Source organism: Rhinoraja longicauda, chromosome 5 (assembly GCF_053455715.1).
Source record: "Rhinoraja longicauda isolate Sanriku21f chromosome 5, sRhiLon1.1, whole genome shotgun sequence".
NCBI classification, from domain to species: domain Eukaryota; kingdom Metazoa; phylum Chordata; class Chondrichthyes; order Rajiformes; family Arhynchobatidae; genus Rhinoraja; species Rhinoraja longicauda.
Genome location: NC_135957.1, coordinates 65,750,726 through 65,894,904, shown reverse-complemented (window position 1 = coordinate 65,894,904; position 144,179 = coordinate 65,750,726). Strand labels below are relative to the sequence as shown.

General features: G+C 41.1%; 1 protein-coding gene across 2 annotated transcripts; it reads left to right on the top strand.

Annotated features, from left to right (window-relative positions):
• The first annotated feature begins 30,164 nt into the window (after positions 1-30,164).
• fbxl4 (F-box and leucine-rich repeat protein 4) lies at positions 30,165-119,497 on the top strand. Of its 2 annotated transcripts, none has more exons than XM_078399692.1 (8): positions 30,165-30,200; positions 42,852-43,443; positions 53,286-53,613; positions 84,487-84,731; positions 91,209-91,422; positions 101,923-101,994; positions 105,862-106,174; positions 116,103-119,497. In XM_078399692.1, the coding sequence occupies exons 1-8, from the start codon at positions 30,167-30,169 to the stop codon at positions 116,264-116,266; spliced, it is 1,962 nt and encodes a 653-aa protein (XP_078255818.1). In that variant the 5' UTR covers positions 30,165-30,166; the 3' UTR covers positions 116,267-119,497. The 2 variants fall into 2 exon arrangements, with proteins under 2 accessions (XP_078255818.1, XP_078255820.1); XM_078399694.1 differs by lacking the exon at positions 30,165-30,200 and adding an exon at positions 30,219-30,298.
• The last annotated feature ends 24,682 nt before the right edge of the window (positions 119,498-144,179 follow it).

Sequence of the window (144,179 nt, the reverse complement as noted above, 5' to 3'; positions counted from 1 at the left end):
AGACCATGTATGTGCTCAGTGTTCCAGTCAATACCGTCTTTTAAACTGACATGGCCAAACATGACATTAGCTGCAGGAGGGTCATCGACACTAATGCTATGTAAAGGAATCAACTACTTACAGACTAGTTCTTGGGAATTTTACTGGTAGCTGCTATAATTGTAGATTATGCAAGTTCTTTAAAGCTGTTAATGATTAAAGAATGTGCTGTGGCAAATGTTTAAGGTTATTGAACTAACTTTAAACTGACCTCAAAGCTTTCTCACAAACCATTTACTCCCAAGTGTTGGCAGAGTAAAGGGCAAGCATAGCATTGTAATCTGCTGGAGGGGGGAGAAGGGATATCAGGGCCAAATTTGGTAAAAAGCTCAGAGGTAGGTAATGTATCAGGGCAAGAGACAAATATCTATCGGAAACTGTGGCAGCTGCGTTGCATGTCTTCAGTGGTCTGGAAATAATCCATAGTTAGGTAAGGATTTGTTCATGGGGACATGTTGAAGAGGGGTGGAGACATAGGGTGCAATTTGATGGTGGGATGGGTCGGTCAGTAGGTTGAGGATGGGGAGGATAATGGGGGAAAAGCTTCAAAGTTTGGGCCAAGAATGGAGGTATTTGTTCCTGGTGGGGGTAGGGTGGGGAGGGGTGTTGTGTGGGCCAGAAGCACATTACTCTAAGGGAACTTAAATGAAGTAGGGCTCCATTGCTTGGCTTGCACATGTTCGTGCAGGTTCCCTTTAAATCACTCACAAGCACTGTGAAGATCTGCAGGAACAATGAACTGCAGGTGCTGGTTTACAAAAGAAGTCATAAAACTGCTGGAGTAATAGACAATAGACAATAGACAATAGGCCATTCGGCCCTTCGAGCCAGCACCACCATTCAATGTGATCATGGCTGATCATTCTCAATCAGTACCCTGTTCCTGCTTTCTCCCCATACCCCCTGATAACTCAGAGAGTCAGGCAGCATCTCAGGTACTATCGCAACATTTAAGAAACATTTAGACAGATACATGGATAGGGTAAGTTTAGAGGGATATGGCCCAAATGCAGGCAGGTGGGTCTAGTGTAGATGGTGCATGCTAGTTGGTGTGGGCAAATTGGGCCGAAGGGCCTGTTTCCACACTGTGTGACTCTAAGATTCTATGACAAGAAAGAAGTCTGAAGAGTGGTCCCGATACGAAACATCAACTATCGTTGTTCTCCAAAGATGCCGCCTGATCCGTTGAGTTGCTCTAGGACTTTGTGTCTTCCATTGTGAGGATCTGTTATGTGAGTGGTCTGAAGAAGGTGTGGGCCAAGCAAGCATGAATGAAAATTATGGAAATGTGTTCCAGGAATGCATTGTACACCACTAGTTGCCACAGTGTGTCCAGGCACCTCAATGCCTATCCTGTCGATAACAGGGAGGGACTGGAAATAAAATCACAGACACCACATAACGTAGTAAGTCCCCAGTTTTGATTTGTTTTAAGTTTCACTGAAATTAATTTATACAACCCACATACAATGGCACCACACAGTTCAATTTCAATGCCACACTGGCTTAGTTTAGTTTAGAGATACAGAGCAGAAACAGGCACTTTGGCCCACCGAGTCCGCACCAACCAACGATCACCGCACACTAACATTATCCTACACACTAGGGACAATTTACATTTATACCAAGCCAATTAACCTACAAACCTGTATGTCTCATAGAAAACCCACACAGGTCATGGGGAGAACATACAAACTCTGTACAAACTCCGTACTGCAATCACTCGTAGTCAGGGTCAAGTCAAGTCAAGTCAAGTCAATTTATTTGTATAGCACATTTAAAAACAACCCACGTTGACCAAAGTGCTGCACATCTGACTAGGAAAAAAAAGAAACATACAGTGGCAGGCAGCCAAACACAACGGCGCGGCCATCTTGAACAAAATGTTAATTCAATCACCCACAGTCCAACAATAAAAGCACTAAACAGGCACCCAAATTACCCAACCCCAAAAACCCCCCAAAACACAGTCCAACAATAAAAGCATTAAATAGGCATTCAAATCACACACCCCAAAACCCCCAAAAACACAGTCCAACAATAAAAGCATTAAATAGGCACTCAAACCACCCAACCCCAAAAACACACAAAAAAGAAACATCCATCAAAGAAACATCCATCACAGTGAGTCTCCTCCAGTCCTCTCTCTCCTCACTGTGATGGAAGGCCACAATGTCTTTCCCTTCTCCCGCTGTCCTCGCCCGCAGTCAGGTTGTTGTGGTTGCAGGCCGCACCGGACGGTCCACATCGGGCCAAGCCCAAGGCACGTCGCGTCGCAGCCGCTCCCGCAGCCTCCGAAGACGGCCGGCTCCGCCGATGATAAGTCCGATCCGGGGCGGGCGAACACGCTGCTGCCGCTGTTGCTGCACGTCGGGGCGGTCGTGGCTCCCGACATTGAAGCCCCCGCCCAGCAGAGAAATATCCCGCGGCATATCTTAGGCCGCGCCGGACGGTGAAATGTCCGCGCCCCAAGCCCCGCGATCCGGGGCGGGCGACCACGCTGCCGCTGCTGGAGCTCCCGATGTCGGCATCCACGCGGCCCGAGCCTAAGGCGAGTCGCAGTCGCAGTCGCAGCCGCTCCCGCAGCCTCCGAAGACGGCCGGCTCCGGTGGTGGTAAGTCCGATCCGCGGGCTCCGCGAACCAGAGCCCCGGAGGCCGACAGCTCCAGGAGTTGGGCCGATGGTAGGCCGCAGCAGGAACGGAGATACGGCCCAGAAAACAAAGGTCGGGTCTCCGTTCTGAAGGGACATCTATTTACAGTGTTAGTTTCCCCCTCCCCCCCACATACACACATAGTACACAAACACAAAAACACCACATCACAACTACAATTAAGACCCAAAAAAACCAACAAAAACACAAAGACAAATGGACCGCAGGTGAGCGGCAGCTGCTAGGGCAGTGCCGCCATTTTGTCTGGGTCGATCCCAGTTCGCTGGGCCACCGTGTCGCCACCGTTTACTCGTACTTAATAAAATTCCCTCTACTTTTAGTAAGGCAATGTTTCCACTTCATCTGAATTTTGGAAGCAAAATTCTCATTAAACAAGTAATTTCCTAATGTGAATTAATTTTTAGGCATATCCATTAATTCTGACCAAATTCTTGAAGACAGACTATCAGATTGCTGCCGATATTTGTCTTCAGATAGCTGATTCCTGTCCCGTTACAATCTGGACCCATCATTAAGATCAGCTCGACTCAATCAAGGTCTGAATAAGATAACTGGCTGCAAAGCAAGGTCGGCAACATCATTGGTGATCATGCGACCCTACCCAATGAACTGAATGCTTTCTGTCTTCGAGCAGAAGGCCAACAGGGCGGTGACACCTGGCCCTTGAGACTCCAGTGGGCTTCTCCAGGGTTAGATCGGCCTTTCTGTGGGTAAACACGAAAGGCAACTGGCCCATATGGAGTTCCTGGACGTGTCCTTAGTAGCTGCATGGACCAGCTAGCGGGAGTATTCGCAGACATCTTTAATCTCTCCCTACTGCGTTCTGAAGTACCCCACCTGCTTCACGAAGACCACCATCATTCCAGTGCCGAAGAAAAGCAAGACATCATGCCTAAACGACTGTAATCCAGTGGCCTTTACAACCACCATCATGAAATATTCTGAGAGGCTAGTCATGGAATGCATTAAATCCAGTCTACCCTGCGGCCTTGACCCACTGCAGTTTGCCTACCACCACAATAGGTCCATGGACGATGCCATTACCCTAGTCCTACACACATCCTAGAACACCTGGAGAAGAGAGACTCCGACGTCAGACTCCTATTCAGTCTGAAGAAGGGTCTCGACCCGAAACGTCACCCATTCCTTCTCTCCCGAGATGCTGCCTGACCTGCTGAGTTACTCCAGCATTTTGTGAAATAATCCTATTCATAGACGACAGCTCTGCCTTTAATACCATTATCCCATCCAAGCTTATCACCAAACTTGCGGGACTTGGGATGTGCACTCATCTCTGCAACTGGATCCTCGACTTCCTGACCAACAGACCCCAATCAGTGGGGATTGGGGACAAATCATCCTCTATGTTAATCCTCAACACGTGGGCTCCGCAAGGATGCATTCTCTGCCCCCTTCTTTTCTCCTTGTACACCCACCACTGCGCAGCCATGTACAAATCTAATTCAATTTTCAAATTTGCAGACAAAATTTTGCTAATTGCTGCAGAGGCCAGAATTAATTGGTCATTGCTTTGGAGTAAGTGGGGAATGACCACAATCTTTCTAGTATTTATTTCACAAAATGCTGGAGTAACTCAGCAGGTCAGGCAGCATCTCAGGAGAGAAGGAATGGGTGACATTTCGGGTCGAGACCCTTCTTCAGACGTTTCGGGTCTTGACCCGAAACGTCACCCATTCCTTCTCTCCTGAGATGCTGCCTGACCTGCTGAGTTACTCCAGTATTTTGTGAAATAAATACCTTCGATTTGTACCAGCATCTGCAGTTATTTTCTTACACTTCTTATACAATCTTTCTGGTAGTCGTACTTCCATAGTGCTATTGGTCAGGAAGGTCCATGATTTAAACCTGTCAATGATAAAGGACTGAGGATGAGTTTCCAAGTCAGGATAGAGTGTGATGACTGTTTGTAGTGTTTGCCCTTTCTGCCCTTTCTGCCCTTGTCCGCTTGGTGGCAGAGGACACCAAGTTGGGAGGTTCTGCTGGAGTAAGGTGGTAAATAACCACAGTGTATTCTTCAATAGACCTCTGCTGCTAAACTTGCCATCACCTGGCCACCCCTTAAATCTGTCTGATCTCCTGGTGGGAAGCAGAATGAGTTGTTAACATGCCTGTGCCATTTGTACTTCCAGGACGATCATGGTTCTGCCCTCTCTGGGTTTCAAATATATTATCATGGAGTCATATAGTCAGAGAGACATGGAGTGATACAGCATGGAAACAGTCATAAATCATAGACATAAAGCTGTACAGCATGAAACAGACCTTCCGGCTCAACTCATCCACGCCAACAAGGTTTAGTTTAGTTTAGTTTAGTGTCACACATACCAAGATGCAGTGAAATGCTTTTTGTTCTGTGTTGCCCAGTCAGCGGAAAGACTATACATAATTACCATCGAGCTGTTCACGGTGTACAGATTCAGGATAAAGGGAATAATGTGTAGTGCTGGATAAAGTTCAGTAAAGTCCAATTAAAGATAATCCAAGGGTCTCCAATAGTTAGATAGTAGCTCAGGACCGTATCCAAGCATCTTTTAATGCTAGCCCATGCTCTCTATAAATATTAGGAAAATGTGGGAGTTACTTAATAATTTAGAAGATAAGTCACCAACTTTTATTACTTTAGTATAGAAAGAAAGAATGTGAAGGATGGCACATTATCATCTTAACTATCTAATGTATTTTAATTTCCTATAACATACTTAGTTTTAAAAACAGCCTTAAAAATGGTTAATTCTAAGTGCTTTCTAGGGCAATTTGTCACAAAGGCCAAAAATATGATACCATCCTTAGTTTGGGCAAACAATTCATTTCCAATTGAAATGAGATGGCACTTTATTAACAAAGTAATAAATATACGTATCGTTCTTTGTATCTGTGATTGTTATAACTGAGCTTCTCAGAAACAAATGAAATGTTCCTACAGAACCCTACCGGTTATTACATTTACAAAATAATTTTGTCAAAATGTTTATGAATTAAGTGTTTGCTTTAAATGTATACATTGGATGTGCATTGCAATTACTGCCTCTATTATTTAATGCCAAAGTGTGCTGAAAATTTCTTGTTGCTAATTATGAATTGTAATTTTCAGTTTTGCAATGAAGAAACACTACAAAATATTTAGGCAGAAGCAGTACTTGCAATTCCAATGCTTTCTTTAATTACACGGTTCTATTTCCAAAAGAGACTAATGTTTGTCAATCAAATTTGTTTCAAGTATCTGACTATGTGACCTTCAGTCTTTCATAACATATTCCCTAGTGGCACACCTTCTCCTGTGCTCAGAATGCTAGCAAGGGGCACAAATCATATTTGCCAACATGAAAATGACTGCCAGTCGTGACTCTTGCCTGCCGTAATGAGGACAGCAAGAAATGAATTTGACCATTCTCAACATATTTGCATAGACAAATTATTTGTCCAGCCATTTTTGTTTCTCTCTAGTGAGTTGGGCCTTTTAGTCAAAACAAAGGGAATTTAGTCTCTCTGGAATCCGCAGCAGACAAGAGCTCGTTAAAAAGCATCCTTTGCCAGGAATTATTTAGATTATTACTCTTGAATTACTAAATTGCCATAGAAAACATTTTATTTGATACAACACACCAGGATTCTGAATCGCTGATGTTCAAAAGTAAGAAAACATTATTGTTAGGAAACAATTGTTGTACTGTAACAGGGTTGGCATTGTATTTCATGAACTGTCTTTGAGCATAGAGAGTTTTTGGTCAGCCATTATCTGCAGCCATGACAAGTTTAAAAGTCAATTTGCTGCTGGGCCTGGCCTGGTTGGTCATTCGTGGGTCATGACAGTGGGCAGTCGAGGGCTCTACCTAGGGAGACTGCATGCACCTCTTTCAGGTTTACGCCGTACCCGAGTATCTCTGGAGAGGAGGTTATGGTGTCCACGAGCAACATGGCTGCTTTCTGGGAGTCCTGGGCAAAACAGGGGGCTTCCGTGTTTCTTAGATTAGAGTAACAACATTTTGGTTTGTATATTCATTCATTTAGATTGACGTCCTCTTTGAATAGTGTTTTAGATGTCATTTTTTAAACCTGCAAATTAACTTATTTTTGTAAAAAAAAACAATGTTAGGAGCATCTTAAGAAATTGAAAGCCAAACACCTTATGGGGCTGTGTTAAGGTGCGATTATTTTAACAATGTGTAATTTCAAATAAGTTAATGTTCTGTTCTTTTTTAATATTTGCTAAAAAATATATAGAGCACCCCATTGAGGAATGAACAGTTATATTTTGACCAATTTCCATTCATAGTTTTGTAGATTAGATCCTGGGGGGACAGGGGGGACAGGGCTTTCTCCATTGCTGCTCCCACCCTCTGGAACTCACTACCTCAAACCGTCAGAGACTCCTCCTCACTCACCACATTCAAAACATCACTGAAGTCTCACCTGTTCAACACTCCCTTCAACCACTGGCCGTCACCTCACCTTATTTTTTCTTTTCTGTTCGTTTACTCATTTTAAAAAAAAAATCTATGTTTTAGTAAACCATGTAAAGCGTCTTTGAGTTTTTAGAAAAGCGCTATACAAATGTAATGCATTATTATTATTATTATTAGATTTCCCCCCCAGCATCTTTAGTAATTATTTAGTTTGGTGCAATTTTGAAAATTCTGCAAATAGTGTAATACACTGTGCAAGTATTATTATTGTAGATTGGTCATTAAACTGAGTAAGTATAAACAGGTAACAGGTATGGGCCAAATGTAGGCAGGTGGGACTAGTGTGGATGGGACATTTTGGTCGGTATGGGCAAGTAGAGCTGAAGGGCATGTTTCCATGCTCTATGATTCTAACAGATGAACCCGCTCTCAGCTAAGCTACAAAAAAATGTTAGATCCCAAATGCTGGTGGGAAACCATGTGAAATCCAAAATTAATTTTTTGACATAATTTAAGAAATATATAGAAATTAGCTAATTCTGTGCTTAGTTCTGAATATTATGTCCATTAAAAGGAGATTTAAATCCACATACATAATCAAACAAATGGAATACCACATACATAAACAAATAGTGGTTTCTGCAATGATAATGAAATTGACACATTGGAAGAAATGAACTTGATCTCATCAAATTTATGAAGCTTTAAGACATACAATAAGTTGACCAAGAAATTTGATGAGGTGAATCATCCTTGAAATTAGTGCAGTTATTCATCTACTATGTCAGCAATTTCATCTTGCTTTGGCGGCACGGTGGTGCAGCGGTAGAGTTGCTGCCTTACAGCGCCAGAGACCTGGGTTCTTTCCTGACTACAGGTGCTGTCTGTACAGCGTTTATACGTTCTTCCGGTGACCACGTGGGCCTTCTCTGGGAGCTCCGGTTTCCCCCCACACTCCAAAGATGTACAGGTTTAAAGGTTAATTAGCTTGTCATAATTGTAAATTGTCCCTAATGTGTATAGGATAGTATAAGTGTGCAGGGATTGCTGATTGGGGCAGATTCGCTAGGCCGAAGGGCCTGTTTCCCTGCTGTATCTCTAAACGAAACTAAACTAGAATGTTTTGTGAATCTTATTCATACAATTGTATTATAAACTTAAGGAAAACTTGCTTAAATGACTACCGACAATTTTAATCTTGTGAGTGCGAAGTGAGTGACTTATAACGTGTAATCTGTGGAATTCTCTGTCTCAGAAGGCAGTGGAGGCCAATTCTCTGAATGCATTCAAGAGAGAGCTAGATAGAGCTCTTAAGGATAGCGGAGTCAGGGGATATGGGGAGAAGGCAGGAACGGGATACTGATTGAGAATGATCAGCCATGATCACATTGAATGGCGGTGCTGGCTCGAAGGGCCGAATGGCCTCCTCCTGCACCTATTGTCTATTGTCTATTGTCTATTTTACTGCCTTCAAAATGTCCAAACCATTTCATGACTAAATTATAATTTTAGAAGTGCATAATCCCCCTATGTCCTAGCATCGTTGCGAACAATGTTGCTCAATGGGTTGACTGGGCTTGTATTCGCTGGCATTTAGAAGGATAAGAGGGGATCTTATAGACAGTTCATGAAATACAATGCCAACCCTGTTACAGTACAACAATTGTTTCCTAACAATAATGTTTTCTTACTTTTGAACATCAGTGATTCGGCATCGTGGTGTGTTGTATTATCAAATAAAATGTTTTCTATGGCAATTTAGTAATTCAAGAGTAATAATCTGAATCATTCCTGGCAAAGAATGCTTTTAGAAACATAAAATTCTTAGATTGGACAGGGTAGAAGCAGAAAAAATGTTCCCGATGTTGGGATCATCCAGAACCAGGGGTTTCAGTTTAAGAATAAGGGGTAGGCCATTTCGGACTGAAATGAGGAAAAGCTTTTTCACTCAGAATTTGTGAATCTGTGGAATTCTATGCCACAGAAGGCAGTGGAGGCCAATTTACTGGATGTTTTCAAGACAGAGTTAGATGTAGCTCTTAGCACTGAGGGAATCAAGGGATATGGGGAAAAAGTCGGAACAGGAGTATTGATTTTGGATGATCAGCCACGATCATATTGAATGGCTATGCTGGGTCAAAGGGCCGAATGGTTTACTCCTGCACCTATTTTCTATGTTTCTATGTTTCTATGTTAATATTCAAACTGGAAACCCTTGACTGAGGTTTAATTATATTCAATGACAAGTGTGCAACCATCCAAAAAAAGCTCACACTTAGAAATTCAGATTACATGATTTGGTTATGATTTTAAAAAGCCAGGGCTGTAATCACAACAATTATGTTGGCTGACAGGATTAAAACTAATGATAAGATTGGTACCTTTTCTGACACTCAAACCTCATTGGAATACAATCACTCCACTACTGAAAAGCAATCGAACATTAAAAACATTCATTATTATTTTATCATTGAGCACAGAAGTGGAACAAATAGGAAGAAATATCTGGAAATTTTGAAATGTTAACATTTCTCTTTAAAAAAACTGTATGTTTTTTTTCAGTTTCAAAAACATATTCAAAACTTAGTTGCTTTAGGATAAGGTGATTTAAACCTAGATTTCGAAGTGGCTTTTAAGTTTATAAACATTCTAAGGTAAAGTTTAAAATTTCATTACATAGAAGTAAGTCAAATGCCGTAATATTTAACAAAAAAGTTCCATATATTCATCACTGTTCAGTGACTCAATAGTGAAAATAAAATAAAAACACGAGGATAACTGGAGCAACTAGGCTTGTATACACTGGAATTTAGAAGGATGAGAGGAGATCTTATCGAAACGTATAAGATTATTAAGGGGTTGGACATGTTAGAGGCAGGAAACATGTTCCCAATGTTGGGGGAGTCCAGAACAAGGGGCCACAGTTTAAGAATAAGGGGTAGGCCATTTAGAACTGAGATGAGGAAAAACTTTTTCAGTCAGAGAGTTGTGAATCTGTGGAATTCTCTGCCTCAGAAGGCATTGGAGGACAATTCTCTGAATGCATTCAAGAGAGAGCTAGATAGAGCTCTTAAGGATAGCGGAGTCAGGGGGTATGGGGAGAAGGCAGGAACGGGGTACTGATTGAGAATGATCAGCCATGATCACATTGAATGGCGGTGCTGGCTCAAAGGGCCGAATGGCCTCCTCCTGCACCTATTGTCCATTGTATCACCTGTTCGGAGTAATCTAGCAGTATGAGTCCAGCATTGAATCATTAGGTGGGGTGAGACAATTCAAAGGTAAAAAAAAAAATTGATTTTCTCCTACATCCCAAAGACATGGGACACCTGGCCTGGCGATGATGTTGGTGTCCTCCACCGCTGCTCGCTAGACTGTGCAGTTAGTTGCAGGCTGCAACCGATCCGTGCCCTCTGACCTTTGTGGGGCCTCCAGCAGCACCTGATCCAAGTGATCCCCGGCTGCTTCAGGCTCTGCCTGAGGCCTTCCACAGACACATTGACCTGCGAACATACTGTCCCTCGCTTCACGCAGCCGCTGCTCAGCCTCCGTGTGCTGGGGCATCTCCTGCAACCGACCTCAGAACCCCCAGGGCACCTATTAGAGCGCAGGAGGTGAGCTCACACAGCCTGCTCACTGACACTGATCCCCTCCACCATCCACCACCGCCATTTTGAAGGGGAATTTGCTTGAAGGGGAACTCACAATTGACCAGTTAAAGTATGTGCTTGTTTTTGAATAAAATCACTATAGCTCTTAGAATCACTCAAGCAGGGTCTTGACCTGAAACGTCACCCATTCCTTCTCTCCAGAGATGCTGCCTGTCCCGCTGAGTTACTCCAGCATTTTGTGTCTATTTTTGGATTAACCCAGGATCTGCAGTTCCTTCCTGCACATTTGGATTTGATATTCTCCATGGAGCAAAAAAGGTTGAGATATACAATGATTGGTATTAATAAAATAAAATAGTGCAAAGCTTCTCCAATTGGTACATGGTTCAAGGATTAAGGGCACAAATTTAATCTTTTGAGCAAAATAGATAAGAGTTATGTCAAAGCATCAAAATCTATTGCTGAATAATCTGTTGACAGCTGCTAAGGATAAAGGCAATTAACTGTAATTTGAAGCAGTTAATCTGCTAGGTTTTAATTCTATAAATATGGGTACTTTTTAATATTTCCACTGTTCCCCAAACCTGGGGAGAAATCTCCTCGATACATCAATATTACTTTTCCTCCCTTAAAACGTTTCCATTTGACGTCTGCCTTCGTAATTATTTATGAGAATAACAACATTTCCAAGTGAACAGTTGAGAAGAGAATAAATCTTGGTGCCAAAATATGAGCAACAATTAAAGACGCAGCAAACCATCCAGAGCAAACATGCTGGGCTACACTGTATATTTTCTGCTTGTTGGTTTCATTTCCCAGGTGTCTCATCGTCATGATGCATGTTCAAGGCTATTTTTTACAAGCCTAAAGAAAGAAAACAAGAACTTACTTTCATATAATGTGAACTTCAGAAGCATCAATGCACACCACAACCAGTTATGTAATTTTGAAAACAGGCACAACAAGCTGGAGTAACTCAGCTGGTCAGGCAGCATCTCTGGAGGAAAGGAATAGGTGAGGCTTTGGGTTGAAACCCTTCTACTGAAGAAGGGTCTCGACCCAAAATGTCACCTATTCCTTTTCTCCAGATATGCTGCCTGGCCCGCTGAGTTATTCCAGTTTTTTGTGTCTATCTTCGGTTTAAGCCAGCATCTGCAGTTCCTTTCTACACCTGTAATTTTGAAAAGTCAAGCTGTATTTATAGAGCAGGGTTGGGCCCCATGAATAACATTGGGCATAGCTTTGAAATATCTTACTCATTTCAATTTGTGTCATAGGATATCTTATGTTCACTTGAGAAGGCGGATTAAAATCTCTGTTTGACGCCTCATCCCAAAGGTAACTTCCTCCTGTTGCCCAGTACCCACTTGGTACAAATAATCTGCTGCACCACATTGCAATTTCAGGAAAACCAGCAGGGTGCAGCATCAACCACTATACATGGCCACCTTGACCTTGCAAAACCCTTTGACGCTGTGAATCTTAAGAGACTGTGGAGAATTCTTCATAAATTTGGCTGCACTCAGTAATTAATCTATAGTTCTATGTTTGCTACACAATGGCATACATTAATGATTCTCATTGACAGGTTAATTACAAGCCAAATCCCATTCCGGACGGACTATGTCGTCACATAACCTAGTTTCTCCATCCTTTTTCACTGCAAATGGACCTCCAACAAGTTTCTTGACAGGCTCGATTTAAATCCTCAGAAAGAATGTGTATCTGATTAGTCTACATCATCTCCATTCCAGATCCACAGTCACTCCAACAAGAGTCGGCAAATTGGTGAACAATGTACAATATTTTCGTTTGCGCATATATGGGGGCTGATCTCAAGATATTGTCATGTATGAAAATATAAGTCAAACTAAACATACATAAAATAAAGACTCCCTACCAACTTATCCCTGCTGCACTACACTACGGTGAGAACGCAAAGTGCTGGAGTAACTTAGCCGGTCAGACAGCATCTCTAGAGAACATGGACACAAGCTGAAGTCTGCGTTTGGGCTAGGACTCTTCTTCAGGCTCCAGAAAAGCCTACTGAGTTACTCCGGTACCCCGGTACTCTGTGTTTCCAGAGATGCTACCTGACCCACTGAGTTATTCCAGCACTTTGTGTTCTATGCAAGATTCCGGCATCTGCAGTTCCTTGTGCCAACTATATGAGACCCTGGAAAACATGCGCCACCTTCCTGCCTTACATACCAAATCTTGGCAAACGCAGACTTCAACTTGGGCCATGACCGTTCAAAATGGAGAAGCAGGATCTGAGATGGCAGAGAGAAATGCGAGTCTCTTTGTTGGGAGCAGTGAAAAAAATAAAATAAAACAGGAGTGCACAATCTCTTAACCTACCCATCTGTCTAACTTATCTTTGTTGGCGACACAGTGGCACAGCTGATGGAGCTGCTGCCTCACATTGCCAGGTTGAATCCTGACCTCAGGTGCTGTCTGCGCGGAGTTTGCACGTTCCCCCTGAGAGTGCGTGAGTTTCCTCCTGGTGCTCCGGTTTCCTCCCACACTCCAAAGACGTACAGGTTTGTAGGTTAATTGGCTACTGTAAATTGTAAATTGTTCCTTGTGTGTAGGATAGTGCTAGCCTATGGGGTGATCACTGTTTGGCATGGACTTGGCGGGCTAAAGGGCCTGTTTCCGTGCTGTATCTCTAAAGTCTCTAAACTGAGTTGACTAAGAGATTTGCAGGAAGGAAATTGTGTATGTAATACAGGGGAGCTAAAATTAAGCAAGGATTAAATAGTATTATTATTGGCTTCAGTTTATTATTGTCATGTACTGAGATACAGTGAAAAGCTTTGTTCATGTGCTATCCAGTCAAATCATCCTATGTATCAAGCTATAAACAAATAAAACAGGTAGTGCAAAAAGAATAATACCAGAGTGCAGAATATAGTATTACAGCAGTATAACGTTACAGTTACAGTTAAACCGACCCACACCGATCTCATTGGCCTCCAGGTTGCCAGGACGCGAGGCTCTGAACTACAGGGAGAGGTTGAGTAGGCTGGGATTCTATTCTTTGGAGCGCAGGAGGATGAGGGGTGATCTTAAAGAGGTGTATAAAATCATGAGAGCAATAGATTAGGTAGATGCACAGAGTCTCTTGCCCAGAATAGGTGAATCAAGGACCAGAGCACTTAGGTTTAATGTGAAGGGGAAAAGATTTAATAGGAATCTGAGGGGTAACTGTTTCACACAAAGGATGGTGGGTGTATGGATCGAGCTGCCGGAGGAGGTAGTTGAGGCAGTGACTATTCCAACATTTAAGAAACAGTTAGACAGGTAAATGGATAGGACAGGTTTGGAGGGATATGGTCCAAATTCAGGTAGGTAGGACTAGTGTAGCTGGGACATATTGGCCGGTGTGGGCAAGTTGGGCCGAAGAGCCTGTTTCCACTCTGTATGACTCTATGTCATTCTTTTTGGTGAATACAGGTGTAAAGTACTTGTTTAGTACCTCACCTACATGTTCTGACTCCCAGCATTAATTAATGTAGACCTGAGAGAAGTTTATAAAATTATGAAAGGCATAAATCGGAGAGACAGTCAGAACCTTTTTTCCCAGGATGGAAAAATCAATTATTAGAGGGCATAGTTTTAAGGTGAGCGGAGCAAATTTTAAAGGAGATGTGCAGAGCAAGTCTTTATTTTACACAGAGGGCGGTGAGTGCCTGGAACTTGCTGCCAGGGATGGTGGTTGAGGCAGATATGATTAGTGCCACTTAAGAGAATTTTGGATAGGCATATGGATATTCAGGGAATGGAGGGATATGGATTATGTGCATGCACATGAGAGTCAGTCTTGGCATCATGTTCAGCACAGACATTAAAGGGCCGATGGGCCTGTCCTTAAACTGCACTGTTCTATAGTCTATGTTCTATAAAAAGCCTTGGGGTTTTCTTGAATCCAATTCGCCAATGCTTCTCCTGGACTGCAACCTTGACGTGGTGGAGAGGCTTGCGTACTCCAGTGATCCTGTGAGCTATGCCGGATGGGGTTTTATATCTCTGGCAGGTTCAACCAAACCGGACAGGTCATGGGTGAGGAGGCAGACGAAGCAGTCCCTGGTCCTCCAAGTTGGAGGGTTGGGCGTGGGGTTAACTACCCCACCCTGGTAAAAAGTGTGAGTTACGGAAACATTGACGAATGAAAACCAAATTACACACGGTTGAAGAAGGTGCCCCAGTGACGGGAAACATGATGCTTCCCAGCCAAACCCGCAAGGGAGCTGGGAAGCTGACACACCGTCTGACGCCAAAGAAATCCATCCTTGTGGGGACATGGAACATCCGAACCATGTTCCAGGCTGGCAAAGCTGCCACTGTTGCCAACGAAATGGTGCGCTACAATCTCTCAGTCCTGGGCTTGGCAGAAACAAGATGGACACAGTCAGGGGAGATCAAATTGGCCAGTGGGCAGTCCATTACAAATTCGAAAGAGAAAATGGAGTTGGATTGGACAAACCCTCAGAAAATCTGCCACAAACATCACCCGGCAAGCCCTGAAATGGAACCCCCAAGGAAAAAGGAAATTAGGTCGCCCCAGGAACAGCTGGAGAAGAGGTGTGGGGGGGGGGGGGGGGGGTTGGTGAGTGATTGGTGAGTGATTGGTGAGTGATTGGTGAGTGATTGGTGAGGTATCTGAAGGGCCAGATACTCTTTCTACCTAGCCTTTCACCTCTAGCACAGCCCCATTTATTTAGGATCAGCATTAAATGCAAGCCTTGCCAACAAAGCTGCATTCGTTTGTACGAGGCTGCCAGTTTAATGGAAACGGCCAGTAATGGTATCAAATGGTAGAATTAGATACAATCACAAGTTTAAGAGGCGTTTAGACAGTGCTTAATTAAGCAAGGCAAAAAAGAATATAGATCTAATGCAAGTAAATGAGTTTAATTCAGATGGGCAAAAAAGTTGACATGGATGTGGTGAGCCGAATGTCCTGTTTCTGCGTTGTATTAACTCTATGACTCTATGTGCGGCTTAAAATGTTTATTTTAATTGGTACTAACAATTTAAGTTATGGGAATTGATATTAATGATAACATTTTAGGTTAATTTATATCAGTTAAGTGTGTTAAAATATTATTATTTTAACCTTTATTTTTGTTAGTGGTTGTGGGTTGAAGGCAAAGGAAATCACAATCCAAACTATCTTCTCGACCATCTTTTACCTTGTAATTAAACTCCAAAGAAGGCGAACTGTGTCTTTCATCCCATGAACTTGAATATCAGTTGGCAATATCCATTGCTGGAGAATTCTTTGAAGCACTTCCCTCTGAAAGACGATTCCGGACTGTCAATGCAGCCACAGCCAGACATAAAAACAGGGTTTTTTTCCGCTAGTAGAGCTCTACTCAATGACCAAAGGTCTGTAGTCTCTTTTTGCTCTGGTTTATTTCACTCGTGTGTTTAAACCGTAATGATGTATTCTTAATGTTTTAATGTTTTAATGTTTTATGCTTATTCTTAATTGTTCGTGTTGTTCCTTGCGAGCGGAGCACCAAGGCACATTCCTTGTATGTGTACATACTTGGCCAATAAACTTATTCATTCACTGACTCTGAAGCCTCTCAAGCTTAGACTGCAGGGTCTAGCTAGGTGCTAGTTTAGATGCAAATTCAAACACATAACCAATGGGGATCTGTTTGGAGGGTGGTTGATTAAGAGACTCAGAGTTTGTTCTAAACTGCTTGGAGCCCTAGTGGATTTCATTACTGTGAAAACACAAAGTACTTGTGCTAAAACACCAGGCTAAATGCTCAACCAAGGAAACCAAACCCAATACCAAAGTATCTAAACTGCTATACACACATATGCTATGGGACAATAACTTAACTCCATATTCAGTAATAAGCTATCTACATGTTAACAAACACACAAGCTAAATGTTTAACCACAAAACCCAATCCCAGTGCTGCATGAGAATCTAAGATGCCTTTGCACAGTTGAACTATGGGACAACAGAAACATAAATTACTGGAGACTGGGTAAAATCTAGTGAACTGCTGGGTTTTGAGTTTAGTGTAGTTTGTTGTCATGTGTACAGAGGTACAATGAAAAGCTTTTTTGTTGCGTGCTAACCAGTCAGCAGAAAGACAGTACATGGTTAGACATGATTGCACACTAGCACACAAATAGTTGCCTGGGTTGGGCGTCACCTTAGATTGCACAGGATTTTGCAGTCTCTTCTGAGTAAACTTAAAGGGGTCTTTGGAAGTCCATCTCACAGAAGATTTAAGAATATTACAAAGGCTGGAAAATTTTAGCCTGAAGGAAAGATTTGCCGGTCTGGGTTTGCTGGCTTTGTAAGGAAGTAGAAATGTATTCACACTATATACAAAGTGGTGCGACCAATATGGTATGATAGGAAGGAGCAATTGAGTAGTGTGGTCAATATTAGAAATGCCAATTTGAAGTAACTGCAGAATTAAGGAAGTGTTTAGAAAAATAAGTCACCTAGTTTTTGTTGAAGATTTGAAACACTCTGCAACTGTGGTATAGGTCTGATCGCGCTTAGAAACCACCAGGCTGGACTTAGTAGCCTGGCACTATAGCACATTTAGTCATATCATATCATATCATATATATACATTATGTGTTATAATCTAAAAGGCTACAAATCAGGAACTGAGAATTGGGAGTAATATTACTAACGACTTTGGCGGCATGGGCCGGCCTTCCGCTGTGGATTTCCACAATACATTCATACATGTTTCTCTCCGTCTGCTACTTTAGCTACTTTTTCAAAGTAATCTCTGCAACTGAAAACTAAAGTAGCGGACAGAGAGAAACATGTATGAAACTATTGTGGCAATATTACTTAATATTGACGACACTACTCAATGAAGTGACTCCTTCCCATTCACACCTTACAAATCTCATCACTTTGTCACCTGCCTTCCTCCGACCCCAACCCCCACTCTTTGCCATGTGTTCACCATCCTCTCTGACCTCCCCCTTTTGGATATAATAATAATAATATATTTATTTTATATAGCGCCTTAACACATGCACAAAGCGCTTTACAAATACAATTAACATAGAAACAAACAGACAAACAGACAAACTATCCTGACGGAAAAGCGGCGAATAATCAACGCCAGCGTCCTCTCACGTCAGGGTCCGGCAGTAGACATTAAAGAACACAAGACACACAGATACAATTTTTTACACAAAACAGCCATCACAGTGATTGCTCTAGGCATACCCTCACTGTGATGGAAGGCAAAGTCTTATCTCCTCCTCGTTCTTCTCCCGTGGCGCCACGAGGCGATCGAGGCTCCCAACCCCTTGAAGCCCCCACCGGGCGATGGAAAGTCCCAGGGTCAAGCCGAGCAGGCCGATGAAAGTTCTGAGCCGGAACGGTCTGTCCTCAGCAGAGGCCTCACCTTTGTTCCCCTCCGCCCCCACCTCAACGAGTTCCGGGTGCGCCACGACGTAGAGCTCTTCTTCCGTCGCCTCCGCCTCCGTGCCTTTTTCCAATGGGAAGGAGTCCTCACCACCCAGCGATGACCTCTTCTCCCGTCTCCACTGGACCCCCTCCTCTTGGACTCCCCCGGATGGCCATCTACCTTCTTTAGACCTTTTTATTTCATTTGCCGGCGGGACACCATTCGCCTGAACATTTCCACGCCCATGACTTACTCTAACCTCTTCCCTCCTGAATGTGCAACCCTCCACACACTCTGCAGCAACCCCGACTTGATAATCAAACCCACTGACAAGGGAGGTGCCGTGGTAGTCTGGCGCGCTGACCTCTACTGGGCAATTATAGACCTGTTAGTTTGACGTCTGTGGTGGGAAAATTAATGGAAAAGATACTTAGGGACAATATATATAAACATATGGATAAACAAGGCCTGATTAGGAACAGTCAACATGGATTTGTGCCTGGAAGGTCATGTTTGACTAATCTTCTTGAATTTTTTGAAGAGGTTACCAGGGAAATTGATGAGGGGAAGGCTGTGGATGTTGTCTATATGGACTTCAGTAAGGCATTTGACAAAGTTCCACATGGAAGGTTGATTAAGAAGGTTAAATCATTGGGTATTAATAGTGAAGTTGCAAGATGGATTCAACAATGGCTGAATGGGAGATACCAGAGGGTAATGGTTGACAACTGTATGTCAGGTTGGAGGCCAGTGTCAAGTGGAGTACCCCAAGGATCTGTGTTGGGTCCGCTGTTGTTTGTCATTTACATCAATGATCTGGATGATGGTGTGGCAAATTGGATTAGTAAATATGCAGATGATACTAAGATAGGTAGTATAGTTAATAATGAAGTAGATTTTCAAGGTCTACAGAGAGATTTGGGCCTTTTGGAAGGGTGGGCTGAAAGATGGCAGATGGAGTTTAATGTTGATAAGTGTGAGGTGCTGCATTTTGGTAGGACAAATCAAAATAGGATGTACAGGGTAAATGGTAGGGAATTGAGGAATGCAGTGGAACAGAGGGATCTGGGAATAACTGTGCATTGTTCCCTGAAGGTGGAATCTCATGTGGATAGGGTGGTGAAGAAGGCGTTTGGTATGCTTGCCTTTATAAATCAGAGCATCGAATATAGAAGTTGGGACGTAATGTTAAAATTGTACAAGGCATTGGTGAGGCCGAATCTGGAATATGGTGTGCAGTTCTGGTCGCCAAATTATAGGAAGGATGTCAACAAAATAGAGAGAGTACAGAGGAGATTTACTAGAATGTTGCCTGGGTTTCAGCACTTAAGCTACAGAGAGAGATTGAACAGGTTGGGTCTTTATTCTTTGGAGCGCAGAAGGTTAAGGGGGGACTTGATAGAGGTTTTTAAAATTTTAAGAGGGACGGACAGAGTTGACGTGGGTAAGCTTTTCCCTTTGAGAGTGGGGAAGATTCAAACAAGGGGACATAACTTCAGAATTAAGGGACAAAAGTTTAGGGGTAACATGAGGGGTAACTTTTTTACTCAGAGGGTGGTGGCTGTATGGAATGAGCTTCCGGTGGAAGTGGTGGAGGCAGGCTCGATTTTATTATTTAAGAGTAAATTAAATAGGTATATGGATGGGAAGGGATTGGAGGGTTATGGTCTGAGAGCAGGTAGATGGGTCTAGGTCGGAGAAAGTGTTCGGCATAGACTAGAAGGGCCAAACTGGCCTGTTTCCGTGCTGTAATTGTTATATGGTTATATGGTTATATGGGCTGATGCCAGGCGACAACTCTCAGACACCTCCTCCTACTTATCCTTGGACCATGACCCCACAGACGAGCACCAGACCTTAATATCACGCACCATTTCTGATTTTATTACTTCCGGCTCTCTGCTCTCTAAAGCCTCCAACCTTATCGTTCCCCAGCCCCGCACGACCCGATTTTATCTTCTCCTCAAAATCCACAAACAGAATTGTCCTGGCAGACCCATTGTTTCTGCTTGTTCATGTCCCACCGAATTAATTTTCACATATCTCGACTCCATCCTATCCCCCCTGATCCAATCCCTATTCGACCTATGTCCAAGACACCTCACATGCTCTTTGTCTCTTCAACGACTTCTGTTTTCCAGGTCCCCACTCCCTAATCTTTACCATGGATGTCCAGTCACTCGACACCTCCATCCCCTACCAGGAAGGTCTTAAAGCCCTCCGTTTCTTTCTCGACCTCAGAACCAACTAATTTCCATCTACCAACACTCTCCTCTGCCCAGCACAGCTGTTCCAAACTTCTCCTTCTTCTCCTCCCACTTCCTCCAAATCCAAGGTGTAGCTATGTGCACTTGCATGGGCCCCAGCTGTGCCTGCCTCTTTGTAGGGTACGTCGAACTGTGGAAGAAATTAATTTAGAGGGAAATTAATAGAAAATGAAAAGTGGAGACTTTGTAGGTTTGCTTCAAGATTTTATTGCATGATATCATGGAGAGGTGGCGGCAGTAAACTGCCCACCAGTTCTCTGACTTCACAGCAGAATTAGCCGACAGTTGTACTGTGCAGTAACCAACGTTTTGTTTTTTGTTAGATACTACTCTACGAAAATATTCTATCAACTACAGGGGCAACAATTATTCCATTCGTCATAATATACTTTTTGCTTATGTTCATCTTATTCAACAACAAATGGTTAATACAAGTCAAACACAATACAAGGGCATCTTAACATTATTCTATCTCACCTTTTAGGCTGCCCGCGCCACCATCCATTTTCCGAGCCAATCATAAGCAGTAACATTTCTATGCCACTAGCGGTAGGGGGCGCGGGTGGTCTACTATGACTTCTCGGGCAAAGGGAAAACAAGCTTAGTTATCTCTTCCACTAATTCATGCTTACATTTACCATCTACCCTTCAACACATTCCCAGACAAGAGGTAATACGTCTAATCTTACTTTGCCGATTCCCACGAACCTCTTCTGCACCTGGTCAACGAGAGGTGCCAATTGTCACATCCAAGCACCCTTTCGTTACCTTCGAAGGTATTTATTCACAAAATGCTGGAGTAACTCAGCAGGTCAGGCAGCATCTCAGGAGAGAAGGAATGGGTGACCCTTCTTCAGACCCCCGAAACGTCACCCATTCCTTCTCTCCTGAGATGCTGCCTGACCCGGTGGCCGGACCCTTACCCCGGTGGACAGACCCTTACCCCGGTGGACAGACCCTTACCCCGGTCGTTGGACCCTTACCCCGGTCGCCAGACCCTTACCCCGGTCGCCTCCCTAGCTCCTGGATGGGGTCCAGACACATTACAGTCATGGGCGGGTGCCCAGATTGGGAACAAGTGCTCCGGGAGTACCTAGGTCATAAATGGCCCATGTGGGTCGAGTTTGCAGGAAAAATATTGGAGGGTCCGAGATCCGTAGGACAGTAGTATTGGGAAGAAGCCAGGAAAAGTCAAGCAAAACAAGCCTCAAAGCTTTGTAAGGCTACAGCAATAGCCAGTCGTGTGAGTGAGTTATGGGAGAAAGAAATTGAGAATTCAAAGCTGAAAAAGGAATTAGAAATTGTAAAGCGGGAATTGGAAGGAGCACAAAATAATCAGCTCCATTTAAAAGAGGAATTAGAAGCTGTAAAACAAGAAGTGAGTAAGTTACGTGAGAAGGTAGCAGAGCAGGAACAGAAGAATCAGCTGCATCTGATGCACCTGAATCAATTTCAATCACAGTTTGAACAGGCTTATCAGGGAAAAGAGAGCGCTGTAAGGATGTGCAAGACTGCTAAGCAGGAGACTGCAGCAGCAGCAGCAGCAGCAGACAAATGCACAAACCTACAGGCAGCAATAAAACACCTCCACCAGATTGGAAGGGAAGATATGTTTCAACCAGCTGATCATGTCAAGTGCCAATATGAAATTGACAAGTTAAAGTCACAGCTCTCAGTTCGAAGAGGTATGATGTGCACCTTCGGAACTTCTGATGTTGTTGAAGGGGAGAGTGAAGTAGAGTGGGGAGAATTGGATGAGATAGCCCGGAGATATGCAGAGAGAAATGGAGAATCGGAGTGAGATCCGCCCCCTTGGGATGGAACTCAGGGCGTCACCCCATCCGCACCCATCGAACCCGTCCCTATGAACCCATTTACCACACATCGAACAGGCAGGCCATGGGGAACTAACAATAGCACACCATTTACAGTAGCACAACTGTCTGAGATAGCAGAAAGCATCCCAGTCTTCGAACCTTCCGCTGACCCCCACGAGCTCTTTGAGCATGTCCGCCAGCAGAAAGATCTGCGTGGGCTAGATGATGATGAGGAGAAAAAACTTCTGCTTGCATGTCTCAACCCTACCATACATTCAGTGTTACCTGAGCCTCAGAAGACTGGGGGAGGTAGACTGCAGGCCATGAAAGAAGCCATACTGATGGTGGTGGGAAGTGATAGAAAAGACCCAGTGGAGGGTTTGAATAAATGTGGACAGAAAGGAGGGGAACACCCTATAGCTTATGCCAGCCGATTATGGGTACATTTTAATGGAGTATATAGAAACATAGAAAGGAGTAGGCCATTCGGCCCTTCGAGCCTGCACTGCCATTCAATATGATCATGGCTGATCATCCAACTCAGTATCCTGTACCTGCCTTCTCTTCATACCCCCTGATCCCTTTAGCCACAAGGGCCACATCTAACTCCCTCTTAAATATAGCCAATGAACTGGCCTCAACTACCTTCTGTGGCAGAGAATTCCACAGATTCACCACTCTCTGTGTGAAAAAAAACGTTCTCATCTCGGTCCTAAAAGACTTCCCCCTTATCCTTAAACTGTGACCCCCTTGTTCTGGACTTCCCCAACATCTGGAACAATCTTCCTGCATCTAGCCTGTCCAACCCCTTAAGAATTTTGTAAGTTTCTATAAGATCCCCCCTCAATCTTCTAAATTCCAGCGAGTACAAGCCGAGTCTATCCAGTCTTTCTTCATATGAAAGTCCTGCCATCCCAGGAATCAATCTGGTGAACCTTCTCTGTCCTCCCTCTATGGCAAGAATGTCTTTCCTCAGATTAGGAGACCAAAACTGTACGCAATACTCCAGGTGTGGTCTCACCAATGCCCTGTACAACTGCAGCAGAACCTCCCTGCTCCTATACTCAAATCTCCTCGCTATGAATGCCAACATACCATTCACTTTCTTCTCTGCCTGCTGCACCTGCATGCCTACTTTCAATGACTGGACCGGCGACACTTACAGACACCTAATGATAATAGATGGACCAGGACCCTAGTAGCACACTCCACAGATGATAGTAGACAAGCATGCAAAAGCTTTGAGCCAAGTGACCCAACTCACACAGAAGCATGGGTATTGAGACGTTTGGTACGGGCTTGGGAAAAGGAGGTTAGAGAAGCTGCAATGTTTAAAACAGACAAGAATGGAGGAATGAATCCTGTTAAAACCCAGGACAGAGGTCCATTGTGGGAAAATGAGGGAAGGGAGAGAGAAAGAGGTGACAGGGATTACTGGAGTTCACCATCTCCGTACAGATCCCTGGCAGGGAGGGAACGAAACCAAGACCAGAGAGCTGATTGGAATGAGGGTCCGAGATATCGGAGTCAGTGTTACAATTGTGGTCGAGAGGGATACTACGCTAGAGATTGTCGAGCACCTCACTCGAGTGAGGCGACAGCAGGGGCTAGGCACAGAACATCAAAACTTATCACTGGAAGGACCCAGATTGTTGGAGTTTTTTCTGATGTGGGGTTTTCGCTTTTAACATGTTGAATAATTACTTGATCAATAACCTCCAGCATTCCTCTGCTTTAAAGTGCTAAAGTCAAATGCTTCCATTAAAGTTTGTATGATTTTATTCTTGTCTCGTTAACTGTTTAATCCCTTAAGGAAAGTCATTAACTGGATTAAAGTATGAATTATTTGTGAGTTTTAAATTGTTGCAAGAGGTGTGGCAATTGAGGTAATTTTGATTTACATGAGAGGAAGAGGACACGTACGAAGTACACGTGCAAAGGCTGTTGTGTGTTTGTTAAATCTGTCTTGGGAGAATGTTGAATGAATCCTATGTTCTCGTCAAAACAGGATGTGACTGAAAGATTCTGCTTCTGGGTTTTAAGAGGTAATGTTGCTTTAAGAAGTTGTGTGAGTTGTGTGTAAGCCCCATCCATCTTTTCGTTTCCTTTATTCTTTGGATTATGTGTTGGAAGTTTTCACTGTGAAAATTAACTTTATTCTAAGTTTTCCAGTTATTTTGAAGATTCTAAAGAAAGAGAAGAGCAAACATTGAGTTTTGTTTTGTCCTATTTTTTTCCCCAATATATATATATATATAGTTTCTTTCCTTGGAAATTAATTAGAGAAAAACCAGGATTCCACACTGGCCATGTGGAATCCAGATTAAGGTGTTGGAATTGTGAGTGTCTCTAATGAGTGATATGAGATGCCCTCATTTCAGAAAGAAATTGGCATTTGGGGATATTGGTTATTAGTGTATATTTAAATTAGGGATTTGAAATCGGGATTTTGAGTAATTGAAACATTAGGATGCAATCTTAAAAGTTGTTTTACTGACAAGAATGTTTATTTTCCAGAAGCTTCAAAGATTTTGCGCAAGATTTTGACCTGCTGATATTGAGTTTTGGTGTTTCTTCCAAAAATTGTTTTGACATAATCATATTTTCTTTGCAGATGTTCTAAACGCTTTTCACTGTGCCTCAGTACACATGACAATAAACTCCTAAACTAATTACACTGGAGAACAGCAAATAGTGTCAAGTGTGGACAGCAAATGATCCCAAGGGACCATTTGTGCCAAGACAACATGGGGTGGGTGGGGGGGGGGGGGGGGGGGAGGCTGTAGGGCAAAGCATTACATGATACTGGGAATAGTGAGGACCACGGACGAACTGCTAATGAAAATGAAACCACAGATATTACTTTAAACATTTTTGTGATGGATTTTCTAGGATAGTCGATGGAATCAGGAAGACAAGATGTGGCATGACCAAGGCACACTGCTGGCAGAAATAGCTTTAAAACTACCAGCTAGAATGAGTGCTCAGAATGCTGAGCTAGCAGCAGTACCCTCTATGGTCAGCCCCCCTGACAAGTTTCTCCAACAGTCAACATATACTCAGACAGCATGTATGTATGTAACAGCCTAACTGATTTTTTTTGCCACTGTGGGAAGCGAGGGGTTTTGTGTCAGCGGACGGTAAATCTTTACCATCTGCCTCCCTTCTCAAATATATCATTCAGGAAGCCAAGGATGAGAATATGGTATAATTAAAGTAAAAGCACGCCATAAATGTTCCCCTGCAGGGAACGTACGAGCAGATGAATTGGCAAAGTTAGGTGCCCAAGAAGGAGAGGTATAGCAATCAACAATAGGTGAACCATGAGATGCAGTCACAATCAATCAAAATAAGATTGTAGATCTGATACAGGCTCAAATCACAGACAATGAACTAAAACAAATCCGAGACGGAATTTACCCAGTTTCATATGACAACTAAGATACAAGTGGAGGACAGACTTGTCCTTAAAAATGGACGGTATGTGGTACCCACCCAAGATCGTAATTAAATAATTATTTGATAATGCCATAATGTTCAGGGACACCAAGGAGTTGAAGCAAGCACTGGGTGAATTAAAATCTTGAGATGGTGGCCAAGTATGGATAATGACATAAAACATTATTTCGCCTGGGCAGCTTGCAGCCCAGCGGTATGAACATTGACTTCTCCAACTTTAGATAGTTCCTCTGTCCCTCTCTTCCACTCCCCTTCCCAGATCTCCCAGTCTTCCTGTCTCCACCTATATCCTTCCTTTGTCCCGCCCCCCTGACATCAGCCTGAAGAAGGGTCTCGACCCAAAACATCACCCATTCCTTCTCTCCTGAGATGCTGCCTGACCTGCTGAGTTACTCCAGCATTTTGTGAATAAATACCTTCGATTTGTACCAGCATCTGCAGTTATTTTCTTATAAAACATTATGGGGATAACTGTTTGGTGTGTGCCCAAAATAACCCAGATCACATCACTGTGCTAACGAATGCTAATTTACCAGACCTGTGATTGGTCCCTGGACAAACTTACAGGTAGATTACACTGGCCCTCTGCCACCATGCAAGATGGGATGTAAGTATATCTTGGTAATCATTGACACATTTACCAAATGTGCTTAAGTTTTTCCTATCAGGAATGACACAGCTAAGACCACGGGTGATATACTTGTTCGGCAGATATTTACCAAATGTAGACTTCCACGCAGCATTGAGTCAGACCAAGGCACCCATTTTACTGCCCAGGTCATGCAGAATGTAATGTCCTTATTGGGAATAAACCAGAAGCTCCACCTAGCATACCATCTGCAGCCAAGTGGTATAATTGAAGGAATGAATAGAATCCTGAAACCATGATTCAGAAAACTGACCAACAGAACGATTCCATGAGAAATGGATGGTATCATGTCAATCAATTAAAATCATTCAGTGAACAAAGTAACCACCAGTGCCACATCCTGGTGGATGCATGTGAGACATTGTCTCCGGCTCCCATCCATCGCAAGCAAAAAAATAAAGTCAGGACATATTAAAATACTGGCTTATTAACTTGTAGCAAGAACTGTAAATAAGAGCAGATATTATTTGTGTTTTGCAGATAATTGATGTTCTGCAAAGTGAAATAGTTGATTGCGGTGATAACAGAGGGGATACCGATCAGTGTTGGAACAGCTCAAGATGTTGGACTTATATATAACCTTACTGAGGCGTTGTGTCTCAGAAATTGGATCATGCGAGCATATTCTGGTAAAATACACGAGAACAAGTGGTCAAAGTTCTGGAAAGCCTTGTAAAAACAATGAATCAGATCATAAAGGAAAAGACCAAAGATAAGTCGAGCTCCCACAAAACAGGACCCTGTGTTGTATCTATGGGAATTAGATGTGAGAACAACTGATAGAAATCTTGAGTGGGCCAGCCAAGGAAGCTTTCCCTCTTGTATTAGTGATGAACAATTGAGGAATTTAACCAACAGAGAAATACATCCAAGGATTCCAGGGAGTCAATTCCACCGATTACGTAAAGTCTAGTTCAAGGAAGGTTGTGGGGGAGCTGTTCGTAAAGCTTTGGGAATGATACTGGGACTTCTAATAATCCCTCAGGATAAACGTGGGCTGGAAGTTTACCATGTAGAAAATATAGGCATTATTAGGGAAGGGATATGGCTAGGACATTAAGATGTTCTGCCTTATGTCATAGAAAAGACAGAAGGATTGGTAGCTACAGCCCTGACTAAATGCCAACATACTGACAGGATTGTTGTCTGTCCATGCCCTATATATGCCAATGAACAAGCTCTATGTGGATTTGAGGCGAAGGCAGGTTTAAATTGTGTAATGGAAGCTCGGGCATTGAGGGTCGACATCGCCAAGGTTGCATACAGAGGGAAAGGGAAATACTGTATAACCACTTCTTTAAAGGAATATCAGTATGGTGTTTAGACATGTCCTATTACCAATACGACCGTCTGTATTAACCCACAAATACCCACCAGAATTGGTAAAATTGAGTTGATTGATATACATAAACGTAATGAAATCACGATGGAAGTAATTGAGGGAATAAAAGAAGATTTCGGCAAACACTTCCAAAAATATATTACTGAAGTTAGGCTCCTGCCTGATAATTTACAACGGTTTAAGAAACAGCTAATTAATGCCCACAGTACATTCATTAAGTTCATCCAGCACACTGGAGATATTGAGATATTTAAAAAAAATTAAAGAAACCAGCTGGTGGGATGATATTTGTAACTGGGGCGCAAATGTACAAATTCACCCGTGGGTAAGGATTGCCTCCCACATTGCTATCATTGTGATGGTTTTAATATACCAAGTGTATGTATTGATGATGTTTAAACGTTGGAAAGTGGGAATAGAGAGAAAGCTAAACATGGAACGGTACCTGCGGAAACGTAATCAAAGATCAGAAAGGAAAGATGTTAGAGAACAAGTAAGAACTGACAAATTATCGAGGCAACAAGCAGGGTCAAACGTATAGATAAGATAAAGATGAGGGAAATAATGCTTTTAGAGAGAATCGTAATGATCTTAATTACTATTTGCACGGCTATGCTTTGTAGAAAATTGTAACGTGGCAAAGACTCGGATATTTACATTTATGAGATGAAATGGCCAAGGTTCAGTGTGATCCAATTCGCAAAGCGCTCAATGGATCAAAGGGGGGATATATAGCCTGGGACTGGATGTCAAGTATCCCGACAGGTTTTGGGAGGATGCTACCAGCTAGAAACAGACAGTGCGAAATGCTGGAGCCAGGAGAACAAAGAAGTGCAGTGTAAACGGTCACATCATTGACATCTGGTGGGAGCAGAGCTGAAGGTACCTTCACAGCTGGGCAGTTCGGCCTTGGGAAGATAAGGTGCCTGGAACGGACATATTGCAAAATAACTCTATAATGAGGAGGTATGAACAAGCAACATAAATAAGAACTCCCTAGCCTGATAAGGAATGAAGATGTGTTTTGTTTATTCAGCCCTTGGAGGAGTGACATCTTGAAATGATTGACTGTAAAGCCATGAGAGCCTTGGGTTAGAACAAAGGCTTCCTTTCGAAGAGGGAAGGAAAATTTGTATAAAAGGGCGGTCCGTGTCATCGGCAGCGACAACCCGGGAACAACCATCGCAAGAAGAAGGGACCTGAGTTCGAAGCTCAGAGAAGACTACCCCCTACCAACAGAGTGAATCTGGCCAATTCATTCATACGGGTAATATCTGACTCCAAGTCATGAGTTTTGTGATTTAGTTTAAGAAGTGATAAGTTGAAATAGTAAAGTAAATGAGAAGTTATTAGAAGTCAATTGTTTGAATGCATGTTTAAAGTTACTTGAGTGTTAGTAAAGATTAAGCTGTACTAAACTAGACTAAACCTTGGTTTAGAGTCTTTTGTTTGAGACGTCAGTTGATACCCTACAGAGGTAATAGGGTCAACACTTAGCACTTTAACACCCCATCCCATTCCCAATCTGACCTTTCTTTCTGTCTCCTCCATTGTTAGAGTGAGGCCCAGCACAAATTGTAGGGACAGCACCTGTTCGCTAGGGTAGCTTACACCCCAGTGGTATGAAGATTGACTTCTCTAACTTCAAATAGCTCTTGCTTTCCCTCTCTCTCCATCCCCTCACCCTTGCCATTCTCCCACCAGTCTTACTGTCTCCGACTACGTTCTATCTGTCTCTGTTCACTCCCCTGACATTAGTCTGAAGGGTCTCAAAACGTCACCCATTCCTTCTCTCCAGAGATGCTGCCTGTCCCGCTGAGTTACTCCAGCTTTTTGTGTCTACCAGCCCAACAAATCTTTCCTTCAGGCTAAAATACTCTAGCCTTGGTAACATTTTTTAATCATCTCTGTACAAATGCAGGCAGGTGGGATAGTAGTGTAGATGGGACACGTTGGCCGGTGTGGGCAAGTTGGGCCGAAGAACCACCTTTCCACGCTGTAAGACTCTACCATGCTATTCAATTTTCTTTGTAATGTGATATCAAGTATTATATGTTTGAAATAATATTGTTTTCACTTCCCCAGTTCAGACGAAGCATTAACTTTCATTTCAGACTTTCGGTGGACGTTGACCTGTTCGAGGTTTCGAGTGTGTATATTTTCATGCTAATCGTCTTCTTTTGTCGTTACATGTAGAACACAGGATTTGAATGATCTCTTTCAAAAAATAAGATTGTCCAAAAAAAAAAAAACTTTCTTACAATATGTATTTGAGGAACGATTGGGCTGCAGAGTAGCACAATATGTATTTGAGGAACGATTAGGCTGCAGAGTAGCACAATATGTATTTGAGGAACGAATAGGCTGCATAGTAACTTCCACTTTCAGACCTCTCTGTGCGGGCCAAGACTTCAACTCCCAGCATCCTTCGCCCATGTTTGCACCGAAGCCCCGGATGTCGGTGACATGTTTACATCAGGAAGGGAGCAGCGGAAAACGGGTAAGTGGTTGAACCAAACATGGAGATACAGTTTGCTCAGTACACATATCAGCCGCTTTGCGAGTAGGGGGCATAGAGTGTCTCTCACTGGCCGACAGGTACAAACATTTATTTGGAAAGAGAAGGTGGGAATGGTTGTTATTGGAAGATGCCTCAAGCATTCGGCTCACCCCCCCCTCACCTCTCCCCCTCTCTCCACTCACCTCTCCCCTCCCATCTCCTCTCTCCTCTCCCCCCTCACCTCCCCTCCCCCCTCACCTTCCCTCTCATCTCACCCCTCTCCTCTCCCCTCACCCCCCCTCCCCCCCTCACCTAACCTCCCCCTCACCTCCCTCCCTCCTCCTCCTCCCCTCACCTCCCCCTCTCCCCTCACCTCTTCCCCCCTCTCCCCTCCCCTCTTCCCCCCTCTCCCCTCCCCTCCCCTCCCTCCTCCCCTCACCTCCCCTCACCTCTCACTTCCCCTCCCCTCTCCCCTCTCCCCTTACCCCTCCCTCCCTCACCCCCGGGTGAACAGAGAGGTGGCCCATAGCATAGCCGGGTGCTGGCGGCAGGCAGAGTGGGAGAGTTTGGAACACCGCTTTCCATCATTTCTGGAACGCATTCAGTTGTCGCCGGGTTCCAATTCTGGACTGTGTTGCAACGCCTGGATTGTTCCACTTGTGCGGATTGTGCGAACGTTCCATTCTGGAGCGTTGCGAACAATCGCGACGACGTTCCAATTCTAGAACGGCGCCTGTCCAGAGGCAGGCAGGCCGGGGGTCTCAGCGCCCTTTGATCTCCCTCGCCTCCGCCTCCACCTTCAGAGACGTCAGGCCGTGCACCGGCCGTGCGTGGTCACGGCCGCGCAATATGCTGCATCGTCTGGACTAGAAGTCGATTAGGATGAAATCTCCCCATTCACTTTTGAAAAGACACATCAATTTCAAGGACCAATCCACCACTTACCCCCCTCTCTCTCTCTCTCTCTCTCTCTCTCTCTATATATATATATCACTCACTCTCACTCACTCTCACTCACTCACTCTCACTCACTCACTCTCACTCACTCACTCTCACTCACTCACTCTCACTCTCTCTCACTCTCACTCACTCTCACTCACTCTCACTCACTCTCACTCACTCTCACTCTCACTCACTCTCACTCACTCTCACTCACTCTCACTCACTCTCACTCTCACTCACTCTCACTCACTCTCACTCACTCTCACTCACTCTCACTCACTCTCACTCTCACTCACTCTCACTCTCACTCACTCACTCACTCTCACTCACTCACTCTCACTCTCACTCACTCACTCACTCACTCACTCACTCACTCACTCACTCACTCACTCACTCACTCACTCACTCACTCTCACTCACTCTCTCACACTCTCACACACTCACACTCTCTCACACTCTCTCACACTCTCTCAGCCTCAAAGTGAAAATCACGCGTGAATACAATTTATAAACATCTTCAAGGATGCAGTTGTACCTGTCACTTTAACGTGAGAAACAGTTTTGCTTCTCATTTGCACGCAATCGAGAGTCTGTCTCAGGACGTTCCTGATCCCTGGGTTTAATATGCTACTGGAGAATAACTTAATGCATAATTTCCACATAGCGATGACAAACGGTAGTAATTAAAAAAATTAGCCTTTATTGTTATTTTCCCCATTCCTTATTAACTTTTATTGCTTTAAACATTCTTGTAAATTGACATCAGTCTAAAGGCATTTGGTATTTTATTGCAATGTAAATTTGCAAAGTTACACCCCTCCCACGAGTTCAGAATTGATAGGGTTGCTGGCAGCTGCATGCTTCCAGCGTTAGAACACGTGTTCAGTGTTTCCTGGTTTCTATTAAGCCCATCGTTTTTTTGTTTTGTTTCATTTATAAAATTTAATGGTCCAAGATTTTTCCCATTGGAATATTGCTGCAGTAAATTAACGTTAACCTTTTCTTTGTGGACTTAATTAATTGTGGACAAATCTCCTGCTTTATCGGTGGTAGATATTACTTTGCTTTTGTGCATGGTGAAATGGAATCTATTAGTGGGATTTGAATGTTTTACAATTATGTTTCTGTCATCCATCTGTTTAACTTGTCCAAGTCCCCTTGAATACAATCTAATTTCAGATCATGATGGGCTTCAAACTGAATTAATTTGTCAAAATAGAAATGACACACTGAAACACGAGAAAGATTATGGAACGAATCTAGAAATTGCTAAATTACGATAAATAGTGCCAGAGAAGCCTAGAAAAGGATACAAGTAAAACTATTGGACTTACTACTAAAATGTTCTTCTAGTACGATATGTTTTTAAGTTCAGTGTGGGAAGAAGTAAGAATTCTCAATGGCAACTTTTTAGGGCCTTCGTTAGGTTGTATTTGGAATATTGTGTGCAGTTCTGGTTGCCCCATGAGAGGAAGGGTGCTTTCCCATGCTTTGGAAAGGGTGCATAGGAGGTTTACCAGTATGGTGACTGGATCAGTGGGTATTAGCTCCGGGGAGTGGTTGGACAGGATGTAGATTGTTTTCCCTGGAATGTTGGTTGTAGGGAGATCTGATAGAAGAATGTGAAATTATGAGAGGCATAAATAGAGTTGACAATTGGTATCTTTTTCCCATGATGGAAAGATCAAATACCAGCGGGCTTAGCTTTACGCTGATGGGGGCAGAGTTTAAACGAGATGTGCAAGGCAAGTTTTTTTAATCCCCAGTAATAAGCGAGTTTGGTATTTCGACTGAGCATGCGCAGGTCATAGATTGCAGGGGCATAACATTCTCGCCGGCTGATCTGCATGTAAACAAACCTTCGTTTCATCCATATTTTCCAGTTTTGCTTCATAGAACTTTTGAGGAAAATACTGCTTTCAAAACTGTTAATTAGGCGTATATATATATATGGTTAATTTGTACAAAACTATGATAATTTTGTAGGTTTTATTGTTTTATGCTTCAGTGAGTGAGCAAGATAGTGACTGAATAACAAGCATTTTTTTATTGTTCTTTGTTTTGGAGCGGGGGTGGAGAATGAAATGTATGAGTTCTATAACAATCAAGAAACTTCTGAATAAGTCACGGTTCTTCTCTGAGGCTAGAATATTTGTCGTGGTTAAAGTCTGATACAAGTTAAGGACAGCGTTTTCTATTTCAACCTGTTTCAGTGCTGCACCTAAAGGTGTTCTCTTACCCGATCGCAGATATGGTCGCTGCTTTTTGTCTGAAATATTGAAATGAACTAAAGTCAAACTACTTGTCAACCCCGAGAATCCGCAGCAAAGATGTAGTGAAGAGGAAAACCTACCGTGGGAACTGTGCATCGGGCCAACAGTTTGAGTTGTGAATGTGCAGATGTGACCATTGCGTCAGAGAGTGTGTTAAAAGGGCGGGCGGCTCAGACTGATGTTACTGAGGTTGTGGGTCCGGACACTTTGCCGCATTTCCTTGCCCCTCCGGCGAAAAATGAAAACATATCCACGTCACGGGATCACCCCTCTCCCCAACTTAATTCTGAAGTGCGAATTAACGGCATAATGTTCGTAGTTTTCAACTAGACAAAGTGGACCTGTTGGGCCCAAACCTCTCCAGCATTGGTGCAGCACCTTGTCCTCCCCCCCCTCTCCTCAACCCCCCACTCCACCCTCCCCCTCCCCTCCTTTTAAACTTTAAAATGTGAATAACTTTAAAAATATAACACCGCTTTCAATAAAACTACTTGCATTATCACTAAAGTGACAATGGTGAGTAAGGTGGGCCTAAAATTGTCGCGCTATCGTGTACCGTTTTGGCTGAAGTTCAGTCACAAACAAGATAACAAACGAGAGTTTTAGTATATAGATATTTCAGACAAACAGCAGCGAGCATATCTGCGATCGGGTAAGAGAACACCTTCGGTGCAGCACTGAAACGGGTTGAAATAGAAAACGCTGTCCTTAACTTGCATCAAACTTTAACCACGACAAATATTCTAGCCTCAGAGATGAACCGTCACTCATTCAGAAGTCTCTTGATAGTTATTGAAATCATACATTTCATTTCATTCTCCAACCCCCCCTCCAAAACAATAAAAAATGCTTGTTATTCAGTCACTATCTTGCTCACACTGAAGCGTAAAGCAATAAAACCAACAAAATCATTGTAGTTTTGTACAAATTAACCATATATACACTTAATTAACAGTGTTGAAAGCGGTAATTTCTTACCTCTACGAAGCAAAACTGGAAAATACGGTGGAAACGAAGGTTTGTTTACACGCAGCAGATCAGCCGGCAAGAATGTTATGCCCCTGCGACCTACGACCTGTGCATGCTCAGTCGAAATACCGAAGTCCAGCCAGCACTTGTAGTCAGGATTGAACCTGGGTCTCTGACGTTGTAAAGCAGCAACTTTCCCGCTGTGTCACTGTGCTGCCCCAACTCTGGTAGCAAAATAAGAAATTCTAAGATCTTTTCTATTCACCCTGCCTGGGCCTCATTATTTTAAACACTTGAATAAAATCTTGATCTCCTTCGTTGCAAAATAAACAACCCAAGTAAAAAGGGAGATTCCTGACAATGGACCTTTCATAGCCTTGGCAACATTCTGAAAGTCTCTGCATTTTCTCTGGTATTATGTCTTTCCTACAGAATGGTAACCAATTTTGTACATGGTGCATGTGCAGGAAGGAACTGCAGATGCTGGTTTAGACCGAAGATAGATACAAAATGCTGGAGTAACTCAGCAGGACAGGCAGCTTCTCTGGAGAGAAGGAATGGGTGACGTTTCGGGTCATATATGTAAATATCCCATATGCCAACCTATCTACCATTTCTACAGTCCTGTCTGAAGAAGGGTCCCGACCCGAAATGTCACCCATCCAGGTCCTCCAGAGATGCTGCTTGATCTGCTGAGTCACTCCAATGTTTAGTGTCCTTGTTTCTATGGTCCTGCTATCTTTTGGAATCTATGGAGTTGCAAATCATGAACCTTCTGCTTCTTAATATCTTGTTTAATGTTGGATTCTTCACCTTTTGCCCTCTGCAAATGCTTTACTTCACCTTACCACTGAACCGATTCTTTGATTATATTTGATAAGGGTCTCGACCCGAAACGTCACCCATTCCTTCTCTCCTGAGATGCTGCCTGACCTGCTGAGTTACTCCAGCATTTTGTGATACCTTTGATTATATTAGTGCAACTTTCTTTTTCGTCCTCTTGTATCCTCCGACACGCTGAAAATATAGTGAAAATTGATTCATTTATAAGTTAGACAGGGTAAAATTCAAGTTTAAAATTTCTTGATGCTGCTATGTGTCAAACTTCAATATTTAGAAACAAATCTAATTTTGTTGTCATTTCAGCATTTTTAATTTCAGAATATTTTTCACTTTTTTAACTATATAGCTCTACAACATTGAAACAGATCATTCCATTCAGCCGTGGTTTTGCTAAACATTATTCTTGCAGCACTGTTTATTAGTCCCATTTCTCCATTTGTTTTATATATCTACCTATTCTTTCACCTAAGGGTTTCACCTACAGGTTTCAAACCCTTCCTCTTGGTAAGCATGTTCTACTTCATCAAATTTGTTTATAGTTATATCTCTATCTCTCTCACTTTGCCATAATTTAAATGCTGAACGTTTCCTTTAAGTGACCAAGTCTTTCCACTCCCATCAAAACAAACTGTATTAAATTTTGTTCTAACCTTCAGTGCTCCAATATAAATAGCAGCTGTATCTCATGTGTCTCCTCATGACTGTCGTTTCCTATTCTTAACCAATGTTTAGTAGAAGTTTCATTACATTTTCACTCCTATATTCTACGACCAATTTATTAGACTCAAAATGCTCTTGGCATTTTTATGGCTTTCTTTATAGTCATCCAGACTTTTGGGCAATTATGTGTTTGAACTTAGATTTCTCTGTTCATTCAGTTACTGAAAAGATTAACAGTTTACGTCCACTCATAATTTAATATCTGGATTCAGATGGTTTATTTCAAACATAAGCTCTGCTCTTGTGACACCTTATTTCATCAGCTGCATATGACTAAAGTACAGCCTTGATTGGCTATAATTCTATGTGTGGTAGAAATTCTTATTGTGTTATTTCCACAAGAAACATACAGAGGTTCAGATTTGAAAGGAGATGATCATTAAAAAACAAAATACATGTAAATTTGAGAGCAATATTATCACGAGTCGCATAGGACTGGATTGTCCAAGCCAAGGTCTTGTCTACTATTTGTGGTTACAGTGTGTGCCTCTTAGTGACGAACAGCACAAGGAGGTGACGTGACTAACCATTGTTTATGCTGAACCCGTTGGACTAAATATCGAGTTACTCACTCTTTCTTCCTGTCTGTACACAACTGGCCATTTCTACCTATCTGTGTTTGTGCTCTGTTTTTCACTATTTGTATAGTCGGGCATGCTGGCCACAGCCCACAACTGTACTCTTACAACACATTACACAGATCAAGAACCATGATCTGATTTTAACTGCTTCATTTACTCCTTTGGACTTGCCCTGTTAGAAATATTCTATTTGTTCTATGTTATTCCATTTGTTTTATGTATCCCTCTCCCACCTTCTCTACTACTGGAAACTAGTGTGTTTTCTCTCTTGGTTTGGATGAAGGGTCCTGAACTCGAAATGTCAGCTATTTCTCTTTTCCTGCTAAATATTTTCAATATAGTTTGTGTTTATTTCAGATTTCAAGTGTCGTTAACTTTTTTGATTGATCAATATTAATAGAAGCCCATGTTTACACTTGAATGCCAAACCCCCATGAAATGTGGCATGATTGCTCTGAGAGAGGTGAGGTCCCAAAAAGTGCAGAAGATACCTCATAGAGACGGACACATCCCTGAGTATTGATTAAGGGGAAAATCGCATTAGCATGATCCTAGTTGAAAATCTCAGCCAAGATATATTGGATAGGTTGTTTAGAGTGGAGAATGATTTTGTGGGAAATATTACCTCAACCAAATTTTGCTGCTTAACATGGCTGATGTTCTGGCGACAATATGGTATTCTAGTTACTGACATATACCTGTTAGCTATTATTTCCTCCCCTTCCCCAACAATTCTTCAGAGTTGAACTGCACACAGGCTAACATCTTCAGTCTGAAGAAGGGTCTCGACTCGAAACGTCACCCATTCCTTCTCCAGAGATGCTGCCTGAACCGCTGAGTTACTCCAGTATTTTGTGTCTCCGATTTAAACCAGCATCTGCAGTTCCTTCCTACATAGGCCAACAAGACAGTTTGAGATACAAGCTTTACGTCAACAATTTTAAATATAGATAGATTGCAATCGCTGCATTTTCAGTGGAATTTTGATTTGATTAACTTTATCATCTACAAGATTCAATAACGCAGTTCAGAAATAAACACGTAAATGGAATTTCTCCTTGGAAAACATTGAACTGCCTTCTTTACTGTGCAGATTTTTATTACAAGTTTTGTATACGTTAAAAAAATAATAGGTGAGCTGATTAATGTTATCTCACACACAATGAAACATTAGCTCACCAGATATGATATTATAACATACTTTGCTATCCATTTGACTCCAACCCTTTTTCCTGGTTGTGAATAGAGACTTCCCAATACAAAGTAGGAGACAGTTTTCAAATGTTGAGGTAGGTTAATGGTTACTCAATTTTCATAATATTTAGAGAAAGAGCATTACTAACTTATCATGATGTGGAAGAAGGACCTTTGGTTTTTCATCCATATTAGTCTTTAGACTTTAGAGATAGAGAGCGAAAACAGGCCATTCAGCCCACGAAGTCCGCGCCGACCAGCGACCACCCATACTCTAGCACTATCCTACACACTAGGGCCAATTTACAATTTTACCAAAGCCAATTAATCTACAAAACTGTTGGTCTTTGGAGTGTGGGAGGAAACTGGAGCACCTGGAGAAATTCCACGCAGTCACAGGGAGAACACACTGTACAAACTCCGTATAGACAGCACGGTAGTCAGTATCGAACCCGGGTCTCTGACGTTGTTAGGCACTGCCACTGTGCCGCTCCCCTGTGGTCTATACTGGTTCCCAGCAGAATAATACCATCAGCCCCATTCCACATCCTGTTTCGTTCTCACATGTCCATGAGCTTCCTTTTGATTTATTGTTATTTATTTATCGCATTTGCAGTATAGGGGGCTGTTTTGGGCCTCATGCGAAGGACGCGATGGTGTTGGAGGAGGTTTACAGGAATGATTCCAGGAATGATTGGGTTAATATATGATGAGCTTTTGATGGCACTGGGCCTGTACTCGCTGGAGTTTAGAAAAATGAGGGGGGATCTCATTGAAACTCATTGAAACTTACCGAATAGTGAATGGCCTGGATAGAGTGGATGTGGAGAGGATGTTTCCACTAGTGGGCGAGTCTAAGACCAGAGGTCATAGCTTCAGAATAAAAGGATGTAGCTTTAAAAAGGAGATAAAGATGAATTTCTTTAGTCAGAAGATGGCAAATCTTGAAATTCATTGCCATAGGAATCTGTGGAGGCCAAGGCAATGGGTATCTTTAAAGTGGAGATTAACAGATTCTTGATTAGTACGGGTGTCGGGGGTTATGGGAGAAGGCAGGAAAATGGGGTTACAAGGGAAAGATAGAACAGCCATGATTGAATGGTGGAGTAGACTTGATGGACCGAATGGCCTAATTCTGCTCCAGTAACATGAACTGTTGAATCTAGGCACCAGGGTAATGTAGAGTACTAATTAACCCTGCAGCATTTGGGATTTGGGAGGAAACCAGAGCACCCAAAGCACCAACAGTATCTTGTCAACTGTCAAAACCCATTGAATACCTTTTTAAAGTTAAATTGGTTTCATTCTCTGCTTCCTTAAAAATACAGTGAATTTACTATTTTTCCTTATTGTCACATGTACTGACGTACAGTGAAAAGCTTTGTTTTACATGCTTTTCGTTTAGGTTGGATAATAATATACATCAATACAGCTGTCAAAATCGTACAATAGATGGAGCAAATGGGAAGTTACAGAGTGCAGAATGTAGTTCTCAGCATTGTGCATTATTCCACAGACAAAGTACAATGTCTGCAATGGGGGAGATCTGAATTGGACAGCACTCTAGCTGAGGACTGTTCAGAAGCCTAATAACAGAGAGGAAGAATATTGTTTTTAATGCATATTATTAGCGGGATTTGAACAATCAAAGAATTGCTTGCAAAATGCCTATTAAGTTCGTTTATAGAGTCATATAGTGTGGAAACAGGCACTTCGGCCTAACTTGCCCACACCGACCAACATGTTCCATCTACACAAGTCCCACCTGCCTGCATTTGGCCCATATCCCTCTAAACCTGTCCAATCCATGTACCTGTCTGAATGATTCTTAAATGCTGCGCTAGTACTTGCCTCAACTACCTCCCCTGGCAGCTCATCCCATACACCAACCATCCTCGGTTCCCTCAGGTTCCCATTAAATCTTTTCCCCCCTCACCTTATACCTATATCCTCTGGTTCTTGATTCCCTTACTCTGGGCAAGAGATTCTGTATGTCAACCCGATCTATTCCTCTCATGATTTTGTCCACCTCTACAAGACCACCCTTCATCTTCCTGCACTCCAAGGAATAGAATCCTAGCCTGTGTAACCTCCCCCTATAGCTCAGGTCCTCGAGTCCTGGCAACATCCTCATAAATCTTCTCTGCATCTTTTCCAACTTGACAACATCTTTCCTATAACATGATGGCCAGAACTGAACATAATACTCTAAATGCGGCCTCACCAACATCTTATATAACTGCAACATGACCTCCCAACTTCGATACTCAATAATCTGACTGATGAAGGCCAATGTGCCAAAAGCCTTTTTGACCACCCTATCTACCTGTGGTGCCACTTTCAATGAACTATGTACCTGCACTCTGAGATCTCTCTGCTCTACAACACTCCCCAGAGTCCTCCCATTCACTGTGTAGGTCCTGCCCATGTTGGTCTTCCCAAAATGCAACACCACATATTTCTCAGCAGTAAACTCCATCAACCATCCTCAGCCCATCTTCCGAACCAATCAAGATCCTGCTGCTATCTTTCACAACCGTTTTTTCAGTCTGAAGAAGGGTCGTGACCCGAACGTCACCCATTCCCTCTCTCCTAGATGCTGCCTGACCTGCTGAGTTACTCCAGCATTTTGTGATACATTTGACAACCGTTTGATTGGTTTCCATTTAAGTACAATCTATTTGCATTTTCTTAAAATATTTTGAAAAGATTAAATCAAAGGTTAAGCTTCATATTATTTTAATTTTAGAACATTAAATTATTAGGCCCCAAAATCCTTGAATCAGCTTTAACCGTTTTCAAATGACAAAATATTACATTGACAAGAACTAATTGTGGCTGTTAAATATTGAGTTCCACATAAAATGATTAAAAATGCTTTCAGGCATACACTTTCAGGCATATTTTACAAAGGATAATCCTTAAACTGTATTGGAAGACTGATTTTGTCTTTTTTTTAATGAAACAGTTATAATGTCAGTGAAACAAGAAGCAATATCTCCATAACCAAGAAGCTCTTATGTTCAGCTGTGTCCCCTGATAAAATATGATCCATGTTAAATGTGATCATATTGACCATTATGTTTTATATCTTATAATAAATTCTAGTTTACCAAACACTAATTATGTGTGTGTAGATTATTTGTAGCTACCTCATATTTTGTGTAGTTTGGTAAATAAAAATTAAAGTGTTAATTTAATATCCTGCATATTTATTTTTTCTCTTTGTCTTTTGACGATTTGAATTTTTATGATGTGAATGGAATAGAAAACAGGTTAAACGGTTGTCAAAGATAGCAGCAGGATCGATTGGTTACGCAGATGGGCTGAGGAATGGGCTGAGCATTGTTCCAGATTTGTTTTATTCTGTGTGCTCTTTGAAGCTTACATTATTCATAATTGTGTTATTAACATCTTCAACATTCATAATTGTGTTTTTAACATCTTCGTTATTTCGAAGAACAATTCTTAATTTAACCCTTGAAAACCTTTGAATTAGTGCAATCTTTGCATTTCACACAGTTCCTTGAAACCTGCAACGTATTTCAGTCTAGAAAAAAAACCTGCAGATGCTGGTTTAAATCGAAGGCAGACACAAAATGCTGGAGTAACTCAGCGGGTCAGGCAGCATCTCTGGAGAGAAGGTACTGAAGAAGGGTCTAGACCCGAAACATCACCCATTCCTTCTCTCCAGAGATGCCTGACCCGCTGAGTTACTCCAACATTTTGTGTCTACCAATGTATTTCTGTCTTCTGTGTACTCTAAATAAGACATGCTTATTTATGTACTGACATGTCTTGAGCTTTTAAATTGGGCATAGTTGCAGTTATTATTGATGGTAATCCATGTGACCTTTGTACAGCGTGACAAGGATTAAGTAATTACTAAAACAGATGTTCAGAATATTCTGGATTTGGGGAGAAGGAAAAGCAAACATTGCTTATGTACTATTTCCTTCTTGAACTTGTTTAGTTTATGATTATTAATGAAGAACTACTTGTGGAATTAACTCAACCTAAACTGACTTTGCACTACCAGTCTCAGTTCTACATAGACACCTATTCCAGATGAAAGTTCCCATGCAGAACAGAAAACTCTGGGCATATCTCTCACTTTTCCCATTCTGTTCATTGTTTACCTGAGATATCTCCTACTTTTATATCTTGTGGACCTAATTTAATTACTGCTTTTCACTCACTGTTATTGATCATTTGCTGACTTTTCGCACGATTGTCTTAAGTATGGATTAGAGTTAATATCAAATGATTTGCTTTGGATAGAGTGAACGTGGAGAGGATGTTTCCACTAGTGGGAGAATCTAGGACCAGATCTAGGATCTGTGGAATTCATTGCCACAGATGGCTGTGGAGGGCTATGGATATTTTAAAGGTGTAGATTGACAGATTTTTGATTAGTATGGGTTGCAGGGATTATGGGGAGAACACAGGAGAATTGGGTTGAGAGGGAATGATAGATCAGCCATGATTAATGGTGGAATAGACTTGATGGGTCGACTGGCCTAATTCTGCTCCTAGAACTTATGAACTTTTGTGTAGGAAGGAACTGCAAATGCTGGTTTAAACTAAAGACAGACACAAAAAGCTGGAGTAGCTCAGCGGGACAGGCAGCATCTCTGGAGAGAAGGAATGGGTGACGTTTTGGGTCGAGACCCTTCTTCTGACTATGAACTTTTGTGATAGACTCCCAGTTACATTGGTGAAACTGAACCAGATGATCATTCCTTAATACAATGCAGAATAACCCAAAAAAGGGAAACATTATCCAATTGGTTCATGCAATATTTTATGTGTTTTATTATATAAATGAGTGTGAGCAGCAACTGTTCCGATGATCTCACTTTAGAAAGCCAGGACAATTTGTTAATTGCAGACAGCGCTGAGCAGTTTGGAGAGCAGTGACAAGTCATACTTCTGAAGTATTTTTCAATTGTCCTATTTAGAAAAATTGCATGGGAATAAACTGGTTAGCGGCACAGTTGAAAATTCAGATATCTTGTAACATTCTGAGTGTTCTAGTTTAGTAATTCTATGTGTTTTGAAAATAAAGGACACATTTTAGTTTTGCCACGTATTGTAATAGCCATTTTTTGTGTGCTTAACTCATACAGGGGTATGCTGCATAAATCTGAATGAGGTAAGATACGTGTTGAGCATAAAGAAGACATCCACTGTGCTGGGGATACCCAAGTTAACCTCAATGTATCCCATGTTAACAGTTTTGAGCATGTTTTATTACATCTGCCTGCGGCGTAGAGCCCGATCTGGAACAAGAGGAGAAATAATGAATAGTCGGCGAGCTATCGAGTCAAGCAATCGCATCCTACCTCTCAGCGTTGAGCTGGTGCAGCATGTCAAAGAGGTGGTGGACTTTAGTTCTCAGTATGGGAATGAGAACAGCTTGTCCTACACAATGTGGAATTTGTCTGGACTGCCCAATGTCTACCCAAGTTCCGGGGATTTCACTCAGTCGGCTGTGTTTCGGACTTATGGAAGATGGTGGGAAAAGTGTCCGGGCTCCCCTCAGCCATTCAGGAGGATACCTCGTACTTTTCAGAGCCAAGACTATGTCGAGCTAATATTTGAAGAGGCTGTGTATCCAACAGCTATTGATGTGTTGGAGACGTATCATCCTGGAGCCATTGTCAGGATCCTGGCTTGCTCAGCAAAACCTTACTCGCAGACCCCTCCATCGGACGTTAGGTAAAGATAGCTTCAAGAATTTTGACAGCTGTTTAAACTTCTGTGTGCTTTAGTCATGTGTAACATTACTCCACGATACAATATTCACAGATTCAGTTTTGGAGAACCAGAAGTAGAATCCATCCATACGTTCCTTTTGAACATTCCTGCTGATGACTAGCACTCTTTGTTTCAAGAGACAAACTGAATGCTTGTTCACACCAAGAGTCGTAAATTATCATATTTTATAAGAAATTGGGCATTAGTTTTTAAATTGTAATCCTGCCTTTTCGTTCAAAATCCTCTCTTCCATTGATTCTATACGAACAGCTATTCTATACCCACTTATTTTAAATACCCATTTCTGTTTGTCCAACCCATTCATTTTCAGTGAATGTAATAGAACTAATTGTGCCCATGATCGGATTGTTTAATTAGATTGAATTAACTGAGATCATAATCATTGTGAAAATATATAAATTTACAATTATACAGTTGAGGGACGACAATTAGCTTTCCACTGAAGCTGCAGACTAACTATCAGAAGCAAAAAATGTTGAGTTTGTTTTGTTTGTTTGAGATATTAATATTGTAGATTTTTTATTATCAAATACAAGTTCTGATAACTTCTCATAAAGTTCTTGTTGCTGCCTATCTGACTATTGTACTGAATAGAATTCTTAAAATTAAGGTTCGCATGTTAAAGTAAGTAGAACTTGCACTTCATTTAACTTTATTGTGATGATAAGTAAATGTGTTTATTTTTGGAGATATGTTTCTACCTTGCCTTTCATTTTAGCATTATGCTGATGAAACACATTTTGTTTTCTGCAGCTTTGATTTTAAACATTCCTCCTGAGTGCAGATGAAGAGTAACTCTGAATATGATGCTTTGTAAACATAAAAACTATTAATTTTCCTGGCCTGGAACTTTTAGGAGCTTTTACTACGGGTTTTATCGTGCTCTGACCAAATCCAAAACAACTGTGGGGTTAATCTTGGGTGGCATTTGATGAGATTAGTAGCATATGATGTTGAATCAACAGTTCTGAATGCTGTTACAAAATTATACCAAAGATAGACACAAAATGCTGGAGTAACTCAGCGGGACAGGCAGCATCTTTGGAGAGAAGGAATGGGTGATGTTTCGGGTCAAGACCCTTCTTCAGACTACACTTCTCTCCAGTGATGCTGCCTGTCCTGCTGAGTTACTCCAGCATTTTGTGTCTATCTTCAGGTTAAACCAGCATCTGCTGTTCCTTCCCTATACAAAATTATACTGGTTCTCCATTATTGAATGTGGAACAGTGCAGACTAAGAACAGGCCCTTCAGCCCATCGGTGCTGAACATAAAGCCAAGACCATTACTTATTCACCTGCACACAGTCAGTAGTTTATTGTCGCATGTACCGAGGTGCAGTGAAAAGCTTTTGCTGTGTGCTAATCAATCAGTGGAAAGTCAATACATGATTACAATCGAGCCATCCACATGATAAAGGGAATATCGTGAATAACATTTAGTGCAAGATAAAGCCAGTAAAATCTGATCAAAGATAGTTTGAGAGTCTCCAATGAGGTGGATAGTAGTTCAGGGCTGCTCGCTAGTTGATATCCCTCCATTCACCAGATATCGCATACCTATCCAAAGTTTTTTAAATGCCATTAGTGTACCTGCTTTCACCATCACCCCCGGCAGCTCATTCCAGGCACGCACCACCCTCTGTGCAAAAAAAAACATTTCCTTGAAACTTTGTCCCTCTTATCTTAAAACTAATCCCTCTGCTATTTAATTTTTCCATCCTGGAAAAAAGATTTTGAGCCTCTACCCAATTTATACCTCTCATAATGTTATGTACTTTTATTGGGTTTGCTCGCAACATCCAGTTTTCCAGAGAAAAAAATCCAAGTCTGTCCAACCCCTCCCTGGAGCTAATCTTTTGGTAAAGATTGACACAAAATGCTGGAGTAACTCAGCGGGTCAGGCAGCATCTCTGAAGAAAAGGAATAGGTGAAGTTTTGGGTCAGAACCCTTCTTCAGACTGAAAGGTCATTGTTTGGTAAACCTCCTTGGCACCCTTTCCAAAGCCTCCACACCCTTCCTGCAATGGGGCGACCAAAACTGATCATCATATGTATCTAGACATCAGCATCTTTTCGATGGCAAACCTATCTCCCTGCTTTGTTTCCTGTGGTTCTGTATGTAATTATACTTTATTTTTTGTTTAAAAGAAAGGTAAGCTTTGCTTGCCACAGTACCAAAGAGATCATTGGAAGAACTGGTGACCATGTGACAACCAGATTCAAAAGCTGGACGATAAACGCAAAATGCTGGAGTAACTCAGCGGGACAGATGCTGCCTGCCCCGCTGAGTTACTCCATCATTTTGTGTCTTATCTCCGGTGTAAACCAGCATCTGCAGTTCCTTCCTTCAAAAGCTCATCAGGTTCGTAAAATCTTTTAGGGAAGGAAGACTTTCCATGCTCGAGCTGATGTTCGTGTGAGTCTACAACCATCGATGTTGTTGATTCTTAATTGTCCCTGAACTGAGGGGAAGGACAGTGAACATTGGTGATGCCAGCAGTCCAAATCCTGTCACTAAATAAAAGGAAACTGTTGGAGGCATTTTGCCAAATAATGCATGCATATGTAGATTTTGTTTATGAATATATATTTTTTAAATCTTTAAATTATCTTAGTTTTATACTGTCATCAGATATGTTATGTTCGAATATGATTTGATCATAACATGTAAAAAGATCAAAGAAATTACTGTATTGTTTGCAATGAAAATGCAAAACAAGCTAATTGCAAACCTTTAACTCATCTTCAACAAATGCTTATCACAGTTGAATGTACAGATAGGATTTTCCAGCTGCCAGCTGAATTAATGTTAGCCACCAGTGTTGAAGGGCAGGAGTGCAGTTATAATTCAATCTCTATTTTAGAATAACACATACTTGTAATATATCTCCTAGTTAAATGTTTGTCACGTTTATAAGGGAAGCTTCATTTGTAGCTTGTCACATCTTGCCCACCTGTGGCATGGTGAAGCAAATCATCCAAACAAGGTATGAAATTTGCTTCGAAGATAGACAGAAAATACTGGAGTAACTCAGCAGGACAGACAGCATCCCTGGAGAGAAGGACTGGGTGACGTTTCAGGTGGAGACCCTTCAGACTGATTTTTATGAAATTTGCTTCCTTTGGTCAGTGAAAGCAAACTCAAGAGCAAGCACTAAGCTTTCATATAATTCCTGATTTCCTGTTTGATAAGAGCTGGAAGGATTCAATCAGTCCTGTTACCTGTGGTTTTAAAGAGAAAAGATTAAACAAGGTTTTCTGTCCTGATTAATAACACCTAGTTATTTAGGAGGAGATTTCTCTCCCGATGGATAATAGATACTGGCATTGCCAATGGGCCTGACACTTGGGGGAAATTGTTAGAATGGGGCTTTTATTTTTACTCCTAGCCTTGTTAAGAACATCACTGTGGAACATCAAAGTGGTGCAGCTGGTAGAGCTGCTGCCATTGCAGTGCCAGAGACCCGGGTTCAATCCTGTGCTTGAGTGTGTGGAGTTTGCACATTCTCCTTGTGACTGCATGGGTTTCCTCTGGGTACTCCGGTTTCTTCTCACATCCCAAAGACATGTGGGTTTGTAGATTAATTGGCCTCTGTAAATTGCCCCCTGGTGTGTTGGGAGTGGATGAAAAAGTGGGACAACATAGAACTAATGTGAACGGGTGATGGATGGTCGGCATAGACTCAGTGGGGCAAAGACCCTATTTCCATGCTGAATCTCTCAACTCTAGCCACCTGGAATGAGTACCGTTTGACCATGGCAAGGAGTCAACATGTTCAAAAAATAAGCCGAGAAACTAGGAGGAAAAACTATACTCGAGATAATAGGATTTACTCGCATTTGAAACGGAATGTGCGAATTGGGGATTACCAGCACGGCTTTGTACGTGGCAGTTATGTCTTACGAACTTGATCGACTTTTTTGAGGCGGTGATGAAGAATAGTGCTGAAGATAAGATGGTGGATGTTGTATACATTCATTTTGGTACAGCTTTTGATAAGTTCCCTCATGGTAGGCAGATCCAGAAGATGTACAGGATTCATGGGGACTTGGCCAAATGGATTCAGACCTGGCTTATTCGTAGAAGAAGGTTGTGGTAGAAAGGTAAATATTCAGGCTGGATGTCAATGACCAGTGAAATTCTGCAGGGATCTGTGCTGTGATCTCTGCAGTTTGTGATATATTTTTCTCAGGGTGGAAATGTCCAACGCTAGATGCCTTAGCTAAGAGAGAAGGGGAAAGTTTAATGGAGATGTGTGGGGCAAGTTTTTTACAGAGTGGTGGGGGCCTGGAGCCCATTGCCAGGGGTGGTGGAGGAGGCAGATGCGATAGTGGCAAATGGGAGTGCAGGGAATAGAGGAATAAGTATGTACAAGCAGATGAGATCAAACAATAGACAATAGGTGCAGGAGGAGGCCATTCGGCCCTTCGAGCCAGCACCACCATTCAATGTGATCATGGCTGATCATTCTCAATCAGTACCCCGTTCCTGCCTTGTGGGCCAAAAGGCTCGTTCTGTGCTGTACTGTTCTCTTTGCTACGTACATGCAGTTAAATTAACGCGGGTGAAGATGAGATATTCTAGGATTACCTCAGTTGACTATCATCACCAATTCTAAGTACATCACTTTTTTGGAGGAATACAGGAAACTATTAATTGCTTTAAAATATTTTTAAAAGCTACAACAGATTATCTGTAATTATAATGCCCATTAGTGTCACGATTTAAAATTCATTATTTCTGTTAACTCTGCTGAAAACCTATCTGTCAGGGACCAAAAGGCTGCATGATGTAGAAAATGAGAAATCTTTTGCAGAGATTGCATAAATTAAGAACTAATTTTAGTAATTGGGGCTGACAAACAAGGAATCGGAGCTAATCACTGCAGATGCTGGGCATCCGAAACGAAAACAGACAACACTGGAAGCGCTCAGCAAGTCAGGCTGCATCCATGGGGATAGAAACTGATGAATGGTCCTTGATCTAGTGCATTGATTCTGCTTCTCTCTCCCCAAGCATGCTGCTTGACTTTTCTGTGCATGCATCTAACATCAAACATATACCGTTAATTGTCCACGTTGCATTTTAAAGTTGTACTGTTGCTCTTAGTAAAGGAGAACTCCAAGTGTAAGTGGTGCATTGTAAGCATCATTATTACTCTTTATTAATTGCACAGGTATAAGTGAGTAAGCATTCTGAATTCTACCATTCAAATTAGTCATCACTCTGACTTTTGGTCGTGCTGAAAACAACATGAATTTTGAATTATCATCTTTATGAGTAAATTCACGTGCTTTAAGTAGGACCATTTTGATTTGTTTACATTTTGTGGTTGTGAAATTTGTATCCTAAATATTAGAGCAAGGAAATACAAAGTCCCAAATTTGCCTTCATTTGCCCAAATAAGCGACGACTTTAAGGTGTGAAATTTGGGGGGGGAAAAGCATTTGATGTATCATATGATTTAACATAGGTAGAGTTCCGTGAAGTTTGGGTGGTCCATCTGAATACAGATACTGCACAAAGGAAGGTATTTTTCTATTATAATGGTTTCTACTTAGAGAATTACAGGGCCTCGGATTTGTCCTCCCTTGCTGGCACTGGCTTCTTGATTTGCCCATTTCCTTGCATTTGGCCTATTCAGATCCATTAGGTCAGATTTGCAGGTTGAGGGCATCTGAAACTTGATTGGGAGACCCTTTGAGGATCATGCACCATGTAGGAAGGAACTGCAGATGCTGGTTTAAAGCGAAGATAGACACAAAAAGCTGGAGTAACTCAGCGGGCCCAGTGGTATGAATATTGATTTCTCTAACTTCAGGTAGCCCCGGCATTCCCTCTCTCTCTATTCCTTCCCCACCCAAGTCGCACTAGCTTCTCATTTTCACCTAACAACAGCTAACAATGGTAACTTTTGTACACATCTTTCATTCATCGTTCTTTATCTCTCTACATCATCGCCTATATATCTCGTTTCCCTTAACCCCTAACCAGTCTGAAGAAGGGTCTCGACCCGAAACATCACCCATTCCTTCTCTCCAGAGATGCTGCCTGTCCCGCTGAGTTACTCCAGGTTTTTGTGTCTATCTTCTTTTAGGATCAAACACCTTGCTTGACATCATCTGATCACATGGTTGGAGCAGAAATTGGTGCTCCAATGAAATTGGTGAGGAAATGTTAGAAAGATGTCAAAGCCCCATTCCTTAATTTTGTCATCTGTTAAAGCTGCCAAAGTTCTTGAATAGTTCTGAATGTCACATTGAATCTCATTTTCTACATTATGGTGTGCAGATGTTGCTTGTAGGTTGTAATCTGCCGTGAATATTTCTTGTGTGTAAGGACTTCCGAAACTTGCTTGAAATTAAGGGGGTAAAATGATAAGGCTTCCTGTGATCCAATAAATATAGCTTCAGCCAAATACGAAATAGCTTTAAGTCAAGCAAAGAAGGAGCCTATTGATTCAGTCAGAAGAAGGGTCTCGACCCGAAAAGTAACCATTCCTTCTCTCCAGAGATGCTGCCTGTCTCGCTGAGTTACTCCAGCATTTTGAGCCTGTTGTTAATGCAGTGCAAAAATAAAATTAGGATGGCATAGCCATTTTAACTTTGAATGTTAATTCCTACTTTAAGCAAATGCATTTACAAAGGTAATTATCAAACATGTAATAATTGCAATTGTTTTCCGTTTTATGGAAGTCACCTGCCAATCACCTAACGTATATAGTAATATTTGCTAAGCAATTGTAAATTACCTATGTTGTACGATGATGGTGTGGGTAAGGCATTTCTCTTATTACCCATCTCTAGTCATCTTCATTCTAACTTACCAGGTTTTCAGATAATAAAAAATATAACTTTTGATAGATAAGAATGAATTACGATGAAACTTTATTCATCTATTCCTGTGCCCACAGATATTGCTTGACCACTGAGTATTTCCAGCATTTTGTTTTATGTTTGAGTTGATTGTTGAACTTATAGATTCTGCATTGACCATTGGTTTGAATAACTGAATAATTCAATTATTTTCAATTTGAGGCCTCCTGATTTTGCCTCTGAGAGGGGGAAATTTTAAAGAAGATTTGGAAGGCAAGTTTTTTGTACAGAGAATCACAGGTGCTTGGAACACACTGTTAGGGGAAGTGGTAGAAGCAGATATGACAGTAACAGTTAAAAAACATTTAGCAAGACACACGAAAAGGCAGTTAATAGCGGGATATGGACAATGTGCATGCAGGTCGGATTAGTTTAGTTGAACATAAGGTCAATTCAAATATCAATGGGTCAAATGCCCCATACCTGTACTGTATTATTCTGCAGCCAGTGTCTATTTCCCAAGGAAATAATGTCTAAACTGGAGAGCATAGTTTTAGGGTGAGAGGGTGGCATTTAAAGGGCATCTGAGGATACATTTTTCAGTAGTTGTGGAGACCAGGTGCACGACAACTATTTGAGAAATTAGAATATAAACACAATGTGTTCATCTAACACTCTAATGCATGCTATTTTAACAGAGAAGAAGAAATGGCTAGAATACACTAGAAAGTAATTAAGTTGCACAATCATAGATTGCTATATTCATAGTTGAAGGCAATGTAAGCTAGTTCTTCATCGGGTAACGTTTTTAGTCATCCGGGTAACATAATGGAGAATAACTATTTTGGAACAAAGATAGAAATGATCTGAAGATGTACTGTTGAATCCTGTTGGAAATGAGTTTAATTTTTTGTTCCATATAACATTTGTTTGTTTTTTATCAACTGAATAATAAGATGAGTTACTATTTGCATTAAGATAATTGAGTGAAGAGTTTTACACTTCCTTCCCTGTAATTACTTCCCCACGTATTTTTGGGGTTGAATGTGCACATAATGCGATGTAGCTAACTGCAGTTGTCCGGTAGAGATAGATTTATCCTCTGCAATCCTCTTGGTGCATATTGGTCTCTAGACGTTGCTGATTATTTTACCTATCTATGTTCAGCAAGAAAGCTCGGGAGAAAATGTCAGAATATAGCCTTTGAGTCGTGCAGACAGACATTTGTTTGGTTAACCTGGATACATTGCTATATTCAGGAATATTAATTTCAGCGGAACCACTTTTCACTGAGCCAACAACCACTTGTTTGAAGGTTTACAGGTCCCATAATTATTTCTAACCTTGATTGAGTATTGAATCACAAGAAAAACCTTGTAAACATCTTTATGATTCAACAACTCAGACTCTTGATATGATCCTTCAAGTCAGTGCATTTATTCTCTTCCTCCCCTTTGCAGCTGGTTGACACAGTCTCAACTCAAGCATAGAGGTACAGTTGCTACAGTTTTTCTACTTAAAGCCGTGTTTTTCTTTACAGAGTGAATTTGAGAATATAAATGTCTTATTTCCACCTCCCTCTTGGAATAAATATCACACAGGTCATAAAAAATAGAGGTGAAATATCACAAAATATAATGAGAACTTGAAAAGAGGATTGGTCTAAGACTAATTTTCCTTAGACCCCTTTGACACTTTATTAAGAAAGCATTATCCTGTATTTTGAACATGTTTATTTAATCTTTTAATCTACAAGTCATCGGAAAGAACAAAGTTAAATGTTTGGCTTTTGCTCTTAGTTTAGATTAGTGATACAGCGTGGAAACAGGCCCTTTAGCATACCGTGTCCACGCCAACCAATGATCATCCGTACACTAGTTCTCACCTACACACAACGGACAATTTTCAGAAGCCAATTAACCGTCAAACCTGCAAGTCTTTGGAATGTGGGAGGAAATCAGAGCACCCTGAGAAAATCCACACGGTCACAGGGAGAACAGACAAACTCTGTACAGACAGCACCAGTAGTCAAGATTGAACCTAGGTCTCTAGCGCTGAAAGGCAGCAACTACCGCTGTGCCTGTGGGAACCTAAATGATAAGGTTTTCTAATCACTGTTGATTAGAAGTTAGGGTCCCTTTAGATAGTCATTGAGAGGGCAAAACAGTACCATTGGGATGGGTAAGTAAAGCATTAAAGATTATAAGATTAAAACTGGAGGAAATTCAGTTCACTTTTTGGTGTAAAGTTTCCGTCTTGTACAAGTCATGGGACCATATGAGTAGGTAACTTTGTTTGTCAAATAATAGTAAAGGTGAAAAAAGGGCGGCACAGTGGCGCAGCAGTAGAGTTGACGCCTTACAGTGCCAGAGACCCTGTTTTGATCCTGACTACAGGTGCTGTCTGTACGGAGTTTTGTACGTTTTCCCCATGACCACGTGTCTCCGGGCGCTCTGATTTCCTCCCACACTCCAAAGACGTTCTGCTTTGTACGTTAATTGGTTACGGTAAAGATTGTAAATTGTCCCTAGTGTGTAGGATAGTGGTAGAGTACGAGGTGATAACTGGTCAGTGTGGACTCAGTAGGCCTAAGGGCCTGTTTCTGCACGATATCGCTAAAGTAAATTAAGTGCTTTTGGGAATAAATTTGACAAACATGTTCTTGGGAATATTAAAAAGAGAACTTTTAGGATCAGGTGCAGTGCTGACAAAACAAATGCACTTTTATTTGCATCAAATTGTTAAACCACAATCCTCCCATCCAGCGGTCCACAGCATAAACAACATTTATAGCAGGGATTGTGCTCTTTAGGAATTATTAATTAATTTGTTGTAGGGTGTTTGTGTGTTTCCGGTTATCATATATTTTGAGTTGGGAGTGTGAAAAGAATTTGAATATGTTGTATGAATAAACACTTTCACTATAAGACGGGCTGAGTTCTCCTTAATGTTTTGTGTACCAACAGATGGGAAACTCTATGGGCAGGGGACCCTGGGAAAGTGAATATCTTACAAGCTCGCCAATTTACGCCAAGCATTAAACAAATTAACTTCACCACAAACCTGATTCGCCTGGAATTGAACAGTTCTCTGCTAGAATACTATACTGAATTGGATGCTGTTCTGCTGCATGGTGTCAGGGATAGATTACTTTCCCTACGTAAACCATCCATGTTAGATCTGGAAGATGATGACAAGGAAGATCATAGCATAGAGTTCTTCAATGAACAGTTCAGTGGAAAAACCTTGACTGAATCTACCAAGAATGGTTATTTTGAAAAATTGCCTTATGAGGTAAGAATAATGATAATGGTTTGCTTACAGAATATTTTTGGATCGGGTTTAATTAATTATTGTGTTATTTTAGACTTGCTTCATAAGTAATCCACTTTATATTCATAATTTTGGAGAACTCTTGGTCTTGACTACATGAATTAGTAAGTGACTTGATTCCCAGGCCATTATCAATTCTTTTGTCTAACCCCATGAGATATGAGATTTTATTTTGGTATCGAAATGTTTTGACTTTTAATCGCAGCTTAGTGCATGATGCAGCACACACGCGTGAGATTTATACTTCAACACTGGAAATAGTTTTAGGTCACAGAATTGTCCTTCTAACCTAGGGTGTTAATTTTTTTTAAATTGTAGAGACACCATCTAAGTAATTATTTTGAACTACTGTAGCGAAGTGTTTAAAATTGGGTTATCAATTTAATAAAATCTAATTTATAATAATGGCACAGATTACTGTTTAGGTATAAAAATTGCATTGTTTGAATTACAAAGAGAGGTAACGTACTCATATTGTTAGCTAAATATCCCTGCATAAATTGGAAACTGCTGCAGAATGAAATGACTGCTTAAGATTTTTTTTGTTGTAATTAATCTACATTCCTTGGGGATTAAACATTGATATAATATTCAAACATTTTTAACCAAGAACTTTGGTTGTTTGGACCATGTTCTAATTTTGAAGCCCACCATGATCACAGATTCCACCAATAAAGAGTGACTTTTGTGATTTTCTCCTGATCTACAAATGGTTGGTACTCTTACTGAAGGGTGATAAACTGCATTCCCATTCATCTGCCATAATTTCATTAGGTGAGTTAAGGAAACTGATGTCAACTTCTATGCAACTTCACTCCCTGAATACCCAGAGTATTGATTTCCCCCATCTACCATCTGAAAAAAAAGGTTTCTTTTGGTGTCTTTCACAGCTGAACTCTCGTTCAAGTAAGAGTGGCTTTCTTCATTTTAAATCCATTGGCAAGTCATTGATACACTGCTGTGAAGGCAAGTGTATTGCTGTTTTTATTACGACCAAACAAATACAAATGAATTTAACTTTATATTCAGTGAGGAACCTGGATTTTGCTGCAACAAATTTATGTTTTGATCCTCCAAAGTACAATATATTCCTGCGAGTTCATTGTAGCGGAGATGATTGGTACTGAGTTCTGGTCAGTTTGTTCATTTTATGAATTCACTGCGTACTACAACAGAAACAAATCCTGAGCACGTATCTATGTGGCCAGCAATCAGTTTTATAATATAGCCTTGGCCGGGATAGATAGGTTGGGTCAAAGGGATGATTTCCATGCTGTTCAACTCTACGACTTTATGATTTTTATTTTACTTTCTTTTCAAAACAAATCCTAGTAGGTGAGCTCAATGCAATATGAAGCAATTCTGAATGGAATTCAATTGATAAAGCATACTCCAAATCATAATTAAAAAGTAAAGAAAGGAATTTGTATTGGTTTAACTATTATGATCCTGCGTGCTCTTCATATGTGAACAATAGACAATAGACACTAGGTGCAGGAGTAGGCCATTCAGCCCTTCGAGCCAGCACCGCCATTCAATGCGATCATGGCTGATCACTCTCAATCAGTACCCCGTTCCTGCCTTCTCCCCATACCCCCTCACTCCGCTATCCTTGAGCTCTATCCAGCTCTCTCTTGAAAGCATCCAACGAACTGGCCTCCACTGCCTTCTGAGGCAGAGAATTCCACACCTTCATCACTCTCTGACTGAAAACAGTACTGTCTAGATTGCTGTTCCTGAAATCATGTCCCTCTTTTATCTGGTTCCACATCGACGATGAGTCTCTGTTTCTACCTATCATCTACCAGACTACACTTCCAACCGCCCCACCCCTACCCGCACCCGATGATCTGCCCCCCTCACCCATCAACTGGTTTCACCTATCGCCTACCAGCCTCTATCTCAGCCCTTGAGGAAGGGCTGGTGCTGGAGAGGGTCCAGGGAAGGTTTACAAGAATGATCCCAGGAATGAGTGGGTTAACATATGATGAGCGTTTGTTGGCACTGGGCCTGAACTTGCTGGAGTTTAGAAGAATGAGGGGGGGACCTCATTGAAACATACAGAATAGTGAAGGGCTTGGATAGAGTGGATGTGGAGAGGATGTTTCCACGAGTGGGAGAGTCTAGGGCGAGAGGTCATAGCCTCAGAATTAAAGGATGTTATTTTCGGAAGGAGATGAGGAGAAATTTCTTTAGTCAGAGGGTGGTGAATCTGTGGAATTATTTGCCACAGAAGGCGGTGGAGGCCAAGTCAGTGGATATTTTTGAACTAGGTGTAGATGTAAATTGGTTGGTGAGTAAGTTTGCTGACAACACAAAAATTGGAGGAGTTGCAAACTGTGAAGAAGGTTGTCAAATGATTCAGTGGGACATTGATCAGCTGCAGGAATGGATAGATAAATCGCAGATAGAGTTTAACCTGAGAAAGTGCGAGGTGTTACACTTTGGTAGGTTGAATCTAAGGAGAGCAGATACACTTAATGGCAAGACACTTAACAGCATTGATGTGCAGAAGGATCTCAGAGTCCAAGTTCATAGCTCACTAAAGTGGGCTACACAAGTAGATAGGGTGGTAAAGAAGGCATATTGTATGTTTCCCTTCATTGCTAGGGGCATTGAATATAAGAGTCAGGCAGTCATGATGCAGCTCTATAGGACTTTGGTTAAGCTGCATTTGGAGTATTGAGTGCTGTTCTGGTCGCCCCATTACAGGAAGGATATGGAAACTTTGGAGAGGGTGCAGAGGAGGTTTACCAGATTTCTGCCTGCATTCGAGGGTTTTGGCTGCAGGGAGGGGTTGGACAAACTTGGATTGCTTTCTCTGGAAAGTCAGAGGTTGAGGGAAGACGATAGAAGTATATAAAATGATGAGAGGCATAGATAGTGTATACAGTCAGACATCTTTTTCCAAGGTGAAAATGTCCAACTCCAGCGAGATTAGCTTGAAGGTAAGAGGGGGAAAGTTTAATGGAGATGTGGCTGTGGAGGCCGTCAGCGGATATTTTTAAGGTAGAGAGACAGATTCTTGATTAGCATAGGTATCAGAAGTTATGGGGAGAAGGCAGGGGAATGGGGTTAGAAGGAAAGATAGATCAGCCATGATTGAATGGCCTCATTCTACTCCTATCATTATGATCTTATGTGGGGCAGGTTTGTTACACAGAGGGTGGCGGAAGCCTGGAACGCATTGCCAGGGTTGATGGCGGAGGCAGGTATGATAGCGGCTTTTAAGAGGCTTTTAAATAGGCACATGGAAGTGCAGGGAAGAGAGATATATGGATCATGTGCGGGCAGATCGGATCAGTTCAGCTAGGCACAGGTTGATGGAATTTAATACAGAGAAATGTGAGGCGTTGCATTTTGGAACATCTAGCAGGACCTACACAGTGAATGGTAGGCCTCTGGGGAGTGTTGTAGAGCAGAGGGATCTAGGAGTGCAGGTGCATGGTTCCTTGAAGGTTGAGTCGTAGGTAGATAAGGTGGTCAAAAAGGCTTTTGGCCCATTGGCCTTCATCAGTCAGAGTATTGAGTATAAAAATTGGGAGATCATATTGCAATTGTATAAGACATTGGTGACACTGCATTTTGAGTATTGTGTTCAGTTCTGGGCACAATGTTATAGGAAAGATTTGTCAAGCTTGAAATGGTTCAGAGAGGGTTCCTGTTGCCAGGACTAGAGGGTCTGAGCTATAGGGAGAGGTTATGTAGGCTAGGTCTCTATTCCTTGGAGCGCATGAGGATGAGAGGTGATCTTACAGAGACATATAAAATCATGAGAGGAATAAACGGGGTAGATGCACAGAATCTCTTGCCCAGAGTAGGGGAATCAAGGACCAGAGGACAGTGGTTCAAGATGAAGGGGAAAAGATTGAGTAGGAATCTGAGGGGTAACGTTTTCACACAAAGGGTGGTGGGTGTATGGAACAAGCTGCCAGAGGAGGTAGTTGAGGCTGGAATTACACCAACGTTTAAGAAATGTCTAAAACAATTTTTGTTTTGTTAAGTAACACAAAATGAGTGGTTTTATGTAGTCATGTGGATGGCCTTTTCCTGCTATTGATCTCATTTAATTATTCCAGTAAAATGACTACGATTTCTGTGAAGTGCATCATATTAATAAAAATAGTCTCCATCGTGCTTTGAGATGGTTACCATAGCTGCCAAAAAGTTCAATTTAAGAATAGCAATGAGAATTTAAAAGAAATGCATTATTGTATTTTGTAAATACAAAGAACAACGATTTCATTAAGTTGAAGATAATTGTGTGTTTGTAGGTTATTTTTATTGCAAGTCACCTTTAAACACAACATATTAAAATTCCAAGAGATCTATAGTGCAGACATATTTGCAACATCTCCAATATTTTACTTTTTTTTAAATTAGAGTCTGACAAGATTTTCTGTGTATCTACAACACTATATTCTGCATTGTGTTTCTTTTTCTCTCTTGCACAACCTTAAGGAACTTACCAGTATGATTTGCGTGGATAGCAAAGTTTTCACTGTATCTCTGTACACTTGAAAATAATAAACCACACCATTACGAGCTAGTTGGTAGTCAACTGGACAACAGATGTTGTCAAGCTGGAAAGGGTGCAGAGAAGATTTACCAACATGTTGCAGGACCTGACCAAGCTATAGGGAGAGGTTGAGCAGGCAAGGACTTTATTCCTTGGAGCGCAGGAGGATGAGAGGTGATCATACAGAGGTGCATAAAATCACAAGAGGAATAGATCAGGTAGACTCGGAGTCTGTTGCCTAGAGTAGGGGAATTGAGAGCCAGAGGACGTAGGTTTAAGGTTGGGGGGGGGGGGGAGGATTCAATAGGAATCTGAAGGGTAACTTTTTCACACAAAGGGTGGTGGGTGCTGGAGGAGGTAGTTGAAGTAGGAACAATCGCAACATTTAAGAAACATTTAGACAGGTTCATGGATAGGATAGGTTTAGAGGGATATGGGCCAAATGCAGGTAGGTAGGACTAGTGTAGATGGGCATGTTGATCGGCGTAGGGAAGTTGGGCTGAAGGGCCTGTTTCCATGTTGCATGACTCGATGACTCTAAATAGTTCTGTGCTGGCTTTGTGATTTTTGAAGTTTATTGTGCTTGCTTTGACTGCAGGTAAGGTGCCCTCTATAATGTTTGGGACAAAGACCCATCATTTATTTATTTGCCTCTGTACTCGACAATTTGAGATTTGTAATAGAAAAAATCACATGTGGGTGAAGTGCACATTGTCAGATTTTATTAATGCAGGTATAAGAGAGCTCTCAGCACCTCATCTTTCCTCCAGTCTTTCCATCACCTTTGGAAACTTTTATTGCTGTTGAGGACCAAAGGACCAACATGAGGACCAAAGTTGTGGCAATGAAAGTCAAAGAAGCATTATGAGACTGAGAAACAAGAATAAAACTGTTAGAGACACCAGCCAAACCTTAGGCTTACCAAAATCAATTGTTTGCAACATCATTAAGAAGAAAGAGAGCACTGGTGAGTGTTGGGAATGAGAACCTGATTTAACATGAAATTACTTTTAATATGAAATGACTTGCGCGATTGTACGCATGCGCAGAGGAGACTTAAGATGGTGCTAACATGAATACAGGCACGTTTGAATACATGTGTGTCCGAGATTTATCCATAGTCCAATTACAGCACAAATACACAACAATTTGGCGACGAGGATGGGATTCCTCTAACAGGGACAGATTGCGGTCATTGTGAAGTTTCCGCACGACCGAACATGAAGTAAATGATGCGGTATGTAATTGGAAAATATGGAACGCACGTTCGCGAGTGCAGGTCAGCCCATCGATGCAACCTACCGTACAAGCAGTGCTGTAGCCGTGCAGCGCAGTACATAGAGGCAGCAATAGCCAGCAGAACATCAATCGTGTTCGCTTGCCAGTAATAGCTAAGCCACCCTACGTAGGTGCCGTGCAGCCCAATGCCCAAGTTCAGCCGCCGCCATTTTGTCCCCAGCAACCGCCACCGATGGCGAGTATCCGAGTATCAGAGAGCACAGCAGCGACGGTGATAAATAGTGTTGTTGTGAACTGAGTATTAATAGTGTAACCATGGCTAATCGAATTGTTGGGAATGTGCCCCAGTTAGAATCTGGTTATACTTTTGAGGAATGGACTGAAGTCTTGGAGGCGTGGTTCACTTCAAACGATATCACGTCAGAAGAGAAGAAAAGCGCATTGTTCCTTACAGGTTTAGGAAGCAAGGGTTACCACACCCTATGAGCATTGCTGCAAGTAAAACGTGTCAGGAAAGTAAGGATAGTGTAAGAAAATAACTGCAGATGCTGGTACAAATCAAAGGTATTTATTCACAAAATGCTGGAGTAACTCAGCAGGTCAGGCAGCATCTCAGGAGAGAAGGAATGGGTGACGCTTCGGGTCGAGACCCTTCTTCAGACTGTTCTGGGGGGCGGGACAAAGGAAGGATATAGGTGGAGACAGGAAAACAGTGGGAGATCTGGGAAGGGGGAGGGAAAGAGAGGGACTGAGGAACTATCTAAAGTTAGGAAAGTAAGCATGCTTTAATTGCTCATTTCTCGCCAAAACCAACAGAAATTGTGCAAAGGTATCGATTCTATACCTGCACCCAACCAAATGAAACAATCCCTCAGTTCATAGCAAAGCTTTGACAGTTAAGTGAGGGGTGTAATTTCAAGGAACTGGAGAATATGTTGAGAGACAAATTGGTTGTAGGGTGTGCAGATGTGAACATCCAGAGGGAACTGTTGGGTATACAAAAATTAACCTTTGAGAACACAGTCAATATGGCGACAGCGATGATGGAGAGCAGATCCAGAAGGTGGGAAGGCCTCCAGAGAATACTACCTCAGTCAATCAGCTTCAAAGGAAAGCGTTTGAACTACAGAAGACGAGTCAACCAAGGACACCCAAAGATGAGGGTCACTACTCTAAGAAATGCTGGAGATGTGGTGGCAGCTACGAGCCAGCGTGGTGCAAATTTCGAGATGGCAGGTGCTTCAGGTGCTCTGGAATGGGCCACACTAAGAGTCAGTGTGAGGCTGTTAGAGCCTACCACCGGAGGCGAGGACAATCTCAGAAAAAAAGCAAACCACTTGGAGGAGGCAGCTTCAAATTCATCATCAGAGGAAACCATGCGCCACTTGGACGATCAATCAATCAACAAGTTGTCGAACTCTGAACCGTATAAAGCCACTTTGATAGTGAACGGCAGGGAGGTACAACTAGAAGTTGACACGGGAAGTCCATGGACTATCGTACCAGAAGAAGTCTTCAGCAAACTCGGTCAAGACCCTAGGCTAGATCCCAGTAACATCAAGCTGAAATCCTACACTGGAGAGAAGGTGGACATCTACGGACAAGCAGTGGTACAGGTACAGCTCAAACCTCACCGTTAGCCCGAAACACTGACCATAGTGGTAGTAAAGAAAGGGGCAAGCCTAATGGGAAGAGACTGGTTAAGGAAGTACCCTGGATTGTTGTCAAAGCTAGTCAGCCAGAACCCGCCAGATTCAAGATTAAGTCCACCGAGTAGTATGCGCAGTTTGCAAGATGCCATGGACACAGTACTTAACAGACACGCCAAACTGTTTGATAACAGCAGCCATGGAGTACTGAAGGGATACCAAGCCAAGGTATATCCACAAGACGAAAACAGAGGAGCAAAGTTTTACAAGGCAGCTCCTGTTTCATATGTTGCTAGAAAGCAGATTGATGCCACATTGGAGGACTTGCTGCAGGATGGCATTATCAAGCCTGTGAAGACAGCAGATTTCTCATGCCCGATCATAGCTGTTCCGAAACCAGATGGGAGAATGAGAGTCTGCAGCAACTACAAGCTCACAGCAAATAAGGTGCTGAAAGTCGAACAGTATCCCCTTCCAACTTTGGAGGATCTACTGCAGGAACTAGAAGGAGAAAAGTTCTCTAAACTAGACCTCTCCCATGCCTATCATCAGATAGTTAGACCCTGGAGCTCGAAAGTTCACCACGATTAACACACATAAACGTCTCTTCGAATATACCAGAGTGCCCTTTGGGATATCCAGCGCACCAGCCATGTTCCAGAGAACAATGGAAAGTCTGCTCGCCGATATTCCCATGTGCAAGCCATACCTTGACGATATCATCATCAGCGGAAACACTGACGAAGAGCACCTCAGGAACCTGGAAGCGGTCCTGTCAAGACTGGAGACCAATGGGTTACGTCTGAAGGAGAAGTGTGCATTGATGCAAGAGTCAGTCGACTATCTTGGACATCGACTGAACAAGAATGGTCTTTGTCCTCTTCAAGACAGAGTTAATGCGGGGCGGGAAGCAAAGCGGCCTGTGAACCAAAGCCAACTCCAGGCATACCTCGGCTTACTGGGGTATTACAGGAAGTTTACACCAAACCTGTCACAGGAGATTGCACCATTGATTCAGATGTTGAAGGCAGAGTACAGATCAGCAGATTCAAAGAGTGGGAGGAGAAGCAGCAAGCCTGATCCCAAGTTCAAATGGGGAAAGGAACAAGAGTAAGCATTCCAGAGATCCAAGCATCTTCTTCAGAGTGACAGTTTGCTGACGCATTACGATCGAGCCAAACCCATCCTGCTCCAAACGGATGCAAGCCCCTATGGCTTAGGTGCTGTGATAAGCCATGTTGAATCAGATGGACAAGAACGCCCGATAGCTTTCGCTTCACGCATTCTCAAGCCCAGCTAAATGAACTACGCACAATATGAAAAGGAGGGTTTATCGATAATCTTCGGACTGAAGAAGTTCCACAAGCAGTTACATGGAAGGTCTTTTACCATTGTGACTGATCACAAGCCTCTGATGGGAATGTTTGGAGACCACAATCCGGCCAGCCCGATGGCCTCTGCTCGCGTAGCAAGATGGCATATGATCCTGTCTGCCTACAGTTACCAGATAGTCCATCGAGAAGGCAAGAAACACCAGAATGAGGACTCTTCATGGAATCATCCGGAACTCGCCGAGCTTGATGAAGCATCAGAGACACACATCAACATGCTCACCGATCTGGACACACGTCCTGTTGATGCACAGGAAGTGAAGAGAGCCACCAAGAAGGACAGAGTTCTCTCCAAGGTAAAGAACCACATCATGGAAGGATGGCCAAGTGCAAGGAATCTTCCAGAAGAAGGAAAACCCTTTGCCAGCAAGAAAGAAGAGCTGTCAGTGGAGGATGATATAATCCTGTGGGGACAAGGACTAGAATCCTTGAAGAACTTCATAGCGCGCACCCTGGCATTGTGAAAATGAAGGCATTGGAAAGATCATACGTCTGGTGCCAAGGAATCAACAAAGAGTTGGAACAACAAGTGAGAAGTTGTCCAAGCTGCCAGCAGAGTCAGCATAGTCCTGTTGCAGCCCCAATCCATCCATGGGAGTTCCCTGAGAGACCGTGGAGTAGAATTCACAGAGACTATGCCAGCCTCGACAATGAGGAGGTGCTGATTGTGGTCGATGCTCACAGCAAATGGATTGAAGCCATGCGGGTGAAACACGCAACAGCAGCAGCAACAGTGATGGCCCTGAGGCGGTTGTTTGCAACTCATGGGTTACCAGAAACGGTGGTCACAGACAACGGTACGCAGTTTGTGTCTGAAGAATTTGCCAAGTTCCTCAGCAGCAACAACATCTGCCACATTCAAACATCACCCAAGCACCCGTCCAGCAACGGACTAGCAGAAAGAGGGGTAAAGACGGTGAAAGCTGGTGTGAACAAAGGAAAAGGAACAGACCTGGAACTAAAGATCCAGAAGTTATTGCTGACGTACCGAGTCACACCTCAAGGAACGACTGGAAAGTCACCCAGTGAACTGATGTTCAGAAGAAAGATCCGCACCAAACTTGACAGTCTGCGACCCGATCTCAGCAAAACTGTTCGAAGGAAGCAAACCTCAATGAAACAGGCAGCAGGCCGAGGAAGCAAGAAGTGAGTCTTTGATGTGAATGATCATGTCATGGTCAAGAACTTTACATCAGGTCCCACTTGGCTTTACGGAATGATAGCAGAAGCCATCAGTGAAGTCCTGTACAATGTAAAGTTGAGTGAGGGAAGAGTCGTTCGTCGTCATGTCGATCAAATGAGAGCGTACTTGCCAAAAGGTGACGAACACACCCACTTCCAACAAAGAGAAGTGGTTCAACCAAACTATCCACTGATCGTTAGGCCAACTCCGGAGGTGTAAATCTTGGAAGCACTTCAGAGAGGGACGAACATTTAATCCACAGTGATAACAAAACATCACAACCAGAGCCGGATATTGATGAACATTTAATCCACAGTGATAACACAACATCACAACCAGAGCCTGATATTGACGAACATTTAATCCACGGTGATAACACAACATCACAGCCAGAACCGGATATTTCGGAACAAAGCCTTCGACAAGGTCCCACATAGGAGATTAGTGGGCAAAATTAGGGCACATGGTATTGGGGGTAGGGTACTGACATGGATAGAAAATTGGTTGACAGACAGAAAGCAAAGAGTGGGGATAAATGGGTCCCTTTCGGAATGGCAGGCAGTGACCAGTGGGGTACCGCAAGGTTCGGTGCTGGGACCCCAGCTATTTACGATATACATTAATGACTTAGACGAAGGGATTAAAAGTACCATTAGCAAATTTGCAGATGATACTAAGTTGGGGGGTAGTGTGAATTGTGAGGAAGATGCAATAAGGCTGCAGGGTGACTTGGACAGGTTGTGTGAGTGGGCGGATACATGGCAGATGCAGTTTAATGTGGATAAGTGTGAGGTTATTCACTTTGGAAGTAAGAATAGAAAGGCAGATTATTATCTGAATGGTGTCAAGTTAGGAGGAAGGGGAGTTCAACGAGATCTGGGTGTCCTAGTGCATCAGTCAATGAAAGGAAGCATGCAGGTACAGCAGGCAGTGAAGAAAGCCAATGGAATGTTGGCCTTCGTAACAAGAGGAGTTGAGTATAGGAGCAAAGAGGTCCTTCTACAGTTGTACCGGGCCCTGGTGAGACCGCACCTGGAGTACTGTGTGCAGTTTTGGTCTCCAAATTTGAGGAAGGATATTCTTGCTATGGAGGGCGTGCAGCGTAGGTTCACTAAGTTAATTCCCGGAATGGCGGGACTGTCGTATGTTGAAAGGCTGGAGCGATTGGGCTTGTATACACTGGAATTTAGAAGGATGAGGGGGGATCTTATTGAAACATATAAGATAATTAGGGGATTGGACACATTAGAGGCAGATAACATGTTCCCAATGTTGGGGGAGTCCAGAACAAGGGGCCACAGTTTAAGAATAAGGGGTAGGCCATTTAGAACGGAGATGAGGAAGAACTTTTTCAGTCAGAGGGTGGTGAAGGTGAGGAATTCTCTGCCTCAGAAGGCAGTGGAGGCCAGTTCGTTGGATGCTTTCAAGAGAGAGCTGGATAGAGCTCTTAAGGATAGCGGAGTGAGGGGGTATGGGGAGAAGGCAGGAACGGGGTACTGATTGAGAGTGATCAGCCATGATCGCATTGAATGGCGGTGCTGGCTCGAAGGGCTGAATGGCCTACTCCTGCACCTATTGTCTATTGTCTATTGTCTATTGTCTAAATGACAATTCCAACACAGACAGGTAGACGCAGGTCTAATAGAATTACAAGAACACCTAAAAGATTTGAGGATTATGTTCTGTATAAGTGAACCTACGTATATACTAACAATGTATTGTGTATTTTGGTTGACACATGTTCATACGATATGCAGGTCTGTTGGTTGATATTATGTGATGTTAGAAATGAAATTGTGTTACCTACCTCCAGGTAAAAGGGGGAGGAATGTTAGGTATGGGAACCAGATTTAATATGAAATTACTTTTAATATGAAATGACTTGCGCGATTGTATGCATGCGCAGAGGAGACTTAAGATGGCACTAACATGAATACAGGCACATTTGAATACTTGTGTGTGTCCGAGATTTATTCATAGTCCAATTACAGCACAAATACACAGCAGTGAGCTTACAAATTGCAAAGGGACTGGCAGGCCAAGGAAGACCTCCACAGCTGATGACAGAAGAATTCTCTTTATAATAAAGAAATATCCCCAAACACCTGTCCGACAGATCAGAAACACTCTTCAGGAGTCAGGTGTGGATTTGACAATGACCACTGTCCGCAGAAGACTTCATGAACAGAAATACAGAAGCTACACTGCAAGATGCAAACCACTGGTTAGCCGCAAAAATAGGATAACCAGGTTACAGTTTGCCAAGTACTTAAAAGACCAACCACAGTTCTGGAAAAAGGTCTTATGGACAGATGAGATGAAGATTAACTTATATCAGAGTGATGGCAAGAGCAAAGTATGGAGGAGAGAAGGAACTGCCCAAGATCCAAAGCATACCACCTCATCTGTGAAACACGGTGGTGGGGGTGTTATGGTCTGGGCATGTATGGCTGCTGAAGGTACTGGCTCACTTATCTTCATTGATGATACAACTGCTGATGGTAGTAGCATAATGAATTATGGGGTGTATAGACACTTCCGATCTGCTCACGTTCAAACAAATGCCTCAAAACTCATTGGCTAGCGGTTCATTCTACAGCAAGACAATGATCCCAAACATACTGCTAAAGCAGCAAAGGAGTTTTTCTAAGCTAAAATATGGTCAATTCTTGAGTGGCCAAGTCAATCACCCGATCTGAACCCAATTGAGCATGGCTTTTATATGCTGAAGAGAAAACTGAAGGGGACCAGCCCCCAAAACAAGCATAAGCCAAAGATGGCTGTAATACAGGCCTGGCAGAGCATCACCAGAGAAGACCACCAGCAACTGGTGATGTCCATGAATCGCAGACTTCAAGCAGTCATTGCATACAAAGGATATGCAACAAAATACTAAACATGACTACTTTCATTTACATGACATGTGTCCCAAACATTATGGTGCCCTGAAATGGGAGGACTATGTATAAACACTGCTGTAATTTCTACATGGTGAAACCAAAATGTTTAAAAATGACCTTTATTAAAATCTGACAATGTGCACTTTAACCACATGTGATTTTTTTTCCTATTACAAATCACAAGTTGAAGTGTGCAGAGGCAAATAAATAAATGATGGGTCTTTGTCCCAAACATTATGGAGGGCACTGTACAGTGTCGACATTTGTCAGTCACATACTGCAGAGGGAGCAAAATACTGGGCTGTTGATACATTTTCTCAAGCATCGAGCTAGGATTACTTTGAGCGAAGTGGAATATTGTTTTATTGCAGCATAATTATAACTTGCAGTAGTCTCAGAGAAAGTTATATACTCACAATTGTGATAAATGAAGATCTAAGAAAAATTGATCCAGTGTGTTTCCAGTTTCTGAGCACTGTGTCTGTGATTAAGTATGTACAGTGGTATGCTGAATCTGAGTGTGTAAGAAGGAACTGCAGATGCTGGTTTACACTGAAGATAGATACAAAATGCTGCAGTAACTCAGCGGGACAGGCAGCATCTCTGGATAGAAGGAATGGGTGACGTTTCGGGTCGAGACCCTTCTTCGGACCCGAAACGTCACCCTTTCCTTCTCTCCAGAAATGCTGCCTGAGTTACTCTAGCATTTTGTGTCTATCTTCCTAGTGTGTGTCGGTATTCAAGGGAGAGTTAAATATAGCTCTTGGGGCTTACGGAATCAAGGGATATGGGGAGAAAGCAGGAACGGGTACTGATTTTGGATGATCAGCCATAATCATATTGAATGGCAGTGCTGGCTCGAAGGGCCAAATGACTTCTCCTGCACCAATTTTCTATATTTCTGTGTTTTCTGAATCTGATAGCATGTTCCCACCAGAGATGGGTGGTTCTGAAGCTGGCAATCAGAATGCCAGGGGCTCCTTCCAGATATTTATATTAATTGGGAGCACGATTCCAAATTTGAGAAAAAGGCATGGGAAAAATGCACTTCGTATTTTCTGCTTCACGTGAATTTCTTAAAACAAAAGCTGCCGGTGTTAAATTATCTTATGGATTAAAAACGAAAAAAGGCAGCCAATGCACAGGTTGGGCAGCATCAATGAGGAAAGAAACAGCGTTTCAAGTCTCTGACCCTGATCGGAATATAGATCTTGTACAATGTTGTTGTCCAGTCGATTACATTTTGTTGGATGTGGATGTTTCGTACCAATGTAAATGTTTTGATTTAGATTTAGATTTAGAGATACAGCACGGAAACAGGCCCTTCGGCCCACCGAGTCCGCGCCGCCCAGCGATCCCCGCACATTAACACTATCCTACACACACTAGGGACAATTTTTGCATTTACCCAGTCAATTAACCTACATACCTGTACGTCTTTGGAGGAAACCGAAGATCTCGGAGAAAACCCACGCAGGTCACGGGGAGAACGTACAAACTCCGTACAGTCAGGATCGAACCCGAGTCTCCGGTGCTGCATTCGCTGTAAGGCAGCAACTCTACCGCTTCGCCACCGTGCCGCCATGGTCTCGCCACCACACTCCGCAACCAGCCCTTGCTGTCCAACATACAGCAGCACTACAGATCGTTACGCCTAAAGTACTTTAGAAAGGAGAAGAGGAGGAATTTCTTTAGTCGGAGGGTAATGAATCTGTGGAATTCATTGCTACAGGTGGCTGTGGAGGCCAAGTCAGCGGATATTTTTAAGGTGGAGATTGACAGATTCTTGAACAGTATGGGTGTCAGGGGTTCAGGGAAGAAGGCAGGAGAATTAGATTAGCCATGATTGATTGACAGAGTAGACTCGATGGGCCGAATAGTCTAATTCTGCTCTGAAAACATGAAGTTTACATATGTGTTGTGTTGCTGCAGATAAGAATTTCATTGTTCTGTTTCAGAATATATGACAATAAAACACTCTTGACTCTTTCATTTGCTCAGATACATTCTCATCTCCCAAACACTGCAATGTTGTGAGCAGTACTGAAGGTATGCTTTGTAAAGAACTTAACTTTTCTACGGAACATGGAAACATGTGCAAAATGTTATTTTTTTTCCAGATTTTTCTCCCTTCCTTGAAACTTTATGATTATTATTTGAAAAAAAAAGTGCAACTGTTTGTCATCTTTTTGATTGAAAAAAATTATTGTTAAAAACAAAAATGCCCTATTTGTGTAGTAAGGTACAAATGACTATGAATGGTTAGTGTGAGGTGTTTGTTGCCGTGGCAGAAGAAGAGTTTTACCGTTCTCTCTACTGGCCACCTACATGTGTATTACTGGCCAACCCAGCAAGTGATTCGATTTAATCTACCTGGACGTCTCAGATGATCTTCTGAAATGTCGGGTGTATTTGGTGTGGCTCCCGAAGTTCTTAGTGGTTTGCTAAGCATTGATTTGGTGACTTCTGCCAGTTAAACAATCATCCGTCAGCGTAGGATGCAAAAGTTCTGCAACAAGTAGAGGTGACAAAACATTAAGAAAAGTTTGGTGGACAAAATATACATGAGCTTTGAGACTGGAGAGGACAAGAGCTGAATTTTGCATTGAATCGGGTACTTGTTTATGAAGAGGAAGTACTGTAGTCCGCTAATGAGGTGGGGAAGTATTTACCTCTCATTTTGACTCCCAAAAATTAAATTGATGGATTTATGTGGTTTTACAAGAGATAGTATTTCTCAAGCTGGAGGGAAAATGGTCAAAGAGCTCCCTTTGAAAATGTAAAGGTCACAGGGCTGTCTGGCTTTTGATGATGCAATGAGTGAAAGTTTTGAGCCTAAAAACTGCTTTCAGCATGTTTTAGAAAATGTTGCGTAGCAGATCAAAGGCAGAGGGCAGTGTGCTCCTTCTCAGATCCTGCTGATGAACCTGTAGAGTTTCACTGCTGCGGCACAGATAATTCCTCACTCCTGTCTTTGTGCACAAGAAATAAAACTGCCCCTTTATGATTAAAAGCCACTGTCAGAGCACACTCATCATATTTTGTCCTACTGAGCCAAGTCTAGGCAGAGAAGCAAATAAACCTAATGATAAAATCATCCTCACATAACTTGTAATTAAAATTATAAGAAAACCTCAATCCTTTATCTCCAAAATCTTGCTGATTTTTTTTCTCTCTCTCCTGGTTCAATAATGCGCCTGTAGAAATTTTGGGCAGGTGAGAGAAGTAGAGCTGGGAGTGATCCTGGACAAATGTCTACTTCTTGAATCAGAATTGTAATTATACAAGCTTTTTGAATGCATGCCAACTTTATGCCACTGGTCTCACTCACTCCCCTGCCCTTTCTCTGTGGCTCTGCAATTATTTTCTTCTAGTATTGATCCAATTCCCTTTTGAAAACTACAGTTGAATCTGCGTCCATTGCTTTGCAACTGTTTGGAAACTTCCTTTGTGTGTGAGCCAAGTAATGTAATTGAATTAACAAGATCTAGACAGCTTAAATATCCTTCTTGAGTGTGGTCAGGCAGTTGTTGTCTGCCATTCAATTTAGTCTTTTATCCCTCATTATTCACTGATTGCTTTCTTTATAAATGACTGGTGATAAATCACCAGTTTTAAAGGATATATAAATGGAGGGTGTTGGTATATTTCATTCCGTATTGCACACAGAGATTCACAATGTCTCAACAAATAACCCTGAAAAACAACATTCTGACTGATTCTAACATTGCTTGTGAAGTCCATCAACTGTCTAGATATTACTAGGTCCTTGCTGGGAAATGAAAATCTCGATAATATGGCGCAGCTTATCAGGAATCTGAATAATCATAATATTTACCATATTTTCATTTATTATGACTGGCTTTAAAAATCCTTGACAATTTGAGCCCATGAAAAACTTTGCATGGTCTGTCAAAACCATAAATGTTTTCGCTTTACAATAATTTAAATTGTACCCTTATTTCATGGTTGAAATAAAATAATCATTTAAAACAAAACAACAATTATGGGACAAATTATAAATGTTGTTTAGCTAGTATTGTACTTTATCATTTCATATCATTACATTCAATAATTGCTGAGTATTCTATGTGTTAACAATATTAAAATATCTTATTATGTGCAACTTGCCACACGAGGAGGAAGTTTGGAAATCAAATTAATCTGTCCTATTCAATTAAAAAAATTGTAGTTAATTTAATATAATCCACTACATAAATCACCAACCAGGTCATAAAATATGTGAAGCAAATGCATAACCAATGACCCAGGTGGAAACATCTTGAGCATACAGTATTGCATAAATATAAGTATATGTCATAGGCCAGCAGTGAAACCTGATAAATATCTTCACCAATGAAGTTGACCAGATAACTCATGAACGACAAAGTTGCAAGTGAGTTATGATCATTCTCCTGAGTGGAGTTATTTATCAGATTTCACTGCTAATTGCAACTGTATTCAGTCGATATAGAACGTCTTAAAATCTATTTTATGGCAAGTCTGGTGATGTGAAAAACGCTCCCATCTCTCTTTACATGTGTGGTGCAGATGCTTATACCACATTCTCATTTCTGCTTAAACTGTAGTGATTAATCAGGATGAATGCTAAAAGTCAAATGTCACTTACATTGTGAGTTGTGAATTGGTAAATGCGCTGGTGAAATTTTGGGCAAAGTGGATTTGTTTCCATGGTTAGATGGGGAGAGAGGGACAAATATGTGAAACTTGGATTAAAACAACTGCATATTGCGACGTTTCAATGATTAAAGATTTGTAACAAGAATAGAGTTTTTACAATCCGTCATACAGTTTTCTGTAGAGCATGGAGTAGTATTCCAGCTTGATCTCGCATGCATTTTCTCACTGTATATTCTTACTGCCGTGCCATGCATTTTCAGTCCCATCTTGCATCTGTTGCGGTTATCGATGACTTCTCCACATGCTGTGATCCTCTTTGGACTGGAACAAAACTGTCATTTAATTTGCTGTCTTTAAAAATTGTAATGAAAAGCAAGTTTAATGTAACGCAGATTTTTAAAAAAATTAATCACTGCATTGAGCATGTTGAACATGGCACTTCAGTCTCAATATCAGCACAGCATTTGCCTAGAATTGTGCATTTTGAGTATGGATTCCCACAAATAAAGGCTGAAGATAGACATAAAAAGCTGGAGTAACTCAGCAGTTCAGGCAGCATCTCTGGAGAAAAGGATAGGTAACATTTTGGGTCGAGACCCTTTTTCAGACTGGGACAGAATAAAGGCTGAATTCAAAATAAAGCTGAATTGTTTTCTTTTTGTTCAGTAATCGTACCAGAATCAAGGGATAGGGGGAAAAAGCAGGAAAGGGGTACTGATTTTAGATGATCAGCCATAATCATATTGATTGGCGGTGCTGGCTCAAAGGGTCGACAGGCCTACCCCTGCACCTGTTTTCTATGTTTCTATGTTTACCAGTTTTTAAATATTTCTTAATCAGTCAGTGTTCACTAGGATTTGAAAACCAGATTTTAAAGAGGTTATTCTAGTGTGTTTTCTGTGGGACTTCAGCATCCAAAGCAATATTTGTTTCCAGTGAGCTGAGAACAAGAGCTTGACAAGTCAAACTGTCAGGTTGTGTTATAGGCTTCTGCATATAGTTAGTGCCCTCTTGAGGTTTGCCCTTTGCCTGGGTCTAATACAAGCTGTTAGTGCTAACAGATCATCCCAGTGTGAAAAGGCTTAGCCTCTGGGAGCTCTGTTTGACACTTTGGTAACTTGCAGAACCGTCACTTCTTGGTCTCACTGATGTGTGAAACTGCAACGCTGTTAAAGTGATGAAAAGTAGCTAAATTCAGAATGCATTAGAGGAAAGGGAGTTACTGAAATGGAAAGAGAATCTGCCAGAGAGACCAGAGTAGGTTTATCTCCATGAAAGTGGACTTCATGCTCAAGTAATGGGTTTTGGTCCACTGCTTTAAATTAACAGGGTCACCATTTAGGGTGTCCTCGTATCATGACAACACAATGTAAGAACATAGAAATATCAGCAGGAGCTGGTCATTTGGGCCCCGCCAGCCTGCTAGGCCACTCAGCAAATCGTGGCCGAGCTTCAAACTCGGACACTGATTTCCTGCGCTATTCCCCTATCTCTTGATAGCTCTAAAATTCAGAAATCAGTGATGCAATCAATGACTCGGCCTCCTCAGCACTCCAGGGCATTCTCCCTTTATCCACCTTTATCCACCTTATTGAACTCTCCAAGAATTTTGTGCACTTCAGTTAAGTTACCTTTCATTGTTCTGAACTCTTGAAGGATGGGGGAGCAGTCTACTTAATCTCTCCTCATGTCACAATCTAATGAATCTATGCTGGATTCCCCTTATAGTAAGGAGGTTAAAATCTTTGTGAGGCTACACCATGATACTGCAAGTGTATTCTCTCTGAGGTCGGATAAAATTGCAATGAACCATCTTTTGTGCTCAAATGAACTTGTAATGAAGGCCAAAGTACCATGTCCTTTCTTAATTGGCTGCTGTACATGCATGTTATCTTAAAAAACATCAACTTTTCCTATTTCTGTTTTTATTTCCAGTGAAGAGGATAACCTTATATTATTCATATGGCACCCACCATATTCTTGCCTGCTCACACACCTTATCTATATCCACGTGAAGCCCCTTTATATCCTCATTGTGACCAACATTCCAACACGTTCATGTCATCCGTAAATGGAGAAATATTACAGCCATATCATTAAAACAGCCTTTGAATGATTGGAGCATGTACTAAATCCTGCATACCCCATTCATCATAACCTCTTTAATTTTTTTAGTTGCTCACCAATTCTCAGTCCATGCCAGTGTATTACCCCAAATCGACAAGGTTTAATTTTGTTCACCCACCTTCAGTGTGGGACTTTATCAAATACCTTTTGAAAATCCAAATCAATAGATTGGCCCATCTTTTGCCTCCCCCTCATATGCCCTACAGGACTCCACTAGAATCGCAAAAAAACTCCTGTAGATTAGCCATCCTTGATTTCCCCTTTTCGCAATCCATGCGGATTCTGCTCAATTACATGATTTTTTTCCGAGAGTATTGATGCCACTTCCTTTATTATGGCTTACAAGGTTATCCTTACCCTGGATGCTAGGTTTCCTGTTTTCTCTCTTCCCCTTTCCGCTACATTTTGCACAGCACATTTCCTAACCTCTAGGGTAGACACAAAGTGCTGGAGTAACTCAACGGGTCAGGCAGCATCTCGGGAGAGAAGGAGTGGGTGACGCTTTGGGTCGAGACCCTTCTTCAGACCTCTAGATTGCAAAAAAAACAATGGATTGTGTGACACAGATATTAAACCTGCATTCATATTTGTTATGAATTGAAACATTCAAGTCATTAGGATACTGTTGGGTGGGGAGCTAAACGTCCAAAAGAACAAATTGGCATACATGTTATGGTATATTATTTTTCCCTTCTGCCAATTACGGATGTGAATTGGTGAAACTATGGCACTCAGAAGTTCTGAGTCAGAACACATTGAGAGGAAGTTCAAATTTTAAGTAGATTTCAGGTGCTTTATTGCTCCCTGCCTTATCTGTGAAAATAAATGACTTGTAAACCACAGGCTTTTAAATTTCAACAGATGACTGACAGTGGATTAGAAGGCAAATATATAGATTATATGATTACCACACTTGTGAGTGGAAATGCACTAGTTTGTTGCTGCATATGTATTTAATTACATGCCTTTACTGAGCCTGGTTAAAGGGACAAATACGACCACGCAGGACACCAACAATATGAGAGGATGTATTGTTAAAGATTTAAGAGAATTTAGGAAGCAACGAAGGTTTGTTAATGAAAAGAGGTTAGAAAATCCACCTTTCTTGGATTCGAATAAGATGTACTATAATAACTCTTGGGACAGAAGAAGATCGTATCTTGCCTTTAAGCGATGGAGTGCTAATAGGCAACCTCAGTCTTTGGGTCTTTTATTCTCCTGACACTTTTTTTATCATACTACAAATTCTAATGCAACAAGGGCACACGCAGGAGTATGTTCTTAACACGTTTGATTTTCTAAAAGAAAAGCTCTGCAACCTGTCCCTAAGTGGGCAATCAGGCTTACAGATTGCATAAGTACCTTTTATGGCCTATGCATTACCTCTGCAGAGTTCTGGTTTATCGAGCGTCATTCACATGCAATAGATCTAGTCTTCAGAAAATCAAACTCTTGGACTGAGTGCAGAAAGGTCCGCCAGGGAATGTTGCCGACTGGCCCGCGCCAGACCGCAGGAGTACGTGCTGAGGGACGCATTGAAGCTTGAAGCAGCCAACGCTAAGGCTCTGTGGGGGAGGACCACAGTCTAGGGTCCTTCCGTTGCTGGACATTGGGAGGGTAGGGTGTGGTGGTGACACCCCTTAAATAGGGAAAGGGATATCACCCTAGGGAGCCACATGAGTGGCAAGGATGTGGGGTAAAGTTTATAAACACCACGTTACGACAAAATGAACATATAGCCTCTGAGATTGTCGGAAGAAAATTTACACAGTGCTTGTTTTGTATATATTTTTCACTCTGAATAAAGTATAGTTTGATTTTTAAAAAGGAGAGGTTTGGAAGTAACATCAGAGTAAAACCATGTGGCCTGGTTTTGCATTGAGATTTATAGAAAGGACCATCACTGCACTCATCTTCTAACCTTTTAAACATATTTTGGTTTCTTTAAAAACAAAATTGCCTCAAGGAATTATGTGATAAAATCGGAAATGTCAAATGGAGTTGCATGGAAGTATTATATTTCTGTTCACGAGTAAAATGAATTTTTAGCGTGGCTTTAATTATATTTGCAGTTGCATTGTTTGCACTATATTCCACACATTCTCTAACCAGAATTGCACTGTGCCTGTCAGTTTGTGCATCTGTTGTTAGTTATTTATTTTTGCTACTTAAACATTTACGTTTACATAGAATTGATCAAGGCTCATGGAATGTTGAATGATTTTTGGGTGTAGATTCGTTCCAACTCCTTGAAACATTTCTTCTAATGCCATCAGAATTCCCTGAAATTGGGTGATAATGTAGTTATTGTCAGGGACAAATATGTTGTAATCTATATTGTACATTATGTTGGATGAAACTTCTATTGATTTCATCATATTGTTCACTGTTTTGTCCAACTCCATTATTAATCCAGTGTGTTAAAAATCCAGTGTGTTCACATTTGTTTGGTTTAGTTTAGAGATCGCACGCTAATACTATCCTATACACCAATGATTCCCAAAGTTTTGATACCCATGTACCCCATTGTAAATTTTCGTAAGCATCTTGTACTCCTCATTAAAAACAACCGTATTTCATTGTAAAAGTCGATAAAAATTGCATACATTTTTATTTTGGATTAAGGTATGCACGTAAACAACAGTTTTCTATAATATAATGTATAGTTACTAGAATAAAATTAATAGAGTATCCATTAAATAGATTTTTAATTAAAATAATTTATCATCAATGTGAGGGATGAAATTGCTTATGTTGGGAAAATATTTCGGCAAAATTTAGCTCTGTAGTTGTTAATTTCAACCTCAGTTGCGGTTCGACATCTAATATGCATCTTAATGTCCACAAGGCTCTTCTTTGTCTTAATGTCCACAAGGGTCGAAAATCGAACTTCACACAGGTATGAGCTTGGAAATGGAAAAGTGAACTTTAGCGCTTTATCTGACAATTCTGGAAATTCATTTTGTGTTTGTAACCAAAATGAAGATAATGTGTTCTCTTTATATTTGTTTTTTAAGAATCCCTCAGAAGCTAGTTCCAAAAGTTGTTCTTCTTCTGTTTGTGACAAGCCCTTTTGGCACTGAATGATTGATGTTGAACGGGTATCTTATCCACTCAATATCTATGTCCAACTCAGGGAAATACTTTTCTGGATTCATCTGTAAACTCTGTAAATGCTGGATTATAATAGTCATCACACCGTCTTCAAATTGTTCGCTGGAAATTGTCTGTAATTCATGAAGAGATGGAAAAGAGTCCACTTCTCCGTTAACAATTGGCTTTTGCCACAACTTCAATTTAGCCACTGTGTCGCTAACCTTACCTTGAACGAGAAATATAGAAATTTCCTTGCCTTGTCAGGATAAATTAAGATTATTTAAAACAGAAAAACTATGTCTGCCAGATATGCTAATTGACAGCCATCTCCAGCCTTGTAAACATTCTTTCAAAGCTTTCATTAAGAAAAACCAGTAGTTCATTCCGGAGTTCAAATAAACAAGTCAACACTTTTCCACGAGAAAGCTAACGAGCCTCGGTATGGAAAAGAAGCTGGGTATGATCACTACCCATTTCTTCTCACAGTTGTGAGAAAAGTCGGGCATTTAACGGACATCCTTTAATATAATTTATGATTTTCACTGCTTCGTCTAGAACTTTTTTTCGGTCTGCAGACATCATATGTGTAGCCAAAGCCTCTATGTGTTTGCAACAATGTGTCGATTTTGCATCCAGTGCAATAGTTTTAATCCTTGAAACAAGCCTTGTCAACTTATTTACATCGGCGAAACCAAGCGCAGACTCGGCGATCGCTTCGCTGAACACCTGCGCTCGGTCCGCATTAACCAAACTGATCTCCCGGTGGCCAAGCACTTCAACTCCCCCTCCCATTCCCAGTCTGACCTTTCTGTCATGGGCCTCCTCCAGTGCCATAGTGAGGCCCACCGGAAATTGGAGGAGCAGCACCTCATATTTCGCCTGGGCAGTTTGCAGCCCAGTGGTATGAACATCGACTTCTCCAACTTTAGATAGTTCCTCTGTCCCTCCCTTCCCCTCCTCCTTCCCAAATCTCCCTCTATCTTCCTGTCTCCACCTATATCCTTCCTTTGTCCCGCCCCCCTGACATCAGTCTGAAGAAGGGTCTCGACCCGAAACGTCACCCATTCCTTCTCTCCTGAGATGCAGCCTGACCTGCTGAGTTACTCCAGCATTTTGTGAATAAAAAGCCTTTTTTTACATCCGACCTTGGCCTTTGCTCCGTCTGTGCTTATTTCAACACAATGCTTCCAATCAAGTTTGTTTTGTTGCATAAATTCATCCATAATGTTAAAGATTTCTTCTCCAGTTGTATGTTCTGGCAAAGGTTGGCAAAGTAAAAGGTCGTCATGAAGTTTTTGGTCTTTTTCATACCTAACGAACGCCAAAAGATTTGCAAAATTCGCAATATCAGTGGATTTATCCGCCTGTAATGCATAATAATGATTCTGACGGATGTCAGACAATAATATTTGTTTTATATTTTCAGTCATTTAGGTGATTCTTCGATGAACTATTATTTGAGAGACAAATGCGATCAAAAGTCCTTTTTGCGTCAGGATGTAGACACATTGACGATTTTATGATGATAATATTTTTCAAAGTCAGGAGTTGGAGGTGTCCATGAAAATTGTGGTGTGAAAAATCTGTATAGGTTGTAACTAATTTAAAATGAAGCCTGATTTCTAAGCAGAAAAAAAAATCCTTCCTGGAGTTCTAATATATCGATAGTATGATAAGATTTGGGTGTCAGTTATGAGGAGAAGGCAGGAGAATGTGATTAGGAGGGAGAGATAGATCAGAGATCGATTGAATGATGGAGTAGACTTGATGGACCAAATGGCCTAATTCTGCTTCTGGGATAATCTTATAGTTTTCAAATTCTTCTTTGGCAGCCCCTCAGAATCCTAGATGGTTACTTTTATTTTAGTACTTGGATGTTGAGCTGGTTCAGTTTAGAGGTATAAGGCTCTGACCAGCGATCCCCGTAAACTAACACCATCCTACACACATTAGGGACAATTTTACAATTTTACCAAGCCAATTAACCTACAAACCTGTACATCTTTGGAGTGTGAGATGAAAATGGAGCTCCCAGAGAAAACCTACACCGGTGGTCATGGGGAGAACATTGAAACTCTGTACAGACAGCACCTGTAGTCATGTAGTCTCTGTTGCTGTAAGGCAGCAACTCTACCGCTGCGCCCCAGTGAGCCAATGAGTCCAATGTGGGACCTCAACTGAACCACAGTAGGGGCGGAGGTGCTCAGCAGGATGTGGAAGGGTTATTGGGAGGAGCTGGTCTGTGTGCTCCTGGTAAATGATGTTGACATCCCCAGTGCCAACCTGAACTATCCTTCTAGGATTCCTAGTTCTGCATTGATGCCTGCAGACTGCTTGGTTTTACACACCTACCATTGGAGCTGTCGGGTAAAGAAACACTTTTCCAGTGTCTAGCAACTAAACATTCTAATGAACAAATATCGCTATTTTGTACATTTCCGTGAGAGGTTTCACTTCTATTAAAGTTTTGTTCTGCTGATGGTGGGGAACGTCACAGGTACAGACCAGACGCTGCTTAATTTACAGCACAATATTTGCACCGTGCTAATGAAGCTCCAAAACCAATTCAACCTTTGAGTCAATCTCACTTAAAATATTGGCCCAGATCTTATTGACCTGGTCTATCTGCCAGAAGTTGCCACCCGAGATCCCCCACAGCCATTCTCACCACATCCTGATGCAGAAGGGGACCTCTTTGGCCCAAGGCATAGGCCTGGATTCTTGTCATGCAAAGGACAAACAGCAAAATGCTTCTGAAACCCTTGAGAACTGCCCAAGTCCCAAGCCCAGGTTTCCTGGCTGTGGAAGCTGTATGTGATTTGTAACCGTTTTTAGACATTTCTGACATTCGGATTTTATATAGAAATGAATTAAATTGAAATATTGTAAAGTAATAAAGAAAAGGTTAACAAAGTTTGGGGAGGCACGGTGGCGCAGCGGTAGAGTTGCTGCCTTGCAGCGCCAGAGACCCGGGTTCGATCCTGACTGCGGTTGCTGTCTGTATGGAATTAGTACGTTCTCCCCTTGACCACATGGGTTTCCCCCCACATTCCAAAGACGTACAGGTTTGTTGGATGTGCAATAAGCGACTGCAGATGCTGATTTCAACCGAAGAAAGACACAAAAAGCTGGATTAACTCAGCGGGGCAGGCAGCATCTCTGGAGAGAAGGAATGGGTGATGTTTCGTCTGAAGAAGGGTCTCGACCCGAAACGTCACCCATTCCTTCTCTCCAGAGAATCTGCCTTTCCCGCTGAGTTACTCCAGCTTTTTGTGCCTATCTCAGGTTTGTAGGTTAATTGGCTTCGGTAAAAATTGTAACTTTTCCCTAGTGTGTTGGATAGTGTTAGTGTACGTTATTGTAAGCTGATATGTAAACCGATCGTTGGGTGGCGCAGACTCGGTAGGCCGAAGGGCCTGTTTACGTGCTCTATCTCTAAACTAAAACTACGAAAGACTTACAGAGTCCAATAAATAATCAGGAAATACTAAAGCATAACTTTCCTCAAATAAAAAACCTATCTCTCCATTTGCCTCTCAATCCCCAGCTCGACACTCCCTGTGGAAATCAGGCAAGAATTGGATTATGCACCGGATAATGCAACTTGTACTGGCCTCTTTTACACACACATTGCCGGAGAATCCCAGCTAGACTGACTTCTGTCACTAGATTCCATCTGGGATCCAAGATTGACAGCTCATTTACCGAAGTCCCAGACTTACTGCCATTTAAACAGCTAATCACTTGCAATTTTGTTTCATCTAGCCCATTATCTGCATACGTAGGATACAGGAGAGATTCACTAAAACAAAACCAGAGTCTCCGCTTCATGGTAATGAGGAGAGATTGAATTAGTAAATAACATATCAGCCTCGTGAATGTGTTCTGATGCGGAGTAGAGCTAAAGCATAAACTGCTAGCCACTCATCGCTTGCCTGACATGGAGATTATTTGCAGCACTATGTGTTCATGTTTTGTCCCAATGTAAATGATATTAGTTTTCTTTCTAAGTTAACTGTTTGCTATCTCACCTATTATCATACTGGGGTCGTGGGTTTGAAGGCAAAGGGAATTAAAGTGCTTTCATCCCTGAAGTGCGATTGCATAAGTAAACTTGAGGGATTTTTATAATGATATTCTGTAAGTACATATTCAGTTGACAGGGACAGGACTTCAAATTGGGCAGTAAATACTGAAGAATACTGTCAAGGAATTGATTAAAGGGAGAGAAAATTCTAGAAGGAAAGGGGACAGCTGTGAACAAGAAGTGCAGTTCCATCAGCCAGTTTCTTTTTTAGAAAAAAACCCTCATGAATTGTTTTTCACGCCACTAATTTCTGTTTTGCTTTGGAAGTAATGAGTTTGGATAGTCTTCAAGATCTGCTGTGGTGAATACCACCGGTATGTTGGAGAGATCACATTTTAAAAGAATCTGAGAAGTACTGTTGACTGTTACAGGTGAAAAAAAAAGTGTTTTTAAGGGTATTGAAAGGAAGGCCATGGATGAATCAAATTAAGGAGCAGATGCTTATTCGGTGCCACAGTGCATGTGTGATAGAAGGATTATACAGAGAGGGTACGCACGTCTTCAGTAACTAAGCAGTTGTAACATATTTCCAGCACCAGGGTGCACACACAACCACAACCACAATGAGGGGGACCTGATTGAGATGTACCGGATGGTGAAAAGCCTGGATAGAGTGGGTGTGGAGAGAATGTTCCCACTAGTGGGAGAGTCTAGGACTTGAGGTCATGGCATCAGAATTAAAGGACGTTCTTTTAGGAAGGAGATGAGGAGGAATTTCTTTAGTCGGAGGGTGGTGAATCTGTGGAATTCTTTGCCACAGAAAGCTGTGGAGGTTGTCAGTGGATATTTTTAAGGTAGGGATAGACAGATTCTTGACTAGTACAGGTGTCAGAAGTTATGGGGAGAAGGCAGGAGAATGGGGTTAGGAGAGAAAGATAGATCAGCCATGATTGAATGGCGGTGTAGACTTGATGGGCCGAATGCCCAAATTCTGCTCCTATCATTATGATCTTATGAACAAGCACTACTTCGAGTCAAAGGTGTAGTCATGGGCACTTGCATGGTCCCCAGATACGACTGACTTTTTGTTGGTTATGTTAAATACTCCTTATTCTAAATGTACCCCGGCACTGTTCCCCAACTGTTTCTCTGCTAATCGACGATTGCCTTTGGGGCTGCCTCCTGTGCCAAACTCGTTGTCATCATCAACTGTATTAATAACTTCCACCCTGCCCTCAAATTCACTTTGAATATCTCTGACACCTCTCTCGACTTTCTCGATTTCCCTGTGCCCAACAGGGGACAGACGATCTACTGGCATCAACTACAAACCCTCTGACATCAACCACAAACCCACACCTAACCCACACCTTCCCCCACCCTGCCTCTTGCAAGGACACTGTCCATTACCCTCAATCTTTCCGTGTCTGCCGCATCTGCTCCCGAGATGAGGCTTTCCTGTCTAGGACATCTGAGATGTGTTCTTTCTTCGGTTAACGTGGTTTCCTCCCTGCTATTATGGATGGAGCCCTCATCCATGTTTCCCCTATTTTCCATAGTTCTGCTCTGGCATCCCCCTCCACCTGGATGGAAGCAGGATAGAGCTGGCCTCACTATTCACCACACAAGCCTCCGCATCCAACACATCATTCTCCAACATATCCGACACCTTCAATGGAATCCCATCACCAGTCACATCTTCCCATACGATACGATACGATAGAACTTTATTCAACCCTGGAGGGAAATTGGTCCGCCAACACTCAAAACACACAACAAGGTACACATAAACTTGAAATTAAAATTAAATTAAAAGTGAAAAAAAAGAAAAAGACAAGCGACTGGTGGCTGGCTGCCGTCTGCACAGCACCTTCACCGGAACGAACGAACAAAGAAACAAACGGACGCAGGCTTATCCCCTGGGATTCTAAAACTAGAGTATCCCACACACCGGGTGCCCCTTTGTTCTCCCACCATCTCTCACAACGGTCCCACCCACGCCGGGTCCCCATTGTCTTCCCCTCCCCCCCCCCCTCACGCTTAGCGATCGCTGCCGTAACGCCATCGAGGCTCCTGTTGCCTCTGAGGCCCCACCGCCACCGAGGCCCCGCCATCGCCTACATTGAGGCTCATGCTGCCCCCAAGGCTCCCGCTGCCGCCATCCCCACCCCTTTCCACTTTCCATAGAGGCCATTCTCCCTGCAACTCCTTGGTTCATTCACCACTCCCCAGGTACTTCCCCCTCCAACTGGAGGACATGTAGCAAGTGACCTTATACCTTCTCTCTCACTTCCATCCAGGGTCCCCTTAAGCCCTTCCAGATGATACGGGTTCATTTGCACCTCTTCCAACTGTGGATATTACATTTGTTGCTGCTGGTGTAGCCTCCTCGAGACAAGGTGACCATTTTGCTAAATGCTCTTCTCGCCAAGGCCAACTGGAACTCCCACTTGCAAACCATTATCTTTGAACCCCTCCATTTAAAAAGTTAGGCCATAAGCAAACTGGAAGAAGAGCACCTCACTTTCGGCTTGGGTGGGCCTAGGACCGAATGATATGAGCATTGAATTCTCCAGTTTTCAGTAATACCCTCCTAGCCTCCACTCTCTTATCCCTCCCCTCCCCCCAGTGTGCAGACGTTTACCATCTCTCACAACCCCAGCAAACCTGCTCCTTTCCGCTCCACTGTACACTCAACTCTCACACCTCCCATTTTCACATCCTCCATTTCCCTTTTAACCCCCTATTTTCCCTTCCCCATGTCCCCTTCCATCCATGACCTTCCAGCTTACATTTCACTCCTCCACATCCCTTACCTGATACACTTTTGTCTCTTCACCTTTATTACTAACTCCACTCATCTGCCAATCATTCCCCCCCCCCCCCCACCTTTCCCCTCATCGATCACTTGGGCCCATAACTACTTCACTTTTCCAGCTTACTCTCCCCTACTCCATTAGTCTGAAGAAGGGTCCCAACCCCAAAATATAATATGTCCATTTCCTCTACAGATGCTGCCTGACCCACTAAGTTCCACTTTTTTTTTGCTACTTATCGTCTTGTCAGACTAGTTCCTGTCGGGACTAGATTTACATGCAAAATGGGTTTTCATTTACTGTGCAAATTATCATTGCAAAATGTTCCAAAGTAGAATGAGTCCCCACCAAAGTTCAGGTATCCAAGACATTATCTGATTGTATTTTATCCGGATGTTCCAACTGCAGTTTCCCTGCATGTGTGCTTGGAGCCTTATTCTGCAAATGGCACAAAAAGTTTCCTCAACCATAAAAAAGCACGTACAATATTTCTCCGTTTAACTTGATCATTGAGTACATTTATCCAGTGAGTAGTTAAATTGGACAGACGAAAGTGATCTCATTTATCCCTGCTCTGTATTGAGTTCAACCTGGAAGATGATAGGAAAAGCAATGAAATTATCCTCCCTCTCAATCCATTGAGGAGTGAAAAATCAGCTTTGTATTCCTTATATCTCTTTGTTTATTCCCGCTGGAAATGTGAAAGTGTGGATGGCGAGAGGGGGCAAAATTTGACTTGAGCATGATGAGCGTTGGGCACTAGCTAATGTTTTAGTTTAGTTTATTGTCACATGTACCGAGGTACAGTGAATAGCTTTTGTTGCGTGCTAACCAGTCAGCGACAATACATGATTACAATCGAGCCAGTCACTGTGTACAGGTGTAGGAGTAGAGATTTAAAAGAGTGGAGCGATTTATAATGCGTGATTGCAGATCCACTTCTATGACTAGCACACAAAGAGTCACCTGGCCTGGGCGCCATTTTGGATGTGCATGTGGAGTTTCATGATATTAATAGTCAATTGGGTGATTATTGCAATGAAGCAAAATGAGGAATAAATGGCATCACATCAGGATAGTTGTCGAGCAAAATAAGTATTAAGAATCTATCAATCCACACATTAACACTTATTTTGAAGGAATGTAATAGATTTGTCAAAAGTGTCTTTTCTTTATGTGTAGGTACATTTGTGAGTAGAATGCAATGTTCTTCCTGGGTTTCTTATGCTGTTTGTTTCTCTCACAGTTAATCCAGCTGATTCTCAGTCACCTGACAATACCAGACCTTTGTCAGTTGGCACAGACCTGCAAGTTGCTACACCAGCATTGCTATGACCCTCTTCAGTATGTCCAGCTGAGCTTACAACCTTACTGGGCCGGCCTGAATGATGCCTCTCTGGAACACCTTCACGCACGCTGTGCTCTTGTGCAGTGGTTAAACCTGTCCTGGACAGGGAATAGAGGATCTATCACCATGCAAGGATTCAGCAGGTCAGTGTTACTGTCATTCTCTCATAAAATCCACCCACGGGAGGTACCAAGTATGTTAAACATTTCAGTATGTCAGTGGTGATCAGTCACCACTAAATTAATAATATGGTCCTGATTGCAGCAAGCAATGGCCACTGAGTTGACTACCTCCAGTCATGCAAGGTAGCACATTTATCCTTCACAATTTTTGTAGTGCCAATTAATGTCACAAGCAAGGACCACGAGGAATGTGGGTTTCACAATTTGGGCCAGTGTTTCATTGCCCATCCTTTATTGTCCTTTTAAAGGACAGGTGACTGTTTTTGGAGCATCTTCCATAATAGAAAATCAAATGAGGGGACAAAGCTCCTTGACCCATTGGAGATAGAAGATATCAAATTGAGTCAAGTATGTATTGTCATGTACATAGGTACGCTGAGGTACAGGTACAATTAACAGAACTATAAGTTCACAGGTTGTAGGAGCAGAATTGGACTTTTCGGTCCATCCAGTCCATTCTGCCATTCAATCATGACTGATTTATCATTCCCTCTCAACCCCATTCTCCTGCCTTCTCCCAGTAACCCCTGACACCCATACTAATCAAGAATCTATCAATCCACACCTTAAAAAAATGCCCATTGACCTTGGCTACACAGTCTTCAATGGCAATGGATTCCACAGATTCAGATTCTGACTAAAGAAATTCCTCCTCATCTCCTTTCTAAAGGCACGTCCTTTTATTCTGAGGCTGTGCCCTCTGGTCCTGGACTCTCCCACGTGGAAACATCCTCTCCACATCCAAATTAGAAAAATAGATTACCGTGGTGCAAGAGATGGCCAATAGTGTTCTGTTCCTGCGGTACGATTAGGGATGTAAAGGTTGGTTCAAGAACATGATGGTTGTAGAAAGTAGCTGTTCCTGAACCCGGTGGTGTGGGACTTCAGACCTCTGTACCTCCTGTTAGATGGTAGCTGCAAGAAAAGGATGGTGAGGGTCTTTGATGATAGATGTATTCAACAGAGAGTTAGATATAGCTCTTCGGCCTAACGGAATCAAGGGATATGGGGAGAAAGCAGGAACGGGGTACTGATTTTCGAACATCGGCCATGATCATATTGATTGGCGGTGCTGGGCCGAATGGCCTACTCCTGCACCTATTTTATATGTTTCTATGCTGCCTTGTGGAGCCTGTGTCTCTTGGAGATGCTTTTGATGGTGGGGAGGGCAGTGCCCTTGATGGGCCAGGTTGAGTCCACCGTTCTCTGCAGTCTCTTGCGTTCCTGCACAATGGAATTGCCATACCAGGCCAGTCGGGATACTTTCTGCAATACATCTTAGAAGTTTGTTAGAATATCTACTTATCTAGACTTATCTACTTTCTTGAAATTTAAAGTAAGTAAGGGCATGAGTTAATCTCTGCGCTGGGCCCAGGACAGGTCACCTGAGATATTTACACCTAGGAATTGAAAGCTGCTAACTCTCTCCACCATCAAACAAACAATGCAAACTATCATGTGGTCTCCTGACTGCTCTTCACTGTAGTTAACAATTAGTTCCTTGGTCACACGGAAGACTGTAGATGATGGAATCTTGAGGAAGAAGCAAAGTGCTGAAGGAAAGCAAAGAGTCCTGCAGCATCAGCAGAGGGAAATGGATAGATGGCGTTTCAGGACCGGACCCTTCTTCAGACTCTGATTAGTTCCTTGGTTTTGTTGAGACTGAGCGAGAAGTTGTTGTTACTGCATCACTCACTCAGGGCGTTCCAAATCTCTCCTGGACTGACTCATCACCACCAGTGATTCGACCAACAGTGGTGCCATGGAAAAATTTGTAAATGGCAATGGAGTTGTGTTTCAATCATGGGTTTAAAGCGAGTGGAGCGTGGGGCTAAACTTGTAGCCTGAGGTGTTCTTATATTGATGGTCAGTGAGGAGGGGATGTAGTTACCAATCTGCACTAATTGAGGTCTACCAATGAACAAGTCAAGGATCCAGTTGCAAAGGAAGATGCAAAGGTGAAGAGATTGAAGGAGATGATTGTGTTGAATGCCAAACTGTAGTCAATGTATGTGCCCCTGTTATTCAGGTTATTTCAAGAAAGGAGGGAGAGAGAAAACGGGAAATTATAGACCAGTTAGTCTGACATCAGTGGTGGGGAAGATGCTGGAGTCAATTATAAAAGACGAAATTGCGGAGCATTTGGATCGCAGTAACAGGATCGTTCCGAGTCAGCATGGATTTACGAAGGGGAAATCGTGCTTGACTAATCTACTGGAATTATTTGAGGATGTAACTAGGAAAATTGACAGGAGAGAGCCGGTGGATGTGGTGTACCTCGACTTTCAGAAAGCCTTCGACAAGGTCCCACATAGGAGATTGGTGGGCAAAATTAGAGCACATGGTATTGGAGGTAGGGTACTGACATGGATAGAAAGTTGGTTGACAGACAGAAAGCAAAGAGTGGGGATAAATGGGTCCCTTTCAGAATGGCAGGCAGTGACTAGTGGGGTACCGCAAGGCTCGGTGTTGGGACCGCAGCTATTTACAATATACATCAATGACTTGGATGAAGGGATTAAAAGTACCATTAGCAAATTTGCCGATGATACAAAGCTAGGTGGCAGTGTGAACTGTGAGGAAGATGCTATGAGGTTGCAGGGTGACTTGGACAGGTTGTGTGAGTGGGCGGATGCATGGCAGATGCAGTTTAATGTGGATAAATGTGAGGTTATCCACTTTGGTGGTAAGAATAGGAAGGCAGATTATTATTTGAATGGTGTCAAGTTAGGAAAAGGGGACGTACAACGTGATCTGGGTGTCTTAGTGCATCAGTCACTGAAAGGAAGCATGCAGGTACAGCAGGCAGTGAAGAAAGCCAATGGAATGTTGGCATTCATAACAAGAGGAGTTGAGTATAGGAGCAAAGAGGTCCTTCTGCAGTTGTACAGGGCCCTAGTGAGACCGCACCTGGAGTACTGTGTGCAGTTTTGGTCTCCAAATTTGAGGAAGGATATTCTTGCTATTGAGGGCGTGCAGCGTAGGTTTACTAGGTTAATTCCCGAATGGCGGGACTGTCATATGTTGAAAGACTGGAGCGACTAGGTTTGTATACACTGGAATTTAGAAGGATGAGAGGGGATCTTATCGAAACGTTTAAGATTATTAAGGGGTTGGACATGTTAGAGGCAGGAAACATGTTCCCAATGTTGGGGGAGTCCAGAACCAGGGGCCACAGTTTAAGAATAAGGGGTAGGCCATTTAGAACAGAGATGAGGAAAAACTTTTTTAGTCAGAGAGTTGTGAATCTGTGGAATTCTCTGCCTCAGAGGGCAGTGGAGGCCAATTCTCTGAATACATTTAAGAGAGAGCTAGATAGAGCTCTTAAGGATAGCGGAGTCAGGGGGTATGGGGAGAAAGCAGGAACGGGGTACTGATTGAGAATGATCAGCCATGATCACATTGAATGGCGGTGCTGGCTCGAAGGGCCGAATGGCCTACTCCTGCACCTATTGTCTATTGTCTATTGGTCCGGAGCGGTGTGGAGAACTAGTGAAATAGCACCTGCTGTTGTAATGTTGCAGCACATGTTGTGGTGATAGGCAATTGAAGCGGATCCAGTTTATTTCCGAGGCAGGAGTTGATTTGTACCATAAACAACCTCTCGTAGCACTTCATTGATGTAAGTGCTCCCAGACGGTAGCCATTGAGACAGGTCACAGTGCTCCTTTTGGGAACCGGTATAATCGGGCCCTTTTGAAACCTCTTACCACAGAAGAGAGAGGTTGAAAATGTCCTAGAATACTCCGGCCAGATGATCGAATTTACAGAAGTGCAGATGAGGGACGGAGCTGTCGGCATTTCTGATGGTGGTACGGCAGTGGTTGAATGTGTTGTGTCCTTTAGTGTTGAAGGTGACTGGTTGATGGTCGTTGGGCAGACAACCCTTCAAGCTAGCCTGGTTGAAGTCCCGGCAAGGATGAGAAAAACTGTCGGGATACGTCATTTCTTGCTTGTTGATCACGACGCTCACTTCCTCAAGTGCCAGCTGGGCATCTGCCTGAGGTAGCACAGAGACAGCAGTCAGGATGAAGGCAGAGAACTCTCTTCGTAGGTAGAACAGTCAGCGTTTACCCGCCATGTATTCCAGGTGGGGGGGAGGGGAGCAAGAATAGGACAAAACCACCATGTCAGGGCACCACGATGAGTTTATTAGGAAACTGTCGCCACTGTCTCTTTTCCTGATGTCACCATCCAGTTCATGTGGTGGATGGAAAACCACATAAGTTGTAGTGACGTGTCCAGAGAGTTGCCGCTCAGCCATATCGTTGTGAAACTGAATACACAGCTGTCCCTCATGCCTCTGATACAGCAGTCTTGCTCTTGAGACTTCTACCTTGTTCTCCAACAATTGTTCATTGGCCAGAAGGATGCTAGGGGGAATCACTTGCACCAAAGCCTCAGTCATCTGAAGACCCGCCCATCAACCATGTTTTCTAGCACAGTGGAGGCCTCCGTGATGCCTCATCGTGCCGTGCTTGAGTTTCGGGAGTCTGCCGATTCCATTGGGTCTTTCGGGTGATCGTAAAATCACTAACGCATTTAAATGGCTTAAAACCCCGTTTCCTGCTACTACAGTTCTGATTGCAGCTTTCAGCTCTTAACAGTCAAGTCGTGGATATACAAGAGTTTTCCTGACCTCACTCGAGCACCATCTTGTTAAAAAGTGGCTCTACTGAGATGAGAAAACTCCACACCCACCACATGAAAATAAAGTGCTTTTTTCAAAGCTGACTTCTCTAAAGCACATTTGAAATGGACATTGTTCAGTTGCATTGTGAGAAGTATTCATGTGAGAAGTATTTATGATTGTAATTAATAAGTCTGCTGAAGTTTGTAAGCTGGTTATCATTGCATTTTGCAATGTATTACCAAGAACGCACTGCATGGAATGTCCTCCAGCTTGTAAAAGGCCTCATGTGCCTTTTGTGCCTTCTAATAGGAAGCTCATTTTCCTTAGGAGTTTAGACAATCCATAGAAGTCATCAACCTTGTACAGAACATGGTTTCTACTAAGGCTGAATTGCTTTATTGCTTTAGGGACTCTTTTGCAGTGAAGTAGCTATTTTCTTGCAGTGCATTGAGTGTTGACAGTGCATTACTTATTGAAACAGAGAGTGAATGTTCAGCCTTTATGAATTACATTTATTTAAAATAGTTATATTTTGTTTGATGATTTTTGAATTCTTTCTTTTTGCACACAAATTCTCTTCTAGTCCTATAAATAAGATGCATTCCTTCTCGACAAAGTGGTCAAATGGAAAGTCTGTCCAGAGACATGGCCTGATGTCACTGTCATCCTGGCTTTTAGGAAAGTGAAAATGAGCAATCTGTATGACTTTTAATTTGCAACCATAAGAAGAATTATTATCGTTTCTATTCCTTTGTGCCTTGTGTAGATTGATGCTTTGTTATGAGGCGAACCAATCAAAATAACTGTCATCATTTTCAAATTGTCACCCCTTCATTGTTTTCTTTTAAACAGTTCACAAAAAAGTGTTTAGGAAGAATGGAAATAATACCTGAGGTGTTTGGAAATCCTCCAACTTAAGGATGAAGCAAAAATGATTCTATCAAAGATTGGTATAAATGTAACTTGAGGCAAATTGGTGGGGCGAAACAAACATTTGCGAAACAAACATTTTATGAAATATCGGCTTTTTGCAGTAGCAATTTATAGATATTTTATAGATTGTTTTTTTTGTTGAGAATCAGCCCCTCTCTCATCTTTCAAAATTTGACGAAATGAAAGGTCTTTCCACAGTGTTTGCTAGTGTTTAAGTGCTGGTCTTGTAAAATACATCTTTGCAAGGCTTTTTTCATTTAATAATATTTTATCACCTTGCCACACAGCCTGCATATAATTTTAACCATTTCAGTCTGTGTGGTAACTAAGTATTGGCAAAATGAAGTGAATTTGTCTTTATTGTCATTCGTTTAATTTTATTTACAGTGCAGTAGTGACATTCTGCTTACTTTCATATTATCTTCAAATAAAAGCTGGAAATGTAAAAATCCCACAATGGGTCCATTGCTTCCTGAAATTGAACAATAGGTTGACATTGCTGCACGACCTTTTGACAAATCACGGCAACAGTTATGCATGTGAGCTGTATTTCGTATATGAGTTCAATTTTCTAATTTACATCTTAGACATTTTTTTTTTACAAATGATAAGCAGCATCATTTGAGTGCTTTAAGTAAGGTGCCAGTTTACCTATTGGGTGAATAATTCCACACCAGTGACCCATTTTCAGATCTGTTCCATATATTAATTCAGAGCTTTGCACCTTTTCACTTCCACTGTAACATCTGCTGTTTTTCTATAGCTTAGCCCTGACGTTGCCTCTTTATGTGATGCCTGGTGCATACGCTCACAGCTTGACGCCTACTATTTTGACAGGAATTAACCCTGTGATTGCTGTGCTTCCTGTGCAGATTCATGCAAGTGTGTGGATTTGAGCTGGTGCGTCTAGAGTTGGCCTGTTGCCACTTCCTGAATGAAACTTGCCTCGAGGTTATTGCTCAGATGTGCCCAAACCTCCAAGAGCTGAACCTTTCATCCTGTGATAAACTAAACACTCAGGCTTTCTGCCATATTGCTAAGATCTCAGGTCTCCGACGTCTGGTCGTTTACCGCACCAAAATTGAGGTAAGAACTCCTGCGGTGATTGGCACTGACAGAGAATTGCTTAATGCTACTTGTGTATTTTTTTTAATGAAACACAGACGTGTTTGAGAAATGTGCACCAAATGAAGTGCAGTCTATTTCTTATTTGAGTAGTTCTATTGGGTTTTTTTAATGTCCTTTTCTGTTTCATTTAAGGCCCTATGTAATCGTATATGCTTTGTGCTGTAGAGTGATGTAAGTTCTCTGGAATCTAATATGATAATGCCAATTTTTCCAAGTTATTGGAATGTGTCATGAATTATGGACAAGTATAATTAATAATTTTGCATACTTATCAGATGCATTATTTTTATCAGTAAAGTCAGGAAAAGCGATTGAGCTTGTGTTCATAGTCTGCCATCGGTCTGATTTGCATGGGTGGCCTTCAGTGTGTAACTTACATTGCTCTTGTGACTATGAATCTATATTCTCAGCCAGATGAGGAAACCAATGGATTATAAAAGCTTGGGTGGACACAAAAAGCTGGAGTAACTCAGCCGGACAGGCAGCATCTCTAGAGAGAAGGAATGGGTGATGTTTCGGGTCGAGACCCTTCTTCAGACTTGAAAAGCATTGGAGTTCAAAATATAAGCATTTTAGAGGAAAACAAGTCAACAAAGTCAGTAAAGTATATTCACGTTCCAGCAGTTCCCCTCAGCACTGGCATTAGAGATGGCACGTTTGGCGTGACTGAAGTGAGGTATTAACTTGGATTATAGGGAGAAGTTAAGTCTGGAGTTGGTTCTTTTGGGAGATTCAGTGGCAATGTTGTTTCAGAGATTAGGGGACAAGGGGCTCTATGTTGCTGTTCATTGGGATAGAAAAATAAAATTGGATTTGAGAAATAGTGAAAAGTTGCCTTTCAAGTAGAAATGAATACAATGCTTAGTGTCTTTCAATAGGAGGAAAATCCTTGTTCGTTGAAGGGGTTTAAATTACTTCTTACAGAGTCGAGAGTGTAGAAGCTGAGGGTGTTGGCTATGGGGCAGGAAGTCCTAGCCGACTTCGCATTGGATCGAGGAGTTGCTTATTAGTATAATGTTGTAGATCCTCCACTTCTTAGTGGAATGAGGAATATGGACCAATTGATGTAACAGATGACATTTTCTTTTCTGTGCCACACATTTGTTTTCTAATTGGAAAACATCACACGGTGTATGGAAAATCTCTCTATTTAAAGAATAAAATATACAATAGGTTTCATCAGTTTAGGTAGGTCTTTGATTTGTGAAGACCTAATATAGGGGCACAAAAAACATAGAGATGTAGCCAAATAAGAACAAAAAATGGAGTGATCAACAGTTGATCAAAAAGTAAGATTTAAGAAAGGGTCGAGGAAAGGATTTTGGAGGTGTGTACCAGGGCGTTAGGTTTGGGTGGCTGAAAGCATGCCTGCATTTTCCGGGGCAGAGCCAAAGGGTGGAATGTACATAGAAGAATGGAGATTGTTTGTCTTATAGAAGTTACGGATGCAATCATATGAAATAACATCTTTCTATCATCTATCTCACAATCTTTGAGTACTGGATATAGTAATCTACCGCCCACAGTGGTAGATCCAGAAGTTAAATGATGAATCAAAATTCACTATTTACTTTATATTGCTCACTCATTATTCCATATATTCCATACTGTGTGGAAGTATGGAGAAACACCTACAAAACTAGCAATAATTCAATTTTTGTAATGCAAAAAAGAGCTATAAGAATTGTCAATAAGGCTGGTTATAATGACCCAACCAACCCATTATTTATGAAATCATATGCCCTAAAATTTATGGACCTAGTAGACTTTAATACTCTACAAATAATGTTTAGAGCAAAAGAAAGAACACTTCCTGACTGTGTCCAGGTTTGTTTTCAGTGAGGGAGAGCAGGTATCCACTCTGGGGAAATTATATGTTTGAAAAAAAGAGGGTAAGGACAAATGTGAAAAATAGATGTGTGACTGTTAAAGGGGTCAATTTATGGAATAGTTGCAACAATGAATTAAAAGAGTGTAGTAATATGTGTAAATTCAAGAAAATGTTTGAAAATATTATGTTTGAAAGATACAAAATATGTGATCAGCACTGAGAAATGACTGACATGACAGAAATGATGGTTCTTGACCATATTTGCGTTTCTTTCTATGTTTTGTTTATTTGCTTCTGACTTATGATGTTGTGTTTTTTTTTTCTCGCATTGAATGGCGGTGCTGGCTCGAAGGGCTGAATGGCCTACTCCTGCACCTATTGTCTATTGTCTATTGTCTATTGTCTACGCCTTTTTTGTTCGGTCAGAAAATATCATGTGTGATTATATTGTTTTATTTTTTATACAATGATTTCGTACTATTTAACTGTCACAACTGTATGGTCAATCTGTTGTGTTGTGTTGACTTGGAAATAAATAAATAAATAAATAAACAGACAGACAAACAAATAAATAGATAAGTGAATAGATAAATAAATAAATAAATTCAGCTGGGATTTTTCAGTGACATGTGAAACAACAAGAGCAAAGGTTATGTTTTGTGAGTCCAGATGAATACTATCAGTTTTAAATTCAACCACGACATTTTTTAAATTTTATGTACTCCAAACAAATTAAATATGCTATGCTTTATTATTGCATGAGTGAATGTGAAGTGAGTAATTTTGTTTTGACATCTTCATTGTTCATCAGCAATTCACATTGTATTAATTTTGTTTGTGACGGTGAAGCAATGTGGCATCAAATAGGAGTTCAAATGTATTATGACAATTGCGAGATTGCCAGAGAGAACTGATTACATGGTGTACTACAATAGCTTACTGAGAAATTGGCATTCAGTGCTTATTATAAAGAAATTAATGGCTATCTGGGAGTCATTACAAGGTAGAGAAGGACTAATAGAATTTAAACATATGAAACTAAGACGGTTTTAAAGACTACTAGTGACTTTTCGGCAATTGGATTTTTATTAAAAGTGAACTTTTTGTTTATTTTTCCCTCAAACATATGTTTTAAGGGCTTTTTATGAATATTATTTTGAACAGCAATTATCAGCATGCACGGTTGTGTCTCCCCAAGTAATCTCAAATGTATAATTCTATTTCTTTAAGAAATAGCCTATAATTAATTACCAGAAGTGCTTCTCATAGTGTGCACTGCATGGCAGTTATTCACACGTGGGCATGTTTGGGCAGTTAATCATAAAAGTAGTGAAATAGTAAACCTGTGCAATTTATTTTACTTAACTCAGTACTAAATAAATTCAGCACATTTTACAGTTGGTCTACTTAATTTTAGTGATCTAATATATAATTAATATATATAACATATTTTGATTTAAAATCCTACTTTGCTGTGCTTTAATCTCGTACTATCTTTAATCTCGTAGATTTTTTTTGGCACAAAGCAAACAATGAGTGGGAGAAAACTGTACTCAGAACATCATTATAAGTATCAAACCTTGTCACTGCCCTACTTAAATTACAACAACTTCTATTGAGGCACATTATTAAAGCTGTGAGTGCTATTAGAGCTGTGACTCAGTGGCCAGCACTCTTGTTTCCAAACCTACACTTGTGGCTTCCATTCCAGAGTCTTGATCTAGGCTGACATTCCTATAAAGTCCAGAGTGAGTGCTACATTTCTAGAACTACCATTGTTTGGAAGAGAAAGCAAATGAAGCTTTTTTTCTGGTGCAAATAAGATCATAGATCATAAGACAGAGGCAGAATAAGGCCATTTGATCCATTGAGTCTGCTCCGCCATTCGTTCATGGCTGATCTATTTTTCCCTCTCAACCCCATTCTCATGCCTTCTCCCCATAACCTTTGACACCCTTACTTATCAAGGACTATCAATCTCCACTCTAAATGTACCCAATGACTTGGCCTCCACAGCCATCTGTGGCAATTAATTCCATAGCTTCACCACAACCATTAAATAGTCCCATGGCACACATTTGAAGAAGAACAGACACTGATAGCTTCTTGCTGAAACATGATCTCCAATCATCCATAACTTAAAATAGCCGTCTATGTCTTGATATTTGTGGGAATTTGTCATATATAAATTGACTGCTGGGTTTAGTTTAGTTTATTGTCATGTGTATCGAGGTACAGTGAAAAGCTATTTTGTTAGGTGCTATTCAGTCAGTGGAAAGACTACACATCATTACAATCAATCCGTCCACAGTGTACCTTTGCAGGATAAAGGGAATAATGTTTAGTATACGATCTAGTAAAGTCCGATTCAAGATAGTCTGAGGGTCTCCAATGAGGTGGATGTTAAGTTAGGTCAGCTCTCTAGTTGAGGATAGGATGGTTCAGTTGCCTGATAACATCTGGGAAGAAACTGTCCCTGAACCTGGAGGTTGCATTTTCACATTTCCGTACCTCTTGCCTGATGGGAGAGGAGAGAAGAGGGAGTGTCCGGGGTGAGACTTGTCCTTGATTATGCTGGTGGCTTTGCCGAGGCAGTGTGAAGTGTAGATGGAGTCAATAGAAGGGAGGTTGGTTGGTACGATGGTCTGGGCTGCGTCCACAATTCTCTGCAATTTCTCGCGGTCTTGGATGGAGCTGTTCCCAAACCAAGCTGTGATGCATTCCGATAAAATGCTTTCTGCAGCGCATTTGTGGAAGTTGGTGATTGTTGTTGGGGACATATGGAACTTCCTAAGCCTTCTAAGGAAAAAGAGGTGTTGGTGTGCTTTCTTGGTCACTGCTTCAATATGGGTGGTCCAGGCCAAGTTACTGGTGATATTTACTGGAAAGTAGGAGTATTGCCTACTCCTCGGAACATGAAGCTTTCAACTATCACTACTTCGGTGCTTTCAATGTATGCTTCCTGAAGTCAATCACAATTTCCATTGTCTTGCTGACATTGAGGGAAAGGTTGTTGGCTTGACGCCGGGTTATGAAGTTCTCAATCTCTTTCCCATACTCCGTGACATCATTATTTGATATCCGGCCCACAACTGTGGTAGCTTCATACTTGAAAACTATTGCTAAAAAAAATAATTCTTAGTGGAAAAAGAATCAAAGATGATTTTGATCGGCTTATAGGAGGGAATAAGTTCTCTGTATAATTGAGGAAAGACATGATTACTTTTCTACTTAAATCCTCTTGCAATAAAGTCCAACATACCATTTACTTTTATCGTTGCTTGCTACACCCGCAAGCAATGTTCAGTGATCTATGAATGTGAAGCCAATAAAAAATCTCAAAGTAAATGGCAATATTTTCTGTCTGGCTTATGATACATTTTATATTGAATATGGTGTTGTGCCATACAAACAAGGATGGTTCTAAGTTTGATTTCTTGTAACATTTGCCATTCTCATATGAAGCTACAGTGGATTTTGTCACCAGGTTAGGAAGCAAAGAAAGCCAGGGCATATACTGGCGATTGCTATCTAATAATCCTCTTCATTGGATTTGGGGAGCGAATGCTCAGCTTTGACGGGCCCACAGTCATGAAAAATTAGCAATTGAAGGATTGCACGCGTCATTCATGAAACACTGATTTGATTTTGAAGAGCGGCTAACAGCTCGCATTTATTTAGTAACTATCATTTTGTGCATTACCATTTTGATACTCACGAGCAATATTAGGTCAGTTGACCAAATATGTAGGTTATATGGTAGTGAAGATAGACACAAAAAGCCGGAGTAACTCAGCGAGTCAGACAGCATCTCTGGAGAAAAGGAATTTGTGATGTTTTGGGTCGAGACCCTTCTTCAGGAGCAGAGAAGATACAGGGAAGAAGCTCTGAACTTCCTGACTTTACCATTTGAGGTTATGACTGCCAGAACAAGGGGCCACAGTTTAAGAATAAGGGGTAGACCATTTAGAACGGAGATGAGGAAGAACTTTTTCAGTCAGAGAGTGGTGAAGGTGTGGAATTCTCTGCCTCAGAAGGCAGTGGAGGCCAGTTCGTTGGATGCTTTCAAGAGAGAGCTGGATAGAGCTCTTAAGGATAGCGGAGTGAGGGGGTATGAGGAGAAGGCAGGAACGGGGTACTGATTGAGAGTGATCAGCCATGGTCGCATTGAATGGCGGTGCTGGCTCGAAGGGCTGAATGGCCTACTCCTGCACCTATTGTCTATTGTCTATTGTCTATTGTGTTACAAACATATTAGGAATACAGAATTAGAGAAAAATAGAGAAGTTGAAGATGGAAGGACTGGAGAAAATTGCAAAGATAGAAAGTAGCAAGCCCATGGAAAAGAAAGAATGAGAAGGATGCAAGAGTAGAAAAGGGACACAAAGAAGACCTGTGATTTTAACAGAATTAACAAAAGCTTGAAAGCATTTTAATTGATCTGCAAGATGAATACTGAGAGGCTTTGAGTTAAGTTGAATTTAGTTTATTGGCATGTGTGCCAAGGTACAGTGAAAAGCTTTTGTTGCGTGCTAACCTTTTTAACTAAATTCTAAATATGAGATGTTCTGTGTTGGGTAGAGGCTGTTTGAGAACTTTTATGTTCCATTTAAGTAGATTTCAGGCCTTGCCCAATTGAAAGAATAAGATGATGTATATATCAGAATTGAGAGAGTTATACTTCCCATTAAATTTTTGCATTGGAATCAGGTGATCGCTATATTTGAAATATTGGGAATCACTTTCAGTTCTGTCATCTGCTTAAATTGTCAAATGGCACACATTCATTGTAGGAAACTGATAAATAACTTTTTCACATCTTGCATTTTATCTTAGTGAACAAACAGAATGGATTCAGTTCACTTAACTTAGAAATGACGATGAATGAAATATATTTTGGGACATTTTAAAATTGGAGAATTAAGCTTTTTTTGGTCCATTAAAAATGGAGATAATATCCATGCACACCAGAGCTGCTGTTGATTTCTTCAAACAAACCCCTCATAGGTTATGTGGATGATTTTGTTGTGGGAGAAGGGAAATAAGATACATTTACAATGAAATGTCAACGTGGTGTGACATGATACAGTGCCCTCCATAATGTTTGGGACAAAGACCCATCATTTATTTATTTGCCTCTGTACTCCACAATTTGAGATTTGCAATAGAAAAAATCAGAAGTGATTAAAGTGCACATTGTTAGATTTTAATAAAGGCCGTTTTTATACATTTTGGGTTTCACCATGTAGAAATTACAGCAGTGTTTATACATAATCCCCCCATTTCAGGACACCATAATGTTTGGAACATAGCAATGAAAGTAGTCATGTTTAGTATTTTGTTGCATATCCTTTGTATGCAATGACTGCTTGAAGTCTGCGATTCATGGACATCACCAGTTGCTGGGTGTCTTCTCTGGTGATGATCTACCAGGCCTGTATTGCAGCCATCTTTAGCTTATGCTTGTTTTGGGAGCTAGTCCCCTTCAGTTTTCTCTTCAGCATATAAAAGGCAACATCAATTGGGTTCAGATCGGTTGATTGACTTGGCCACTCAAGAATTGACCATTTTTTAGCTTTGAAAAACTCCTTTGTTGCTTTAGCAGTATGTTTGGGATCATTGTCTTGCTGTAGAATGAACCACTGGCCAATGTTTTGAGGCATTTGTTTGAACTTGAGCAGATAGGATGCGTCTATACACTTCAGAATTCATTATGCTACTACCATCAGCAGTTGTATCATCAATGAAGATAAGTGAGCCAGTACCTTCAGCAGCCATACATGCCCAGGCCATAACACCCCCACCACTGTGTTTCACAGATCAGGTGGTATGCTTTGGATCTTGGGCAGTTCCTTCTCTCCTCCATACTTTGCTCTTGCCATCACTCTGATATAAGTTAATCTTCGTCTCATCTGTCCACAAACCCTTTTTCCAGAACTGTGGTTGGTCTTTTAAGTACTTCTTGGCAAACTGTAACCTGGCCATCCTATTTTTGCAGCTAACCCGTGGTTTGCAGCTTGCAGTATGGCCTCTGTATTTCTGATCATGAAGTCTTCTGTGGACAGTGGTCATTGACAAATCCACACCTGACTCCTGAAGTGTGTTTCTGATCTGTCAGACAGGTGTTTGGGGATTTTTCTTTATTATAGAGAGAATTCAGTCATCAGCTGTGGAGGTCTTCCTTGGCCTGCCAGTCCCTTTGCGATTAGTAAGCTACCAGTGCTCTCTTTCTTCTTAATGATGTTCCAAACAGTTGATTTTGGTAATCCTAAGTTTTGGCTGATATCTAACTATTTTATTCTTGTTTCTCACTCATAATGGCTTCTTTGACTTTCATTGGCACAACTTTGGTCCTCATGTTGATAAACAGCAATAAAAGTTTCCATAGGTGATGGAAAGACTGGAGGAAAGACTAGGTGCTGAGAGCTCTCTTATACCTGCATTAAGGAGGCATTTAAACACACCTGAGCAATTACAAACACCTGTGAAGCCACGTGTCCCAAACATTATGGTACCCTGAAATGGGGGGACTATGTATAAACACTGCTGTAATTTCTACATGGTGAAACCAAAATGTATAAAAATAGCCTTTAATAAAATCTGACAATGTGCACATGTGATTTTTTTTTCTATTACAAATCTCAAATTGTGGAGTACAGAGGCAAATAAATAAATGATGGGTCTTTGTCCCAAATATTATGGAGGGTGCTGTGTGTGAAATAAAACAGTTTTTTCAGTTGTGTCATAGTGATATACACATTATAATTTCAAAAACAGCCTGGTGAGATAAGATTTTAAACTTGAGCTTCTCATCCTGCATTATCTCTTGGAATTGCTTACTTCAACATAAAAGATTTGTCCCTTTTTTTCATGGCAGCTAGATTTGATTTATGTACTCATTTGTTTTATTTTGCCCAGTAATTTTACACTGTGGCATATCTTCCCAAATTCTGGTAGCTTGATTTTTCACACGAGAATACCTTATAAAGTGGCAGGAGTTTTACATCAGATTAACTGAATATGGGCCTGGAAAGGTACCTGAATTGTATTTAGTATTTGGAATGTTGTTGTTTATCTACTCGGTGATGTGCTTATCCAACCCAGCCTCTGACACCAAATGAAAGAGATGAACAACCAAATTAAATCCTAATGATTTTGGTTTATTCTGCTGCCAGAAAAAAGAAAATTATCAAAAAGATCCTCTTTCCTCCCTCCCTGCCTACCATTAAGCAGATGCAAGAAGATAAATGAGTTCACTGTTAACCCAAGAGAGTTTGAATAGTGAAATGAAATTTTAAAGGAATGCAAAGAAATATACACCTATGTATGCTGGATGTTAGCTTTGTCCATTGGATATAAATTTCAGTCAGTCTCTTTTTGGTGAAATTACACTTAAAAGCAAATTTGAATCCACATCTATTGCAAAAGTTTAGTATAACTAAGGAGACGTTTGCATGTGGTAAATGGTGAGGTGTGAGATCACTTTACAGAATGCTAAAGCAGATGATTTGTTTAATTTAATGGCCAGTATACCTTCAGACTTTGGCCTTTTGAATGATACACTTATTATTGAATGTTGTCGTAAGTGAAATTTGGTGCCACACTAACTGCAGTTTTCTGTTCTACTGCAACTCATCCTCTGCAAGTATGGAAGTAATGAGTGGTTCAGGGAACTAAAGTAAAAGCATTCAAAGTAAGCGCAGAGGAAAAAGAAGCAGTAGGGCGTGTTGTGGGTTGAAAGCAAGCAACAGAAAGCTAGTGCAAAGCATAAATACGGAACTGAATGGCCTGTTTCGGTGCTGTAGCATTTGTAAAAACAAACAATATTGGCTAGTGAATGTTTCACTTAAATACTTCCAAGGTTAAAAATCTTTAATGGAGAAATTCTTCTTTGCTTGTTAGTGCTAAATATGTGCAGGAGAATTGGCTTCTGGTTATCCTTGCCTCCAGACATTTGTTTCCATTGGAGTCGATTTTGATTTATTTTTTAATAAACGCAGCGCTGAGCAGAAGGGGAAATATTGTGATTAACCACACAAGTTCTGTAGTTGTCGCTATGAGTATTTGGTTGAATTGTAACCTTGTAATTCTTTCTCCAGTGTATGTTAGTCTGTGTTTTATGTATGAAAACACCCCAGTTAACTGTGACTAGAATCATTTGGCTGGCGGTGGTCAGCATTGTCCAGTCCTGCTACTCTGTGTAGTTTGTTGTGACAGTTTCCTTAGAGTTGTCTGATCTACGAATGTCATGGTTGCCACTTTATTTCTGGGACATCACTGATCTAGTCTGGTGCCACAGCAGCCTTGTATGTTAGTGGAAGGTCTCAGTATTTCCAAGATTTCTCCCTCAGGGAGAGGTGTTCAGAGGCACAGAGCCCCTGATAACTGCGGTCTGTGCAGATTAGTATCTAGAGGGAACTGCATTTTGAGCCAGTAATGATTTGTTTGGCCATGAGCTAATCAATGGTCTGAATACCTTGGGACTCATTAAACTGCATTTGTGGTAGATGTAACCTAAGTTTAGAACGGTATTTCGGGAAAAGCAGTGACAGGCTTTAATGCCTAATTGACCTCTTTTCCCTTTGTTTCTCTTTTCACATTGCCTCTGATGTGTCCCATGACGACAGCAAATAGCACTGCTCAGCATTCTGAACTTCTGCTTGGAACTTCAGCACCTCAGCCTGGGCAGCTGTGTCATGGTAAGAACTTGGAGTTGCATGTGCTAATGGTTTTCTTTAAAGGTCAATTGTGGTCTCATTTCAAAAGTATTGACATCTTAATATCTTTAAAACCCCATCCTACATTTCAAAAGGAAGCACATTTAAAATTCACAGAAAAATAAAATGTAGCTTATAAAAATAAAATGTAGCTTAGAAAAATAAAATGTAGCTCAGTGTGAAATATTCAATTAATAAAGTTTAATGTTAACTTCGTTTCATGAAATATGTAATTACTTAACATGTGGGTTTAAATTTATTGGTTAAGAATTGTGAAAGAGAAAAGAGTAAGTCTCCTTAACTGAACTTTTAGCATTCAGTGACGTTCACATTTGTAATATATCACATTTTGTCAGACTACACAATTGTGAAACCTCTGGTTACAGAGGAATCTGATGTACAATGGAAAAGGGAAATTTTATTGTAACACATTTATAGCTGTTCCTCTTGTTAGTTTACAATAAAAACAAACAGGAACGGGGAAAATATTCATAGCTTTTAAAAAATATATATTTTCTCAATTTCTCGTATACATTTTGAAGCAATATATTTCTTCATTTGTTTATTGATTGTTTGAATGTAAAAGGAGTGCTTAAACGCTATATGAAAAAGAAATAATAAGATTGCCTTGTTGACAGATTTTGTTGTGTATGTTTTGTTTTACTTTTTATGTTTAAAATTTTATTATCGATGTTTTTTAGTTCCAGTGCAATCTAATAGGTTCCTTTCAACAAAACTTTCATATTTACGCCTCAATATATCAGGTTGCCATATCAGTCTTGCGATCCTGTTGTGGTGGTTTTTAAGATGGATTACATCTCATTGGGTACTCGGTGATCTCAAGTATTTCAAAATAAGCTTCTGAACACAATAATAAGTTTCACGAGCTCTAGCTGCATGTGGGGAAGCAGTTGTAAAAATAATGATCTAAAGTCAGTCAGAATGTACTCACAGTTTTAGCTATGTCACAGTACTGCAAAATGAGCAAAAATTAATAAATGTTTCTCTCTTCATAATTTGCCCCTGTTTAATGGCTATGAAGGAACCTGGCTAAAACAAGTGGAGGTTTGTTTTAGTAGGTGTACAATAAAATTAATTTACACTTCACTATTTAAATTTACCAGCACTGAGCACAGCAAACATAGTTATGGATAAACTCTAGAGAATACTCAGAAAATTTTTGATACTTGAAAGTAGTATTATGTGAATATTAGACACAAAAATCTGGAGTAACTCAGGCAGCATCTCTGGAGAGAAGGAATGGGCGACGTTTCAGGTCGAGAATGGCGGGACTGTCATATGAGGAAAGATTGAAAAGACTGGGCTTGTATTCATTGGAATTTAGAAGGATGAGAGGGGATCTTATAGAAACGTATTAAATTATAAAAGGACTGGACAAGCTAGATGCAGGAAAAATGGTCCCAATGTTGGGGGAGTACTGAACCAGGGACCACAGTCTAAGAATAAAGGGGAGGCCATTTAAAACTGAGGTGTGAGTTGTGAATTTATGGAATTCTCTGCCACAGAAGGCAGTGGAGGCCAATTCACCGGGTGAAATTAAAAGAGAGTTAGATAGAACTCTAGGGGCTAGCGGAATCAAGGGATAAGGGAAGAAGACAGGCACAGGTTTCTAATTGTGGATGATCAGCCATGATCACAATGAAAGGCAGTGCTGGCTCGAAGGGCCAAATGGCCTCCTCTTGCACCTATTTTCTATGTTTCTATGAGCCCCTTCTTCAGACTCTTGTTGAGACTAAAATGGTTTCAGAATGTAGTTAGAAATGTATGCCTTTTGGTTGATGAGTTTACACTTCATTATATTACTTTTCATTAGAATAAAATATTTTAAGGTATTTTGAAAGTAAAAATTCCTAGGGCTAACTTATCTTTCTGATCTGCAATTTACAAATGATGTATCCTCATAGAATTGTGCTTTTGGAGATTTTTATTTTACAAAGTTATATTTCTATCACAGTACTACAAAAATTGCGTATCTTTCCCACAGTCGATGAATAAATCAATTAAATCTCTTTTAATAAAAATAAAGAACATTAACCTTGAAATTGTTCTACAAAGAGAACTAGATTTGAGTTTGGTTCTTCTTTCAGCAGTAGCAATGTTAACCTGTTTAAAAATAAATGAGAAAGATTTCAGATAATTGTGTCAAGCATTTTTACATTGTTAATAAACTATTGGCCCCATAAGCATTCAAACTGCAGAACCTATTAATGTAATATAGATCTATTTTTATGTATATTTGGGCATTGTGAGGTTTTTATGAAGTGGCTTATGTTATCAAGCCATGAAGAGATATTTGAGAAGGGTACGAGAGGTTTGTTCAAAATATCACAAATGCTCTTAGTTCCGTTTTGGGCAAAAAGCTCAGGTACAAGGAAAGCATTTGATTTACGGATGACCAATAATTTTTAAACATCTGCATTTAATTCACTAGTTACTTGGAGTATATCTGAAGTGTCTAACGAGGCATTTTCATGATATTCTATTCTACTTTATTGACAAAACATGTTAGAGAAATGTATGTATTTTCAATGGGAAGGACCATAAATTCTGCATAAAATTGTCCACGTGCTTCTCTTTGGGGAAAGACCAATGGCTGAAGAATCTGTTCCACTGTTTAAAATGTTTGGGGTTTTTTCCCCTCTTCATGTGGTGACACTGCAGTTCACCTTCCTGGCACAACTGCTCAGTTGACTTGAGACTGTTTCAACAAGGAACAGTTCCATACATTTTGAAATGGGCAACAACATTGGAACTACAGAGGAATTAACATAGAGAAGCCTGATCTCAAGAAAACACTCAACCTGTAAGCAGCAGGATCTGAATTAGCACACTCGTTTTTTGCTTCAAATAATGAAAATTCCTATTTATTTTTCAGCATGTTTGGTGACAAGGAATGAGGGAATTTAGAATTATTGGTCTTGTTGTTCTAGATTTTGGTCAAAACAAGAAAAGGTTTCATTATTTCTTGGGGTCTCTCTGGTTGTTTGAGTTTCAACAAAACCTCAATTGGTACACATGACAATAAACAGACCTTTGAACCTTTGTTTCTCTATCACGATCTGAAGGCCAGGTTTTGGGCATTATGTTGCGTTGTGAAGTAAAACAATTAAAGCACACTTTGAGTCAAATGTAATATAAATAAGATAACTTGATATCTTTCTGAGAGAGATGGAATTTGTTTGTTTCTGTAAGAATAAACCCTCAAATGGAAGCAAATAGTCCCCTTCCCTGGAAAGAATAACAACTTAGTTGTCTTTTTAATCACCAAAGTCACCTTTCTCTTACATTTCTGACTGATTTCTGTGATGTCATGAAAGCAACAGATGGGCAGAATAAAGGGAGGGGGTGTGGTGGGCCTTAATACTAATATTTGTTCTGCAATTTGTTTATGAAGTATACTTAATAAAATCTAAACTACACATAATTATTTTAGAAAAGTGGAGTATATTATTCGCCCATTGTACTTCACACTAATTCCCAAGATTTAAAAAAAAATTTAAATACCTTTATTTTTCAAGTGAATGTTCCTAAATTGTGTAACAATAATGAGTATCAAGGATCGACACAGAATGCTGGAGTAATTCAGCGGGACAGGCAGCATCTCTGGATAGAAGGAAAGGGTGATGTTTCGGTTTGAAATTCTTCTTCAGACTACGTGACTCAACCTGATAGGTCACCCATTCCTCCTATCCAGAGATGCTGCCTGTCCTGCTGAGTTACTCCAGCGTTTTGTGTCTATCTTCGGTGTAAACCAGCATCTGCAGTTCCTTCCAATACAATGAGTATCAAGATATTTATTGCCATTAATTATTAATCTTTCTCACTCAGATTGAAGACTACGACCTTGTGGCTGGTGTAATTGGAGCCAAATGTAAAAAGCTGCGATCCCTGGATCTATGGAGATGTAAAAATATTACGGAAAATGGCCTGGCTGCTATTGTAGCGGGTTGTCATCTCCTGCAAGATCTGGATCTTGGATGGTGCCCAACTTTACAGAGCAGTTCAGGATGCTTTGTAAAACTTGCTCGCAAACTTCCCAACTTACGCAAGATTTTCCTGACTGCCAATAGATCTGTGTGTGACTCGGATATCGAGGAGCTGGCTAGAAATTGCCCTCGTCTATTTCATGTGGATATATTGGGTAAGATAATAGGTCAGCGAACTTAAATTTGTGAAGATAGACACAAGATGCTGAGTAACTCAGCAAGTCAGGGAGCATCTCTGGAGAAAAAGAGTAAAGTTACATTTCGTGTCTGAACCCTCCTTCAGACCCGAAACGAATTTGTGAATGTGTGTTGAGCCATTGGTTTTCATGGGAAGGAAAAAAAGAGATTCAAAGGGGAGATTTTCCACATTGATTCATATTTCCTAGTTTCTTAGCAACATCTATTGAGTTATTCAGAAAATATTCATTCATTCACTCAGCTCAATAACAATCGGAAATTAGGTTAACTTTGATGCTGTTTTAAAGCTTCCTGAAAAAGCTAAGACATATTTTTTTAAGTTTTATTTTAAATGCGTTTATCATTTTGTTCCTTTTTGCATTTTCTGCATTAGGAACCCAAGATTTCATTATGTCTGATCTTAGGCCTAATCTCTGTACAATAAAATTAAGCTGGTTTGTTTTCTTTGAAGTTTGTGACATTTTGAATAGTGCTTAGAGACTACAGTGTTATTTTAAAGCCTTGCAATGCTTGTTTATAATCCGTTTCCCCTCCGATTCCATTATGCTGAGCGAAGGACTCTTATTAATTAAAATAATATTATCAATAAAACTGATAATCTCCTGCCACCAAGCACCTTAGGCAGCAGCTGCGAGCCAGTGTTGGTGGATGGGTACTAGTGAAAGTTTTACTGGCAACTCTTTTCTTTTGGTGAAGTATTGGTGTGTGTAGTGTACCCAGCAAAACTTCCATCAGTTTCAAGATGGTTGTCTCTTTCGAAAGGAATTCTAGCAAAAGGCAAACATGTTAAATATTAAGCTACTTTGTCGGTCTATCCTTTGTTGAAATTCATTGAAGTCAATAATCCAGCATGACTTTGTTCTATGCAAGTAGTTTAAACAACAATTTATCAAAATATACCTCGGTCGCTTTGAAGATGATTTCTTTTTAATTTAGTTCAAATTTAAATCAAAAACGGGCCAATTTGCTTCTGCAGTCGAGGCAGCTGATGTTAATGAAAAATGAATTATTTCGAGATCCAGTAAACCTAGAAAATGTTGTGGTGTTGTTGGCAATTCAGTTGGGGTTGAGGATGAATTGCCTTCATTCTTGTTGGAAAATAGGAAAATGTTATTCATCCCTCCAAGCCTGGTCTACCGTTCAGTATGATCATGGCTGACCATCCAAATTCAGTACTCTGCCTTTCTGCTGACTGGTTAGTACACACCAAAAGCTTTTCACTGTACCTCAGTAAAAGGGATCAAAACTGCACACAGAATCCAAGGTGTGGTCCCACCAAAGCTTTGTACAATTACAGCAAGACATCCCTTCTCCATTACACAAAACCTTTGCTGGTTCACCAACATGCCATTTGCCTTCATAACTGCCAGCTGCATCTGCAAGCTTACTTTGATATGCTGGTGCAAAGGGACATCAGATCTCATTGCACCTCTCCCTTTCGGAGTCTGTCACAATAAAAATAATATTCTGTCTCCTTCTTTTGCAAAAAAAGTGGATAGCCTCACATTAATCCACTGTACCTGTCATGCAGAAGCACGGTCGTGCAGCAGTAGTGTTGCTGTCTTACAGCGCCAGAGACCTGGGTTTGATCCTGACTACAGGCGCTGTCTGTACGGAGTTTGTACATTCATCCCATGACGTTCATGGGTTTTCTCCGAGACCTCCGGTTTCGTCCCACACTCCAAAGATGTACATGTTTATAGGCTAATTGGCTTGGTAAAATTGTATATTGTCCCTGGTGTGCGTAGGATGGTGTTAGTGTGTGTGAATTGCTGGTCAGCGCGGACTCGGGCCGAAGGGCTTTATCTCTAAACTAAACTAATATGTTTCTCCAACTCCTCAGCCTGTCCAAATCACATTGAAATTTCTCTGCATTCTTCTCAAAGCTTACGTGCCATATGCAGACTTGTAGATAACACATTTAATTTCCTCATCTGACATTAATATATCTTATTATTGGCTGGATCCCACCACAGATCCCTGTGGTACTCCACAAAATTTTGCGTTTGTTTATTTACTTTTTTTACCTAAATTCTCCACATCATCATCAAAGTTTGGGAATCTACATACAACCCCCACATCTACTTCCTAACTCTTGATATTTATTAACTCAATCCATTCAAATTGCACACCAGATTCCTAGCTAAAACTGGCCCAAACGCAGGCTCAGCGATCGTTTCGCTCAACACCTTCGCTCAGATTGCCTTAACCAACCTGATCTCCCGGTGGCTCAGCACTTCAACTCCCCCTCCCACTCCCAGTCTGACCTTTCTGTCATGGGCCTCCTACATTCTCATAGTGAGGCCCACCGCAAATTGGAGGAACAGCATCTCATATTTCTCTTGGGCAGCTTACACTCCAGTGGTATGAACATTGATTTCTCTAACTTCAGATAGTTCCTCTGTCCCTCGCTTTCCCCTCCCCCTTCCCAGTTCTCTCTGCCTGTCTCCAACTACATCCTATCTTTGTCCCGCCCCCTCCCCCGGACATCAGTCTGAAGCGGGGTCTCGACCCGAAACATCACCCATTTCTTCTCTCCTGAGATGCTGCCTGACCCGCTGAGTTACTCCAGCATTTTGTGATACCTTTGATTTGTACCAGCATCTGCAGTTATTTTCCTAACACTATGGGCCTATCTGTTTCTCACCCTTGATTTCTATGCTTTCCATGTGTGCACTTTTCTAAACCTCTTGCCTGATGGGAGAGGGGAGAAGAGGGAGTGATGGGTAATTGTCCTTGATTATGCCTTGCTAAGGCAGCGTGGAGTGTAAATTGAGTCAATGGGAGGTTGGTTTGGGTGATGGTCTGGGCTGTGTCCAGATTAGATATTATAGAAACAGAATCCATATGTTTCAAAAGAGAGGAATAGTTGCAGAGGATGGGGCCAAGAATAAGACAATGCACATCTTCGTGGATGTAAGTTTGCAAAAGATTTTATTGCATAAAGATTTTTAAGTACTTTGATTTTTCAAAAGGAAATACTTAATTATTTGATTGATTTTTAAGTATTTAGATATTCCTGAAGGCCCTGATCTTTCAGCAGCATTCAAAATCTTTCATGGCTTTGGAAGCTGGTTAAGATAGGCATGGCTTAGCAAAGGGCAAAGTGTTTCAACCATTTTGTGGGTCTTCTTCTTCTTCTTCTTGCGTTTGAGGCAGCAGAAGTTACGAAGCTGCTTCTGCTTTTGCTGTCTCTGTTTATTGTCGTTCGCCTGACTGAGGTCAGTTGACAGGGCTCACCACGGGGAGGTCGACAACATGAGCCCCATTTTGTGGGTCGTTCTCTAGTCTATTCGTGTGATGGGGTTACATGATGCAGGCGTTTAGAATCAGGATTAATACATCACCAAATTAACACTGGCAGCAAAGTCTGGCCCATTGTTCTCAAAAAATGTAAGGTTGGTGCCATTGCTGCTTGAGTTAATCTGACCTTCCCAGTCTTTGTACGTTTTGATTTTGTAAACTGTATAGTTTTTGCAACGTGATTTCCCGATTTCCATGCTTGTACATCTAGAAAAGCAAAGAGTGAGGTTTTCACTGTTCTGAAGATGTTCAGGATGTTCAATGAGGTGATAGAATCCCTGTCTGCCAGGAGCATAGCAATTAGAAAAGAACCAGATGTGACGTGAGAACAAATATTTTTAAGTTAACCAGTGATTTGCAATTAGAATGCAATACCCCTGATGGGAAGATAGACCTGTTTCAGCGTTGATCTTCAACATTAACTCTTCTCTCTCCACTGACGCTCTCTAGCACCTGAGTATTTTCAGCAATTTATTTTCTTGTCATTTCATCTGAATGAAGAACCGAGACTCCCAAGTGTCGTTATGAAAGGAAATTAAAGGCATTAGGATTGGAGTCGTGGATTTTAAATAGGATGATGGTAGTATTAAGTAAGCAGGGAGAGGATTGAAATATTTAGATGGTGCTTATCATAAAAGAATATTGCAAATTTTATCATGAATAGCAAAGTCTGGAATGTATTATACATAATGATGAACTGGAAGATCATTACCAGGAAAAAGATTTTTTGCAAAATGTTTGTGGCAGAAGAGATGACTGTAGGATATTTTCAAAATCGATCAGAGGTGACAGGTGAAGGGAAATAAACACATTAATTCCTCGATATTGCTGCATACAATACTTTTATTATTATTTTTCACATTCTAAAATATATTCATTACAATGTTCACTTGTATGTTCACTGGCACCACAGAAAATAAAAATAATAAGAATATTATAACATGCTGATGCATGAATACAAATCCAACCCCAAACATAATTATATTATTTTGTTGTAGGTTGTAAAATATTTAAGCAAAGTGCAAGGGAATTTATTTTACTATTATCAAATTGTAATAATTACAATGGATGATTAAATTAAAATTATTGCAAACTTAATACATTTTGTTACAAAATAAATCATTTGGGAAAGATTGCATTTTGTATGTGCTGACCAACACCTTCATCTTGTGCAGTATCTTGTCAGTAATCTAAATGCAAGATGCTACTCAACAGATATCGATGGTCTAGCGAAAGACGAGTGCATATTTCATTGCGGGGAAATGGAAAGGTTATTTGTGATGTGATCATGTAGATTGTCCATTCCCTACTTTGTAATTCCATTGTGCTCGCTTAGGTCATTATATTTATTCAGTTAAAGCCATTTTTTTCAGCTACGAAGGAATTTCAGTGCTTCACAAGGTTATGGTATTGGAAATTTGCACATATTTGATGATAAATATCACAACTAGGAATTACAGAATCATCGAGTAATACACCACCGACACAGGCCTTTTCAGCCCAACTCGTCCACGCCGGCCAATAAACCCGTTCTAAGTTGGTCTCATTTGCCTGTGTTTGGCCCATATACCTCTAAACCCTTCCTATTCATTTACCTGTCCATATGTCTTTTAAATGTTTTTTATTGTACCTACCTTAACCACTTTCACTGGCATTTAGTTCCATATATATATGACCCTCCTTCTATGTGAAGAATTTGCCTTTGGGTCCCTTCTATATCCTCTCACCATAAACATAGACCCTGCAGTTTTTGATGCCCCTTTACTATAAATGTATGCATTTATCCTATCCCCGTCATGATTTTATACACCTTTATAAGATCACCCCTAATTCTCCCATGCTCCAACAAATAAAATCCTAGCCTGCCCAACCTTTCTCTGCAACTGTCTTTGCGTCCTACAACATTCTTTAAAGCTTCTTCGCACTCTTTCCAACTTAATAAAGTCTTTCTTGTCGCGGGGAGAACCAAAACTGCATGAAACAGAAACAAACAAAATAGGTGAAGGAGGAGGCCATTCGGCCCTTCGAGCCAGCACAGCCATTCATTGTGATCATGGCTGATCATCCACAATCAATACCCCGTGCCTGCCTTCTCCCCGTATCTTTTGATTCCACTAGGCCCTAGAGCTCTATCTAACTCTCTTAAATCCATCCAGTGATTTGGCTTCCACTGCCCTCTGTGGCAGAGAATTCCACAAATTCACAACTCTCTGGGTGAAAAAGTTTTTTCTCACCTCAGTTTTAAATGGCCTCCCCTTTATTCTAAGACTGTGGCCCCTGGTTCTGGACTCGCCCAACATTGGGAACATTTTTCCTGCATCTAGCTTGTCCAGTCCTTTTATAATTTTATATGTTTCTATAAGATCCCCTCTCATCCTTCTAAACTCCAGTGACTACAAGCCTAGTCTTTTCAATCTTTCCTCATTTGACAGTCCCGCCATCCCAGGGATGAATCTCGTGAACCTACGCTGCACTGCCTCAATTACAAGGATGTCCTTCCTCAAATTAGGAGACCAAAACTGTACACAATACTCCAGATGTGGTCTTACCAGGGCCCTATACAACTGCAGAAGAACCTCTTTACTCCTATACTGAAATCCTCTTGTTATGAAGGCCAACATTCCATTAGCTTTCTTCACTGCCTGCTGTAACTGCACGCCAACTTTCAGTGACAGGTGTACAAGGACACCCAGGTCTCGCTGGACCTCCCCCTAACCTAACCTAACTCCATTGAGATAATAATCTGCCTCCTTTTTTTCTGCCGCCAAAGTGAGTTCTTGCTCGCATAATTCTAAAGGCTTCCCACTTGCCAGAGCACCTGGGCCTGTAAATAATCATACCTAGCCGAGTTGTGATGGTTCCTGCATAATGCTCCCAAAATTAACTTTGCCCCAATTTGGGTGGTACAGTGGCACAGCGGTAGAGTTGCTGCCTGACGGCACCAGATACCCAGGTTCGATCCTGTGTACAGGTGCTGTCTGTACGGAGTTTGTACGTTCTCCCCGTGACCATGTGCGTTTTCCCCGCTTTTCTCCCACATTCCAAAGACATATGGGTTTGTAGGTTAATTGGCTTTTTTTTTCATTGTCCCTAGTGCGTAGGATAGTGCTCGTGCAGGGTGATCGGTGGTCACGCGTACACAGTGGGTCGACGGGCCTGTTCCCACGCTGTGTCTTTGGATTTTGGATCGTGGACCAATCTTGTCTTTCTCCATAATTATTATTATTTTTTTTAATAAAAAATTTAAATCATGGTCCCAAAGTCATCCCCCACTGACCCTTGATTCACTTGCACTACCTCGTTCCCGAAGAGGACTGGTGTTGTGCCCTCTCTAGTAAAGCCTTCTCTTTATGGATTAAGGAAGTTTTCTTGGGCACATATTAAAAAGAATTACAACCCATCTAAGCCTTTGTACATGAAGTGACACGAGTCAATATTTGGAAAGTTAAAATCTCTTACTAATAGTGCCCCATTATTCTACAGCTCTCTATGATATTCCTGTACATCCGCTCCTCTAATTCCTGCTATCTATTGAGAGGACTATAATACAAGTAGTCATCCCTTTCATTTTTTTAGTCTATCCATATAGCCTCACTCGACGTTCCCACAAGAAAATCTTCCCTGAGCACTGTTGTCAAGTCCTCCTTCATCCAAAAAGCAACCACTCTCCCCTCCTTCCCCTCTTCTCCCACCCCATCCCACCACCCCCTCTCTTAGCTGCACCTCTGTTATGCCTGTAGACATTGTGCGGTGGAACATTGAGCTGCCAGTTTCGCCTTCTCTCAGCTATGCTTCTTTTATGGCCATAATACCCCAGTGCCCCAAACATATCTATGCCCTGAGTTTGCCTAACTAGTCTGTTAATCCTCTTGCATTGAAATAAATGCAGTTTAAACTACCAGTCTTTTTTGACTCTCTCTTTTGCCGTGTTCCTGGCTGTCCTATCTATTAAACATGCTCTCTTTGAACACAATAATTGCTCCCAATTTCACATCTGCCTCTTTTCTGCCCATGGACTCACCTTCCTGCTAATTGACTTTATGAGCACAAGCAAATCTCCCTACCAGGATATAACGTGTGCAGATATAACGTGCAGATATAACGTGCCCCTCCAGTGCAGATATAACATGTCCTCCTTGTAAAAGTTGCCTCTGCCCTAGAAGAGATCCCAGTGATCTAAGAACCTGAATCCCTGTGTGTATCAGCTGCTCATCATCGCATCCATTTGGCTTATCCATCTATTCTGCCCTTACTTGCACGTGGCGCTGGGAGTTATTCAGAGATTGAGGTCCTTCATAACAAACATTATATTTTCATTCTGCGGGACCTTGTCCCTTTTTGTACCTGAGTCGTTGGTACCACTGTGCACAACAACCTTTGGCGATTCAACATCCTCCTTGAGAATGCTCTCCAACTGCTTCAGGGCATCTTTGACCTTGACACCCACGAGACCACACACAATCCCGGCATCTCATTTACCACAGCATGTTCCCTTAACTATCAACTCCCCTATCACTATCGCTCTGTCTGACTCTACCCTTACCTGTGAGGTTTCAGAGCCAACAACATTGCCACTGACTCGTGTGTGCTGCTGCCACCCGGAAGGTCATTTCCCTCCACCCCCCCATTTCTCCCCCCCTCACCCCAACAGTTTATATGCTACTGACTATATGCACACATATATGCTACTGCGGGCAATGGCCACAGGGCTATCCTGCGCTGTCTGTCTATCCCCGCTGCCTTTCCTGGTAGCCACCCCTAGACTACCTGCAGTCTACACCTTAGATGTGACCATCTCAACATCTCGGATGCTCCCGAGTGTGAGCAATTCCTGATCCGATTCATTGATGTTTCCAGTCAGGACCTGAATAGTTGTAGTCATCAGCGACACTGGAAGTTCCCCTAATCTATCACGTCCTGCAGGAGGCAGTTGCCTTACCGACATCGCAACCACACTGAGTCTGAAGAATAAAGTTAAAAGACCATATCTGTTTATACCTATACCACTGCTTAGCCTCCTTCCCGAAGCCTTGAAGGGAGAAAGTTAATTATCCAGTTTTGAGATCATCAAATAGTGGGTTTTTTTGGGTTTTTTTAAGATGTTGCAATATTTTCTGCCATGTTCGGTTGTTTAATTTGATTTCAAGAGCACATCTTAATGGTGAGAATTTTGAAAAGCATTAAATTACTGTATAAAGTTTTGAACAGTTATCCTTGCTTTGGAAAGTAGAATCAGGAAGGGAGTAATAATACCCTGGTAAGATGTTAAATACATTATAGAAACATGGAGAAATAGGTGCAGGAGTAGGCATCGCCTGCTTCGAGCCAGCACCGCCATTCAATATGATCATGGCTGATCATCTAAAATCAGTACCCCATTCCTGCTATTTCCCCTTATCCCTTAATTCCTTTAGCCCTAAGAGCTAAATCTAACTCTCTCTTGAAAACATCCAGTGAATTGGTCTCCGCTGCCTTCTGTAGCAGAAAATTCCACAGATTCACAACTCTCTGGTGAAGAAGTTTTCCCTCATCTCAGTCCTAAATGGCCTACCCCTTATTCTTAAACTGTCAACTGATTCTGCACTCCCCCAACATCGGGAATTTTTTTCCTGCATCTAGCCTGTCCAATCCTTTAAGAATTTTATACATTTCTATAAGAACCCCTCTCATCCTTCTAAATTCCAGTGAATACAAGCCCAGTCGACCCATTCTTTCATCATATGTCAGTCCCGCCATCCTGGGAATTAACCTGGTGAACCTACGCTGCACTCCCTCAATAGCAATAATGTCCTTCCTCAAATTGGGAGACCAAAATTGCACACAATACTCCAGGTGCAATCTCACAACTGCAATGGACCTCCTTGTTCCTAAACTCAAATGCTCTCACAATGAAGGCCAACATGCCTTTAGCTTTCTTCACTGCCTGCTGTACCTGCATGCTTACTTTCAGTGACCGATGTACAAGCACACCCAGGTCTCATTGCACCTCCCCTTTTCCTAATCTGACACTATTCAGATAATAATCTGCCTTCCTGTTCTTGCCACCAAAGCGGGAAAAACTCACATTTATCCACATTATTATACTGCATCTGCCATGCATCTGCCTACTCACCCAACCTATCTAAATCACTGTGCAGCCTCATAGAAACCTCATAAACGATTGTTGAGGCTACGTCAGTTATAAAAAGGAAATAAATTTCTGTCGGGAAACGTGACAGAATGTGAAGAGTTAAGAAACTAAGGATGGCATTTAGTGTTCAGATATAAACCGAATTATTTAGTTAAATTGTAGAACAAATCTGAGGTCTATCTCTGTTCCTGAAACCTCTTCTTGGGAGTTAATTGGTCTATCACTGTTGATACTAGAACACTTGATAACTAATTTGCTCACTGATAATGAGTTTCCAACTGAAGTACATTGTAAGTCAGAGGTTGCAGAAATGATCTAATTATTCCTTGGAAGCCAAAGAACTGCAGTTGCTGAAAAACTGAAAAGAAAGCAAATAATCTGAACATTTTCTGTGGGGGCACCTTTCGATTACTTAACCTATGATTTACTTCCCTTCTCGACTTTCCCTACAGGAACACGAATGGTGAGTGCCGGGGCCTTACAGAAGTTGTTGCAGTGTTGTAAAGAGCTCCAGCTGCTGGACGTTTCCTTCTGCTCCCAAATCGACAGCCGAGTGGTGCAAGAACTCAGCATCAACTTCCCAAACGTGGCGATAAAGAAGAGTTACACCCAGTGACTGGTCTCGTTGCTTCTCATTACCAAAAATGAATAATCAGATCTCTAATCCTAATTTGTTTACTAGGATTTAACAAAACACATCGTAACTTGAAGCTTAATTCCTTTACTTCTTGGCACATTCTCACTTAAGTCCTCATTGTGGGTTGTGGGCGATTGCCAAAGGTGTAATTGTTGCGATAATGCAAAGTGGAGATCTGGCCAACTAAATCAACACTGACAATATGGAGTGAATGAATGAAAGTGAAGCTTTGACAGGAACCAAGCACGTGTCTTTATAACAACTCAGAACCTAAGGCGATATATGTGACTTTAACTGCATCCCTCTGCTAAAAATTAGCAAGAATCAGTAAAGTTTCAAAATAGTTTGAAGATTTTTTCACCCAGAACATACTTTTAAATGCTACAAGGGTTGAAATGTCTCCGTTTATTAGAATGAATAAGACACTTGATATATGTGAGTTTTAGACATTAAGCAGTGCAGTGTTTTGAACGTTTGCAATGGCAATCTGGTACTTTGTGTGATTGTACTGTAGACAGAGTAACTGTATAATCTCAAAAAAGAGTAGCCGGTGCTGAGTACATCCTCAGTGCACATCAGAGTGCTTGAAGGGGAATGCTTTGATTGGAATGGACAAATCTTTACACTATTGAGGAAAATACTAGATTTCTGATGTGTTTCTACACAGGTGATATTGATACAGTATTTCACCTTGCACAATATTGCAATACAAAACATTGTCACCCATGCTACTGTATGGACAATTGTTACAATAGATTGGTTATTTTAAGGAAGTTACAATATTGTGTATTTGGTATTTTACATAGTGCCACTTCTGTAGAGAATTCTAAGTTATGCTATTCCTCTTCAAAGTTTAAAGGACATAATAGATGCCCATTGAAATATCTTTGCACACAATTATTACATTTGACTTCTGAAGGTCCTGAGTTTTAGCTAACGTTTGACCAGTAATAAATCGTTAACATTCATACTTTCCTTATTAGACACAATGTGCTGGAGCCTTTTCATTATTCAATTAATGTGGAAGAAGGAACTGCAGATGCTGGTTTAAACCGAAGATAGACACAAAATGCTGGAGTAATTCAGTGGAACAGGCAGCATCTCTGGAGAGAAGGAATGGGTGATATTTCTAGTCGAGACCCTTCTAAGGGTCTCTACCCGAAACATCACCAATTTCATCTCTGCAGTCATTATTCAATTAAGGTTTGCATAGATTTGTTTACTCGACACTTTGTCAAGCTTCCTCATACAATTGTTTCATAGCTATGTTGCATGATCACTAGCCACTGCAGAAATAGCCAGTAGATTTGAAATCTTATCTCATTGTTGAGAACAATGATTGTGAGATTTTTATCTCTTCCCATGTTTGACATATTTTACCATTTCAATTGTAATTGGGTGATATGAGAATGTTCCACATAAGGAATGATTCTATTTGGGCAATGTTAATTGGCAATGTCATCAATATGAATTAATTACACACCATTAGAATTTCCGCCTGTGGTCATTACTTAATGTGGAAACAATCACTCTGTAAAACCAACTCCTTCGACCAGTTGTTGATCCAGTATACTCTCTTTTCATCGGTTTACATTTTAAATACTGTTGAATGTTATGAAATTGAATATTTTGATTAATTTTATGCATGATATGTTGGTGTTTCATGAGTATGTTTAATTTTCTTCATTATCCTCGCGCAAAATCAAACAACACGGAATTTGAGTTGATGACTTGATGAAATATGTCTCAAAGCAAACATACATCGTTTCTATTAGAGTCCCCATTTACAATATTAATGGAAGTATTTGTTCACTTCTTTGGAAGAATAACTTTTATCAGGGATTTACAGCGGATTTAAATGTAATAATCGGGTATTTTACTGACTATTTGGCTTATTTGCACAATAAATGAGAAAAATGCTAAAATATTTAAATATATGTTTTGGCTAACCTCTAATCAAATAATGCTCAGGTGTATTTTTTTTCAAATGGCAGTCAATTATTTAATGCAGAATCAAAGGATCAAGACACCTCTGAATGAACACAAGGCAGTAATCTAATTTCACATCGCTTCCTCCATTGTAACAGTGATTCTTTTTTCTGTGTATTTGATGTCTGAAGCAACTTACACAGTAGACGTAAAAGGCTGCCTGTCATAGTGCCAGGGCAGGTTGTGTTGAAATTGATTTCTGGGAAATTAAGAATCTTGTGTATTTGTACTTGGGTGACCCACAAAAGTCACGTTATAATGACTTAAAATGGGATGATTGAGAATAAATGGCGATAATTATTATATATCTGTTAATTTTCTGAACAGAGCAGATAATGCAGATAAAACTCAAAAATCCTATTATCCTATATTTCTTATTAGCATTGCATATTTGCATACCATGCCAATAGGACATTGTTTTAAAATAATAGGAAGAGGAAAATTGTTTTGCTGCCAAAATATATACTTTTTATGTGAAAACACACAAAATAAACTTTCAAATAGCCGATGTAGATATGCAAACAATTGTCTACTTAATCTGTTTAAATTACGTTTCCTTATATTGAAATACTTCATATAATGTTGTATTGTTCATATATCAGTACATTTCAAAGTAGATTGAATATCTCCATAAATTTCATTTTGTTCTCTAAGCCAATGTATGATGTCATTTTGTCAATGACAGCCATAGTTTTCAGTAATTATTTGCACTAATCAATATGTGCAAATAATTAGCATTCATTTTACTTGCTCCATCAACAAAATATATTTTCTTTTTTTGACAGATGTATGGAAGTCTTAAAGTGTGCAACCTGAAAGAATAAACTATTTAGAATATGTAAAGATTTTGCTTTTAATGCTGCAAATATTTAACAATTGGTGGCTTTGAGAAGCGCAAACTATACTTTTATTAGGATGTGCAGTATTATGAAAGTTTTATTTGCTCAATCAAGTTTAATCTTTATTATATTGCAAAACCTTCTGAGGTGATATTGTTTTAGTAAAAAATCACCAAATTAATGAATGAGACAAAATTCTGCCACTGAGATTAGTCGCATGAAAAATCTTAAAAAGCTCAAACCGTTGAAAGAGTCTGACAATAGGGTCCTGACACGAAACATCGCCTTTTCATTCCTTCACAGATGCTGCCTGACCCACTGATTTCCTCCAGCAATTTGTATTTAGCCCAAGGCGCCCACTTACCTTGCCCCCCCCCCCCCCCCCCCCCCCCCCCGTTCCTCTCAAAGGACATAGGATAAACCAGACCAAACATGTTTGGTCAAGTATACATTTTCTGTTGTTCATTCATATACTTGCCTAACCAGTAAAATGACTCTTTTGAAACAGAGAAGAGGATAGTTTTGGCAAGAACATCTGCAGCTTTGCATTTGTTTAGGTCTTGCTTATATACAAACTCGAGGACTTGGAAAGTTTGAAAGCTTTTGCTTGCAAATTCACAGATTTACCTTTCCTCTTTTAATGATAGAAAATAAAGTGACTGGAAAACAGGTGTGGAGAGGCAAGGTGTCATAGATCGCATTCAGGCTGCTGAAGTACAAAGGGTAATCAAGCACTTTACACTTCATGTTTATATCTACTGGACTACCATAACTTTGTATTGCAGGGAAATCAATAATGAAAGGAAATTTTGATTTATTTTGAGAAAATAACAAAAGACTCGATTGCACCACAGACTTGGGTGGCACGGTGGCGCAGCGGTAGAATTGCTGCCTTACAGCACGAGAGACCAGGGTCCTGGTTAATTCACTTCCTCCACAGTGTTGAGACCTGAATCTTTGCAAGTTGGATCACTGAAGGATAGTCAATAAGGCATGTTTATCAGTACCACAGGTAGACCTGCAGATAATATGCCTCTCCCTACCCCATTCCTGTTGTCCATCTGCTGTACATGGTTGCTGAAAATTACACAGTAGGTTGATAACCTGTTTAGTTGCTCTGTTGGTTATAGAAACAATACAGATATTAAGACAAATGAGAAAAAAGTACTTTCCGTTAAAAGTTTGATAAATACCACAAGAATTCAATTTTTAACCATTTTGAACTTAAAATGCAACTTTTTTTATTGAAACTTATATTAGACTGCATTTTATTGGTGATGCATTTTGTAGAGTAGTCCATTGATTTTTGACACTGACGTATGCAGCATTTTAATAAAAACAGCAATTTTTGGTGAGCTTTATTTTTTTGAAAACTTGTAACATACCTATTGATGTAAAATGAAGTTTATGATTGTTTAAGATGTAATTATTTAATAAAATTCTTCAATGCCCATTGGAAAAAAGAAAGACTAGGATTTCTACAGTGCCTTGTATGGTCTCAGGACATACCAAACCACTTCATGGTCATATAGTACAATATAGTCACTGTAAAATATAGGAAGCACAGCAGCCAATTTGTGTATATCAAGTGCCACTAACAGCAATGTGAAAAATATCAGATTTTTAAAAGATTGATTTGTTGCTTTATGCATCCTTTTCGGAGCAATCCAAAGCATTCCACCATTAATTAAGTACTTTTGAAATGTGAGGAACCACACAAGCTAGTTTCTCCCAGAAACGCCAATGTGGTTTCAGCTGGATCACCTATTTTGAAATTATTAATTGAGAGATAAATATTGGTCAGAATACCAAAAAATGGTTGGTCGGCTTCAAAACAGTGCCATTCTACTCTTTTATATCATCTGAGTGAGCTAATGAGTCCTCAGTTAAATGTCTCATCTGAACGACAACATCTCTGCAGTGCAACACTCATTTATTACCATCAATTTTGATTTCCGTGGTCCACTTTCTGGAGATGGATAATTTTATTTTGTGATATTGGCCAAGGCATTAAGGAAAACATGGATCAAGAGTTGAGTATTTAGCTCTCAAATGAGTTTGGTTTTTGAGTAAACTGATATGAATTAAAATGAGTATTTTTCCACGTATCTATTATTATTCTTGGTTAACAAATAAAAATGTTTTAAGATTAACAATACACCTCGTATCAATTATCGTTTGACGAAAATAATGGGTCAATGGTTCCTTATTGCCACGTGTGCACAGTCGCTATATTTTGGCGCCGTTTACAAAGGAAAAGTCCACATGCTGAAATTATTGGAGTGCCCCCGATCCAGGTAAAACTTTCTATCACCCTGGCCATTTGGAAATGGTTTAACCACTCCTGCAAGATGTCACTAAGAGTCAAGACCGTGACTCCTCAGAACTCGATTCTCCAAACAGCAGAGATATCTACCATGCTTTTCAAAATATGCAATTAAATATTTTGCATCCATTTTGAGAGGACTAAAGGACCTTGATTTAGTGGCTCGTGTAAAAAAAAAAGCATTCTGACAACATTCTCCCACAGTTACATCAGTGATGTTTCAGCCAGAACTTCTGCACTCGAGTATTGAGAGTTGGACTTGAATCCACAACTCCCTGGCTCAGAGATTGATGTCTCGTGGCAGTTTCACATTACCCCGCCAACTACTTAATAGTTAGAATGATTCATTGTGGTCTTGATTGTAAAACGTTGTACTTCATAACATTAATTACAGTAGCCATGCACTTAAATATGTTTAGCGGTTTAAGGTAAATTTAGAAAGGAAGGAAGTGAAAAGATAGATTGAGAGGGTTTACTTTTGAATGGTCGATGTTGGCTTTAGATATCTGACACAATGAAATTAATTCCAAGCAAAAGGCCTCCAAGCCACAGTTATGTTTTCATGTCGGTTCAATGGAGTATCCAATGGTATAGGAAGGAACTGCAGATGCTGGTTTATACCGAAGATAGACACAAAATGCTGGAGTAACTCAACAGGTCAGGCAGCATCTCTGGAGAGCAGTGGAGCAGACAAAACGTGCTTGTATATACCGAAGTTAGACACAATATGCTGAAGCAACTCAGCGGGATAGACATATTTTGTATCTATCTTCGGTATACACCAGCATCTGCATTTCGCCAGAGATGCTGTCTGACCCACTGAGTTACTCCAGCGTTTTGTGTGTATCCAATGGTAATGACAGCGGCCACAATTTAAGAATAAGGGGTAGGCCATTCAGAACGGAGATGAGGAAAAACTTTTTTAGTCAGAGAGTTGTGAATCTGTGGAATTCTCTGCCTCAGAAGGCAGTGGAGGCCAATTCTCTGAATGCATTCAAGAGATAGCTAGATAGAGCTCTTAAGGATAGCGGAGTCAGGGGGTACGGGGAGAAGGCAGGAACGGGGTACTGATTGAGAATGATCAGTCATGATCACATTGAATTGCGGTGCTGGCTCGAAGGACCGAATGGCCTACTCCTGCACCTATTGTCTATTGACATAAAGTGGCATCATGACTCTGCCAACAAGGACTATCCACACAACTCTAAAAAGTAGATGTTGATACTTTTTTGGGAGGGCAATAGATTTATTTTGTCCTCTGGTCACTTGGCGCCCTTTACGTATGCCTATGAATGCAAAACAAAGCATCTCACTATGACATGTCACATGTGACAATAAAAGTATATCTCATCTAAAGTGTATAGCCAATTTTCTAAATTTCCTGTGGATCTTAGCATTTTCCAGCCACGCTATTTTTTTAATGGTGTGAGTGTCTCAACATTCCTTTATGCGTTGTACATTTTTCTATCATAGTGTTGGAAGGACCAATACAAGTAACATATGCTGGGCTCACATCTATCGAAGTTGCCCGTCCCAAGCGAAGCCTTAGCATTCCCTGCTGCCTTTCCCTCTTGAATTCCCAATGCCTAACAGAGTTGGATGCAGACATATGCTTTTTGTCAACTATTGAAGCGTAACGGAGGATTATGTTTAGGTTTTTTGTTACGGGTTTAAAATTGACCTAAGGGCTCCACTTTCGTTTATCTTCCTGCTGATACTCTAATCTGTGTTCTTCTGATGCATGACCAAAAATCAACTTGATAATCAGGGGAAATAAAGGCATAAATTGAAAGGCATTAATATTGCAGGCGTTGGTTACTTTCTGCCTCCAAACAGAAAATCAGTAATATCTGATGAACTTCATCAATACTTGGTGAATGCACGCATGTACAATGTGTTTGTTGGGGAAAGATGTGAAGTTTGCAGCTTAAACAACAGCAACATGGATAGCCTGGCGGCTTTATTGCACGTAAAATAAAAGTGCTGCAGAGTGCTTTCAGCCCAAGAATGTTTAGAGCTATGATAAGGTGCGAGGTTTACCAGAGCAGCTGGCTCTGGGGCTTTTCTCAAATAAAAAGTGATAGAAGCCAGTTACTGTTCATTTCTAGTTTTTTTTATTATGATGAAAAAGACTAGAATTTCGGCTCCAAGTTGCTGCAAGAAAGGATTAACACGAGCAGAAGATTTCATCTGCATATGGAGAGTCATCTCGTCTGCTGCCAGTATTTTTCATATTCCTTTGGCAAACTGTCTGACAGGTTTTGACACAAAAGGATGGAATAACTCAGCGGGTCAGGCAGCATCTCTGGAGAAACAGGATGGGTGACGTTTCGGATCCGGACCCTTCTTCAGCCGGGCTTATCATTTCAATCGCAATACGCCTTGATGCCTTACCATGACTTCTAACGTGTTGCACCTACCTTAAACCAATTCGAAGTTCTGCACAGAAGAAATGCCTCCCATATTTTGTGTCGAGGGGGACCCACAAAGAAAGCTTCTGGATGCATTGAAAGGCATCCAGTATTCGTTGCTAAGGGCTTGTGTGAATTGTTTATCCAACGAACAGCATCTCCAGCGATGTTTAGTACATTACTGGGCAATTCCAGAATTTCAGCGGCAGTACAAAATATTGCCTGCGTCTCAGAGATACTGAATGAGAACCACGAGTTTGGTGTTGAACCAGGATCGCCAAGAGAAGAGTGGATGGCGCCACTTGGTTATAGCCCAGCTGAGTGTCACTTCAGTGCATAATTGCATCGTTAAACCCAATTTGGAGACATGGGGAACTGTTGATACTGAAATCTTGAGTTAAACACAAAGTGCTGGAGTAACTCGGCCGGTCAGACAGCGTCGGGGGAAGGAAGGAATAGACGACGCTTCGGGTCGGGACCTTTCTTGAATCTGAAGAATGGTCCAGACCCGAAGCGATGCCCATCCGTTCTTGTAGGAAAGAACAGCAGATGCCGGTCTACACCGAAGATAGACACAAAATGCTTGAGTAACTAAGCGGGACAGGCAGCATCTCTGGAAAGAAGGAATAAGTGACGTTTCGGGTCGAATCTCTTTGTCTGAGTTACTCCAGCATTTTGTGCCTCTCCATTCCATCTGCATATGTTGCCTGGCCCGCTGAGTTACTCCAGCAGTTTGTGTTTTAATCAGTATACCTGTTTTACCGGATACAAATAATAATTTAATGCCGGAAATCTGAAATAAAAGCAGAAAATACACAAAACACATAACAGGCCAAGCAACGTTTATGGAAGGAGAAACAGACTGAACGTTTCGAGTTGAAAACCTTTGTTTAGAGCTCTGTTTCTCCTTCATCGATGCTGCCTGACTTGCTGTGTTTCCACTTTAGGGAATAGGTTACACCGTCGGCAAAGTAAATCCCACCTAAATTTAAATGTTAGATTTAATGCAATCCCACAGTTGGGTATCAGACAGGCGGATTGTTAATCTATTTCAATTTTATCCCGGTAACGCAAGATCATCCAACACTTATAATGCACTTCTGTGACCCGATGAGCAACATCAATCATTTCAAAAGCACGATGGGTGAAAGTCGGCGGGCTTTCAGTTGAGAAATGTGTCTCGTTTTATTGGTCAGATCATTATCGCATATCGCATTGCCTCGACATCCTTTTCACCTGCAGCGAATGTATGTTGAGCATCGCCAATGGAAGTCCTGCAGAACTGCCTCACGCTGCACGGAAAAAATGCTGGAAGAACTCAGCGAATCAGGCAGCATCTGCGGATAAAAATGTACAGGCGATGTTTCCGGTCTGAACGTGTAGGAATGAACTGCAGATGCGGGTTTCAACCGAAGATAGACACAAAATGCTGGAGTCACCCAGCGGGACATGCAACTGCTCTGGAGAGAAGGAATGGGTAACGTTTCGGATCGAGACCCTTCTTCAGATCCTATTTTTTTGGTCTGAACACTTTAGTCTCTTGTATCTCCTAAAATAGACACAAAATGCTGGAATAACTCGGCGGGTCAGGCAGCATCTCTGGAGAAAAGGAATAGGTGACGTTTCTTGTCGAGACCCGTCCTTCTTCAGACTGATGGAGGGTCTCGGCCCGAAACGTCACGTATTCCTTTTCTCCAGAGACAATGCCTGACACGCGGAGTTACTCCAGCATTTTGTGTCGATCTTCAGTTCCTTTCTCCGCCTCTTGTATCCCATTTTGTCCTGATGCCTGGTTCATTTGGATGTTCTTGCTGCGATCCATCTGAAATGATACTGATCATTTAATGATAATGATAATGAGCCTGTGTAGCCTGGAAGTTGTTGCCAGAGTGAATAGAAAACACTATTGTCCATTCGCGCTGAACGCTGCAAAAAAAATGGGGCACCAAGTGTTGGAGTATCTCAGCTGGTGACGCAGCATCTCTGGAGAACATGGAAAGGCGATGTTTCAGGTTGGTACATTTCTTCAGACTGATGGTAGTGGTGATTGAGGAGGGGGGTGCTGCCACATATTACCTGCCAGGCTTTATCCTGCCCCTCCTCTCTTCCACCACCCTCCCTCCAACTCCACCACCACCAGCACCACCATCACTATCAGTCTGAAGAAAGTCCTGACCCTAAAGGTCACCTGTCCACGTTCTCAAAAGATGCTGCCTGGCCGGCTGAGTTACTCCAGCACTTTGTGCCCTTTTGTGTAAACCGGCATCTGCAGTTCCTTGTATCTACATCTGGGAGGGGGGAAAAAACAGGCCCGCGTTTATAACATAAGTACGATCAACAATGTTACAATGAACAGAGATACATAACCATCGTAAGCTTCCCGCTACTAACAGCAAAGGAAGCGATCTCTGCTTAAAGGAGAAAATAAGACCATCGACAAGTGGCAAGTCAAGACTCTTTAATTGTCATATGCATCGACGACGGAAATGAAATTCTTACTTACAGTAGCTTAACGTATCGTGTCATATAAATCATTAATTATCTTTATTTGGAGGGAAATCTGAATTGGATCTGGCACAGTTTCTGTTTATTCGCAAGATACACAAAATATGACGGAGTAACTCAGCGGGTCAGGCAAAATGGGCAGCAGCAGGCTGTGATATTTGCCAGTTTGGAGACACTGGTCTCGTTTTATTTAATGAACAGGCATTGCATGCATTCCCAAGGCATGCGGCCGGTGGCAGCGACTATCCTTTACAGGGGCATCACCATATTGTATTATTTCTCAAAGTGTTTTTATATCGAATGTTATTTTCAAAATTAGCCTTCCAGCGAAACGAATGGCTGAGACATTAGCTTTTGTAATTAAAACTGCTTGTGCCGACAGATTTACAATTGAATTTCTAATGAAAACGGTTCCTTTTTCCCCCAATCCAGGGTGGACGGACGTACGAGAGACTTCAGATGCTGGAATCTTGAGCAAAGCACCAAAGGTTTGGAGGAACTCGGCGGGAACTCAAACAGTATCTGTGGATGGATTGGACAGGCTATGTTTTAAGACTTCAGAATAGTATAATACACTGTTCTTTAAAAATAACATTAGCGGAAATGCATCTCTGGGAAAGAATTCCAGGTATATCGAATTTGGAACGGCGGGACAATTTGTGATTTGTAATTTGGGGCTAAATTTTAAACAGGGTTGCAATTAATAAAGTTAATCTTTAAATTAACCAGGACACCCAAATAAGTGGAGTTGTGTCAATTTTAAATAGCGTTCCTGTCATTGAATACACATAACAAACTCGAGTAATGGTATTTGAATTAATAATGAATCCATCCTCGAAGTAACGTAAGAAAAAAAAGCTTGCTTAATAATTATAACGCTGGGAATATTTTTAAACTGCATAATTCGTATGCGGAAGAACATTTTCCCAGCCAAACTTATTGATTATATTATTTTAATGAAAGCAACATTTGGAAGCAAATTTAACATTCCCAGGTTTTGAAGCGTCTTACTTGTTTAACATTGGTAATTATGTTGGAATAATGCAAGGAGGTAGGAAGGGGTTACACCAGCCAATTCTTACGCCAACCAATTCTCCAACGCTCACATAAAATTTAGTTGAGAGATACAGCGCGGAAACAGACCGTTCGGCCAATTCTAACAAAGCTAATTGTAACAAAGCCAATTAACCTACGTGTTTGGAGTGTGGGAAGAAACCGAAGATCTCGGAGAAACTCCACGCGGTCCCATGCGGAACATACAAACTCCGCACAGCCAAGCACTCGTAGTCAGGATCGAACCGGGGTCTCCGACGCTGTTGCTCGAAGACAGCAACTCTACCGCTGCACCCATGCAGTTTGCTAATACACCATCATATTTCAATCTGCTAAGTATTGGCAATAAAACTTACCATTAATTTACAAGAATTTCAACTAATCTTGAACTCAGCGACGTGCACTCAGCTTTGAATATTGAAAAGGTGGCCTCTTGGTGGGCAGTTACATCGCATCAGTGGTGGAGTGGAAGTAACTCTGCGTTTTCTCCTCAAAGTGAGTTTATGTTGATGTCAAAAACTGAATCTGCAACTTCGTGAACAACCGAATTCAAATATGGATTTTCAGGTGAAAGAAAATTTTGTAGCCAAAATGTACTGGGTCGCTCACTAATCAAATCTAATTATTTATTTTGTTTTACTGTTGATTTTAACTGAACAATAATGAACTATGAACGATAATGAACCTTGAGTATCAATGAAATATCTTGATGCTGGAATCCCAAATGTAACCTAAAATGTGCTGTTAAATAAAAATGTCCAGGAAGGAAGTGCAGATGCTGGTTTAAACCGAAGATAGACACAAAATGCTGGAGTAACTCAATGGGATTGGCAGCACCTCTGGAGAGAAGGAATGGGTGACGTTTCGGGTCGAGACCCTTCTTCCTTAGTCTGAAGAAGGGTCTGGACCCGAACCGTCAGCCCCTTTCCTTCTCCAGAGATGCTGCCTGTCCCGTTGAGTAGCTCCAGCATTTTGTGTCTGTCTTAAGTAAAAATGTCCCATTGTTTTCTGCAAAACGTTATTAGAATATCAAAATGTTTATACGGTTAAAACTGCACAAAGATTTGTCTTCCAAACCGCCTTCCAATCTTTAAAAAAACCTAAAGGTAAACATTGTGCGTCCATCTTTGCAATGTCAATGAATAAGAACTTGTTGTGTACACTGCAGATTCCTTGTATTTTCATATCCTAAAATAAATCACTGCTCCCAATTGATCCAGGTTTTTAGTTGGAGTTGGGTGCTTTCTGGAAATTTTAGATGTTACACAGTCCCTCATCAGAATCGAGCAGATTATCCAAGACGACATCACCCTTTTTGATATATTCCTGTCAATTAACGATATGATTACTTATTCAGCAATTAGAAAAAAACAGTTCAGAAAAATGAAAGTTCAGAAAAATGTCCCCAGTTTAAACATTTTACTTTATTGGACCGGGCTTGGTGATTCAGATCAGAACACTTATATAATGCTTATGCCTTAATAATAATCTCATAATCTCACAATTGGAAAAACAAAATACTGCAGATGCCAGAAATGTTCAACAGGCTGGCATCTGTTATTGACTTTGATGGGAAAAATTGTTAGACAGACGAATTTCTCTTTTGTTATGAATTCACGACAGACCATTTGAATGTTCCTAGTTACAGAGGAAAAGTTGGTTATCTGTTGAATCTGAAAGAATTATGGACTATTGGAGTCTAGTTCTGTTGCTGTAGGAAGCCAAAGGATTTCTGCAGGCTATTTCCAAAGAAAGATTATTTTTTGCCTTTCCAAAGTGATTTCCTGGTTGCTCAATAGTGCAGTCAATGCTGTAAGTGGTTCTATTATCTCTAGAAGTGCAAATTGATGGGGTTCATAGATTTTTCTACTTTTTCTATCCGATTGCTTGATCTTTCATGGCTACCTGAGTGAAAATACTACTCGTGTTTTGGAATTGGATCGAAGAGATTATATTCCCTGAGCAATTATTCGTATATGAAGATCAAGCCAACATTTGAACATTGTTATCCTTCGTTAGACTGGATTAGTCATCCCAAATATTTCTTTAGGGTTAGTTGGTTGTGTATTCTAGAGAGATAGACAGAATATAGACTTCTTATCTCCTCGTCCAATTTAAACATCCTCTTTTGAATAACATTGGTTTGTACTGCAGTTGCGATAATAACACCCAAATAAAAAACATTTTTTTCATTGGTTGATCATATTGAGCTCTGTGGCTGCTTTGAATGTTGTGTGTTGCTTTGTGGCTCTCTCACTAGTTGGAGGCTGATATATATCAACTCAAATTATGTTTTTATAGCAAAATTGCCAAATCTCTATCCTGTCTGGATGTAGGGTTTAAGGTCACACTGTTTTTGAATACATTGATTGAGGAAGGTGAGTCAATGTACGGGACAGAGATAGAACAGTTGGTTGAATGGTGCCGCAGTAACAACCCTCTCACTTGAGATTCACAAGACAAAGGAATTCATCATTAACTTCAGGAAAGAGAGGTTGAAAGACTGCACAAGTTTTCATTGGGGATGGGTGAAGGAATGAGATAACAGATTCAAATTCCTGGACGTTAATGTCTCTGATAACCTGTCCTGGGTCCAGTACTCGGGTGTAATCATGAAGAAAGCATATCAGTTCCTCTATTTCCTTCGAGGTTTAAAGAGATTTGGCATGCCATTAAATTCTCGAACAAACTTGTGCAGATGTACTGTATAAAGTATTCTCACTAGTTACTTCTTGGCCTGGTATGGCAATTGCAATGCCCAGGAATGCAAGATTCTGCAGAGAGTGGTAGACTCAGCTCTTCCCTCTATCAAAAGCATCAATAAGAGGTACTGCTTCACAAAGGCAGCATCTATCTTCAATCTGGGCCATGCCCTGTTTTCACTGCTATTGTGGGCAGGAGGCGCCTGCTATTATGGGCAGGAGGTACAGATGCATGAAGTCCCACACCAACAGGTATAGGAACAGCTACCTCCCTGATCCAACCCTCACAACGCGAACCCTACCAAAACTACACTATATTCTTGCACTACCATTGACAGTTTTATTTTCTACTTGTGTTTTATTTTCTACTTGTGTTTCACACCAATGTCTTGTATTTTTCACATTCTTCTTTCCTTGAACAGTATTCTTCATTTAAGAAATGTTATGTTTATTTTATGTATAATTTATGTTTTTATGTGTCTGAATCTATATGCCTGTGATGCTGACTCAAGCAGAATTTTAATTGTACCTCATTGCACTTGTGCATATTACTAATAAACTTGACTTGATTTGATTTCAACATTGCATTCTGCTTTTTTTTTTAAACCAACAAATTGGATTTATCATTGAAAATGTCTAATTGTACCTCACAGGAGCTTTATCCAAACAGAATCGGTTAAGTCATGACAAAAGGAGGTTTTGCTGCATTAAACAAAATCTTGGCCAAAGAGTTGAGCTTTAAGCTGTAATAAAAACAGAATATAATGGAAATACTCAGCAAGTCGGACAGCATCTGTGAAATAAATCGTTAAAGTTTCAGGTCCAGGACCCTTCACCAAATGCTGCATGATCTGTTGAGTGTTTCTAGTATTTTCTGATTTATCTCAGATTTACAACATCCTCAGATGTTTTTTCAGGCTTTAAGCTATGTCTTAAATGAGGAAAGAAATGAAGAACTAGAGAGGTTTAGGATAGAATTTCCAGAGCTTAGGCTTTGGCAGCTGAAAGCGCTGTCACAAATGGCGGAACATTTATATTTAGGGCTAGCCCTGAGTCACAATTGGACGGCTACAGATATCTTGATACTTTAGGGTTGTAGATTTCCACTTGGATGGGGAGGGATAGGACGGTGGAAAGATCTGAAATTATGGGTGAACAATGTTCATGGCTTTGTTTGCAGCATAGGGCGCCACTGTGGCGCAGCGGTAGAGTTGCTGCCTCACAGCGCCAGAGACCTAGATCTGATCCTGACTACAGGTGCTGTCTGCATGTAGATTGTATGTTCTCCCTGTGACCTGCGTGGGGTTTTTTTCCGGAAGCTCTGGAGGACATAGAGGTTTGTAGGTTAATTGGCTTTGGTAAAATTATAAAGTTTCCATGGTGTGTAGGATAGTGCTAGTGTACAGGGAGATCACTGGTTGGCACGGACTTAGTGGGATGAAGAGCCTGTTTCGAAACTGTTTCTCTAAAGTCTCAAATTCTAATGTATCATAGAATACTGTAATGGTTACAATACAATAACAGGCCATTTAGACCATCAGGTCCATGCCAGCTGTCCATCAGAATAGCCCAGCAGTTCCACCCTCCACACCAGCTCCACAGCTCGGCAATTTTCTTTCCTGCAAGTATTTATACAATTCTCTCTTGAAAGACATAATGGAACCTATTTCCACCACATCTGCAGAAATGCATTTCAAATTCCAACCCCATGCTGCATAAAAGTAGTCTCTCCTCATGTCACTCTCAGATCCCTTCTTGTTTAGTTTATCCCACCGCCAATGGAAACAGCCTCCACATTGTGTCCAGAGACCTCATTATTATACATTTATCTAACAAAACTCCATTTTGATTCATCCTCTTCAGAGAAAAATGCCCCCCTGGCGCCAGGGGGCAGCTTGGAAGCCCCAAAGATCAGAGAGTTGAAGAGGGAGCTGCTGGTGATGATGAACTCGAAGAGTGGACATGTAGTAGAGGGATCAGGGTATTACCTCCAGTGCCTTCAAGGTCAGTTGCAGGTGACGCTCCCCCCCCAAGATACAGTGGCTGTTGGGCGAGGAATGGCAAATTGGGTCACGTGCCTGCAGCAGCCTTGGCTTACCTGGGTTTACCTGGATCAGGGGCGCTCCAGAATGCCCAACATGTGGACCAGATTTGATCCTTGGACTTTTTCTTTGTAAACATCATTAAAATATGGCGACTGTGCATTTGTGAGTTGTGCAAAAGAATTTCACTGTGCTCTGCATACGTGACAATAGCGAACCTTTGAACACTTGAACCATTGAACCATTGATCCATTGAGCCTCTCTAATCTATCCTTTTAACTGCTGTGCCTCATCTCAGGAACCATTCTTGTAAATCTTTTCTGGACCCTCTCTAATGCCTTCACACCCTTTGTATAATGTGGTAATCAGAGCTGAATGCCATACTCTGTTTGAGATCATACCACCTTATGTAAAGGTTCAGCTTTACTTCCTTGCTTATATAATCTATACATTCACAAAACCCATAAGTGCACGTCTTATTATCCATTCACTCAATGTGTGCCCTACTGCTTTCAAACATTGTACTCCCAAGACATTTTGTGTCTGGCCCCCTTTTAAAATAGCATTCCTTATCCGATATTGATTCTCATTCTTCACCTCACATTTGTCTTATTCTGCCTGGTGTCTGCCCATTCCGGAAATCTGCAATATGTTACTATTATCTTCTCAGTTGAAAAGTGATGCCTGGCATAAACCATGAATCAACGTAAGTCTGCAAGCAAAGTGTGTTGAATAAACGGGACTAAGTTTGCAACAGAGTTTTGGATTACCTCAAAGCCATCCAGGGGTAAATATGCAAGGTCATCTACAAGCTTATTGGAGACACAGGAAACTGCAGATGCTGGAATCTGGTGCAAACAATAAACAATCTACTTGGGAACTCAGCGGGTTGAACAGCGTCTGTGCAGAAAAGGAACTGTCAACAATTCGGGTTGAGATCCTGCCTCAGTACTGATAATGGAGTGGGAAGATGGCTGATATACAGGAGAGAAGTGGAAGGTTAAGACAGAGGCTGGTGGGTGAAAGGTGGACCAAGGAGGAATGTGGGATGATGGGTAGAAGGAGCCAGAAGGGGTAGAGAGGTAGAGCTGGGAGGCAGAAGCACATGGGTGATAGGTGGACAAGACAAGGGAAAATAATGACCAGGGAAGGGAGGGTGAAGGTGGAGACAGAAGCTGAGGGGTGATAAGCAGGGAAGCAAAGGCTACAAGTGCTGGAATCTGAGAAGTAAGAAATAATAATAGCAACCATTTAAGGAAGGGATGAAGGGCAGATGCAGCCAGATGAAAAAGGTGGTTCAGTTGGTAAAGTGTGAGCGGCTCGAAGCAAGACGAGGGAAGGAACAAAAATGTGTGATGGGGAATCACACGTGTGATAGTAATCTAAGAGGGAAGCACTAGAGGCAGTATACCACTCAATGGTAATGAGAAGAAAGTTCATCACTCCTCAGATTATTTTTGAGAGGAAGGTGAAGCTATAAGGGCAGATGCACATGTAATGTTTGATGAAAAAGAAGCTATATGGGCTATAATTGCAATAGCATTAGACAATGTATTTCTGTGATAGAAATAGTTGGAAAAGATCTACCTGATTTGTACCCGATTATGCATATTCCTGACCTGAGAGTTCAGCCTAGTTTATTTTATTTTATTGTCACAGTACAGTGGTACAGTGTAAAGCTTTTTGTTGCGTGCTAACCAGTCAGCAGAAAGACCAGACATGATTACATTCGAGCAGTTCAGTGTTTCAGCCGGTTCAACAGAATTGACTACCACCTGAACACCTCTTGACTTGGTCGGTATCCAGTCACATTGGGCAGGATCCCACAGGAAGATGGAGTCCATGTGTTGCCTCCGTCACACTCCACCAACTGCATTTCTTTTTCCTTCTGCACGGTCCCAGTGGTGAACGTAATGGGATGTTTTAAATTGATCTGTTTGCTGTGCATTCTAGATCTCTGAGGGCTGCTGATTATTTTACCTTGCTTGATGTGAAATTAATTATTACAGGAGATGGCTTAATTAGAGAGAAGTGAAATATTTTCATTAAGTTTCGGCTAAATTTATTTGTAAAAATAGAAATTGCGCAAACTTCTACGTGAGGCAGCAATCTTATTTCTATACATGTCGCCATGCCTGCTGAGCATCTCCAGCACGCTTTGTACCTACTTTCAGATTTAATCTGCATAATGTTCCTTTTTGTAAATGTTTTTCTCTGTAGTTTTCCATTGGATTTACAGTAGATCGGGATTGATTGAGCTGCCTTGAGTCTCACTGGTCAGAGTTTGTCTTTTGGTGCATGTTGGGGTTGGGCTTGGGATGAAGGTGTTGGCTTTCACCACAGCTTCTTGCTGACCTCCTCAGCATTTCCTCCATTTTCTACTTTGGAAAACTTTGCATTTTCTCTCCCTTTCACATTTGACCACGTGGATGGGGAAATTACCTCAAGGTAATTGAGGTATTAAATTACCTCAAGATCCCTCTTTGCTTGTTTTTCTTTCTTTACCCCTTACCTCGCAGCTGAGTATTACAATTAACTCATGGGTTTCTGATTTTCATTCATCCACAGTATCTATTTATTTTTCCAAATGCTTGATCCCTCTGTGAGCTCTGTGATTCTGAAGATTAGATCTAAGATATTTTCAAATATACTTTCGCTGCTTTATTGGTGGGATTCTTTGACAACCTATCTGTATCAAAACTGAATACCACGTGTATTCTCAACTCTTCTGACATATTTTCACCACCTAATGTTGTATCACCCATCAATTTACTGCTGAAATCTTTAATATTGACTCAGTTGTTTGATTGGTACCAAGAACAGTTAAACACTTTTTTTAAATTCTCAAATTGTGCAGATTGAGGATCAGCGTGGCATTTAATGTTAATCCCTTGTTACCTAGTGATAGTTAAAGGACAATTCTTAGGCTTTAATGCTCTATGTGATAAAGGAGCTAGTGCAATACTATTACAGGATTTTAGCGACTAATTATAAAAGTTTAAGACATTATGGTGTGTCTGCAGAAGGACACTGGAGTTGATGGTGTTCATAATGCATCTCAGATATGGCTGCAATGCAAAGATTGTTGGGGAGGTGGGGAAGCTACCAAAGAAGTCATAGCAAGTTGCTACATTGCATTCTGTGGGATTGGCATTCTGGTAGTTGATGATTAGGTTAATGCATGCTGATTAAATGGAAATTTTCCTGAATGTTTGAGGCTCCTTGAGTTTTCTGCAGCTGCATCCGTTTAGGTTAATGGAGAATATTCCATCACAGTCCTTTCTTGTGCATCGTAGGTGGTGGAGGAACTTTGTGGAATCAAGAATGATTACAAGAGCAGTATTTTATCATATAATAAATGAGGCTGATTTTTAATGAAATAAAGAATATTATCTTGGTTTATTTGTGCTTTGATTTTCCTGTCAAGGTTAAGTGGGATAAACCAAATATTGTGGCATTAGCCTCTGGTAAATGAAGACGGAAAAAATCATTTACAAAATTAAATTCCCACCAGAAACCCACATTATGCTCTAAAATGGCAATTTTCTTCCTGTTTTGTTATAATATCAATGTGGCATATGCAGAGAATAAAGGAACATGTTTTATTGATTTGGATCTGCAAAGTGATGTTGGCTAACATTCCCTGCTGTTTGGATATTAGGGGAAAGATATATAGATCATTTAGAAGGAGATTGTAGCCTCAAGTCTATTTGTAAATTAATGTCCCACTGTAGTAACTGGAAGTACTACTGAATGGTTAGGATTTAATAAATTCCAATTTGATAGCCAGAACCAAGATTTAACCATGAAACTAAATGGATTTGGGGTCCATGAAGTAATTATCACTAAACTTTGAACAGCTATGAGAGAGAGGGGAACATTTTATTTTCTGATCTACGTTTTGGAAGGTGCTCCTATTTCAACACATCTATATAAAGAACATGGAACATAGAACAGTACAGCACAGGAACATGCTCTTCAGCCACAATGTCTGTGCCGAACATAATGCCAAGTTAAACGAATCTACTCAGTCTGGATGTGATCCATATCCCTCCATTCCCTGCATATCCACCTAATGATCTAAAAACCTTTTAAACGCCACTAACGTATCTGCTTCCAACACCACACCTTGCAACGCATTCCAGGCACCCACCACACTCCATGTTACAAACTTGCTCTACACATCTTCTTTAAATTTTCTTTCTCTGACCTGAAAGCTATACCCTCCAGTCTTTGACATTTCCACCCTGGGAAAGGTGTTGTGATTGTCTACCCTGTCTATGCCTCAGAATTTCATGTACTTCTAACACGTCTCCTCCTCAATCTCTGACTTTCCTGAGAAAACAATCCACATTTGTTCAACTTCTCCTTATAACCAAAATCCTCCAATCCAAGCAGAATTCTGTAAGCCTTTCCTGCACCCTCCCCGAAACCACATACTCCTTGTAATTGGGTAATTAAAACTGCACACAATATTTCAAATGCGGCAAACCAATGTTTTATAAAGCTGCAACATGACTTTCTGACTCAAACTCAATGCTCCGACTGATGCAGTATATCCCACATACCTTCTTCACCACTTTATCTACATGTGTTATCACTTTCAGGGAGCTATATCCTGCTGTAGCCTTTGTAACCCTTTTCCACTGTCTGCAACTCCACCAATTTTGGTATTGTCCACAAACTTGCTAATGTACCCATCTACATTCATGTCCAAATCATCTATATATACACCATGGGGGACTTTATCAAAGGCATTATTGAAAAAAAAACATGTAGACACCATTCACTGGCTTACCCTCATTAATTACCTTTATCGCCAGCTCAAGAAACTCAATCAAGTTTGTAAGTTATGACCTTTTGTAGACAAAGCCACGCTGACTGTCCCTAATTAACACATTATCTTCCAAATGTGAGTAAATTCAATCCTGAAGAATCTTCACCAAATAGCTTTGCCTGATAACTTCCTGGATGATATCTACTTTTCTCCTTAAACAAAGTAAAAACATTGGCTACTTTCCAGTCATCTGGGACTCCACCTGTGTTTAGAGGTAATAGAAAGATCTTCATCTAGGCCCCTCCAATCTCCTTTCTTGCCTCACTCAATAGCCTGGGATAAGTCCGATCAGGCCTTAGGGATTTATCCATCTTAATGCTTTTCAAGGGTTCCAACATCATCTCCTTCTTTATCACACCGAATAATAAAAGGCCTGGAAAGAGTGGATGTGGAGACGATGTTTCCACTAGTGGGAGAGTCTAGGACCAGAGGCCAAAGTCTCCAAATAATGGGATGAACCTTTAGAAAGGAGATAAGGAAGAATTTCTCTAGTCAGAGAGTGGTGATTCTGTGGAATTCATTGCCACAGATGTTGTGGAGACCAAGCCATTGGGTATTTTTAACATAGAAACATAGAAAATAGGTGCAGGAGGAGGCCATTCGGCCCTTCGAGCCGGCACTGCCATTCATTGTGATCATGGCTGATCATCCACAATCAGTATCCTGTGCCCAACTTCTCCACATATCTCTTGATTCCACTAGCCCCCAGAGCTCTATCTAACTCTCTCTTAAATTCATCCAGTGATTTGGCCTCCACTGCCCTCTGTGGCAGAGAATTCCACAAATTCACAACTCTCTGGGTGAAAAAGTTCCTTCTCACCTCAGTTTTAAATGGCCTCCCCTTTATTCTAAGACTGTGTCCCCTGGTTCTGGACTCGCCCAACATTGGAAACATTTTTCCTGCATCTAGCTTGTCCAGTTCTTTTATAATTCTATATGTCTCTATAAGATCCCCTCTCATCCTTCTAAACTCCAGTGAATACAAGCCTAGTCTTTTCAATCTTTCCTCATATGACAATCCTGCCATCCTAGGGATCAATCTCGTGAACCTACGCTGCACTGCCTTAATTACAAGGATGTCCTTTCTCAAATTAGGAGACCAAAACTGTACACAATACTCCAGATGTGGTCTTACCAGGGCTCTATATAACTGCAGAAGAACCTCTTTACTCCTATACTGAAATCCTCTCGTTATGAAGGCCAACATGCCATTAGCTTTCTTCACTGCCTGCTGTACCTGCACGCCAAATTTCAGTGACTGGTGTACAAGGACACCCAGGTCTCGCTGCACTTCCCCCTTACCTAATTTGTCACCTTTGAGATAATAATCTGCCTCCTTGTTTTTGGCGCCAAAGTGGATAACCTCACATTTATCTATATTATACTGCAGAGATAGGCAGATTCTTGATTCGTACGGGTATCAGGAGTTATGGGGTGAAGGCAGGTGAATAGGGTTGAGATGGAAAGATAGATCAGCCATGATTGAATGTTGAAGTAGACTTGATGGGCCGAATGGCCTAATTCTGCTCCTGTAACTTATGAACTTATGAACTCAAACGTATTTCCTTGGTGAATACAGATGCAATGTATTCATTTAGTACCTTGCCAACATACTCTGAGTCTCATCTTTACCCCGATAATAACTGGAAACTGTCCAATCAATTGCTTTCAATTCTTTAGGGTTTTGACTAAGTTTAAACTGTAGGTAAAAATAACAACTAGCCAGCTGAAGCTGAAGTTCTGTAATTCCAATTAGTTGTATAACTCTTCCTTTTGTCTAGATTCATCATTAAGAAATATATGTGCACTGTGCAACGCATTGTCAGTCTTAATGTTAACTTTATGTTGCGATTAATTTACAAAGAACCAGTTTTGTCATTTTCAGCAGAATCTGAAAATTAACATTTTACTGTGTTTTTATGACATTTATAAAGCCTCTATTCCGCTCGTCGAGTCGAATGTCATCAGGCACCTTACTTGAATTAAAATTAGATTATTCACTTAAAATAATAATTTTAGAGTGTGCTAAATATTATTAGGCTGAAGATTAAATGACGGATCAATGTGTACAACTTTGAAACCAGACTGAAGCATTGCCACAGTCCTTCCAGTTACTTTTTCAGTCATTTTCGCAAACAACCGAGACAAAAAAGACCGCACATGCTGGAATCTTGAATTTTTAATAAACTGATGGAAGAGTCAGCGGGTCTTACTTTTTTTAAAGTAAACATTTTAGATTATTTTGCATATAATGAAAATAACAAATCTAGTCCTACTGTAGATTTTTTTTTTAAATCAAATTATTCAAAGTTGAGATTGGTGACAAGGAAGTTGGAGCAATAATTCAAATTGCGATAATTTAATATTTTCAAGAAAGTGGAAGCAATTTTCAATTCGAGGTAGTGTTCGGATCTTGTGAAACGTGAAATCTTGATTTCGTGTGTTTGGTATTGAGCAGACTTGTGTTCGTGCCAAATCTTAAACAAATCGCCATACAGATATTTATATATCATATTTAAATCAAGATGGGAGTCTATGATCATTAATTGTTAGGTTCACAATGGTGAAAAGCAATTCTGAGATAGGCTTACTTGCATGAATCCATATTGGAGTCCTGAGATAACAAACTCGAGCAAAATTTGCCGACGGTGCCCCTTTTCGGTTCAATCCCTTGCCTTCAAAGCGGTACATGTCCTGTCAAAATCTAGACATGCCAATCACAAAAAAAACAAATCAATTTTTCCCCCCATCCCAAATTTATTTCTTCACAGCAGTATGGAGATGGGGAATCTTAAAAGACTCCGGTAACACGCGTAACATAGAATGCTTGTTTAATTCATGAAGTGGGTCGGTGGAGGTGCTTCCCGCTGGCAGAAGCACCTATGCAAGGTTGGCTTCTTGACACTCATTTTCAATTTAAATCCATTTGCAAGCTTTGATTGTGAGTGTGAACCGGTTTCGAAACATTGATTTCGTACTGACTCTGTACTTTTATTTAGCCTTTCAAGCAACATAAGGAGCTCGGAATAGTTGAGTTCGACGAGTAAATTCAGCCTTTTTGTCTGAACGGAGACGTGGGCTCCTACTCTTAAAGTTATTATTAAACAAACATAAAACAAAGTGGGGCGTTGCAAAATGTTACAACTCTTAATTTCCGCCCCTCTCTTGTGTAAACACACTGACATTTCAGATCACATTCTTTTGACGATCAATGCAAACGATGAGGAATAAGACTGGCCCCGGGCCTTGGGTGTGGGCAGGTCACTTGGTTCACGCTGTAAATTCGCACAAGGAATGAAGACAGCGTAGGAGGGTATGACAATGGACAATAGAGAATAAGTGGCGCTAAGAGGGCGAGCGGAATTAAAGGGGATGCGAGGGGAGTTAGGGAGGATTAACGTAGAAAGATCGCTTATGGTCGGTGTGGACGCGGTGGGTCAAAAGGCCGGTTTCCTTGCTCGAAGCCTCTATGAACCTTCGTGACCACAAAAGCGCTTTGCAGCCAATGAAGAAATTTGAATAGTAGACATTGTGGTGTGGAATATTCACAAGGATGTTCCTTAAACTGTTCATATCTGACGTGACTTGAGAGAAGGATGAATTTTATCGGATCCTTTGCACCTGACATCAAGGCAGTCAGTGAAATCCTAAAGCTGTTTGTCTCTGGTATGGTCGGATTGACTGCGCGATAGTTTTTAAATGACAAAGTGAAACAAGGGCTTGTTCCATTGACCTTAGTAGCAATATTCCCCTGATCAGGCATTGCCCGCATTACAATCTTCGGAATGCTGTGTTTTGTTGCAAACGTCTATTAATTACATCGATACATCCTCTTCTTAATGTGATAGCAATTCCAAAAATAGGTCACACATTATTTGGAAACCCGACTCTTGTTCATTCCAAAATAAAGAAACAAAGTCTCCTCAGATTCCTCCTTGTTTAATTGTGTGCAATTTAAATCATCCACTACCTTAGTCTCCCCTTTATATAAAACAAAACCTCGTCCCCCGGACAGATGTTCCACCAATTAAGCATCCTCGTATTCGCCGCACTCGTATTCCGTAACTGCATTTTGTTATTATCGCCGAAGGGCGCTGCGGGAAACATTTGTAACTCCGTGAATGGCATGAAAAAAAAACTTCCTCTTAATCGAAATACAATACCACACAAATATAAGCCATGATAAACATTGCAATTCCAAGATATCAAAAACATACAGTGTGAATTACAGCATCCCAGCGGTGAGCTTGTTTTCAAAGTTGCATTGTGCTTTGGAGTACGAATGGAAAGTCAATTCGCTGTTGTTTATGGACTTCATCTCGGTTACCTCAACAACTAAGAGAACATCAAGGTTCTTGTTGATACCGTGTACTTAAGCAGAAATCTAGATAGGTTTCGCATTTAGCGAGCAAAGCTGAGCAAATTCCTTACACGTGGGTTAAACTTTACCTATCAAAATAAAGTTGAAAATAATACCAAATATTGTTAATACGTCTTTGTTTGATGTTGAATATCGCTCATTTGGCTCAAAAGCTAATCTTGGTTTTGTCAACTGTCACAGTTTGCACTTTTAAAACGATGTGTTATGTGAAGTGAAATAATCCGATCGGAATGAGAACCTATAAAGTAATTTCACATTCAAACCATAAACGTTTCCTCCATTCTGCCAGGGATACAAATCGCATATAACATGATAAAACTATTTTATTGGTTTTTTTCGGCTGTCACAACTTGCAAACCTTAATATCATAATGGCGTGTCTGCTGGTAATGCCATGGCAGTAGTTCTGAAGCTCGCAGCAACCTCAGATACTCGGGTTTGGAAGAAATGGAAACGAAGTTGAACTCGGTGACCCGGGAAGCTAATATTTCTACTGAATAAAGTCGGCTATATTTTCCCGTGTGCGGCCACGTGAATACAAGTGCTTGCAGCTGACGTTTTAAAGGAATCCCGAATAAGACTTTTATCTAAGGAACAATAATTACTTGTGATATTCTGAATTCAGCCTGAGTGATTGTTGCAGGGCGGGACTAGGCAGTGTTTTGCATTTTATCGAGAGCATCATATTAGTGTGTTACCGAGTAGAACTAATATCATTCACCTTCAATTGAAACTAAATAATATCATTAACATGTACATTGCCACTCACCGGAACTAACTGGTATTGACCATAATATAACAACATTTTGTTTAATTAATGATAAACATTGCACGGTGGCGGTTATACCATGGCATCTTAAATGAACTAACATGACAATTTGAGATTATAATGGAATCCGTGTTCTATTACTTGTCTGTGCAGTACATCGCAATAAAACTATGGACCCAGGTTTCAAATGGACTGATCAATGTGTGATTGATTGATCAGAGAGAACAGTTACTTGATAAGAACAATCAGCAAATAATTTGGCCACGTCGGATGTGTTACCGATTCTGCAATAAAACTTACTTTCCATCGAATTCTCAAACAATTCTATTCGGTTCAATCTCCCCCCCCCCCCTCACCCCCCCCTCCAACCCCCTCCCTCATCCCCCCCCCCCCCCTCCACCCCCCCAAAAAAAGATTAAAAGCAACGATGTCGCAGTATAGAATTTCTTTTTTTTTTAAACATTAATTTCGGACAGGTTTTTGTATTTGTTGCAGGTTTTGAAAACCATGGAAAGTTGTAGTTTCGTATTTTAACCGATAGAGCACGCCGTTGTACCACGCTCAGAGAGTCAGAACCGCGATCGCCAGAGCTCGCAAGCTCAGACACACCAACTTTCAAAACACTTCACATTTCGTGTGCATGTTGGGAAGTTTGGATGTGCTATTGAATGTGTCGGTGCTGAAAAATATTCAAATCACATTTCCATTAAATAAATATGTCTCCATCGAGGCCAGCGATTAACCGTACTTAACAACTGACAAGATATATCCTATCTGAACCAGCATAGCATTCACTTGCCTAAATCCTTTTAGAAAGTTGCCAGAATTGTTGGTAAACATTCAGCAATATAGCCGCAACAGTGTTACTCGCCTAGGCTTTCTTCGTAGTGGTCCCCGTCCACCTCGTCCCCCCTCCCCCCCCCCCCCGTCCCCCCGCAGGAGCGCAAAGCTCTGCTGGAATGTGGAAGTAACATTTATGTTCTCGAAAAAAAGAATCTGACGTGTCTGAAAAGTTTTCCCTTTGATCCTCTGATTCAGTTTTCCAATGCACAAGAGCCAGAGTAATTCGCAATATTTTAGTCAGTTCGAAAAATCTAACAACATTTATTTTCTCGAAAAAAAACGTGTTAGATTTTTCGAGCTGACTAAAATGTTGCGAATTAATCTGGCTCTTGTGAATTGGAAAACTGAATCAGAGGATCAAAAGGAAAATCTTTCAGACATGTTAGAAATGTTCTTCTGTTTCAAATTTGTTTGCAGAATATACAGTGGAACAAATGGCAGCAATAGACATATCCCTTGTAAGTTAGACTTTCCTCGAATTAGTTTCCATAGCAAATGAGTTAGCAGCGTCGTTAGCTATCTTTCGAAAATAACCCCTTTATTTTCTGGCGACGTTTCCCGGTATTTGGAGCCACACTTTGTTGTGCCCGTGTGCATTCATTCCAGTATTTCATGCAAAATTCTCTCGGTGAATTAAGGATTGGTCGGCAGACGGAGCAAACACAACCTGACCTTGTATTAACTGGCACCTTTATTATCGATGCACAAACGCAGATTATTGTCCCAATTCCTAGAAAATCAACAATTGCAAATGGATTAATAATTGATTGACTTTCCGTTCTGTTCTTTTTCTATTGCTTTGGGACTAAGGATAAAAAGTAAATACAGTCATAAACTTTCTAACTGTATATGGATGGATTTATTTTTACACATTGTGAAGTAAACGTGGAAGTATTTTTTTTTCATTTACTTGTTATGTGTCTGGTTGTTTTTAAATATTAAAACAGATCTCTCACTTTCCGAAGCCATGAATCTAGCGGATCTAGCTGGAAATAGTGTACGACATTCCCCTAATTATTTTGACAAAATTACAAAGTAAAATCTAAGGGTACATTTCTATTCATTTCTCAAATGCAGGGAATACTTTAAAACGTCAGCAGCATCTTTTGACGAATTGGTCTTTCCTATGACTAGTTTATTTTTTTTAAACTCCTGACCTTTTTCTCCGCACGTGCACGCGCACCGATATACCACGC

What these genes read in the sequence shown, in the direction of transcription:
- fbxl4 (XM_078399692.1), top strand. Translation starts at nt 30,167, where the DNA reads ATGTTTACATCAGGAAGGGAGCAGCGGAAAACGG. An exon ending in AAGGGAGCAGCGGAAAACGG is followed by an intron (nt 30,201 to 42,851) that starts GTAAGTGGTTGA and finishes TAACTCATACAG; the next exon opens with GGGTATGCTGCATAAATCTG. An exon ending in TTGAAAAATTGCCTTATGAG is followed by an intron (nt 53,614 to 84,486) that starts GTAAGAATAATG and finishes TTTCTCTCACAG; the next exon opens with TTAATCCAGCTGATTCTCAG.